Below are 144,179 nucleotides of genomic sequence, written 5' to 3'. Positions count from 1 at the left end.
TTCTCTCTATATATATAACCTCTACGGAAAGTCTCCATATCAGGTTTTGTTTTCATTATGGGACCATATATATATATATATATATATCCACTTATAGATCATTCCACACAAAAAACAGCCTAAAAACGTACAAAAGTTCATAAACGTTAAATAAGTAAATAATAAGCACCATGAAAGCTAAACTTGTACTTCTTATTTTTAATGCAATGTTGCATTGTTTATCAAAAGCTTTATTCAGGTGTGTCATTAAGAATAAAGAAAAACCTGTTCTGAAATGTTCAAATGTCAATTTTATGTCAGTTCTTTTTACATCCAATTCATTCGCAATGGGTAAAAACAAAGCACATCCTCTGTTTTATGATTGTTCGAAATTCTGTTCCACTCCAAAATATCTCACAATACTGAAGTAGAGTTGATCACGACTTCTGGTTCACAGACACTTAAAAGAAAATGCTAAATGTTAAAACGCAAAAAGTATTATGAAAGTGTTAAATTTGGTTAGGTTAGAATAAAAAATAAATATGAAGTTAACGGAAGTATCCACTATGATTTATAAAAATGTGTGTCTCTCTCTGTGTGTGTGTGTGAAAGAGAGAGAGAGAGAGAGAGAGAGAGAGAGAGAGAGAGAGAGAGAACAACGCCATGATAGAGGTTCTGTAGTAGATCAAATACACAAGAGTCAAACAATTAGGTCTCTATACAGCAGTCTGTCTGAGACCAGCATGCTGACAACACCACCACCACAGGGGTTACTATCGTGACCTGGACTTTTTTTTATAGCTCTGTCTCAACTGCCGTCCAGGGTCAAGAGACTCTTTTGAGTTCAAGCACACTGAGGCAAGAGATCTCCTGCCTGCTGCTTCCTGCTTTGAGCCCTCACCGGCCGATAAAGCACAATAATCCACATTAGATGCTCCAGTGGTGCTGCAGTCTATTGGGGCCCACACTCGATTGACTGTGCTGAACCCTCTTCGTCCTCAACCCCACGCTGCGTGATTGGCAGGCACATTGTTGTAGTCCTGGCATTGCCGGGTCTGCTGTTGTGGCGCGCAGCGGGCGAAACTCTGTCCGTGCACATCTGCGCAGTTTGGGGGTGGCTGACGGGGGGGGGGGGGTAGTTCTGTTGACATTTGTAGGTGCGTGTAGGACCTTAGTAAACAGGAAGTTAGGTAGAAAGGAAGATGAAATGCCATGGATGTAGGGCTCTTTGCAAACAAGTAAAGTAACATACTTCCATTTGTGAAACTATGAATAAGGCCAGAGTTTGGGTGTGCATCACACCAGCTTTGATTCGGGTCTGAGTGGGGGTTTCCATTAAAGTAGACTATTGGTTATTTAAAATTTGAGTCAAACTTTGATCAGCTAGACATTCATAAATTGTACAGAGCAAATGAATAAGAGGAAAAAAATCAAATGTACTTACTGAATTGAATTCCGCAAATATTCTTCAACGCTAAAGGGTCCTTTACACACTAACTCCATAATTAAATATAGGCACCGTCAATAGAAACCAGATTAGCCGGAACCAATTACCGCGTGTTCAAAATAGTTTTTTCATTTTGTAGAAAGCTAAAGAATAGATGTATGATTGTGGCTTTAACTGTTGGATGGCTGTGAGGCATCTGCGTTTGTTTCCTCAAAGGTCTTCGGCTGGCATTCAATAGCATTGTTACTCACATTCTGCTCTGTCGCCATGGAAACCGATGTAATAATCACACATGAACAGTTACAAGGTTCCTCGGCACAGAGCGAGCTGTGCACTAAGATAACTGAAGTGTGCGTGCATTTCCGTGTGTGCGTTTGCACATAGGAATGGGTTTCTGTTGTGCAGCCGGTCTTCTGTGTGTGTTGGTGAACTGCGCACACAGATAACTAAAATGAATACGGCGCTAGTCTGCAAACACATTATGATAGCCAAGTTTGATCCCAAGCTACGCCAAAGATCTTCCCTTGGGTAAAACACAACAACAGCCTCACATCATTACAAACACAACAATAATAGCAAACATATTGCTTTGAGAGAACAATGATTTTTATAACGATCAAGTCTTGGTGTTTATTTTCAGTAAACACTCTGTGACAATATAGAGACAATTAATAATCTACATTACCCGAGCGCGCTGATAGCCACTGGGCAGCATGGGTCCAACAGGCAAGAAGCCTTTTAATACAACACTGTCATAATTAAACACCAATAACAGAGAGTTAATGTGTGTTCCCACCAATTTCCCTTCCAGGTCCAAGGCAACATAAGGTCAACCAAATGTTCATCACGCAGCTTTCCTGGTATTTTAGTATTCTGGTTGTGCTTGATATGAATTTGAACACTTTTTAGAAAACTAAAATCCTGTCATTATTTAATAACCCTCTTGTCATTTTAAACCCGTATGACTTTCTTTCATCTGCAACACACAAAAATAGATATTTTGAAGCACGGTTATAAAAGACGTTGGCCCTCATTGACTTCTATTGTGTGGACACAAAATCAATGTCAAATGAACATTCTTCAAAATATTTTCTTTTGTGTTCTGCAGAAGAAACCAAGTCATACAGGTTTGAAATGACATGGGGGTGAGAAAATTATGACAGTATTATCATTTCGGGGTGAGCTATATGGAACAGGGCTGTTTTAATGTACATAAATACTTGAAATGTTTTATGGTTACGAAATCCTTTGCAACATGAATGTTTTAACTTTACTAAATACTTCTAGTGGTACCATGAAGTTTTTACCAAGTTTGAGGTGGTAAATATCCTAAATCTGAAGTGTCTGCGATGTATTATAATGGTTCCAAAGGGTTTTGATGTCATAGCAGGATGCTTTTAAGTTATGTGCTTCTATAATTTCCATGAAAAGCTTAAATCTGGTCATTTAGCAGAGCCATTTAAAAACTGGACAAAATTATTATTGTAAAGGTTTCTTAGCATAAGGCACACTAAACTATTTGTCCATATTGAATTTCCAAGCACACCAAAAGAATCTATAATGTAGGCCTACCACGAGAACTTTTTAATCTTCAAGAAGCTAAAACCACCTTATGGACATTGTTTTATTGATAAAACTTTTGCTGCACTTTTGTTTAAGACATTTGGAGAAGTGTTTGTGCTCTTACATCTCATAGGACATTATTGTGCTTCCCTTAGTAAATTGTTGCAATGTTAACAGTAAAGCCATGGTTCATTTTAGGTTCTGTTAGTGTCAAAGATTATAACATAACCCCCCCCATAAAAACATATTTTAAACGCAGAATAAGACTGTTCTCTCCGCCCAAAACGATACTGAATCCTAAACATTTGAAAGCAATTTAACAGAGCCATAATAACGTCATCTCACAGAGCTTCGGTTTTCTGGCAATTGGTGTGCGCGAAATGTGAGGCAAACGTGGCCCGATGCCACAGCCCGCGCACGCGATTCAATTTGAGAGCGCGCCGACGATCTGGAGCGCGCCGTTGTGCAGCGACAGTGAGCTGGAGAATTGACTCCGTCTGAGCGTGTAGATTAAACCCGCTGGCAGACAGAGGAGTGTCGCGGAGCGGGCTGGATCTGAGGAGGAGCGATAGGAGAGCTTTCGCCAGCTTCTCTCTTTGCCCGTCCAATCAGATAAACAAAGCCCACGGTGGGGTGATTTATAGCGCGCGTGGAGGGCCTGACAGCTGCGCGTCTCATCAGCGTGGAGCCGGGCGTAATTAGCGCGAGGTTGAAGCGCTTTGCGTGTGCGCGTCTGGTTGATGTGAGAGTAATACAGCTTCTGAATGTTTAATTAGATGACAAAAATAACTTTTTTCTATAAATCTAAGTTTATGTTATACGTATATATCGTACTGTAATTAGTAATTTTCTCATTTGTGACTCTGGACCGAAATTTGTGACCGATTTGTTGAAATTGACATATCATATGTAAGCTGAGTAGATAAGCTTCCCATTGATGGTTTGTTAGGATTGTACAATATTTGGCGGATATACAATCTGAATATTGAGAAAGCCGCCTTTAAAGCTGTCCATCAGAGGCGTTGTAGCAGGCTTTTGCTGAGAAGAAACAGGTTTGTTTTAATGCTCTCGTGTCGTGGAGAGTAGATGAACCCGAAAGCAGAAATTCGAAACTTTACATAAATACTAAACTCGAGTGAGTAATTCTCAAAGAGCAAGCAGCAGCGAGTGAAGAGTGAAGTAAGCGTGTTTCTGGACATTTTTGGTAGAAATTTTGCTGCATCCACTCACAAAAATAAAGTTTTTATATATTTGCAGCAGGAATTTTACAAAAAATCTTAATAGAAAGGGATGTTTACTTAATATCGTAAGGATTTTTGACATAAAAGAAAAATCTATAATTTTAACCCATACAATGTATTATTGGCTATTGCCACAAATATACTCATGTTACTTATGACTGGTTACGTTGTCCAGGGTCACATTTTTAAGTTAAATTGTGTTAAAATAATACATACTGTATTAAGCTTACTGTATATTCTTATAGTAAATATATTCCTGTTAATTTTACATCTGTAATTCTAGCAATGTTGACTTGCCCGTATGTTTTATGATATATGTAGTTAATAATAATTTACTGGTGATAAAATGTAAGCAACATCAACTTTGTTACCAACATCACATACAGTTGAAAAGAGCTGCCTTGCTCACAGTTCTTTTCAATTTATTTATTTATTTTTCAAACAACTTTTCAGCTTTTCGAATCTGTCGGCTACTTATCTCCCATGGGTTTATGGGCTAGGAACATGTCCACTAGCATGATTTAGAATCTAAGCAGATCTGGTACACATCTGGGTATTGTTCACCTACTGTGCCACGCATACTGAGGTTTTGGGCATACTCTGTTTTGCATTTTATGTAGCAGGGTCGTAATAGTAGTGAGGAATTCTGGGCTCCCTGAGTGTACAGCAGATTGCTCCAGGCTCCTTATATCTATATTAAAAATGTTGTTGGTCCCCCTGCACCCGTGGGCTTCTACAGCCCTGCTGGCAAGTGTGTACATTGGGACACAGCCCAAGTTTTGTGGTCCCAAACATCCCCAACCAAGCACAGAGAGGATAGAGAGAGAAAAAACAAGGAGGAAATATCTCAGAGACTAGTTCCAATTCACTGAAGACAATAAGGAATTATATTGTTTTCAGTTTCGACGCCTCCCACACACACACACATACACGTTTATTCTTAGTTTATCTTTCCCTCCAGTGATTTCCTCTGCAAATTCTATTGTGTGCATATTCCGTAGCGAGTAGATTCGTTTGTCAGGTGAGCCCGAGAAAGGTGGTAATCCTGCTAGTGTAAGAACCTCACCGGCTTTCTGGATCACTCTGCTGCCTCTCACTTAGCGGCTGAATTTCGCATGAGGTGAAGGTGGGAATTGTGTGTGCCTCAGCACAGGGGCTCTTGTTTGTACACAATCCTTCGAGGTGGATGGCCTTGTATGGGGGCCGACAGGCTTGATGGCGTGATTAATGGTTGGCTGTGGGCTGGACGGTGAGCCGTATCGATCCGCCGCCGGGTCAGATCCTCTGCGTGTACGAGAGGAGAACGGTCGAGGCAGCACTGTAATTTGACTGTATGTGTGTCTTCCTCACCTCCCGAGGTAACTCTGTCAGGTTAATTTACCCACCGACAACTGCAGAACAAAGACTTCTTAATCAGGTACAAATGCAGTTATTGTATCATCGTAACACACTGATAACTCCAGAATAGCGCACCGGCTCGCTGATCAAATTAAATAAGAGAGGCGCTGGCATTTACTGAGGCACAACAAAACCGACAGGAGGCATTATGAGAAAATCTCTTTATTGATAGCTTATAGAAATCGTAAGCACGTTTGAAATGAGTGACGGGGGAACTGGAATGAGAAAAGAGGGCTCTCCGGATTTTGGCAGCTTGTGTTTCCTGAGATGAGAAAGGAAGCAGTTCCTAATGAACTTGTGGAAATTAATGGCAGAGTGTTATTAGTCTGCCACGAATTAATAAATGAATCCTTGGGTAGTAGGTCTCTCTTACACACAGAGGATGATGATGACACACCCACATCACTATGGTTTAAAATATACTTCATCCACAGACCCTTGAAATATCTACTAACATTTTTTATGGACTTTGCCATCACATCTTTTCGACCTGAGGTGTGTGGATGAAGGAGAAAATGGAAAACACAGTACATCTAGGTAATCGTTTTTGGGAGGCACAATGTAGACATTCATTTTATAATCTGTCTCAGTATGTCAAATACAATAACAAAGCCATTCGCTATAGCGCTGATGCTGTCAGCAAGGTTCACTGCTCGGTCCAATACTAATTTAATGGTTCCTTTGCAGTTCCTCTGGGAGCGGCAATAAAGCCTGGTCTGCAATATTGGCAGTGCAGTAGAACTCTCTCTCTCTTTCTTCAACCCTCTGTATGCAAATCCTTCTGTAAATATGCAAAGTAATATCATCTGATGTAGATTTGAATTATTCTGACTGTTTGAGAGTCAATATGGATAGCAGTCGTCTGATTAGTGCTAAAGACCAGAGCTCCACTTCACTTTGAATTTCACACATTTGCTATAAGAGCTCAGGGCGCGCAGATTTAGCCGCATGTTAAAAAGGGAATGATTTGGATATCGCGAGAATGATTTATTTCCATTCATTAGCATAATAACACATTATGTTAGTGATATACTTTCTCATATCCACATATCATAGCTTCCGTGTTTTACATAACTTAATTCCCTCTTATCGCACCATCCTCTGGGAACATTACCATCTCGGCAATTTGGTCCAGGAGAACCACCAGGCCATTTCAAAAGACTTAATTTTCCTACTTTGTTAATCGATGCACCTGAAGCCTGAGCATTGTGCTAGACAAAGACGTAGACTCGCTCTAAATGGGCACATTTGCAGCGTGAATGAAATTAGAGAACTGTCTTTCTGGGGGAACGATGATGGTACATAAAACAATGAGTATACCATTCGGTCTCCCTCTCGCTCTTACACTTTGCTTGATTGCTTTTCTGATGCTAATTCCGTGATTAAACGTGATTTACAAAGGTAGAAATGCACAGTCATGGGGAGGTTTGGGGGGGGTTGACAAAGCGAAACATATAAATCTTCGAGTTAAAATATATTTGTGGATTTACATCCTTTGTTGTTATTCGAACATTTCTATCAACCAATCATAGCTTTGTGAAGTAAATGAGGCCGTGATTGGTTGATGGCAATGTTTCCAGGAACAAGAAATGATGTCGATCCAGGAAGGAGTTCTGCCTCTGTAAATCATGTTAAACGGCAACGACGTCCAGGGAGACTAAAATGCAACATCAAAACAGATTGCTGTACAGGCAATGAAAAGCGCAGCTACATTGTTAAAAGCTTCATGGTGGTAGAGGTCCTGACTAAGCTTTAATGTTACATTATACCGGCTAATACATTACCATATAATTTCCCTCTCTTCTCCCTGTGGTCTGAAAGGCAAGGCGTGAAATGAGACAGGTGAAATGGAGATATTAGCGGGGTCAGAACCTTCACAGCCAATCAGCCGAATGAAATTCTGGGTGCGTGTGTGACCTTGTAATTTGCATTTTGTTCACCTGCCCTCATTCAGAGAAACAGAGTCTAGACGGAGTCATATATGCTCAGTCAGAACACACACACATACAGTCGCTCGATAAAGCAAAATTGTTGAGTATACTCCAACTGTTTATGGAAAATGATCGCCCTTGAGTCATCTGGGTGAATTTGTCTGTGTATCTCGTGCTATAAATTGAGAAATGTGATTGAAAATTTAATTAAGCTGCTAGAATTGGTTGAGGCAATTGTTTGCTGTAAATCCTTTGGGTGCACGGCACTAATCAGGTTTTGCCGTACTGTGGGGTTGAGCCAAGGCCTCAACTGTAGTAATATATTCACGGAACGCAAAGGATAGCGATAGATGACCCGAGGAAGACAGGCAAGAACAGAGGTACCCCCCACTCAGAAGTGGATGCTGAGTAAGAGTGTGCCAGATGGATCCCGAGAAGAGTTTCCCAGGATTCCCCAGGTCTACGGACGACTGCACTGATTCAGAGAAGCGTGTCAGCGTCGATTCTGCCAGCGTGACCCTCATCATCTGCTTCTTCCTGCAAGACATGGATGCGATTCATATTGCTCCAGCGAGGCGGGCGTGAATCGTCCTGATCTATTGCCGGCTCTCTGGGTGTTTGGAGGACAGTAAATCAGCACGATTGGTTGGATGAGAAATCAGCGGAGTCTGGAACTCCATTCACCGTTTTTTAATGGCCAAGCGAGGTGATTTGTGCTTCAGTGAAGTCGCGGCTGCGAGTCAAGCATGAGATTGTCAGCCAATGCTGTGCTAAGGCTCACATGCGGCATAGAAACAGCAGGGGCATGTGCCCCTGATGGACTGTCAGTCGCAGCCCTTCTCAGGTTGAGAAGCTGACGAAATTGTGAGGATTCCAACTCGAGATGAACGGGCTTATTCTGATCATCCATAGAGGGTGACGGAAGCTGGTGGGATTTGAGTCTGACACGACCGTCTGTTCCATTACCGTTTCAAATCCAGATATGACCTTAATACTCCCTTCACAGCCAGATCACAACCCGGCAGACAAAAACCCCTAGTCTAAATCTTATAGGTCACAAGGGTCTCAAATGGCGTGTTGTGTGTGGAGCTAGTGGAGACTTGGGTTCAGTGCTCCCTGGCCGAGTCGATGGCCACCGGGCATGAAACCTCTTCCACATCCCAGTCTGGATCAATGCAGCTGGATCATTCGGGCTCATGGGGAGGAGACATGGTTTAACTTGCGCTCACACAGGGACATGTGTCTGAGTCCAAACCACTCTGGCTCTCTCTTCTCATTTGGAACACGCCCATGGGGCCCCCCATGTGGACTGATGGCTCCTCTCCAGCTGGTCTGATCTTTACACAGGCTGAATAGTGCAGAGACAGTGCAGGTTTACAATGAGTGAGAGAAGGTCATGTGCTTGTCTTTTTTACCTTAAGACTTGGCTTTTTACACTTCTACTTATAGTTTAATTAGGTTGTAAAGTTCTAGGTCCTACATAACAGAATGAATCAACACACTTTAGTTTCTCACAGGTGGCAAATGGAATTTTGGACAATGACTTTAACAACAATGCATTTTACTATTTTACTTTAACACTGTTTAGTTACATGTTGAATCTATATCATTATTGTGCAAGTACGTAAACTAGCAGTGTCTCCTTACTATGTTTCACAATTTTACACTTAAAATAATGATTGATAGGTTGAGTGAGTTAAATGTTTTAGGGTTTTCGTTCGAACTTTGCAGGAAAATGTAAACATAAGAACGCAAAATAACCGGAAATGTTATGTTTTAAACAGAGATGGTTATAAAGAGACATTAATAGAGTCTAAGCTTGTTTTATTCAGGTAAGAATTTGCTGAAACCTTGTATCTCCATATTTCGTGATTTTTATTGTTCGGCATAAATCATTATTATTAGTCACCTTTTATGTTTGTCACTGGGTTTTGCTAGTATCTAACCAATATAAAGTATTAAAAAAGTGAGTTTGACAACACGGTATTTAATATTTTAAAAGTGTTTTTTTCATTTCCTGAAAAACAGTGAATTTAGACAGCGACGATTTACTGCATTTGTGTTATATTCTATACTGTATAACCTAAAACATTGTTAAACACTTATCAATGTAATTGTATACAACAAATAGTGCAGGATGGACTTGGAGTACTGTCCTTTTCCCAAAGAACATTGTTAAAAAAGCAGCTTTACAAAAAGCAGTTGTAGTATAAGAAAACATTTTAGTGCACAAGAGTTAAAATCTTTTGATGTCATGACCCCAAGATTAAGAAACTTTGCTTTGAGGCCTCCAAATTTGAACGCCTACAATAGTACAGGAGCGCCCAGGGCGCTGTTATGAAAAATAACACATTAAAGTCTGTAGCATGCTAGTCTGAGTCTTATTACATTCATGTGAATTAAATTTGATGATAATTGTAGGCAGCTGTTCATATTTGAGGATTGTAGTGCAGACATTTACACTCTCAAGTGTACAATCACAAATGATTAACCTTGTGATGAAATGAAGAGGTGAGAAAGTGGAACACATCAAATCTCTCCCTGGACAGGTTCAGCGAAGTGATTTTCCTCCAAATTAACATAAAAATCCTTTACACAAACACTGTCATTCGGATTCATGTTCCCATGGCAACGCAATTGCAACCGGAAAGCAAGAAAATATGCACCCAAATAATCCATGATCATTCCTCTGTTGCAGATTAGTTCCGATGCGTGCCATTGTTGTTTGTGAGACTTTACTCATTAGAAGCAGTTCTGCATCCATCACAACGTTGAATGTCAGATTAACAAAGGTAACTCAGATTCCACCGACTGTCTGTCCAGTAAGGCGGCGTGTAATGTTGCGATCTTCAGGCAGAGGAGCCACTCTCATTCCCCCGTCCTCATTTTCTTTAGATCTCACCGGAATTCGCAGAGCTCCCCTCGCTTGTGTGCTCTCGGGCTGTCCTCAACCTGGTTGTCATGGGAACGGGTGTCACATGACCAAAAGTCAGCCGAACTTGGGCAGAGGAGGGGAACTGGCCCCGTGGAGGCAGTCAGTACCGTTCTTGTCTCTTCTGACACGTTACCTTGGAAACAAGCCGGGGAGAGACAGGAAGCAAGGATTAGCGTAAGCCCCTGTTTGTTTGAATAAGAGTGAAGATGCTGCTCGGAGTCCAGGCCCTGCTTTGTTAAGGGGGGACCGCGGGGGGCGTAAGAGGTGAGTTGTGTGTACAAAAGACGTGTTCGCTGCGTGGTGGAGAGTTCTGATGTCAACATGACAGCCTGTGTTTTCACAGCCGAGCTGTGTGAGACCACAAATAACAGGCGTCATAAATAATTCATCCAGTTTAGCGAAAATGATTGTGAAAGTTGTGTGTCTCTGGAGCCTTATTTACACCCCCCTGCCATAATTAGATCTATGATACTGTAATACTTTCTTAAGCTAAACCTTGCTTGGATCTGATGGCGTTCCTCGCTCAAGTCCCTAATCCCAGTGTGACCGAAATAGACGGACGTGATTTTGATGTGTCTTGAGCGTCCGCACTCGGACCTAGATGTGTGGTACTCGGTGGGTAATCTGAGCGTAACGCGAAGCCCCCACGAGCAGCGGCAAGAGGAAAAGGGATGGAAAGATCTGACAGAGTAATTATTTAACATCAAACAGCCAGGGCTGCAAGGTTAATAAAGGCGATGTTACTGAGCTCCCAAAGGCCCTGCAGGACTAATATTTACTGTTGATTCGGACGTACTTGAGAGGTAGTGTGACAGTCTCTCAATATCACTGACAGTTCTGTAGATTGATGGGGGCAAGATGCACCGGCCCTGGGACAATTTACAGGTCCCGGTCCCTGTCGATCATGGAAGGGTGAGGGGAAGCCTGTTGCTCCCTCACGTCTGCATCTGTAAGCAAATTGCAGAGATCGGTTCTTCTGATGGCTGCGTATTCTCAGGGGTGCTGAAACATGTGGATGATAAAATCGCATTATACGTGCAGATTATAGGCCGTATGGTAAAGAAGATGTAGACTCTGGGCTGTCATCGGTATAATAACTTTATAATAATCCTAGTTCTTTTTCAGAGCAGGCGAACCTCGAGGCATCACTGTTAAAATCAGATATTAAACCTCTGGGTTCAAGTGCACGTTCAACGATGGATGACCCACTTACTTTAATTGCTTATCTGCAAACACAAAAGGGGGGAAAGATAAATAGCGCAGACTTGTTCCACCATCAAGCTGGCACTTTTGTATGCGCCATTGTTCGAGCAAGACATTTATACACTTCAAAGCTTAAAGTGAATACATTAAGCATGTTCAGCTCCAGAAACTTAAAAGATGTGCAAAGAAGAGTATTTACTTGTGGATTATCTGCAAACAAGCATGTTACATATGTACAGTAGAATGCAGCTGTTTGCGTTCATGTGGTATAGCAATTATTTGGACAGGATCTCTGAGAAAGTCAGGCAATCTTGACTTTTTATTATCATTCAAGTGCGTTTGAACTAATCTTGACATCTGAAAGTGTCAATGATGTTTTTCTAATATTGTACTTCTGGCTCCATCTTCGCATTTTACTCACCGGAGATGAATTTATGTACATCAATTCAAAACAGCTCACAAATGACCCTCAAGTGTTTGTACTGTTATACCTTAATTTAGCTCTGATGAAATCCCATTTCAATGCTCTTTGAGGTTTTCCGTTGATATTTGAAGCTAAACGCAAACATCCCTTCCGTAATTGCACAGAAATTCGGTTCATATTCGCTAAATTATTTAGCATTAAGCTGACTCCCACCATAATGTCTTGTGGTTTGGTCTCAAACCAATTATGGTAATATTGCTTCAGTTGGCTAGATAAATACTCTGGCTCAAAAGCTTTTGCAATATGAGTGCATTCTTTCGTATCCAATTTCATAATGAATATTTATTCAATCTGTTATGAAGCTCAATGAGAGTTATGAAAAGGCTCGGCCCCAAAGGACACAGGGATGTGCGTTGCTTTAGCCAGCGGCTGGTGACATTTCAACAGCTGTAATGGCATGAAATATTTTACCATCTTGCTGGCATTTCACATACTGTAGTTGCCATGTTTTGTAGATCCAGACAGTCGACAGAATTGCGGATGAATTTATGATGCAGAAATAAGGGCGTTGAAGACGTCAAGGCGGTGAGGTACGCTATTCTTTTCGACTGCAGACGCCAGTAGCGTACATCTGGCTGCCAAAGTACTAAAGGCATTTTTTTCATCTTGCTTTTATGATTTATTTGAGAGAATTCTTCAACAAACATCACACAGCCTGTGCACGACCACAGACTGGGAGATATGAAGATACATCAGTTGACATTTTTAGGCGACTCCGTTATGAGCGGACAGCTGTGACAGACAAGCTGTTAACAGCGGCGTATTGACCCCAAAATCATTGAATCCCTTTAAAAGAATGCACTGACAGATCGCTGCGCCGTTAGAGAAAGAGCACTCAATTAGTTGACATATTTGTGTATAGTTTCTCGCGTCCATCTGACAGAGCTGTCAAAGCATTCGTTCCTTCGAAATATCACAAATGTTGTAATCTCGAATGGCTGTCAGACGTTTTTTACAGAAATAAATGTGAAACTTTAAAGAACGTAATGAGAAGGCGTACAGCAATTTCTGGCAAGTGATTCAGAGAAGCAACTTAAAAAGAAATAGATCTTTCCGCGAGGGGTGTGCGGAATGATATATTGCAAATAATACGACACCAATAGCTGGAGAGCAAAAGGCGGGTGCTGATTTTAATGCTGTTGTCTAGGTCCCGTTCTCAGAACGGCTCGACCCGTTGTCTCTTGTTTTTCAGTCTGAAGCTATTCTCTTCCCATATTGTCCCATTCATCTGCCCTGACACAAAGACAATGGCTGAGGGACCATCACATGCCTCTCAGCACTTTGAAAAATGAACTCTTTCTCGCTATCCTCTCACATTCTCGGCAGTATAAAACATCCCGCATCTCTCGGCTTGTCTGTGCCGACGCTCTGAATTTGAGTTTGCGATTGAAGCCGAACGGGAGCTTGCTGGAGATTTCTTTTGGAGTGAAGGTTAAAATCAGTCTGTAGAAAGATCACAGAGGTCGCGGCTCTCTTACGGTGTGAGACGCGGATGTGTGTCCCTGAGGTGCATACAATGGCAAATTGCTTTTGAAATAGAAACGGTCACTTCTGTTCTCCATGGGAAAGAATGTTGCTCCTTAGCGTGACTAAAGCTTACAGGTAATTCTAAAATTAGAATGTAGCACACATTTTCTTATATAGGTCACTGTATTAGGTGATGCCCGTTTTGTAGTGTATAGGCAAAATCATATGTGGTTCACTCTTTTATACCCATAATGCATTTTGTCTTGTGGTGCAGAATTCCTGTTAATCCAATGCAGAGGAATAACCAGATATTCAAATATTTAGTCGATATTTAGTTTGTATGCAGTTATTTCTATAGATGATATAGATTTATCTTTTTTGATATTAAAGGGATAGTTCATTCAAAAATAGAAAATTCAAACCTCATTTATTTACATTTATTTGTGGTTCAAAAGCTGTATATTACTTTTTCTTCATGCATTGGAAGTCAATTGGGGCCAATGTTGTTTGGTTACCATTGTTCTTCAAATATATTTTGTGTGCTGCATAAAAAGAAAGTCACACAGGTTTAACATTATATGACATACAGTAAAAAGTTAAATTATTATTATACTATACTTTCAAAGTATTACAACATAGCCAGTCAAAAGTATATACAGATTTCAATCCAAATTTTTCTTATCTTATTAACTACTGCCAATCACATAGGACTAAAGTACCTATTTACTTTGGTAAATTGATAATGTAAATGCATAAAAGTTATCTTAGTAGGCAGAACACACATTCAAAACCGTTTTGTACAAAACAGAAAACCCTTAGAATGCTGTAGGAGCTTTTATTTTTAATCATTATAGCAATGACGCGAGTACGGCTCAGCGCTGTCTAAACAAATATGTTACACACGCTCTGCTTTAAAACTAACATGTCTTGAAGGTAAAAAGAAAACATTTGGTTTTTAATGTTTTTCAATTTGCTGCATGTAAAACTTTAGGCTCCATCAAAGCTGTAGCGTGTTGTTCACACAGACAAGATGTGCAAAATTGTTATTAATATAGTGTTTTCGAAAAAGTATTGCACTTCCAAAGCTGTTATGAAGAATTCACGGCTCCGAGGCAGAATAATTTTTTAAAATAATTGTTGACTTTAGACCCTAATTCCACACCCAGTCCTACCACAAGCCATTTAATTTGCTGACACGATACGGACAGCACAAACTGCAGACACATTCTCTGAGTACTTGCTAGGCCAATGAAAAAATCATCAGCTGCCTGGTGATTACTGCTTTGGGCACATCATTGATCTCCCGTAGTGCTGGTCCATCCCATCACCACTTTCACATAATGGCCAAACTTTTTCCCTGGGCTTTAATCGATACGCCGTGAGAGCCTCCACTAATGTGGCCTAGCCACGACGCCGAACCCCCATTAACTTTGATCTGTGCGGAGTGGATCGCCCCCCTGCATTCATAGTGCCTTCCTTTACCTCTTGCATTGCGTTGCTTTAAACCAATATTCCGAACACACCGCAACTCTGTATTATTATCATTATCCCGTTTACTTATGGAAACCCCTTTGGCTAAAATATAAAAGACTGGCCTGGAAACAGATGCATAATTAATTTTGTTTGGATTCAGCATCACAAAACTGGAATCTTTAATAATGCATGCCTTTGCGGTGTCTCCGTTAATAGGGTTTTTTCTCTTGGTGCGATATGCACTCCTTGTTCTCCTAAAGGAAGAACTGGTTATTGGGTGGTATCGATTCTCTTCAAACTCCCACTAGCAAGAAGACATTAGTCAGCTCTGGCCACCCGCCAACTAGTCTACATAACTGAGGGCCTGGCGTGTTGCGTTGGGTTTGAAGGATATTTTTAATCTTGTATATGCAGCCACTGTAAATCCTGTTATTTTCATAATTAAGAGAAATTGCTCCACCGCATCGATCGATAGGGTTAAAGATATACAACCATTGGAAATAATGAGGTATCCAAATTCGGTCTCGCAGTTAGAGTTAGGGTTTAAGGAGAGCACTGTATCTTGGTAAGGCTGAATTACAAAGAAACCTGATAGCGGTGGGTTGGCTAATTCGATATAGGAAAGTGTAGAGCAAAGAATTACCAGAGGAAGGTGCCGGGCAATGTCAGACAAATGAATCTGTTTCTTAGAATCTGTCTTGGAACTGAAATATCTCCCTGTAATTAGTTACGAACTGGACATATTAGATGCTTTTTGTATCTGCTGATGCTTTTATGTTATTTCAAAATCTTCGGTAGAAGCTTCTCTTGTTTAAATAATGATCAGATTTATTAGTTTGCGCGGGAGGCCGCGAGAGCACAGGAATGACAGAGCGGTGGATGAATCCTTCAGCCTCCGGGGAGCCGCGGTCCCTCCCATGCGACGTTTCCAAAGAGCCCGAACGGCAATTATAAACAAGCTGAACCGGAATTGGTTTGTTTTACGTTTTCATTATTTCAGGGCCGAGTTGAATCATTTGGAGAGAAATAATGAGCGAACCTAATCAAGGACTTCCGCTTTTTTGCTCAACAATAATTACATCGTCGGACCCGCTGCAGAGCTGTATGATTTATGACAGGACATGATGGATATTAATGGATTTCTTAATTGGTGCATATGTTTATGAAATTGGCTGGCTGGCAGTGACATTACAGGCTGTCAGGTAATGCGAGCCCTCTTCAGAAAACGCCTGGGTGGCTGCGAGGATAGAAAGCTGTTTGGTGGTGCTCTGTTTTGGCAAATAAAAAGGAAAGAAAGAAGAAAAGGCGGCCGAATTGAGGAAACCCAGCGCGCTTTGTAAAACATAATGTATAAAAGTTGTACGGATGCATTTTTAATGCACTCTTTAAAGAAGGACTGGAAACAAAGACTCCATAAGATTAAACTTTCATAAACAAACCCACTCACTTTTTTTATTGGAACTAACTGCAAAGAAAGTTGTTTAGCACGGTTGTCATACAGTACGGTTGCATCACCGAGGGAAGGAAGTGATTTTATTTCATTCCCCTCTAGCAATATTTGCTGAGTTCGGACAAAACTGTCTAAGCAAGACTCTCGGGCTATAGGTCAAATTAGTTGATCGTTCTTTCAATGTTCTTTCCCAGCCCAAAGGATCATTATAGCAACTCAATATCGAGGTTTAATAAGCCATGTGGTTTGAGGGCAGATGTGTTTATGGGGTACTGGCGTGGTTCACTTGTTTTTTGCTACCGTATGCCTGCGTCTAATTAAATAGTGAAATAAACTGTAAATTACCGCTTCAATTATTTGCGCCTTGAACAAAGTACATTGAATGTAGTCAGTCACGTCTAAAAATGTTCAGGTTCAGCCCACTCATCAGTACTCAGCCATCCGGGAAGGTAAATTGTCATTGAGGTATTGGTGATGGTGTGCTCACAGCATTAGCCGAGGAAGAGAATCTAATATAATTTCATAGTAATTCTCCTAAATTTAATTTGTTTCATGCCCCAGTAAGGTAGAAGACAAGAGAAATGGTACTGTGGCATTTTATCAAATAATGACTTTCTAAAGTAGTGTAAAACAACTGAAACTGAAATATCATCAGATATCTTTAGGATTTTTACCCGTAAAATCCGAGCTTTCAGAACTCAATTTTCAAAGTTCAAGCGTATTATCTAGTTTGAAAGTCTGTAAAAGCATCTACGCCCTCACAGAAGTCCAGGAAAATCATACTGGACCTTTCAATTATTTACAAGCTGTTATTTCACTCGTAATATCTATTACCGCTCACTCTGTGACTGTGAATGATGCTGCCTGTGCGCAGCAGCACACACATTCTTTTCCAGGCTCTGATGATGGAGATGCATTATCTATCAGAAAGAGATAGCAGAAGTTCCTCAGTGTGTGGCTCAGGTCTCCCACAGACCGAAACAGAGAGATGGAGTCAAAAAAAGCATGTTCTGCTCGGATGGTCTCCCCTATGTCTGCCCTCTGGGCTCGCAGTTTCTCATTAAATGCAGACAAAGCGTCCGTGTTTTTCCGGCTCCTGATGGGGCCAGGCGGCAAGCGCGGAGACCGCAGACGGGCTCGCCCCATCTGCGGCCCCTGACTCGCGGGCCGGCCCTGAGAAAAGGAAGAGACGCGGAAGAAATTGAAAGAGCAATAACGTGATCTCATTTTTCAAGAACTGCGAGTGTCAGTGTGGAGGCATGATGGGTAGGATGTACGTTAACACGCATGCACACACAAGAAGTATAGTGCATATATAGCGAATGTGGCAGTAGTTCTGGGTTGAAATCGAATCAGCTACATGGGTGCAGGTTTCATGTTTGTAAGTGGTGTGAGACGGGGGTCAAACTTCTTGTGAGAAGAGTAGCAGGAAAACTGTGTTATTAACCATCCACTATTTCCTCAGCACTGTCTCATTTTATTCTCCACCGGTTTCACTTACCCTTTCGTTTCTTTGCCTCTGCTTTGTTTACAGCTCAACTCTTTTGTAAAGATTTTCAGAATGCTTGCAAAACCCTGCTTATCCATGTACTATCCACAAGCCAAATGCTCAATTCACTGAATGTGCTATATGTTTTTTTGGCTGGTACATTTAGTATTGAGCTATACTACCCGTGAAGCCCATTTTAACCATAATACACAGATGCTTGTGTGCTTTCTCAATAGTTATCCATCAAACAATGAAGCAGAGCGACATTACATATCTCATATATTCAGATGCGTTTCGTGCAGATGTTGTGGGCATGTTTGCAGCGTTACCCGATTCGCATAATTCTATAAGTAAAAAAGGCGTTAGAAAAATGCAGACAGCATGTGTGAAATAAACCAGGGTGCTATCAGCTGTCCCCCTCGGAGTTTCAAGAGCTCAAACCTGTCACAAAGCAGTCGAATGTTGCCATTCAACATGCTTAAATGTAACAGAGATTTAGGAAGCTGAAGATTATTGAGCCACAGTGTCATTTCATATCAAAATATCCCTCATAATGCTTCCGTTATTGCCTCTTACGGACTGGGAGCAGAAACTGTAGTCTTGCTATTTTTATCACACAGGACTACAGAACTATTGTCAGGCTCTGACTTTGTTCTCTGCGTGGATGAGCACCGCCTCGGGCAGTAATCACTCTGACAGGCCTCTAGTCTCGGAGAACCTCTGGATTTGTGATTTCCCGCTCCGTGCTCTTTGGAAACATGGATTTGCAATATTTCTGTTTCAGTTCTTAGACGTCAAAACATCACGACAGACAAGTGTGGGCGTCCTCCCTCGGTTTTTCTGATCTGAAAACTACAAGAATGTGGTGAACTCTATTTAAAATTGGTATTGGTTTGAAAATCTGAAAGACACTGCTGGCTTGATGGATGTGTTTGCTTCAGCAAATTAGGTTTAATTAAAGCAAATTGCACACTTGCTTCCAAGTGAGAAAATATAGGATGTAATGTCTGCTCTAATTGGTTAAATGCTTGAAAACACATCGTATATTTATCAAAGTCAAATTGAATACAAATATTATTCTCTTTACTAATACAGCCACATTCATTTCTACTTAAAATAATGTATCAAGGTGAAATTAAAGTTGACATCAGCGACATGGTGTCAAACTACTTGACTTATCTCACGATTTGTATAAGCAACAAAAATCACAAACAAACTAAATATTGACAGTAACACATTTACAATGCAAGTCTATGGTGCAACCTACCCCATACTCCACCATAAAAATCTCTTGTAAGTAGAATCCTATGCATTTCTTTTCTTTGTTTGCTTGTAATGTGCAACAACTGGGACAAACTATTTTCTGTGGTAATCACAGCAACATATATTTAACCTGGAACAATGACAGATGATTACGTTCAATCACGCCTATACGCACACAAAGGCCTTGTTTGATGTGTTGGCCTGCTTTGGTGATCTAAATTCTCATCTGGGTCTGGGAGGAACTCATCATTTGGTCATTGGGGCCAAATAATTCGGCACTGGCTCAACAAGAAACGGACGATCAGGAGCCAAGTCTAATTAAAAATTGGAGCGCAGATGTTTTGCCTCTTCACTTTCCTCTCGCACTCGCGTCTCTTTGCCGTCTGAGGCTTTCATGCCAATAAGAGGCAGTTTTAGAAGTTCATTAAACTGATATTACTGGATTTAAACTCTAGACGTGCACTGTAGGGTGAGATGCTGGAATATTACTCATGGATTATGAAAGTGTCAGTGTACGAACCGCGAATCCGAGCGAGGGATTTTGAAACGTGCAGATCATGTAATGCTGAAAACTGACAGCACTTTAACATAATGGAACAAGATGACAGTGGTTTGTATAGTCAGCTTGGTGGAAACTTAAATCATTTGTGAAACTGAAACAGGGTTAAGTGCCCCTTGGGGTAAAAAGTCGTTTTACTTTAATTTTCTTTCAAATAAGAAAATGGCAACAAGGACAGGGTCGTATAGCTGATCGATTTTTATTTTGCCTTTATATCTTTATATTATAGGCTGGTGGAGAGGGAGACAGGACATTTTGGGAGGAGGGAGATGGGAACAGGAGTCAGGAGAGAACCAGGAGCCGGGACTCAATCTTGAGTCGCCCAAAGTGCTCAGTCCACGGGATATGAGTTTTTATTTGAATGCTTGTAATGAGGAAAGGTTGATGTGGACACAGACTGATCTAAAATGTAATATGTTATATATAAGATTTTTTCTAAACGTTGCAGATTGATGTACGTTATGAGATGAGACCCTGAATTTGAGATTTGTTTATGATGATCCGTTTGATTCAAGGTGACCAAATCAATCGTTTCTAAGAGTTTTGGGCGCCAAATATTTTGCAGTATATTTGTTAATGTGTATATGCCCATTATAGACATTTAGTTTTGCACATTTAGGTGGTACATTGATCAGCATGCACATTTATCAGATTCGTCTTGTTGCACGAACAACACAAAAAGAAGAGATGACAGACCTTATTCAATAATCTTTTATTTTTAGTGGATGGCAGCTTTGAGACGGCTTTGAAATGTAAAGCGCAGGTTTTCAAATGCGCGTATGTCGCCTACACGAGGAGGCTGTGGTTTTATTAATATAGGAAGTGTCGAATCAAAACCGCTGATTCATGTATGGAGCGAAATCCCATCACCGTGCTGCCGTTCGGATGCGAGCTCAGCAGTGTTGCTTTCACTCTGAGTAACCCGTGCCATCTGCCATACTCACTGCTCCCTGCTGAGGGACCATTAATTACCATGTTCACTCGGTGGGACAGTGGGATCTAAAACATTCACTTTAAGCGCTTTAAACATGCCAGAAAATCGGAAGTTATATCACCTAATTAATTCATTTATTAATTATAGGCTTTGAAATGTTCCATTTGTGTGCTTATGGTGAATACTGTGGGAATGTGAGAATAAAACCGGGTTCATTGTTTTAGACACAATAACAGTATTTGGCTCAATTATAGATCTGTACACAAGTTTTAATGATGTCATGCCGCATGGCACTTATGACCAACATGCAACTGTGATGCAATGCTAATACAGATATATCTGTCTCTCTTATTAGAATCTCTGTGTTTGATTATACCGCACAGACAAATGCAGCTCAGATGGTCTTACTCTTTTTTTAATATCTTAATTAGAGAGAGAAAGAGAGAGCATGTGAATTAAACTACTGCTACCACTTTCATTCTCTCTATTTTTCTTCTAGAGATGGGGCTAGAGTGCTGATGTCAGGACAGTGCTGTTTCCGTGGTAATGAGCTGTCAGCGATATGAAGCCGGGCACTCGATTTCTCACATCACCCAACCCCCTTTCCAAATCAGGGCCGGAGACCAGAGAGCCGGAGAGATGAATCCCTTCCCCGGGTTTCTGGGAAAAGCACCCAGGGGGACGGCGGAGTCAGAAACGAGACCGAAACGGTCAGTCTGAGCCAGTTCTGTAATTAGGCCCTTTAGACAGTAGGAAAAAAATGGCCACTCGGGTAAGCATTGTCTGTCGGTCTGAAGGATTGATTTAATTCACCAAGCGCTAATAAGACAAACAAACAGCCGACCTCAGGGCTGCTCGGGCTGTGGTTGTAAGCCACTGATGTTCCGTCACAAGGAGATCTGTCATAAAGAAGGTTTACGCGGAGACGCTCGTCGTATCCGCCCTGGCAGTTAAACACGTGCTATGCCTCTGAGAGCATGACTCTACTCCAGACTGTTTTACATTTACTGAGAGGCGCTGTCCCTGAGCCGATAGTCTTGTAGACAGCGTATGCAGAGATCACTGCGGGCTGTCATAGCTGCTGATCTCCAAAGTAGATGATCTCAGGGGCAGACGCTCAAAGGAAAATATGCGGACTGCCGGAGCTGCTTTAGCTGAACATTATTTTACATTTTGAAAATGACAACACAATCATTTTGGCCTATTCACGGAGGATTATCTCAATGCACAACGGAGGGAACGTAATTAGCTCATTATTCACATAGTAAGCCAAAACATGTCACAATGGCACATTAGCAGTTGCTATTGTCAGGATAGCTGAGCGCACAGGCAGGCTGCACTCTCTCTTTGGAATAGAAAAGATGAATTCAGTAGAGGAAAATTTGGCAATTTTGCTTATTTGCCAGCTGCGATGCAGACCTGACAATTGTGCTGAAATATCGGTTCTCCGCTGTTCTTCTGTAGCATAGTTCTCATTCTCAGCATAGATCCGGTATTTTTTTGTTGCACTGATCCGGAGCCTGATGTATAAATGTTATAAACGTACCAAATCAGCATTAAAATGTGAATATGCTAATTTGCATAGAAATATGATGATTTATACAAGATAACAGATTAGACTGTGCATATACTAAAAGAATGAAATCTATGCTTTCCTGTAGCGCAGTGGTAAGAGCATGGCACTAGCAATGCCAATGTCGTGGGTTCGATCCCAGGGGATTGCACATACTCAGGGACAAGTGTATATTATAATGCAATGTAAGTCGCTTTGGATAAAATTGTCTGCAAATGCGTAAATGTAAATATGCAGAATATTATACATAAGGCCCCGAAACTTTTGCTAAGGGTGGAGCGGTGCTGTCCATGGTGCTGATCTTTATGTGTTCAACTGTATACGACATTGTCCACCCTAATAGGACAATTCTGCCATCATCACCCTTATGATGTTTCAAACCCGTTTCAATGTTTTTTTCCGTGTGTCATTAAATAAGGTGTTAAGAAGAATGCTTTTCTTAAGAAAGCATATCTTAAAAAAACTTCTAGAGCAAAGGGCTAACACTCATAGACAAAAACATTCATACTGTCGCTCGCTACTTGTCTTGGGTTGAGTTGACTGTGTGGGAAACCAGAGTATTCTGAGGAGACCCATACCAACCGAGGAAGGATGTGCAAGCCCTACATCTACAAGCTGTTGTATGGCTTCAGAACACTTGGAATATAGCATAGAGTTTTAAAGTACATGTGTACAATTGTGCAGTGTAAAGATTTTGTCTAACATATTTTCTGTTTCACATAAGAAAATAATGTAAGTGAATAAGGACAGAATTTTGAATAAGAAGAACTATCCCTTTGATAGTGATAGTCACCCAAAAGTAAAAAATCAGTCATCATTTACTCACCCTTTTGTCATTTCAAACGGATATGATTTTCTTTCCTCCGCAGAACACAAAAGAAGATATTGTGAAGAATGTTGTCAACTGCCCCCCATTCACTCATTGGTTCTGGTTTTTGGTTTTGATACACTAGAATGAATGGGGGCCAGTGCTGTACGGTTACCAACTTTCTTCAAAGTAATACAGGTTTGAAATGACAAGAGGGTGAGTAAATGATTTAAGTTTTTTGCTATCCCTTTAAGAGACATACATGTTGGTCGCTGTCTGTGGTTCCAAAAAGTATAGAATACCAAGAGGCGAAGTTGCACCACCAGCTCCCTGCGATTTACGTCAATTTGGGGTGAAAACTAATTGATTGTTTGCTGTCACAATGGCAATGTCAGCTGAAAGAAATACCTTAAAGCTGAAATTCAACCTGAATGATGATAATACATGATGACAAAAGCCTTGGCTCGCTAGAAACCATGTCAGTTATAAGCATTTTCACCCCAAAATGGCGGCAACGCTGTTTTCACAAAAAGCACCAGAGTTTCGCCTCTTGGTATCTATACTCTTTGGTGGTTCTGAACCCTACAAAGCTCTTTATGAAAGGGGCCTGTGTTCTTGCACTAAAGCGTATTCTCTCTGTGGTTTTAGTGTTGGAATAGCAACAGACATAAGAAATAATTTCATGGTGGATTAAGCTGTGTTTGTTTAATTTAGACATGCTTGTTTTGAAAAAATGCATTACTACAAATTTGTATTTTCTTCAACCTTTTCTGACAGAGTGTTCATACCACACAGCTCTAATTACAGACAAAATATATTGATTCGTAATTTGTGTGGATCCACACGGTTCCTCTCGTGTACATGTTGTGTCATTTCTGTAATTAGCCTCTGGATAATATAAATGTTGGAGCTTGGGCTTGTGTTTGGACCATCAGCCAAAAGCTGTGGAAGGATCTAATTACCAGCCACGCAACTGCAAGTCAGAACCTCCACCCACATTTAAGCACACATACACACAGACTACTTGATAGTCATGCACACACATATGTACGTGTGCACATAAGGACATAATATATCTTTTCTTGTCCTTCTTTCATTAGCAGCTCTCCATCCCATAACTATTTAAAACATATGCACATGGGCTGATACAAATACACGCATATTCTTGGAAATACAAGCGCAAGACAAACACCCACCCACACATACAGTAAATTAAAAGCCTTAATGTTTTATTTAGTTTTCCCGCTATGACTGTTTACATACTAGACAAAGCTCTGATGGAACCTTTGGCTGATAGGCTTTGAGCAAGATATGCTTTGGCAGAACGGAAAAGAGACTCGTCAGTTTGAAACCATGTGTAAACATAAACATGCAATGCAAAACTGGATCTGCCTCCTCGAAACTGTCATTGGTCAAGTGATGCTTAAGTCGTAATGTGCTGTGTATCAGAGTAGCTTACTGTTCAATATCAGAGTAGCTTTGTGTTCCATTACACTATATACAGTTTAACTGGTGCATGGATAAACACAAACCTAAATGTATTTAATTAGATTATATAAAAAAAGTTAAATCAGATCTAAGAACAACTGAAATACAAACTAAACGTCTACACAGAGTACACTCTAAAAATGCTGGGTTATTTTGAACCCAAGGTTGGGGCAAAACGGGTCACACCAAACCGTTGGGTTAAATGAACACAGAAAATGTGTATATTTCTCCTAACAATGAGTCAAGACAAGTGCCCAGGGTTTTGGGTTGAAACAATCCAGCAAAGGTTAATTTAATTCCGATTGTTGGGTTTGACCCAGCGCTGGGATGAAAATAACACCAGCCTTTTTTGAGTGCACGCAAGACATAAATTGTATGTGAGGCATGACAGGGTTTGTGTAAACACTTGCCTAATGAAAATGGAATATAAACATTTCATTAACTGAAATAAAACCATAAAAACTGTTCTAAAGTCTTGTTACTTTTAAGCACATTATACGATGCAGATTGTTTCAAAGCATATCCACTGTAATAAAGAAAATCAATTAAAACAGGACAATAAACATTTAGTTAAATCACTAAAAGTGTTGATATTGCAAAACTTCAGATATGAAATGAATCTAACTAAACTACACTGTAAAACAACATAAATGACCACAAATGAATTGACGTTTTTAAAAGGCAGTTTATCATTTGGTTGATGCGATGTGAAAAAATAACATCATGTCAGGTCAATAGATGCCTATATTAGATTGCATAGCAGCTGACGTTGAAGAAGTCTTCCCATTTGTTTCCTCTATGTCCCTGTGATGTCACCGCATTAAAATCAGTTCTCTGACGCAGCGTGAAATCCAGTGCATAGACGCACAGAGGCGTATTCACATGCACACGTTTTTTTCATGTGTATTCACGTATTCACATCCAAACACACCTTCTGTCTTTTACACACTGGACTAAATACACACACACACTTTCTCACTCTCACAGCACAAGTGACACAGGAAGCGCCTCAGGCGAGCCCGACACAGAGGAAATGATCTTGGTCTGTTGCAAGCTGTGGCTTCTTAAAGCTACAAGAGAGAGGTCTGGCTCGATAATTACCAAAGCACAAAGGCAAGCTTTCAGGTTTATAGCTCGCATTGCATGTGACGTTTAAGCTATTTAATAAGACAGACAGAATTGTAGCTATGCAAACCCCAACCGTGCGCCTGTTCTGCTGCAGCTGAATGTTCACGCATTTGTCAGAAACCTGTCAGAATGCACAGGATACATACTATCGATATACTTGGATATACACATACAGTATGTTGCTTGAGTTAATACGCAAGGCACAAACATCTTTTAACAAGTGCTCGCATACAGATCCCAGATCCACCCCCGCTGCTGTCAAACACCTGCATTAACGCACACACACAACCCTGTTGCAACCTCATATCTACAAACTTCACTGAAAGTTCAGTGTAGTAGATCTCTATTAGAGATGCTGGATGTTGAGAGTCAGGATACAAATAGAAAGTTAATGTTAGAGCTGCCGTCCAGTGACCTTTAATGGAACTCTTATACGCTCTTAAAAATCGTCTTTTTCATCTCCCGAATGCAAATCTCTTCTTTAAACCAACAAAGTGCAAGCGTCAAGTACCTCTGTAATAGAAAAATGGTTTTTATGCTTGATAAAGTCGTAAACACTCCCACACAATCACATTCGCTCACCCCTGCCGAGACACACGCGTGGAATATACACAAACAGATAATCAGGCAACTCTTTAGATTAATTACACAGGCTTTGCTTGAGAAACATAAATATAACATTGTTTGCAAGTTCATATGTCAACATCTAATGTTCTCTTTCGGCACACATTTGAAAATAGATTCATTTTACTTGCCGAATGAGCGCTGAGATGTTTTAGAGTGCTCTGCAATGCCACAATGATTTTATCAAAAAGGATCATTAAAAATCCTTCCCCTCCTCTAAATAGACCCATTCATTCCTATAGACAGATTCCATCGCTTATATGATGTTCTATTGTCCTGGCACACCTGGATTTTACCACCCAGCATCGGGCAGGCATTGTTACCCGACACGCACACAATCATCTCGGCTCTAATCTCGCCAGCCAGTGGCTCGCATTGCAGAGATCATGAATATTGACAGGAGATACAGGACCGGGGTCCTGCTGCTCATTTCACCACGTCAGGCCACATTGCAAATCTAATTCATTTTCCGCCCTGGACCACCATCTCACAAAACTGCCAAGTGTGATGGATTGAGTCAGAAATTCATTTTTCCTCATGTTCCAGAAATCTTGCAACATTACAAATTGAGGAGTATCCTGAGGTGGTTTTGTAAAGCACTGATTTGTTTCTGTACAATGTTTGGGTCAAATCATTTGCGGAGTCACTGGTTCCGACCAACTTTTCTTGACCTGGCAACCTTGTGAATGGACAATTCATGAAGGTAAAACTGTTTTACACTAAACTTTAGGAAGTTAAAGGTCAGAGTTTGGTTTTTGGGCACCAGTGAATGGATCCCTGGGGCACCATGGTTAAAACCCCAATCAAACTCTTATTGTGAGATTTACATGTTGGTTAAAGTGATAGTTCACCCAAAAATTGTTGCATCATTTACTCACCCTCATGTCATTCCAAACCTGATTGACCGTCTTTCATCAGCAGAACACAAAAGAAGATATTTTGAAGAATGTTGGAAACCAAACAATATTTGCCTCCATTAACTTCCATTGTATTAACACAAACCACATTTCTCAAAATATCTTTGTTTTTGTTTCACAGAAGAATAGTCATATACAGGGTTTAAATGACGTGAGCGTGAATAAATTATGACAATTCATATTGTTTGGGGGAACTATCCTTTTAAGGGTAATGTTAACACCAGTAAATAATAAGAGGCTTGTGCTGGATACTATGGCCCTCCATAGTATGTGTTGAAAGATGGTAATGAAAAGATAAAGCTTTCTTTTGTGTTAATTCTAAAATCATGACTGTAAATTTGTTATGTTTTTTACCAGTTTAGCCCCCTGGGAGTTAAGATCCAGGAGTCTATAATGCTGCCCTGCCACGAGAGGGCAATGGGATTTATTCAGCTGGGCACTGTGGACAGATGGGACAACAGGTAAGCATCCTTGCTGAGTATTGCATGGACTGGCGTGTTCCCCTCCAATCCCTCTTAGCAGGTTTACATTGCTCCACGTTAGTTAATATGGCCATTCCCAGTCGCAGTTGTGTTTTTGCTGACCAAACGCATTTGTGCCCAGAGAGAGCGAGAGGCAATCAGCCCGCGGGTCAACAGCCTTGATCGATTATCGGCTTGTGTGTCGGCCGGGTGATTATATATCATTTGTATGTATTGTGTTTACTTTCTTAAGTGTAGGCTGAGCTAATCAAAGGCGTTCTGCTGAGACAAAATGCAGATGCTGGTAAGGAGCCATCCCCTCGTTTCCCATGAGTCACTGCTTCTGTGACTCAATCGGGCACCGTGCCTGAACATTAGACTGATAAAACCCTGACAGCGTAGGCTTTGGTTTGAGCGTCAGGGCTCTGGCGGATGCAATTTCATTAACTTTCCTTCTATCAGTTATTAGTAATATCTGAAGAGTGTGAAGTGTGTTTGTGTGCTGAGGAGATGGTTATCGATCGCCAGAAGATATCGCCTGAACTCTGCGTGGCTTCTCGTGCTATCTGATACAATATCTCAATACAGATTGTATCAGATAGTTTGAGCCAATATTAGGGTTTGGTTACGTTCCAAATATCAGTATCCTGATACATAGTGAACTGTGTCATTGAAGATAAATGTATATTATCATGATGTCTGCCCTGATACATTATACTTAAAGTGTTTTCCATTAAACAGACAATGCAGTTGCCGTTTTTTAAGAAACACATTATATCGAGACAAAACCATTTGATGGTACCTGACAACTACAGGCTCCCACTCCCATGATTCAATTCGTCGTAGATGAACACGTAAATTAATTTCAGTCAGCTCGGGTAATCTTTCAAATTGTGTTTTTATAAAGTTAGATTTGATGATATCTGTGCAAGGTAATGACCGCTATCAGGAAAGGTCTCAATATTGCTAGCGCTAATGTACTGTGAACTCTCCAGCTAGACACCATCTCTGAATTATTCTGGCCCGAGAGTGTGCGAGCGAGCCCTGTGCTTGAGTACACTTCATTAAAACCAGATAATGTAGTGTTGGGAGGGTCCGGCTCTTCTTCGTTCGCCTGTGCATGTTATAAGTGGCCGAGCGTTTCCGCGCGGCTAAAGTGCGCCACGTTGCTAATATATGCTAATCCAACAGTCGTGGGGTTTAAGTGTAATTTATCAACTTACTCTGCAAAAGTCCTGCTCGTTTTCACACTGTTTTAGATCGCCGAGCAGTGTTAACAAAGATAAAAATGGATACGCTGCTAGCCTCTTTTAATATAATGCTGATTCATTTTTAAGCAAGCTGAAAGTATTCATTACTTGTTCGTTCCCAATGGACCGTGCGAGTCGAGCAGTATGTGATTAATGGTTGGCAGCAGTGCCCACGCAAGAGCAGAAACCTGAAAACCAGATCCCGAGACGAAAAAACACAAAAATGCCTCGCGCGGCTGAGAGAGAAATTAGAGGAGAAGGTAGAGGGGCCAATGGGAGTGAGCACTTGAGTCTTTAGCACTTCAGTCGTGCTCCAGTGGAGTAGCGCACCTGCTCACTGGGGGCATGATAGGAGACAATGTTCTTGTTTGTGGTTATGGGAAGACGTGCTGTAGCATTAAAGTGCTGTCTAATACGACGCTTTTGTTGATTTCCATTCGAGGTGGACTGGAAAGCCCATCTCCCACTCCTGTGATTGAGTGGGCAGACTGTCGGCGCGTGACGCCGGGGCCGGTCCTTTATAAAGAGCGCAGAGATTAGACTGTCTGTTTTTAAATGCGAAGGTTTGCTGAGCCGAAACCGTTTGGAATGATAAATATATCGTTTATGGGGCGTTTTGCATTTGGGGTGAATTGATGCGTTACATTAGAGTTCATGTTTATTGGGCTGGCATGTTGCGTTTACAAGGAATTTGGCTTTGAGAACACCGTAAGCATTGTGTTATCAAGTACTCGTAATATGACATTACACTCAAGTAAATAAACACCCAATATATGATGTTTGATGTTCACACGGAATGTTTTAAATACAAAACAATGTGCAGTATACAAACCACAAAGCAATTCTTAAGAATTTCTTATTTTGGGGTGAACTATCCTTTTATGTTTCATATTATAGTGCACATTTACATGTATTCATTTAGCAGACGCCTTTATCCAAAGAAAGCATTTCACATTTTGTCTATTAAATATGTATTTATGGGATTAATGTGTATTAATATAGCTATTCAAATCACGGTTGCTGTTCTTTCAAAACCTTGGATGTCGAAATATGTGCTTTTTAATACTTTTTTGGGTTACCAAGTGACAAACATAAAGGGTCACTCATAATAATCTCATGGTGAAAAATAAAGATCACAAAACAGGAAGATACAGGTTTCAGAAGGACAGCAGCGATATGTAATTGAGCTGCTTGTAATGACTATTGTTGAATTGTGATTGTAATCAATTTGCACGGTAATGGAAAACTGAAACCCAAATCCGTCTCTAAAAAGCAACATGCTGTTCCCCTTCAGTCGGTCTCTCGACGTTGTGAGAGACTGACTGGGGTTTGATCTTGAGAACCTACCTTCTCCGAGATAATTAATTAATAAAACGCCAATGGGCTTGGCGAATGGCACGCGCACGCCAGTCTCCGCCCCGTGCATACGGGTATAAAGGAAGATGGCGGCGGTCATTCACTCATCCTTTGTTCTTCGGAACCTGTGTGTTTGCTGATGCTACACGCGATACTCGACTTCGAGAAAAACCTGCTGGATTTATGACGCGGAGCAGCGGACTTCTCCTTTCGGTGGACTTCCCCTGGGCGTTTCGGCAGAAGGCTACAGACCTTAAGAGGTAAGTCCCTCCGGCTACGAGCATGTTTCGTAGCTGTATCCTTGGATGCGACAGACTCATCCCGGAGTCTGACGGCCATGATTCCTGTGTCACTTGCTTGGGGCTCAAGCATGCTGAGGCAGGTTTTCACTGATGCAATGTCCCGTGTGTGCGGACATAGCAATCAGGGTGTTGCGGTCACGGTTGGCTACGTTCTTTCGAGCGCTGCCACCACCCCGTCTGTTTCCCAGGCGTGTTCAGCTGCCGTTTCGGCGAGGTTGACCGCTTTGGCGAGCGGCGGGGGTGATTTAGGGACGCGATAGATGTCGCTCCGTCAGCTTCACGCTCGCGGACCATCTATACCCCTTCACGCTCACCTGGTTCGTCCCCTACGAGCGGCAGACGGCCGTCTCATAGTGGTAAGACTTCGCAAACGGATGATGACGCTATCTCTGTCGCTGCGTCGGACAGCTGCCTGCTGGCATCGGATGCGGAAGAGAGCTCCGGAGGAGACTCGGGCTAAGATGTCGGCCATGCTTTCCCGGGCAGCCGCGTGCATCGGGTTGCAGGGTGTAACAACATCCTCGCCGGAACGCTCGCGGCTAGATGCGCGGTTTCGGGGGCGTGGTCAAAAGCCACGCCCCGCTCCGTTACCATTTTTTCCCGGAGGTGCATGACGAGCTTGCCAAGTCCTGGAATGCGCTCCTTTTGGCGCGTTTCAGGCCGGAGGGCTCTGTGGCTGTGACTTCCCTGGTTGGTGGGGCGGCTAGAGTCTATGTTGACGTTCCCCGCGTGGAGCGTGCAGTCGCGGGCCACTTGTGCCCGCAGACAGCTGCCACTGGGGGGGGCTCGACCTAGACTCCCGTCCAGAGCACGTAAGCTCTTCGACACTCGTCGAAGACTTGCAGTGCTGCAGGACGAACCGCCTCCGCTCTCCACGCCATGGCGGTCCTCCGGGTTTTTCAGGTAAGTCCTGAAGGATTTGGACGACGGGAAGTTCGACCCAACTCGTATGAGAGCTACGTACTGCCACAGACCTCGCGCTACGAGCGACGAAGGCCACGGCACGTGCACTGGGTCGGTCGATGTCCACAATGGTGGTCCAAGAGAGGCATCTGTGGCTTAGTCTTGCGCAGGTGAGCGGCGCCCAGAACGTCGGTTCTGGATGCGCCCATCTCGCAAGCAGGGCTGCTTGGTGATACCGTGGAGGACGGCAGTTCTCCGCGGTCTGGCAGACTGAGGCGATCGAACAGATCCTGCCACGCGGCAACGTGCCCGCCAACAGGTCGGCATGGTCTCGGGCACAGTCTGGTTCCCAGCAGCCCTGCCCTCCCGCGGCGGCCCTCCGGTTAAGGAACCTCCCAGAGGACGACCCACCAGAGGTGGACCCCCGCGGAAGAGGGCATCTGTTCCCCGTCAGCAGCCCGCCAAGAGGCTCTTTAAAGCGGCCCTGACGGGACGAACCAGGGGGAGATTTTACTGGGCCCGAATCCCGGCCTTTCCAATGCCGGATCGGAAAAGGACGCTGCCTGCCGCGTTCCATCGAGTCTGGGCCCTTTTCAGGGTCCGGCGCCCACATACTCTCAAAGAGACAAATCTCCCCTGGGTTTTCCTCCACAACACTCTCGTCCAGACGGTGTATGGGATGGATCGGGCCGCCGACCGCAATCTCCTCCGGACATTGCGTTGGGCCGCCTGAAGCAGGTAAACACACAGAGCCGTCAACCTCCCTGGGGGTCCCCCCTGTGCGAGGTGACCGTACTGTCAGCCACCGAACCAGCCTCCCCCGGCACGGTGAGGCAGATTGTCCCTCTGGTCCCGTTGTCACGGTTCTTGGGCGCTTGGTAGCGCACCAGCCCGTCACACTGGATAGAGAGGACGGTCCGTCTCGGTTACTCGATCCAATTCGCCAGGCGCCCCCCCAAGTTTCGTGGCATTCTGTACACCTCGGGGCGAGGAGAGAATGCTTCCGTACTTCGGCAGGAGGTCGCCGCCCTTCTGGCGAAGGGTGCGGTCGAACCCGTCCCTATAACCGAGATGTCGTCCGAGTTTTACAGCCAGTACTTCATCGTGCCCAAAAAAGGGCGGGGGGCTGCGGCCCATTTTTGGATCTGCGGCACCTGAACAAGCACCTGCACAAGCTGCCGTTCAGAGTGCTGACGCAGAGGCGCATCCTGGGCTCGGTACGTCACCAGGATTGGTTCGTGGCAATCGACCTGAAGGACGCGTACTTTCACGTCTCTATTCTCCCCCGACACCAGGCGTTCCTACGGTTCGCGTTCGAGGGAAGGGCGAATCAGTACAGGGTCCTGCCATTCGGTCTGGCCCTGTCTCCACGGGTTTTTTCCAAGCTAGTGGAGGCTGCCTTAGCTCCTGGCAGGGAGCAAGGCGTGCGAGTGCTAAACTATCTTGACGACTGGCTTGTCTTGGCACACTCGCGAGATGTGTTGTGCACGCACAGGGACCTTGTGCTTCGGCACCTAGACCGTCTAGGCCTCCGGGTCAACCAGGAGAAGAGCAAGCTCTCCCCCGCGCAGAGCACCTCTTACCTCGGTATGGAACTAGACTCTGTCCGTATGTCAGCACGTCTCACCAACGAGCGTGCACAGTCAGTGCTGCGTTGTCTGAGGTTGATCAGTCAGAATCCCTCGACGCCGCTGAAGAATTTTCAGAGGCTCCTGGGGCACATGCCGTCCTCGACGGGGGTAATCCCTCTCGGGTTGATGCACATGCGGCCGCTTCAGCACTGGCTACAGAGTCGGGTTCCCTGGACGGCGTGGCACGCCGGCACCAGGCGGATTACGGTAACGCCTCAGTGCCTTCGCACTCTCTTACCCTGGTCAGACTTGACCTTTTCTCCGAGCGGGGGTCCCGCTCGGACAGGTTTCGAGGCGTGTCGTGGGAACGACAGACGCCTCCCTGCAAGGGTGGGGTGCGGTGTGCAAGTGGGCACGCAGTATCGGGTCGGTGGACAGGTCCCCGACTGCGTGGGCATATCAACTGCCTAGAGTTGTTGGCAGTCCTTCTGGCACTGAGGAGGCTCCAGCCCCTCGTGCAGGACAAACACGTGCTAGTCCGGTTGGACAGCACGACTGCCGTAGCGTACATCAATCGCAAGGCGGCATACGCTCACCGCAGTTATCACAACTCGCCCGATGCCTCCTCCTTGGGAGTCAGCAGGTGAATCCCTGCGGGCCACGTTTCTTCTGGGCAACCTGAACCAGACAGCCGATGCGCTCTCTCGACAGTGTACTCCCCACGGAGAGTGGCGACTCCATCCCCGTGCAGCCCGGCTCATGTGGGAAGCGGTTCGGCAGGCACAGGTGGACCTGTTGCCTCCCCGGACTCCACCCATTACCTGCTATGGTATTCCCAGACCGAGGGTCCCCTCGGCACGGATGCCCTAGCACACAGCTGGCCGCGGGACAAGCGGAAGTACGCCTTCCCCCCCAGTGAGCCTCCTTGCACAGGTCCTGTGCAAGGTCAGAGAAAGGGGCATCAGGTTCTGGTGAGTGGTGCCATACTGGCCCAACCAGACCTGGCTCTCGGATCTGGTAGATCTGACGACAGCCCCCCTGGCCCATTCCCCTGACGAAGGACCTTCCGTTGCAGGGGAAGGGCACGTTGTGGCACCCCAACGCAGGCCTCTGGAACCTCCATGCCTGGCCCCTGGACGGGACGAGGGCTTGCCCGTTAGCGGTCCGGGAGACTGTCTTACAGGCTAGAGCCCCGCCTCTAGGCGGTCATACGCTTATAAGTGGCGCCAATTGTCCTGGTGTTCTCCCCGGGAGGAGAACCCGCGGAGTTGCCTGATCGGATCAGTGCTGACCCGCAGGTAAGTATCCCCGTCAGCACAACCTGGTCACCAGGTTCCTCAGGAGCGCGAGAAGGGTGTGTCCACCCTGGCCGCGCTCCGTACCCTCTTGGGACCCTAATGGGGTCCTACAGGGCCTTGGTACGGCCCTGGTGAGCCCCTAAGTATTGCCAATCTTCCTCAGTCGGATGAAAGATGCACTCTTTGTGGCGCTCACCTCCATCAAGAGGGTGGGGGACCTACAGGCATTCTCTGTGTCCCAAAGGTGCCTGGAACTCGGGATCGGTAATTCTCACGTGGTCCTGAGATCCTATCCCGACAACGAGCCCAAGCTTCCCACTACTCCCTTCCGGGACCAGGTGGTGAACCTGCAGGCGCTCCCCTCCGGAGAGGAAGACCCAACCTTTCTATGTGTTGTGTCCAGTACGCGCGCTGCGCCTCGGTCTGGACCGCACACAGAGCCTCAGAAGCTCTGAGCAGCTCTTTGTCTGTTCTGGGAGACGGCACCCGGGGGGGGCTGTCTCCAAACAGAAGTGGCGCACTGGGTACCAATCCCAGGATCGCCGTGCCCGCTGGGTGAGAGCCCACTCCACTCGTGGGCACTGGCACAGGGCGCCTCTCTGGCAGACATTGTAGAACTGCGGGTTGGGCTACGCCCAGTACCTTCACGAGATTTTACAATCTCCACGTGGAACCAGTTGCAGCACATCCCTTAAACGCCGCCAACGTTTAGGGTGGGCTCCTGGTTTGGGCGTACGCCTGCGAAAGCGCCTTCTCCCCTCACCAGGTGAGACTAGTGCGCTATTGTAGCCTACCTACTTTCCCCTCTCGGGCGAAGTATAGGCATTCCATCCATCACTAAGCATTGCACTTGGTAACAGACTGGGCGGAGCCGTCTGTTAGAACCAGGTCCGTTACAGGTAGAGTCATCCCTGCTCAGGCAGACCCCTGTATTAGGACTAGTGCCCCATACGTAGTGACTCCCCTTTGGGTCGTCCCGTGTGTTGAATTCCTCACTCAGGATTTCCCGATTGGTGAATCTGTGACCTCCCCGCCGGTGGTAATCCCACCTGGATTGTCCCCCTATTCGGGCTAACACCGTTCCGCATGTTGTTCTCCCCGCCGGGGAGACCATGTCATGTCTCCACATGTACCTCCCCTCCGGGTAGGATGTGGCCTCCGTAGCACACTCTTCTAAGAGGAGAGCAGTGTTTCCCCAGTGTTCGGCTCCGGACAGCTCCTCGCTACTAGAGGCGTACGCCACTGTCCGTGAGGCCGTCAGTAGAGGCTTCTCGGTATGACCAATACTATATGACTGGAAGATTACGTCTCGCGGTAGCACTCTGGGACTCGCTAGCCCAGTCAGGGTCGCTCCGCTAGAGGTCGTGATATCGGTGCAAGCGCTGTGGCGTTTAAGATTGATCCCCAGTCAGTCTCTCACAACGTCGAGAGACCGACTGAAGGGGAACGTCTCGGTTACGTCTGTAACCTCGGTTCCCTGATGGAGGGAACGAGACGTTGTGACTTCATGCCACAACGCTGCACCGAATCACTGCAGTGAACGGGAGTGCCCTCTCAGGTTCCTCAGTACAAAGGGTGAGTGAATGACCGCCGCCATCTTCCTTTATACCCGTATGCACGGGGCGGAGACTGGCGTGCGCGTGCCATTCGCCAAGCCCATTGGCGTTTTATTAATTAATTATCTCGGAGAAGGTAGGTTCTCAAGATCAAACCCCAGTCAGTCTCTCACAACGTCTCGTTCCCTCCATCAGGGAACCGAGGTTACAGACGTAACCGAGACGATTTCCACATTTACCTCATATCATACAAGAAAAGCAATGCTCCTCTGTGCTATTTAGCCAATGTTAGAAGACGCCATGAAAAGACTTGCTAATGTGAGCTGTAGGGTGACCGATCTAAACGCAGCGGTGAGAAGTTGATAGCAGCTCTGAGCCCTTCGACTCGTTCGTCTTTTATTATCAAAGGTATTGTTTCAAAGGTTATTTCCACTTTGTTACAATAATGAGACACTCTGTATGTGTCCTGAACCAATAAGCTCTTGGCCCGCAACTCTGAAGTCGGCCCTCACTTTTATAAATAAATCTTTGTGTAATGTGGAAAACAACGTTGCTTTGCAGCCAATTCTCGGCTTAATTAGCTCAAGCCTTTCTTCTGTTTCTTTGCTTGAGAGTCCTGTTGATATCAAAAGCGTGGATTTATATCTTCACACATAACTAACACCTTTCTTTATTTTGTTTGTACTTTATTTTAGCTTTCGCGGAGAGAGAGATGAGGCTAATTATCAAAGGATAAACTCCTTTACCCAAAAAGCCTCAAAATGAGGATAAACAGAGGACCAATTATTTCATGATCTATAGACTTAATTATTTTCTATGGAGTTTTATAAACAGAATTGATGAGATGGGATGTCAGCAATATGGTTTGAACGTTGTGTTTAAAGGATCAGTTAGAGACCACAGAGCGGTAGTTTAGTTTTAACGTCCTATTTATACTACACGTAGAGTCTGATAAGTCTGTCGTCCGTCTAGCTGTCTATGCATTCGTCTTTACTGTACAAAGGTAATTTGTAGGCATGAGTCAGAAAAGTCCACTCCGGTGGGCGGCGAATTGCGCGCGGTGTGAGTTCAAAGTCAGTTCACTTCACAGGATGTCAAGGCCGCGCACGGTGCCTAAGAAAATACAGTAACACTGAAAACATCCAGCATGAAGTGAATCCATGTGAAAGAGATTGTTTTTGTGCTTGAGGAAAGAAAAAAACCCAAGTTTCTAACATGTGTGATGTTCAGAATGAGTGGGTGGATATACAGTATAATAACCAAGTGGAACTGTAACGTATGTGCCCTCGGTCGACCCTGCGGGACACCGCAAATTCCATTTAGTCCGGCGGCATTGATCATTTGTCACAGTGCCACACGTGACACTTCAGTAGCGCCGCTGTCAGCGGTGAAAGCCGTGTCAGGGCTGGAGCTTTTTAATGCAATTCACTCGTCTGATTAAGACGGGGACTCACAATTCAGCATCTAAACAGCTCAATCTCGAATTCTCACGCTTAGCCCTCAGGTTCTCCCCGAGGTCTCTCCAGTCTCTCTCAAAACCCAATCAAAAGTAAGCCATCAGTGAAGCTCATCAACGCAGACAAGCAGCCGTACAGAATGAAAGCGCCTCATCAGTGATGTTGCTGTAATAGTCCTTCAGTTAGGAACAGCTAACCCTCTCGTCCTGTGTGCCCTGCAATCCCCGAGGATCTGACACACAGCCGTATCAACGTGCCCCATAGATACAGTTACAATTTCAAATCCCTTTATTAATTCATGCCACTGTTTATTCATGCGGGACGAAATGTAGAACATTGATTTACCACACATGATTTATTCTAAGAGGACTGAAAGATCTATCTATCTATCTATCTATCTATCTATCTATCTATCTATCTATCTATCTATCTATCTATCTATCTATCTATCTATCTATCTATCTATCTATCTATCTATCTATCTATCTATCTATCTATCTATCTATCTATCTATCTATCTATCTATCTATCTATCTATCTATCTATCTATCTATCTATCTATCTAGAGACGAAGAAAAATTATTGTACTTTGCGGCTTAAATTAGATCACCTTTTTATTGCAAGATTGGATTTAAAAGAAGATTCATGGCACGGTTGGCTTGTCGCACGCCTGGCCAGGCTCCAAAAATACCCTGCATGAAAATGATAAAACGCTCGCCGCATTCAACAGCAACTTATTTTAGAGCCTTAACACACGCTTCGCTATCAGCAGCAGAACAAAACCAATAACTCCATCAGTTTGGCCGAGTATAAAAGCAGGTTTGGTTGCTTTATTGAGCGTCCAAAGCTGTGTGCCACGACGCGAGAACAAAAAGGAGTCTATAGATGCCAAAGGGAAGCTTGTGGGAAAACAGACAGAGAAGGCAAAACATCTGGCCCCTGGTTTTAATTAGAGCCTGTTCGCCTCTGGGATTATTTTTAGTTCAGGTGGTGAGGGATTTCATCTCCCCGTGGACCACCTGACAATAACGCAGCAGCACCTGTGCATGTGTTTTTGAGCGAGAGTAAGAGAGCAAATGGTCATTTTTTTGGTTAAAGCTCCAGCTTTGTAGATGCGGCAGTGTTGAGAATATAAAAATACCTGCAGGGTTGTGACCCAGAAATGGGTCTCTGATGTGTTTTGTCATGGAGAGCAGGGAAAACAACACTGGTAGTACAAAAAAATAGGCTCATCTATTTATAAACAACTTTTAAAACTTTGTATTTCTTTAGTTTTGGTACAAGTTTGACACAAATTCGACACGAATTCATGGCGCATAGGAAAAGGTAGCCAAATTAGGCATATGCCAACATGGACAGGTTCCATGATATGAAAAATACAATCCAGATATATTTAACACGAGGACGAACATGGCTTGGGATAACCCCACTGTGTTTGGTTTTGTGTTTTTGTGTTTTGGAATTGACAACGTTAACGTTGTTTGCTTTATTTTATTCTCCTTATTTGGTCAACAAATCTTTCTTAAAATTCAAGTGTAAGGGTCAGAGAGAGAGAGAGAGAGTTTGTAACTATTGTGGCTCTTAAAGCAAAACTTAAAAAGGGTGCAGAATTATTTAAGATTTTATGTGTACATTTAAAGGGGCCTTTTTTGCCTTTTTTCCGTCTTTATAATGTTTATGATGTGCTAAACATCAAGAGTTCATGTTTCAATTTTCAAGAAATGTTTTATATATTACTGGGGATGTCGTCGGACGGTGGAAGGAGTACTTTGAGGATCTCCTCAATCCCACCGTCACGTCCTCCATTGAGGAAGCAGAGGCTGAGGGCTCAGAGGTGGACTCGTCCATCACCCAAGCCGAAGTCTCTGAGGTAGTCAAGAAACTCCTCAGTGGCAAGGCACCGGGGGTGGATGAGATTCGCCCTGAGTACCTCAAGTCTCTGGATGTTGTGGGGCTGTCTTGTCTGACATGCCTCTGCAGCATCACATGGCGGCCGTGGACAGTGCCTCTGGGATGGCAGACCGGGGTGGTGGTCCCTCTTTTTAAGAAGGGGGACCGGAGGGTGTGTTCCATCTACAGGGGATCACACTTCTCAGCCTTCCCGGGAAAGTCTATGCCAGGGTACTGGAGAGGAGAATATGGCCGATAGTAGAACCTCGGATTCAGGAGGAACAGTGTGGTTTTCGTCCAGGCCGTGGAACGCTGGACCAGCTCTACACCCTCTACAGGGTGCTGGAGGGTTCATGGGAGTTTGCTCAACCAATCCACATGTGTTTTGTGGATTTGGAGAAGGCATTCGACTGTGTCCCTCGTGGCATCCTGTGGAGGGTGCTTCGGGAGTATGGGGTCTGTGGTCCTTTACTAAGGGCTGTCAGGTCCCTGTACGGCCGAAGCAGGAGCTTGGTTCGCATTGCCGGCAGTAAGTAGGACTTGTTCCCAGTGCATGTCGGACTCCGGCAGGGCTGCCCTTTGTCACCGGTTCTGTTCGTAATTTTTATGGACAGAATTTTTAGGCGCAGCCAGGGGCCGGAGGGTGTCAGGTTTGGGGACCACACGATCTCGTCTCTGCTATTTGCGGATGATGTTGTCGTGTTGGCCCCTTCAAACCAGGACCTTCAGCATGCACTGGGACGGTTTACAGCAGAGTGTGAAGCGGCTGGAATGAAAATCAGTACCTCCAAATCCGAGGCCATGGTCCTCAGTCGGAAAAGGGTGGCTTGCCCACTTCAGGTTAGTGTAGAGTTCCTTCCTCAAGTGGAGGAGTTTAAGTATCTCGGGGTCTTGTTCACGAGTGATGGAAGGATGGAACGGGAGATTGACAGACGGATCGGTGCAGCTTCTGCAGTAATGCGGTCGATGTACCGGTCCGTCGTGGTGAAGAAAGAGCTGAGCCGCAAGGCGAAGCTCTCAATTTACCGGTCAATCTACGTTCCTACTCTCACCTATGGTCATGAGCTTTGGGTCATGACCGAAAGGACAAGATACCGGATACAGGCGGCTGAAATGAGCTTCCTCCGCAGGGTGGCTGGGCGATCCCTTAGAGATAGGGTGAGAAGCTCGGTCACCCGGGAGGAGCTCGGAGTAGAGCCGCTGCTCCTCCACATCGAGAGGGGTCAGCTGAGGTGGCTTGGGCATCTGTTACGGATGCCTACTGGACGCCTTCCCCGGAAGTTTTTATTGTGCATTCCAATTAATATCAATGAAACCGTTTGTTTTTTATTAAGTAACAATAACTTTACAGCTAAAACAAAATACAGCTAACAAATACAATAAAACAAAATAAACACATGATAACACAATAAACCACCTGACTTTTGAGTTATTTTAAAAAAGCAGTTATCTTTTGCACTGTTGCTCCTACAAATACAGTAAAAGAATACTTTTTTCTAGTATTTTTGACAGGTAAGGGAGATTTGAAATCGTCTATAGTTTCCTAGTTCATTGAGGCCTCACATGGCCTAGATTTATTGACGAGTTGATAATGTTATAAATGGGCTCAATTGCAACAGGTAGTAACTCTTTTAATAATTTAGTTGGTATGGGGTCTAATAAGCAAGTTGTAGGTTTAGATGTTGCAATAAGTTTAATGAAATCTTCCTGTTTTATAGGTGAAAACGCCTTTAAAACCTTTCTTTTGGGGAGATGGTTGATATTAATTTATAGGAAAGACTTGGTGGTTGAGATTTTACTATTTTGTCTCATATGTTTTCGATTTTCTCTGTGAAAAATGTCATTAATTAATTTCTACTAGTGTACGGTGGAATAACCAGGTCAGGGGATGCCTGCTTATCTGATACTAAATAAAAACCTTGGATTGTTTTTGTTAGCTTCAAGGTTACGGAGGTGCTCAGCCTTTGCTTTAGTGCCTTTTTATAACAGTTTGCACTCTCTTTCCACGCAATTTTAAAGACCTCTTATTAGGTTTGTTTCCATTTGTGCACAAGTTTACGTGTTTCTCTTTTAAGGGCGCGGTTGTACCATGGTGCTATGTTTTTTTACTTCACAGGTGAAACAGCTTCTAATGTATTAGAGAAAATAGTGCTAAATTTACTGGTCATGTTATCGAGCAATTCTGTATTTTTTTTTAGACTTTTGCCTAAATTAATAATTTATTGTATTATTCGGGGGACAGATACGGTCTCTATACATTTGTAAGCAGTAACATTTATAATAGTTGAGTGGAAGAAACATAGAGTGCGCACCTTACCTTTAGTGGAGTAAGCGCGTACGTTCCGGACGATTGAGTCTCCGATGACCACAGCCTTGCATTGCCACAGAGGGTGGCAAAGCGGTTCCTGGTTGGGATCTCGAAGACCGGTGGCGGCAGTTGGGTCATCGCTCCGGTCCTGGCTTGTGCCTTTTGCCGTGGGTGTGCAGGAGTGAAGATCATTTGGGCTGATCGTGTTCTGGAAGTCTGGGCTCTGTGCAGAGAAACACGCGTGGTAGAAGTGATAGGAGTATTACAATCACGATGAAAACTTACCGCGGATTTGCGAGCGTCAGCCCGGGATGTTTCCAGCGCCGTTTTGCATTCTCGCAGCCGTGTCTGCATCTCAAATAAATCCTGGATCTGCTTCTCCACAGCCCCCAATTCTGACTGAAGTGCGAAATGTTCTGTGAACTTTGAGCCTCCAATTCCGACTGAAGTGCAAACTTTTCTGTGAACTTTGAGTGTTGAGTGTGACTTGGCAGATGTTGTTTATGCTCAAACAACTATACTACTCATTAGATAAATTTAAAGAAGTACATTTCCATTAGACCTCCCCTTAAACAATATCGATAATCATGATTTTATAAAATATCATGATAATCATCAATTGCGATATATTATGACACCCCTACTTGCAACCAATGTCAATCTGGATCCCGAAGAAGCATGTGAACCACTGCTGTATAAAAATAAATAAGAAACAAATCTTAATTTTGTTATCCATGTACCAGTGAACACAAAAGCTTCTGTTGCTCACAACCCAAAGAGCCCACCAAAGACTATCCCAGCATTCATGACTTGGTAACCCTGCCCTGCTCCAAGGGCAGCCGGAAAACAAACCGCAAAGTCTGGAATACTGGGATGGGGGCGTATGACCACCGGGAGGACACTTATCCCAGGGAGATGCAAAATCGATTTGGTTTCACGTATCAGTCCTTGCGAGAGCTGGGTTTTTGGGGGTATCCATAACAGATTAAGAGCAACCCTCCCGCTGAGAAAGTCACCTCAATTTCCACAGAGCCACCCTCCTGCTCCTCTTAGCCAGAACCGAGCGCCGGATTTTGATTTTTAAAGAGGAGGAAAAGCAGAGAAGTCTCTTCTGGGGTTGGCGGGAGGTTTTATTGCTAGCGGCTACGGGTGATGACACCGGCCCGTGTGATTGAGAGTGAGTAATCATGGGTGTCAGGCCCGTTCTCAATAAAAGACGCGAGCACAAAGCGAGCTCCGCTTTGATTGACACTTTCTTATAATCCGCCATATGAATTCCAGGAAGCCTGTTATGGCTTTTTTTGGTGGCTGGATGCTGTAAGTATTTTGCGTGTCTTTTTCAACAGGTACTTCAACCGGCGTAAGTTTTCAATTTTTATACGAGAGAGAAAGAAATCAATCTTCAAACGGTCCAAATGCATTCGGAAGACAGGAACGTCGGGGTCTCCGACACGATGATTTGTTTCGCCCGGGGTGAAGACATTGCAAAGGGTAATAAATGTTAAAGGCAAACAACTTTTGACCAGGTCGAATGTGGCGTACTCGGACTAATGATTTATTCTTCCACGCACGCCGTAGAGTTCGGTCACTCTGGCACTCAGACGTAATCATAGCGAGTGGGATGAGTAACTTTTCATGTTTAATTAATAATGCTAATGAAACTTAATTAGCACAGCTAATGAAAAATGCATTCAAATGAGAGATGAGCTATATCCTTAAATAACAAGCCTCCTGCACTGGATTTGGTGTCCTATTACATACTAATTAGACTGCACTAGGGACTGTTCATTTAACAAGCGCACATCATCTTAATCTTCTCAGGAGTGGAGGGATGCAAGACCTGAGTGTGGGTGCGAAACAGCTCGTACGCGCGTGAACGAGTGAGAAAAGCAAAGAGCAGTAAGAAGGATTGTACCGTAGCCAGCCACACGCCCAACCATCTGCAGTAAACATGTTCCTGATTTCTACCCCTTCAGCTTCAAGCGTATCTTTCTGTGCAAACACAACATTTCTACCGTCTTGCTTTCCGAGTTTGACTAATATGCCTTTCCCCCCCTCTGTTTATAGTATGCAGTGAATATACTAAACAATTGCTGCATTTCGTGCTTTGTATTTCTGTGTGAAAAGCTGTATAACTATATAACTATAAAACGAAAAATCATTTCTTTCTCTGGAGGAGAAAAACAAACCTTTTACCTGTGTTCATTGTTATTACTATAAAATCGTATCTTCTTCACAAGAGTCAGCTCTATTTGCATTCATATCCACTGCCATCTGTAACTCTTTGGTTAAAAATGAACAAAAATCTGTTGTTGAGCAAGTACATAAAAAGTGTTTAAAGCATCGTCCTACCCTCACCACTATTCACATCTGCAAACTTGCAATACAAATTAAGCTGCCGAGTGTGTTTCCACAAGAAATGTCTGTCACCTGTCTGTCTGTTGACGTCACCTGACTTTACAGTTTTTTTTATTCGCTTTGGTACTATTTTCACAATTATGTGGTAAAACATCACAACTGTTAGTACAAAACTCAAAGCAGATCATCGAAAAGTCTGTTTTTTCAAACATGTAATCGCATGTTCAATTGACAAAGTACAATGCACAAAATGACACAATCACTTTTTCACCACACCTAATCAGTGTGTCATCAAAGAACTACCTTTCATATGAAGTAATTGTCTTTCACAATGCAATACCCACGATACTTTTGATATGCTTCTCATCTAATTTGGGTAAATACATTTGACCAACATTTAATCCAACTGATCTTAATGGTTAATCACTGAACCGTTTGGTAAACCTATATATTTTCATTTCAGCAATAATAAGAACTACAGAAATAAAATGTGTTTTTGTACGAACATATAAATTAACCACATATGATGAATACTCGTTATTGCTCATTGATTTCAGATAGGGGTAACCACAATTGGTCATTAGCTATAAATGTGGGGGTGTAAACACTGGCAATTTCTTTCAACATGGAGCAGGATAGACAACAAGGAATAGGAAGAGCTTGTGGACAAGGGATCCGTCAGAGAGGTGGGCATGGGCACCAACAGAGAGGTCAGAGAGGTGGGCATGGGCACCAACAGAGAGGTCAGAGAGGCGGGCATGGGCACCAACAGAGAGGTCAGAGAGGCGGGCATGGGCACCAACAGAGAGGTCAGAGAGGCGGGCATGGGCACCAACAGAGAGGTCAGAGAGGTGGGCATGGGCACCAACAGAGAGGTCAGAGAGGCGGGCATGGGCACCAACAGAGAGGTCAAAGAGGCGGGCATGGGCACCAACAGAGAGGTCAGAGAGGTGGGCATGGGCACCAACAGAGAGGTCAGAGAGGCGGGCATGGGCACCAACAGAGAGGCAGGCAAGGGCACCAACAGAGAGGGGGGGATGGGCACCAACAAAGAGGTCATAGAGGCGGCCATGGGCACCAACAGAGAGGTCAGAGAGGCGGGCATGGGCACCAACAGAGAGGGGGGGATGGGCACCAACAAAGAGGTCATAGAGGCGGGCATGGGCACCAACAGAGAGGTCAAAGAGGTGGGCATGGGCACCAACAGAGAGGCGGGCATGGGCACCAAGAGAGAGGTCAGAGAGGCGGGCATGGGCACCAACAGAGAGGTCAAAGAGGTGGGCATGGGGCCCATCAAAGGGTTGGTCATGAGAGGGGGGAGGCAGAACTGTTGTCTCTAATGAAGTCTGGGCCATCATCGTTGATCATGTGGTGAAACGAGGCCTTACTATGGCAGAAGCTGGCAGATAAGTTGATCCAAATCTAAAAAGATCAACCGTCAATTCTATCATCCGAACCTTTCGCCAAGAAAACCGGTAAGTGTGGAGGATGTATCATATTACATTCACAATAAATTGTATAGCATGTAAATTCATCAGACATGTTACAGTATTTATACAGTATGATCTATTGACAGTATACTCTGTTCTATGCTTAGAATTGACAGAAAACCCCATAGTGGTGGCCGTGGCCGTGTGCTGACCGACCAGCAAGAGTTGGCAGTGGTGAAAATGGTTGTGGCCCAGTGGTTAGAGTGTTGGGCTTGTGATCAGAAGGTTGCTGGTTCGAATCTCAGTTCCAGCAGGTCATGACTGAAGTGCCCTTGAGCAAGGCACCTTACCCCTGATTGCTCTGCAGTAATGAAAGTGAAAGTGTGAAAGTGTGAAAGTGACCTATTTGTCAGTTATGGAGAACCATACCTGAAATTGGCCCTCTGCATTTAACCCATCCAGAGAGTAGTGAACACACGCACAGCAAGTGGTGAACACACATACACCCGGAGCAGTGGGCAGCTATCACTGCAGCGCCCGGGAAGCAAGTAGGGGTTAGGTGCCTTGCTCAAGGGCACCTCAGTCGTTACCTGCCGGCCCACAGTAATGTGCCACTGTAGTTAAAAAAAACTACTTGTAAATCGTTTTGGATAAAAGCATCTGCCAAATGAATAAATGTAAATGTAGCCCGCCTCTTAAAGAGGCACCAGGTATCAATGAAACACATTTGTGCCTTTTGAGAGAAACAATGACCGGTGAAAAGACTAAGGGCTGAGTATGTTCAGGTACAGCACTATATATTGTATTACTGCTACTATTTGATGCATCACTTACGTCATGTATATTGGAACAGCACTGTAAAAAGAACTAACCAAAATATATTTTTTAGAGGGTTATGGTGCTTGACGCTGATGTGAACCATTACAAGTAGGCTACTTTTTTGTTGATGATGCGGGCTTTAACCTTGCCAAAACCTGTCGCCGTGGACGGAACATCATCGGCCAATGGGCCACTGTCCAAGTGCCTGGACAACGTGGAGGAAACATCTCCATGTGCGCAGCTATCTCTGAAGATGGTGTCGTATGACGTAGGCCATTACTTGGCTCCTATAATGCTGCACATCTTATTGAGTTTCTCAATGAAATTGAGCCGGCCTGTCAAGGTGAAGGGGTCACCTATGTAATTGTGTGGGACAATGTCAACTTTCACCACGCAGAGGTAGTTCAAGCATGGTTTCAGGCCCATCCTCGATTCATGACTCTCTACCTGCCTCCATACTCTGCTTTCCTCAACCCTATTGAGGAATTTTTTCAGCATGGAGGTTGAAGGTCTATGATCGCCAACCCCTTGAGCGTGCCACCCTCCTTCAGGCCATGGATGATGCATGTGATGACATCAATGTAGACCAATGTCAAGCATGGATTCGTCATGCAAAAAGGTTTTTTCCAAGGTGCTTGAACAATGATAACATTCATTGTGATGTGGATGAGAATCTATGGCCAAATGCTCAAGACAGGCTTGATCCAAACTTATGTAATGTGTGCACTAAATGTTATGTTTTGTTCTCATTTAGTTACATAATAGAAAGTTTACCTATGTTACAATTCCATCTGAAAAATAAAAACAAATTTGTCCAAATGATTGTAGAGGATGTGTTCATTGAGCCTTCACTTGATTACACATAGGATGGATATTTTGGAAATTATAGATTATATAAATGCAAGGTAATGTCAGTGTATTGCCTAATGTGAACTGTGTAAACTGTCTTTTATAGTACTGTAGCATATTCATTTCAGCACTTCTAAGGCCGATTTGAAACCTGTATTTTGCATTGTTTGCTGTTGGAGGAACTGATTGTTAAAAGTACTAAACTGAAAGAAGATCATACTGTTGTGTTTTGGTGATTAAATCAAATGTTCCCGTTACATATTACAATGATCTTGTGTTTGAAACCATGATTATGTGGACTGAAAACATGTGCAATTGACTGAAAGCATTCCATCAGGTTTTGAAAGAATGACTAGCTGCGTTACAAGTGTGAGAAGTTTGGATTTTTGTACTAAGAGTTTTGAAAATGTACACCTTACTTGTGAAAATAGTACCAAAGCGAATAAAAAAAACTGTAATCCGCAAAAAGATAAGTATGAAAAAGTAACCTGCAGTTTTATCTTGTAAACAGAGATGGCGATGGAGAGGCAAAAGTTACTGACGCTGACTGCAGGTTGAAGAAATTGTGTGGAGAGCAGTCACTTTGTTCAAGAGGAAAACACTTGCCGTTGCAATAATTCATTAAACAAACAACAACTGATAAAAAGTAAAGCTTGAAATTGTGAACATTTAGATATTCATTGCAGTCAACAGTATTTTCGGAGTTGATTAAGTAATGCAGCATAGCTTCGACTAAATATGGCAAATAAACTAAATCTAAAAAATGTCAACCAAGCACTACGATTTGGCCTTCAAGATATTATGCAATGCGGTATGTGATCAGCACAAAACTTTTAGCCTTGCTTGCACTGTTGCCTGATTTGTATAATTCACTCAAAAATGAACTATTTGTTCTTGTACGTGTAAAGAAAATACTAATTTCACTATAATTACAAATAATTTTGAGTACATTTTTTAATAAAAGAGCTTAATCATAGCCTGTGTCATTCAACAAAAAAAATATATAATTATGAAAATAAATGATGTTCAGTCAACAAACCTGATCCATTAGTTATAGAAAAATTATGATGTCTATATTTTTTGTTAAAGTAACATTGCTGGAATTCTAGTTCCCATCATGCTTTGCATGGGATTGAATAACGTGAGTATATGTTGAATTTAATTGTTATGCATTTTGAATCAAAACGAGAACTGGAGGAGACTTATGCCAAATCTTTAGTATTCTGTTATGGTATCTAAAGAGGTTCTCTTATGTTATTGGTTTTAATGGATTGTCATTCTGTAAAAGAACAGAGCATTTGCTTACGGAGATAACATGCTACTCTGAAACATTGCTTTGATTAGAGAGCGGTGTGTTGGTGATGCTAGTGTTGTAGCTGTTGTTTCTACATGTCAACATTGGGCGTTGTTTAGAAAATATATGTGACCAACATAAGAAAACTGAGTTTGACAAATGGATATAAAGTTGAACATACTAGATAATTAAAAGTGATAGTTCACCCAATATTTTTAATTCTATCATCATTTATTCATCTTCTTGTCATTTCACACCTGTATATCTTTCTTTCTTCCACAGAACACAAAAGAAGATATTTGGAAGAATATAACCAAACGGCGACAGCACCCATTTACTTCTATTCTATGGACACAAAACAGGATTGCAGCAACTGTTCGGTTACCGACATTGTTCAAAATATCTTCTTTTGTGTTCTGCATAGGAAAGAAAGTCAAACAGCATCAGAATTAGAATAATTCATTTTTGGGCGAACTATCACTTTAACTCTAAACCAACTAAATTGTGTGTAACATCTTTCTGAAAAAAATAGGCCTACTCTTAATTTAGTAATGGATTGTTTTTTCATCGTTCCTGTATTGAATCCATTGCTTAAACAAAACAAAATATAAACAAATTGCAAATAAACAATGTTAGCAGCAGGTGCAAATTAATCTTAGCACCCCCCCTAACTATTTTTGCATGTTGTGTATAAATCCGATGGCGTCATAGCAGTTAACAGTGTGTTCCTCCACCGCGGAAGGTGGTAGACTGTCACACTGTGTCAGTCCTTCTCTCGGCTTTCCGAAAAGTGCAGCGACAACCCAGCTCATCCGTGGAAAATGCCGTTACGCCCGCAGGGAAAAGTTTGTGATCTGCTGCCCTTCTGCGTGATCCCCCTTGAGCTGTGATTCTATCTCCGCACAGAGCTATTAGCCAGATCTGCATGGCTAGATACATATGACTCCAAGGTTGTATGTTTGCTTTCCCTGGAATTAATGCAGCTTATCATTTTGCCATAAGTGTGTCGTTGGTAATATATAAAGCTTATTTCAACCTAAATAATAATGACTTTTTGCACTGTATGTGGCAGGATGTGTGATGTTTGTGCATGTAGTGTGAAGCGTGTTTGTTGTGTGTTGTCATCTATTATAATGTGTGTGTGTGCGCTCATGCATATTTGGGTGTGTGTGAAAGAGAGAGAGAAAGCGAGAGCACGTCTTGCTTGCGCTCCTTTACACGGACAGTAAGTCTGGCAGAGGCCAGCGGGGGTTTATGTGTTGCCATGGCAATGAGAGGCAGGGTTGAAAGAGCAGTGCGGTTTGCCCAACAGGACTTGTCTTAAATGGACCGAAGTAACACATGTGAACCTCTCTCGCTCTCTCTCTTCTTGCTCATTTGTTCCTTAAGGATTTATAATGTTTATTTGTGCTGCATGCAGAATCTCCAGTAGGTTATAATGTAATATAATAAAACCTCAAAGGCTAATGTGGTTGAAATAATCATTTTTTGTTTTAATGTAATTTTTTGTAGACCGTTGTCATATTTTATGAGATGATCATGGTGATTGATTAAAAAAACAAGCATGTTCGGTGCACGTTCGTAATTATGGCTCATTAGTTTTGATATAATAATAATAATATTTTTAATAAAGTGTTTCTGCTGTCTTGATTGTCACACGTTTATAAAAGATAACCTGAGGTAACCTAACAAATGTATGCGGTAACATTTAAATTAACTGGTTTCATTCCAGCCTAAAATACAATTTATAAGATTGAATAAACTCTGCTAAATGTTATTACCAACGAAAGTCAGTTTTATGGGTGAGATGAGGTAAAATAGTTTCTGAAGCTAACAACTGCATATTTTACAGCAGTTTCTTGTCTTTTGGCACTTTTTACCTACCTGGTCAAGGGGTAAATCATCTAAGTATATATCCATCTCGTGGTTTTTACATTGACGGTTGAATTAAACCAGGAAAAAATACTCTCAAACATTTGAGAGAATATGCAGAGGAGAGATCCACCCTTTTTGAAAAAACTCAAATAAAAAGCAAAGCAATTCTCACTCATGCTTTTGTTTATCACAGGTCAATGTTTGGCATTCTAAATTTGCTGAGACAAGGAGCCGCCGCCGACGTGGGCCGATACATTTACAAATCCTCGCTCGCTCAGAGATCTTTATTTAGAGAAATAAACTAGGAGCAACAATGCTGAAATGCAGGCGAATGAATGTGACCTTTTCCAAACGGAATCAAGGCAGACATGCATTAAATTAATATCACAAATCAGTTTGAGTGATTCGCTTATTTTGCACGGCATCATTTTTTGGCGTAACCAGGCAACAGAATGGGTGCTTTTGTGACCCCTCCTGGAATAACCACGAAAGGGAAGATGTACATTAAATTAGGTTAAAATGACAGTTTGTTTCTCCTCTACATTTCTTTTTATCGCCAGCCCATTAACTCCTGTCAGGTCTGTCATCCCCTCAATCTGCTTTCCTTTATATTAAACCTCTTTGCCTGTCACACTGATATTAGCACAAACAAAGAGATGGAAAGTGGAATTCTGCGTGGATTCTTCGCTGTTATTAGGTCTGTTTGGTTTGTGGCTCTGGGCACGACTGTCTTCTTTATACCACACAATGTCCTTGAGGCATTTTCACACTCGGACCTTAAGTGCAGCTACGTTGATGTGAACAGGTGAATGCACTCATGCTGTCAAGTTTCCAGGTAAGTAACCTGCCTCCGTCGCTAAGAAAGGCCATGTCGTGACCCGGTATAGGGGAACACCTTGGGAGTGTGAATGAGATATGTCAGTCAGGCTCGCAGTGTGATATGGGCACATTTTGACGCTAAGCCAACATCGGGGTGTCAAAATGTTGCTTTTTGAAATATAACAAAGCCCTGAAAACATGTTTAATTCCCACTTGTCTCCAGTATTCTAGGTTACATTGCTGTGATCTAGCAGATTTGAATGGAAGGGTCTAATAAAACAAGACTTTTGATTTGAAATTCACATAATTAGATTGATGAAAGATACAATAGCTAATGCAATATTTATATAATGGTCATGTACTCAAAAAAGTTAATCTGATATTTAAAAGTGCACATGAATGCATGAATGCAGTTTGCAGGCGCTGTAGGGGTTTCTGGTGTAAGATTTCTAAATGCAATCGGTGCATAAGAGGACGAGCGACCGGACCGTCATGAAGAGAGGACCAGGCCTGGACTTTATGTTGTGTTTTATTGTTTGTTTATTTAATTAAAAGTATTTTACGTTCGCCGGTTCCCGCCTCCTTCCTTTTATTGAACGTGTTACATTGTGGTAAAGATGCTTGTATTTTCTGGGCCAGGAGCTTCTGTCTCCCCCAAAGAGTGGCATCAGAAAAGCTGACTCTACATTGTATGCACAACTCCTTGTCCAGGCCCTGGTAATCTCAAGGTTGGACTCCTGCAATGCTCTCCTTGCTGGTCTTCCTGCAAAGGCTATCAAACCACTTCAGCTGGTTCAGAACGCAGCAGCACGCCTCATCTTCCAACAGCCCAAAGGGGCCCATGTGACACCCCTTTTCATCTTTCTCCTCTGCTCCCTGAACTGTGTGTAAGTCGCTTTGGATAAAAGCGTCTGCTAAATAACTAAATGTAAATGTATACATGCAATTGTCTCATTTTTAAAATGCTTATACTTTTATTTACGTTTGTGTATTGTATTTGTGTAATTTGTTGAGTTTATCCAAGCTACCAAAACCCCCTCAAAGGAATAGTTCACCCAAAATGAAAATTCTGTCATCGTTTACAAAAAATGAAAAAGTAATTTTTCCTAGTATACATTTCCTACTTTGGTTATAAGCATATCTTTCTCTGTGTTCATCAGAACAAAAAAATTATACATATTTGGAACAACTCGAAGGTGAGTAAATGATGACCGAATTTTCATTTTTGGGTAAACTATCCCTTTATATTTACATTTAGTCATTTAGCATATTCTGTTATCCAGAGCGACTTACAGAGAGTTCAGGGATCAATAAAGCGTTATGTTATACAAGAGCAATAATACAATAGGTGCTAATACCAAGTTACTAGTTTCCTTTAAGCCACGCTCTAAATACTGGGTTGTTTTTGACCCATGCTGAAAAAATATTGGACAGAACACACTGCTGGTTTAAAATGATCTAATGCTGGGCGATATTCACCCAATTGCTGCCTTGCCTTTGCCCAACCATGAGTTGAAACAACCCAGGTTTTTGGGTTGAAATAGTCCAGCATGGCTCAAAAACAACCCAGCACTTTAGTTGACAACTCAGTGTAAATTAGTTGAGCTGGGCAGTGGTATACTGTTTTCAAACAGTGCAACTCCCTTTGTTTCTGAAGGCGGGTTAAGGGAAAAAAATAGAAACAAAAACATTACAAATTCGGTTGTCCTCAATGCCTCAATCGCCACTTTTTTCCTTTATCCTAAAAAATTTACCTTTGTTTTTTTTTGTCCAGGATAAATGCATTTTCTCCACTCTGCGACTCCACAATCCAATTTATTCATGTTGCTTGTATACATTTTTTTATGTTTAGTTTTTTATGTGTTTCTGTGTCTAACCTCCAGAAAAGATCCCCTTGTTAATGAAGGTAGAGACCCAGAACATACACCTCCTTACCCAATGGTTATGGATCTGGCTGGCAGAACTTTTGTGGAAAGTTCACTTCAGTTTGCTGTAGTTCATTTTGGCCACATTTTATTATGATCACACCAGTTCATTCTTCAATTTCGCCCAAACTATACAGAGGCATTTTATAAACTTACCTTGACTTGTAAAAATACATTTACAGACCTATTACCTATTCAATGAATTTTTCATCGTGAGTGTCTGTTGACATGCCTGGTTTAGATGATGCATTGTATTACTGCAGGTAAGCCTTATTTATTGTTATGCTGGCTGCCATACCAAAGCACTTATTTGCCAACTAAGTAAATTAATTGTCTTAAAATGATACAGATGTTTTTGTGCTGTGTGTAGGCTTTGTAAGTAACGAATAAGTTGTTTCTTGTCATTTGGCAGATATTAGCTTTGTAGATATTTGGGATGGAACGCATGAAGCGAGGGGTAAGAAAATGTATACAAAATGTGATTTTACACACAATGCCTCCAATACTTCACCCTGCAGCTGGTTCACTGAAATGAATCACGCAAACTACAATAATGGTGTATGTCATATATGGCATCACAATTTCCTTTCACATTGTATGGATATATTGGATCTTTGACTATGATAATTTGTAATGCAATTGCATTTTACACAAATAATTTCCTTTTAGAACAATAGTAAGGTTCTGTCTCTGTGTTCGATTTCAGTTCATTATTTCAATTAATTCATAACTTGTCATATCGGATCAGATCTTTCATCAAACATCCCCATTTTCTATAATCTAGCTTTTGTGCAGACTTTTTTGAAGTGTTTTAGTGGTATGGTGAATTATCCAGAGGGAACACATTAGTGGTGGTTAAAGCGAGTTCTCATTCCATGTACAACGTTTTAAGGGTCTAGAAAAAGCTGTGAGCGATATGGCCAATCTCTTGCATTATAAAAAATTATTTTGATGCATTCTGATTTTGTTGTTGTGTACCAAGCTTTATTACTTTCTTCATTACATTTGTTATGCTAAACATTTTAGTGTATATGACTCAAGAGAACCTGATACCAATAAACACTTGCAGAAGTTATAGTGGGCACGGACAACTTGAAGAATCCTTCTCAGCCCTCTGTCATCATTAAAATTCCCAGGGCACTTCTTGCAGAAATGTGAGGGTGATAACCTGGCACCTCGGACAAATTTCCCACTGTGGCCTATTGCTTATAGCCTCCTCCATCAAAGAGGAAATTCTCTCCTGCTCTTTGATGATAAGTGGTGAGTGCCCATGGCAAGGCTTAAGACCATCTTAAGACCTTACAGTATAATTATATATAGACGTACACAATAACAATAAAGAACAACATGCAATGTTATGTAATTATGTTTCCAAACAATCTGTAATTACACATTGTTTTTGTTGTTGTTATTGTTAATCATATTAATTAAGGAATGTATTAGTATAAGCAACGTGGGGTCTGTAATGTAAAGTGAATATCTAGTGATCCTCCTGTTGCGCTTAATGGAATTTTAAGTGTCTGAGAATTGCCAGACTGACACCACATTTCTTTGTCCTGGAGGGTCTGGTTACACTAAACTGTATGAGTGCCAAATGCTGGTAAAAAGCTTTCAGAGAAGAGTTTAGTAATACCACTTTACACTTGGAGCACCTGCTAAAGCCATTTTCCAAACTACATTTCAGAATCTATTCAAACAAGAAATCAAATGATCTCCCGAATGAGGGCATTATTAAATCTTTTTATTGTTTTTCAGGTTTCAGCAATTTAAAACTTGCTGAAATCTGATATTAAAACCATGAGGCATAATGCCCCACTACAGATGTAAAACTTAACTCATTTGCAAGATTCTTAAACTTTTTGATAGTCAGAAACGTGTTTATTGCCAGAATTTCATTTACCTTTAAAACACATAGCATCGAGTCGGCTTCTGTCATTTTTACGGCACCTTAATTGGTTCTCAGGAGGTTCGAAGTCCTTGTTGTAGGTGAATTGGCCATATCTAAGGTATTTTGTTAAAAAGTTTTATTCTTTATAGTATAGTAAGATGTTTTCGCAAACTACCATTTTAATTATGTTCAAGATATTTTGGTGCATTAGTACTTTTAGCGGTAAGCAATTACGAGACTTGACGCTGGCTTTGTTTTTCACTGCGCTCTGAATATTCCTTCTAAACAACTCTTTCTTTTTAAATGTCAAAATGCTTCCATGTTTGGTCTTTGCAGCTCCGAGCTTCTCTTGACCCCCAACCCCTGCCAAGTCTTAATGGCCTTCTTTCCAACTGTAAACAGATGGAATATTTATACGTCCGTTTCTTCGGAAAACAAGTGTCTCCTGAAGGGCACTTCCACAGTTCACCGTAAGGTCTGTCCACTACTTTCCCTCTCCGTGAACACCCACTCCGTACCGCATAGCCGTGGGGCTGCCAGGTGTTTGTGAAGAGGGGGTCGGCGCATCTGCCCGTATTCTTCGTGGCTTGAATCTGCTGCAGGAAGGTGAGAATGAGGACATGGGTGTCTGTCCTCTGGGAATATAATAGTATTGCATAAGATAAATAGTATAAAAAGGTAACAAAGGGAAATATTGGATAGAAGCTGAACAGTGACCCACTCAGACCTACACATCTTGAACAGATGGGGTCCAGAAATTGTAAACAAAACATCTATTTTGTATTTTTGTTGTAGATTAAGATTGTAGAAGATGTTACATTTCATACTAAGCTTTTCGTGAGCCATTGGTTTCAATTTGCAACCTCACCACTAGATGCCACTCATTTTCACACACTGGACCCTTAAGTGATCTTAAAATGTAAGAACACATAGATATGAAGGGTAATAACAGGATCATAACGTGTTTAGGTCCAGGTTGAAACTCACGTTACCATGACCCATTGTGTTTTAACGTGCACACTCGCGCTATAAGCCACAGCTCAGACCAGACTTCCGAATCAATTTCCAACCGGATTCAAGGCTTGCTTTAAATTTTGTGTCCGCCTTAAAAATGATTCCCTTTCTCTGCTTGTGGCGAGGTGAAGGTAATGCCTTTGGAGACAGATAATACCCTGACACTGTGCTCCAGACACTTTCTGATGGAACATCAAAGAGAAACAGATCATGTAAACACAGGGAACATCACATCAAAGCAGCAGACTTCATGTTTATACTCTCCGTCTCTTTCTCAAGCACTGTGGATTTCTGCATTTACTCTACAAACAGGGTGAGTCTATACACCTTGGCTGGGGTAGACACCATATTTAGGGTTTTTTTGCGAGAGAAAAGATCGTGGAAGATAGACGTGCAGTCTGTTATATCAGCGCCTTGTATTTGGGACTGGGGGTAGGAATCTTTCTGGGGCCACAACAATTGGAGTACTGTTGATATAAGGGACCCGGAAAAAAAGGAACAGCAGCATTTTCTCTACGAACAAATAACTGCAGTCAATCTTCTTTTCTGTTCCGTTGACAGCCACAGATAACGCCTCTAACCATAGTGACAGCGACTGGAGTAAATATCAAAGATGGCGACGTCAATAACACCACAAAGTCAATTACCGTTGACACAACCGTTATTTAATAAGTCCAACTAAGCGCAGGTTCATCCATCAAATGTTAATTAACACCAGCCTCAATGTTTTGTTGCGTATGGAGCGCAAATAAACATTTTAAGGTAGACATTTGGGACCCTTTTCTGTCTCATTCTTTCAGTTACCAATAATAAAATAATCTGTCAGTGTCAATTTATTCACTCTCATTTGTGTGGAACTCAAAAGAAGATATTTCGAGAAATGTCTCTGTGGTTTTGGGTCCATAGAATGGAAACCAATGTGGGTCAGTTTTGTTTGGTTGCCAACGTTCTTCAAAATATCTTCTTTTGTGTTTTGCGGAATAAAGAAAGTCATACAGGTTTGTTATGACATGGGGGTGAATAAATAACGACTGCATTTTCTTTTTTGGATGAACTATCCCTTTAAACTCATAAGCACATACGCTTCTATTCAAATGTTTCTTTACATTTCACAGTAATGCAACCAGAAACTTTCGAAGTACCATATATGTACCTGCATGCAGATTCACAAACGTCCCATATATTAAAGTCTCAGATAAACATAATGCTGCGTATACCGTGGGAAGCCGAGGCCGGTGGAGGCATATATTATCAGAATGTTCCAGCAGTGAAATGTAAAGATATCTTCAAAGCTCGTCCAGACTGACATTCAGCTATTTCTGAGAGTGTGTGTCTGATAAGCTGGCAAATGAGACTGTTGAAGGCATATGAGCGGATGTTAGTCACAGACTTACACACACTCTCTTCTCGCACGTACGCAAACTTGATATTCTGCAAACAAGGTGTGACATGTTTGCGAAAAACAATGGGATAACAATGGGCAACATCTCACTGGCTTTGTGCAAACAGTCAATTGTTTATCAACTGATTAGAGACATTGAGCCACTATACAGCCGTCTCATTTTAATAGCATTCAAAGGGGCAGAAATAATCCTAACTGAACAAAAGCAGCTTAAAGGCGCTAATGATACCAAACCTAGACACTGTTTGCGCTAATCCACTAAAATCTGTGATATTGATTCAAAAGCGTTTCTCCGTTTTTCTTTTTATGACAAACCGTTTCATTAGACCGCCATATCATTAAAGAGGCTTAATATGCTGTTTTCTTGTTGGCTGTCTGCTTAGCGTTTGGTGCGTGCACTATAAAAAAATAAAATCCTGCTACATCTGAGGAAGTGATGGCAGCTGTTGTTAGAAGAAATTTCATGTTTCATGTATTAAAATATGGCATTTTGGCACTTGTTATGATTAGTTTTATTAATGCCTTTACACTTTTTTCACCAAATTTGATTCATATTTTTGAATGGCAAAATACTATATCGACTGTAAATATAGCATTGTTTGCATATATTTTGTAATGTAACTTTTAACCACTTTAGCTCAGTGGTTAGACCATGCCGCTAGCAACCCCAAGGTCATGGTTTGAGCCCAGGGATTTCACATGAAAAAAAAATGTATAGTGTCATGTAATGTAAGTCGCTATTGGATAATGTTAATGTAATAAATGTAATCGTGATTAATCACATACAGAATAAATGTTTTGTCTACATAATAGTATTCTGTGTACTGTTCTTGTTAACATTGTATTTATAAACACATAGAGGTACACATACATACATATACTGTATATATGTTTAGGAAATATTTACATATATGTTATATAAATTACCTCTTATACTTTTCTTAAATTCATCCATGCATATATGTGTATGTGTTTATAAATACAAAATGAATACAAACATATATTATGTAAACCTAAACTTTTATTCTGGATATTCTGGATATTCTTAATCGTGATGAATCATTTAACAGCCCTATTATGATTTTTTCCGCAAATTGATGACAATAATGCTATTTACTCCCAATCGATTACTTCCAATATTCAAATATTCACCTTTAATTTACCTTAAAATTACATATAATGTTTGGTTTCATTATACTTTTCACCATTTAAGGTAATATACAGTTAGCTGCATTATATATTATTTGACCACTTTTGTTTTATTTCTCATATTTTTATAGTTCGAGTAAAAAAACCTAGCATGCGTTTTGGATATTAGCAGATCTATTCTGCCAGTGTGATGAGAACGGCAGATCCATGCAGTTGTAATCCCACTAAACAAGCCGATGGCAGATAGCCTAGAAGGTAGAAAACAAGCATCTGCTAGAGGAGTAAACAGCATAGCGGGGATAGAGGTGAAACGTGGCTGGAAGCACACACACACACACACACATTAAACACATCTCTGAGTGAGAGACACAGAGAGAGCGGGAGAGAGAGAGAGATTTTAAAATAAGTGAGCTGACTAATTTAAACACCAACCACTTTAATACACAAGTTGAGGCGTGTTATGACACGCCGAATTTTTCCTGTTTACTTTGTGGTAATTGCTGTATACTTGACATGAGCCATGTGTGATGTGTTGGATTGCAGTGTTGGTGTAAATTATCAAGTATATTATGAAAACAGAATGCTTTTAGAAGGCGTTAAAATGGTAACATACAGTATTCTTGTTTAAAATCTACACACAAACGGCTTATTTAAGGGACAGTTCACCCAAAAATTTATATTCTGTCATCATTTAATCACCCTCAAGTTGTTCCAAAACTGTATAGATCTGTTGTGGTGAACACAGAAAGATATTTGGTCTTGGCCACCATTTACTTCCATAGTAGGGAAAATGACAATGGCAGTCAAAAGTGCCCCAGAACTGTTTGATTTCCTACATTCTTCAAAATATCTTCTTCTGTGTTCAACAGAACAAATAAATGTATAAAGCAATGGTGGCCAAGAACTGTTTGGTTAAAAGCATTTTTCCCAAATATATTTTTCTGTGTTCATCAGAACACAGACATTTATACAGATTTGAAACAACTCGAGGATGAGTAATTGAAGACAAAATTTCATTTTCGGGTGAACTGTTCCTTTAATTTCATCCATTTCACGAGAAATGTTGATATAGAAAATGGAATGTGGTGTTACGGTTGGATTGAGTTAGATGTTGCCTTCACAATCCTTAAATGCAGCTGTGAATGATATAGCTTTTCTACGTTGCTATGTATGTTTTACAATAATGAAAGCATTTTATTGTCCTTTATCAATTAGATTAACAGTTACTGCGGACTCTAGCTGTGTGTTAATGGTTTATGCTTGACTGCATTTCTCTGGAATTTAGTTTACATGCAAAATAACAGTAAGGTTTACAAAAAAGCTAAGAAGAATGTGAACAAAAACACCTGCGAGCCCAATAGAAGCACTGCTGTAATGCAAAAGAAACTGCAGGAATTTGCAACAAAATAATGTAAAAGAAAAAGTGCCAGAAAAGAAGCATGTAGGTTTGTTAACCTACTAAGTTGACATAACTAGTTTTGATATTAACAATAATCTAAAGAAGAAACTTTCCCCAGTTCTGTGAGATGCAGTCATCTTGGATGTTCCAGGAGTAGTCAAGCTCTTCACAAAGTTGCCCAATGCCTAAAGCACAAAGACAGGAAATACAGAATTCATAAGTCACCTCTTTCTAGTCTGGTGCTAACCTGTCTGTCCTACAACCTACAAACAATTTCTGCTTTGTTAGCCCCCCGGCGGAGTTCTGGGTTGGGTCATGCGTCCTGAACCTGGCCTGAGGAGGGTCCGATTTGTTTCTTAACACTCCAAACATCAAAGCTTTAAAGTCAAAGTCCAGAGAACAAAGGTGTTAATGCATATTTTACACTATGAATCATAAATAATTAAAGCGGGCTGGAATTTGTATTGAATTTGTGAGCTTTAAGTTTAGGCTGAAATGTCAGAATGGATGTTGTGGAAAAGAGCGAACCTCCCTATACGTCTTTGTTTTTGCTTCGCGTTCAGTCTCTGTTGACGTGTTTTACCAACCATTACAGGATGTATGTGCAATGCCTACCCGGCTGGCATCCAGACTCTCCTTTAATTAAGTCGCAGGATGTTCTCTTTGACCTACTGTGCTCCAGAGGGGCTGACAGCTCATGTTGCACCGGAGCTGGTAATTGTCACCCAAAAAAGATTCATTCTTTGTTCTCTCTAAATTAAGTCATTTCTCTTTCTCAACAAATTAATCCACTCCATCTAAAACCTGTTACCTGGCCCCACCCCCACATCTGAAACCCCTCCCTTCCTCCTCCACTCTTTGTGCTCATTAAACTATAATGCGGTTTTAATCAGCTCATGGCCTCTGGAATAGATGTGTAGAGATGACTAGAGAGGAAAACCAAATGGCACAAAAGGTTGTTCTTCATGTCTCAGGATTAGGGAGTTCTCAGATATGTTTTAGCTAGGTGAAAACAGTGATATTTCTTCAACGTTTTTGAAGAAATACAGAAAATTGTTGGCATACATTATTGTGTTATCAAATTTTAGAGGGCGTAGTTTAGATAATTTGGTTTTGAAGGAACCTGATGAGAAACGTTGGAGTACATATAAAAATACAATACATGAGTAGCCAAAGGTGATGTCCAGGAGCATATTTGTACAACATTTGGTTTGCCCCTCAGGTTAGATTTATTGTCAAAAATTGATAGAATACTACACCTTCAAGGTATTTATTGGACAAAATTATTTGGCAGAATAGCAAACTTGCTTATCACAGAAAATGGGTCTTATTCTAGTTTATATTAAAAACGAAAAGCTCAGAGGAAACAAAGCATGCATTGACTATAATTGTATCTGTTATCAATTTTGTTGCTCATCTTGTGTAGTAATGTTTTGTAGTTTTTTTTACCTGGGCCGTGACTCAAGGTTTATACATGTGTTGTTTGATTTTTTTGCCTAAACTCTTCAAACTCTTCCCAAATCGGAGCTTTAGTTTACACTCCAAGTACAACTATGCAGCAGAAAAGCTAAAATTTTAATGTTAAAATCATTAATAATGTGTTTAAAGAAAAGCGAAGATGTTCGTTTTCCAAAGTTGGACATCACTTTTTGGAAATCACTGTATCAAGGCAACTCCAGATTTATGGATGTGACATTTAAAAAAATAATATGTTTAAGATAATTTATTTATTACTAATTTATTGAATCATCTGTTAAAATTTTACCATAGACCACAAAAAAGTTATTTTATTTCAATTGTTCACGTGCCTATATATGAGTAATTGTCACATCCATAATCCATAATTGTCACACCCATATATGAGGAATATGCACCGTTATGGATGTGACAATTCCGTCATGGGGTTCACAATTCATTAACAACTACGACTATCGAAAACTATGGTATAAAAACAAACAAAAAAGTGCACATGACCTAAAACTTTTTTATATAGCTTAAAGCTTAAAACTTTGCATATGTATTTGAACCACCGGATATAGACATTTGACCTTTAGTAAAAAAAAAATTCAGATGTTGACAAATCTGAACTGTGTGACATTGTTGAAATCTCTTAAAAAAAAGTAGTGTAGTGACAATATTTAGGTAAAAGCTAAGTACTTAAAGCCTAAAATGGGCGTCATGTTTATTAAGCACAAAATATGCAAGTCACTTTAAAGCAAGTCTCCCTTTCGTCTCCATTGCTGTGCACAATTAAGAGAAACAACATAGATGTTTACACACGTTCCCTATCGTGATTTGTCTTTTCCATTGGCTGTTTTATCTTATCCGTAGCTTTAAACAACTCTTATTCTCTGGCTGAGAAAACACAAGGCCAGACCGCTCTGCACTGTTTTTGACCAAACTAATATCCGCAAGTGAAAGCACCCGCATGCAGGCAGGAGGCGTAAATAAAGTAAATTGCTATAGGATGCCATAACATGAGGTTGTTTGAAATAGAGGGTGAAGTGACAGTCATTTAAAAGCTCATCTGGCCGGGCTGGCATGGCGTTACTCAACAAGACAAATGGCTGGAGAAGTCAGCCTGCTGTAGAGACTTCTCCAGTGGCCAGGAAAACCTACTTAATAGATATTACAAAGCAGAAAGAAAAAGTTTTGCACAGGTCTGCTCACACAAGCTGTTTCTTAAAGGGCGCCCATGTTTCTTCCTCTACTGTATCTTTCCTCTTTTAGCCATCTCGGCACACTGCATTTTTCTCTAAACCTTTCATCACCCTCTCCTCCCCAGCTGCCTTCAACATCGCCTACACACACACAGCTGCCTTGAACAGGACTTCACGGGTAGATCTTCCTCTGGACACTAAAATAGAGAGAGCATGTAAGTTCGCTGTATGTGACACTGACAAGGACAGTAGGGTAAAGAGAAGGAAAATATAGAGATTTCTATATTCGGCCTGTAACTGTGCAACTGATTTTCTGTTTGTTATTAGATTTGCGAAGCCAATCTATGTGTGTGTGTGTGTGTGTGTGTAAAAGAGGAAAGAAAGGGCAGTAAAGATATGGATGCTATTTGTGATAAGAAGGGTTGACATCAGCTGATAACACTGTGTGAGCCAAAACACCAGAATCTTTGAGCTGACAGTCGTGTTTACACGCACACACACACATAGGCACAATCTCTCGCTCTCTTTCACGAACCTTTCTGAGATGTCAGATTGGATAGCTAATGGCCCCATCGATGTGGAAATAGCATCTCAAAGCAAATAAGATGCTGATGTCTCTCAAACAGGAAGAAAATCAATTACACACCGTTTTTAGTTTTGCTGCTTTGAGACGTAAAGGCCAAACACAATTATCAACAACACAAAAACAAATACGTCAACGGAGACTGACCAAGAAAATGCAATTATATTACATAAATCGAACACCACAGCCGAAATGCGCTTTACTTCAGATAGAAAGACAAGTTATTCTTTGATTGTTTATTTTCTGAAGTTATAATTTACCTTTCAAACTTAATATAAAAAGACACATCAAATAAAAAATGCGTAGGATGGAATTTGTGAATAGAAGTTAAAGAACCTTTTCAACAGAATGTTGATGAATGTCATGAATTGTTAACGTGCTTGTCTCTTTTGTAAACTCTTAAACTGTCTTTAATTTCATTGTATTGTATTTCATTGTAGTAAGCATAGTTGTGTTACCTACACGATCTGTAGCCAATGAGGTGTCATTGCTCCGCCCCCTAACACAGATGACCAAAGACAATGGAACACATTAGGACCACTGATATATATAAAAATCACTGGATTGCGCCTAGAACGCCACGCCAAAACCACGGCACGGCAAAACCATGCCACTGCAAAACCATGCCACGGCAAAACCACGCCACGGCAAAACCACGCCACGGCAAAACCACGCCACGGCAAAACCACGCCAAACAGACACATATACTAAACAATCCTAATAAACCAACACAGGACAGAAAACACAAGGGCATTAAATAGGGAGACATCAATGGGGAACAGGTGTGGGGCATAAACTAGTTAACAAGCAATAATGAGGAAACGAGAGGACAAGAACAGAGACATGGAGCTCTCTCCGTTATGGATGTATTGAATCTTCGGTGACTTTATGCTCCATAAATAGCTCTTGAGTGTGTCTTATATGTATATAGGTATATGATGTATGGTCATGTTACTGTGGTTTATGTTCTCAGTTGTTCTTTTTATGAGCTCATTTGTTTTCCCTTCATGCATTGTTTGAACTGTAAGAGTCTTCTTATAATTGTCCTTTGTGTGAGCTCACTTGTCTTAACCTCGTGCATAAAAAAAATAGAAACCTTCATGACTAAGAACACAACCTGTATTTATCTGCATTTAGATTTCAGAATAAGTATATTTGTCATATGTTGAGGTGTCTTGTTACTCTGCTGATCTGATATGTATGCTTCTGTAATATAAATGAACGTATATATATATCACTCTATATCTAGGCCTATTAGGCCGGGAAAATTCCCGATTTATTTTATTTAAATTATTTATTTAAATTTTATTAAGACATTTGCGTTGCAAGAATGCACTGTGCGACTTTAAATATAAAAAGGGGGGACTGGTAAGCTACCATTTTATCATTAATATGTGATAACTCCCTATTCATTTAAAAGAATGTTTGGGCATACCAACATGGTGCCGCGGTAGCTTCACTGTAATGGTGTCATGAGAAATCCAGTCATTTATGTAGATCAGTGGTTAGACAATCCCATCAGAACAAGCCGTGTGTCGTGATGTGTCGTGCCACGCCAGTCAAATCCGATGTAGACCCGGTGTAAGAGTATTAATTGTCTTTATCCCATTAGAGCTTTGTAATAACTCAAATCTCTTGCCTGTTGTGTTTGGTGCAGTGTATTAAATGTCTTTTTGTAGCATTTTTTAAAAAAAATTCTTTCCTGTGACTCTAAGCTCAAGTGTTTACATCCTCTGACCTGTGTTCTTGTTTCTTTGATTGCTGTTTGTTTTCGGTCACAGCATTTGATTGTTGTTGTTGGGTTGTTGGGCTTGTTTGAACACCTTCTGTTTTGCACTACAGGTGACTGACTTGAGCTTGGTGATTTGAGTTGAACAGTAAACCCTGTTCTGTTTCAGAGAGTTACATTTTTAAATATAGTATGTGCTGTAAATGTATAGGCCAGCAGTCTAGCATCCCCCATCACTATTACCGCTGCTCATATTGGATTTCAGCACCTTAAATATACATTTCAAAAAATATACATCTGCCAAATGAATAAATGTAAATGTAAAATAACAAAATGTGTAGACATGATAGATTTTGAGTCTTGTTTCGCATTTAGCAATCTATGAAAAACAACCCTGAAACCCTAGCCACAACAATATAATATCAACCCCAACACACCCCAGTATTGCGGTAATGAGTCCTGTTATTGAAGAAATTTAGTTAATTTGATCGTTTTGCATATATGTAAGTGATTATGAAGCCATCAAAAATCCATTTGCAAGCATGACAACACAATAAAAAGACATTATCTGATTTGGCCTAACATGTTTTTGGTATTCATCCAACATTCAATTCCATTGTTTGGACGTATAAACTATAAGACACTTTAGTTCCAATCAGCAGCACTTCCAATGCAAATGAGCTGTTCTGTTTCCAAGGTCCTGTTGTGACTGAAACAAAGGCAATGATGACAATAAAGCATGTTGTTTCATCAATTTCTCCTTTGGTATTTTGCTACAAGAATAGACACATAATCACTCATCTCCAGAACTCCATTGTCACTGTTAAATTTCTAATCGTTCTGAAACAGATCTGAGCCCACTGATTTACAATGGACGTAGAAGCCGGTTATAATTACTGTGTGATATATGGGGGTTATTATACCGTATTGAACTCTATGATACGATAAAAGACCTCCATGCAATTCACCTCTGTAACAGTCTGTGGGGGCGTGACGCCTCCGAGCATTGAGGTGTGACAGACCCTTGATGAAGGACTTCATTTAGAGCTGTTTGTGCAGCGCTGGTCAGTCTGGTAAAAATGACCTGCGGGGTTTCTCTGTAAAAGACCTCTCATTAGAGAGAGCGAGGCATTATGGAGTTTTCAAGGCCGTTCGATGGCCACATACAGTTTTAGTGTTTGCTTTTGGAAGTTCTGTGTCTCGCAGGTGTAGATAAGGTAAACTGTGGGCTAGCCATGGATAATATAAAGTCAAGGGGATTATTTAATGTGATATCATTCATCTCTTCGCCATTGAAATGTACAATATTTAAGTATTGCCAAAATATTTAAGATTTATATGGATGTGAAATTTTCAATCCTAACTTGATATATACATTCTTAGAGCATGTATATATTATCCGTATACTGGATAATCTGTTTGTACAGTGTTTGCACGCCTTTTTGGAGAATCAGAAAAATGTGCATGTCTATGCATAATTTTTCTATTTTTAAAAATGGATATTCATGGGTTATGGATGTGACGAAAATGTTTTACGTTTTTAAGAGATGATGTACTTTGTAGGATTTTTGTGAATTAAAATGCACGAACCAGAAACATTAATTCCCAGCAAATGGAAAGGCTCTTCATAGAACGCAAAATCGTGATTACATTTAAATGATCCTGTGTCCATTTATAGGAAAAATGATCGGTATGTGTATGACAATTCTGAAAGCGTTGGGAAATCTTTGAATGTTTTTATTAAAAAACCTTTTAGAGACCTCACATAAACCTCCAAAAACTGAGACTAATTTAACATGATAACAGTTTCATTCTGTTCTGTATCATTACTAAAAACTAGTGTGAAGACAAACACACACTTGCACACAAGCAAGTAATTAAGTGAAACATGTTACATCATAACATTGCTGCAGTGTGTTTCAAAATTCATAAGTCAATCTTGAGATTTAAAGATAATTGCATTTAGCAATACAAAAAGTGCAAATCACTTCCATTTTAATAGACTGTAAGTTTCTTCCCAAACTCTTTGGTACATGCCTCTGCATAGCAGCTTCAGCCTTTGTGCAGGGAATTGTCAAGCAAGCTATCTATGTGAAAGGGCCAGGGAGTGCTGCTAAAATGACTCCGGCTGCCATGGGAAATTGGGGAACAAGACAACGCTAATTTTTCTTGCTAACTAACCGTAAAAGCATAAAGCCGGCAGCACAGTTTAGTTTTTTTAAGAACTGTCTGTGGCGCTCTAATGAAAAATAATTCATTTCAGTTTATTCTCTCTAGGCGGGGGTACATACATTCTTACATTTCGTCAGCTGATGTTCTTTTGGATGAACGCCATTCACATTAATCATTGTATAAGCATTTAATAAAAGCCAAAGGTTTATAATCACCATTATTATTTATTCATGTACTGTTTACAAGCATTCCTTTGGCATGTTCCTAGAGCTACCGCGAAAAGTTGCCAAAACCATAATTTTCCATTACTTCCTCATTTACCTATACATGTCCGGTAATTTTCTTACATTTTCTTTGTTATCTACTGCTTTCTACTGTATGTGGCATTAAAGCAGCACTAAGACATAGCCAAGCCAGCCAACCCTCCCATAGTAAAGAGTGATTTTTCTAACGCTATATGATTTCTATGCTTTCAAGGCTTCATATGATGGGGTGTTTAACTGTATTGTTTTAAATGGTTGCAGTATAGCTTATATTCACAAAGTCAGCGGGCTTGAAAAGCAGACAGAAAGAGTTACGTATCTGAGGTTTCATTCATCATGCTTGCTGTGTTTTATTCAAAGCTTCAGGTGAAGATCAGAGATTTTGCAGTCATGACAACTCGGTCTGTGTTCTGTGGAAAAATAAAAAAACATTAAATGTATCCTGGAATTTGTGTTGTTTATTGTTTTAGCGCAGAAGTAAAGGGCAGTTAGGTTACAGCAATGGGATATATACCGACAAACTACGCTAAAAATGTTGGAAACCAACTGTGTAAATTTTGAAATTGTTCAAGCATGCAGATCCAAGGTTTAGAACTAGTTTAGTATTTCTTGCACTATCCTAGATCTCTCTTTTTAAGAAAATGACTATTTACACTATATTTTATACCATGTTTGGGGTTGAAGGTCCAGTGTGTAAAATTTTGCGGCATCTAGTGGTGCGGTTGCTAATTGCAACCAACGGCTCCACCCCTCTCTTTCGAAGAACTATGGCCTCTGACACAGCGCTAAGATGCTGTCACATTTTTGCTTCTTTGCCGAAGGAGATAAAGTATTTACAAAACTCGTTCTGTAAGGCAGTTTGTCCATTTAGGGCTCTATGCAAGGGGACCCGTGGTGTATGTAGATAGAAATAGCTCATTCTAAGGTAATATAAACAGAACACTTCATTATGTGAGGTCTTTACACACCTCTGAATACAGTTATGTACAGTATATTATATTGTATTCCTGTCAATACATCCTCCAAAAAATGACACATTGGACCTTTAACACTAGGCAGTTAGATGGAAGAGAAAAACAGGAGGCATGAGACGAAGTGATGATGGAATAAAACAGATTTACTGAATAATCTTTGTTGCATTTCAATTCATAGTCTGAATTTGTCTGACTACCAACAGAGTCAACATGTGTTATACATACTGTAGCAAAGATGGTAGAAATTGACTGCTTTATAAAATTGTTGTGTATAAAATTGTTATGAGTGAGACATTCCCTTATCTGTACTTGAAGACAATCCAGAACCTCAAAGATGACATATTTTTGTAAGCTCAGAAGTAAGCGTTGCGCTGATTCCCTGCACCAAAAGCCTATGCAAGATTGCAAAAAATAGCATCTGTAATCAACAAAGGTTTATGATGTTTACACGTTTTGTCTATCAAGATTATCTTTACAAATTAACACCAAATTTGTTACTTTTTAAGAGGAAATACAATCGGCAGAAGTAAACAGCCACAGACAGTTGTTTACCACAGACCTTATTTCGGGCGATTTACCAAAAAAAAACATAGACTTTGGAGCGATGGAACCAGAAGTCTTAAAATGCTAACTCGCTTCCGGGTTTTGTATAAATAAATACGTCATCTCTGAGCCTCCCTATACAGACCCAACATAAGATAAACAGTTATATACAATAAAAGGAACAACAGTTTTTCAAACTAAAATAACAAATGGGAGAAACAACTGAGAAAAACTAATACAGATTCCTTTATATGAATTACTTTATATTAATTTATAGACAATTTCAGCGGAAAGAACATTAACAATTGTTATGTAGCCCGAACGTAACTTCCGGTAGACCTCAGCAACGAATCAAGTACTGTTGAGTAGTTTTAAATTAATATCATACAATTAATATACAATAAATTAGTAATATGAAGAAATATTATTTATAAATTATAAAAAATAAATGGTTGTGTTAACCAAACACAGAACAGATGTTAAGTTCGGGCCAGGTGTGTACATCCAATAAAACCGTGTATACACTACGTATGTACTGTATGTACTTCTGAATATCAGTCACTCTAACAGTAGTTTTCTGGTTACCAACCTGTTTTAATGACGCACAATTTCAGTCAGATATATTTAGTTTTATTTAGTAAGTGAACGTGACTGAAAATAGAGAATTAACTGAATACAGTCACGTCCAGCCGATCATGTGATTTCAACTTGGCACCCATGAGGTGACCTGTTCCATGTAAAATAAACCCAGTTGTAATAGGCTACTAATAATAGGTTATAACTAGATAATTCATTTTTACGTAATACGATTACCTGCACGGCTGTACTCGAATTTAATATATTTCCTCAAGTATTCAATTTCTCAGGAGTAAAACTTTGGTAATTGTGATAAATGACTGAGTGGACTTTGAACATAAGGTCAATAAACTCTCCTAATGTCAGTGCGCTCCTACATTTAGAGATTCAGTCGGCTGTACTAACAGGATGTGTTCGGCCCTCTAATAAATCCTCTGTACCATGTTCAAGGCTGGATCCACCGCTGTGTTTTAGAGGCACAATTTTAACAGGTTTCTTGGGCGGTGATGTCTTGTTCTCCGTGAGGTAGCTCAATCCTCTCATAAAGTCGTTGACCCTGAAATGTGTAGAAAAGGTTCCTGCCTGGTTTTGTTCCTAAGCCCAGCTAATTGTTCCCTGCCGTCTGGTCACGTGAATTAGCCTCAGGCCTGTAGCATTAATCCGCGTGAGTCTCTCTGAAACCGAATTGCTATCGTGTGTAAATGTAACTCCATGAAGTGCCCACACGCGCTTCGCTTTTGTATGTACTACTAGATTCATCAGCATAAGATAGTCGGAAATTGAATTTGAGGGTTAAAGAAGAAAATAGACTGAATTTCAGCGCCAGTAGAACAATGGTTATGTCATCCGTGTGCGTATTCTGTGAAGTTGCTGTGAAGAAATGTCAAAACCATCCATCGCATGCTCTATAAAAGGGAATAATCAAACTGCTTTGCTTGTGAAATAGAGCACTCACTCAAGCAACTCCTCTGCACCCCCCTCTGAGATTTACGGTCCATTATGCGATTTTATCCTCTTTTTTATATTTCTGAATACACTGATTGACAGTGGGGGGCGTCATTATTGCGAACTGCCTGAAGAATGAGTCAGTGCTATTACACAATCAAAGAACAAAACACTGGTGATTTTAAAGTCTCTCACCTTTCATTAGAACAGGTTTCAGGCTTTAGAAAATCTGAATGTAGACTTCTTTCATGGGACAAGCTGCTATTGTCTGGAGTATTTAACTGACTTCTGTAAAGGATGCTTTTACTACTGTTTAGGCTACCTGTTGCTTACGATGGCTGGAAAGGTACGTGAGGAATCAGACGCTAAGTGCTTTTTTGGCTGAATTGCTCATGATATGCAAAGAAATAGTGAAAGATTACAAACACGTGACCTCTGACCCTCTTTCCGTTACATGTGGGAGGGCACAGTGTGGCAAAGCCGCACTTTGATTGGACGTTAGATGGCTCGGGAATGACTGGCAGAGCGTAATGAGAGCCCAGGAGATGTAACTCGACAGCTGTTTGTTCGCCGCTAATGAGAGATTGGTGGAGGAGAGAGAGAGACTCACATACTGGAACTCTTCTGCCTGGCTGAAATAAGGAGTCCGGCCTCTCCCCGAGGGCTGGGTTTGGGACCGTGCTGCGGTGCACAGCTCTGGAAGCTCCTGAGTTATGCCACCACTGTTCCCCATCGGTCGGATTAGATGTTTGCTCAAAGACCAGGGAGATGTGGTTTGAGAAAGCTTTGTGTGTTTAACACATTCCTATATATTTATGTAAGATGATTATATAAAGATGACATTATGAACAGATGAAGAATTTTTAAGCGAAACAAAACCCTAACCCTGATAAAAAGTGATACCATGGAGTTGTTCATGTAAGTTTCTTTTTCTACAGTATCTGTGTCATGATCATGTCCTCCTTGTCAGGAGTTTTCTAGTTTTGTGGACAGGGTTGTAACAGTATTTCTTTTGTGTTTGTCATGTTCTGTGTGTAAGCACATGGCCTTTGTTATTTGCTTTGCGCCATGTACTCACCTGTCGCGTGTTGGCCACGCCCCCTCGTTTCCCCGTCTATCTTCCCGTAAGCGTTTCATTCCCCTCACCTGCCCATTGTAACTATTCCTTGTTAGTTTTCCCTATTTAATGCCCCTGTGTTTACTGTCCCATGCTGGTTCATTATGGGAAGTGTTTCTTAAGAGGTTATTGTTAGGCTTCAGTTGCGTTCATATTTTTGTTTGCCCCATCGTGGGTTTTCTGTTAATAAAGTTTTCTTGCCTGAAATGTCGCTGTCTACATTTGGGTTCTCTATGCGCCATCCCTAACAATCTGAGCCAGACCATTATCTAAATAGACAAATGTATATAATGCACAAATAGAACCTAATGTAGTCAGAAAATGATGTATTTGTCAATAAATAAGACATAACATAAATCAAGAATATTAATTTATACATTTTAATACATTTTTATTAGGAAATGTGATGTTTGATTTGTATCTATAATAAAAACGTTATTGCCAAAGGCTTAGGTACGCAATTCTATTGACATGGTTCTTTTTGAGCTTTTATAAAGACACCTCAGCATGGTGTAAATAATTAACCGTGTGGTTTATGACAAAAAAATTCTAAACGTCTGTCCCACTCTTTCCAAAGGACAAACTGCATGCTGTCTTCCTTTTGTACAGACCTTATCTCTGCTGGTGGGAGCTGCATGCGTTTAACAGACAGCATCAGGTGGCATGCTGTTACAACCATTAAACATCTACTATATAAAATTGAAGGGCTACAAATATCACGTTGAATCATCCGTTTTCCAAAGTAAACTACGAATTAGTTTGAGGATTACTGGTCACATACAACCATTTTACAGTTTTGGCAGACCACAAAGTACTATATTATATATATTCACAAGCCACACATCTTTAAAAACATGCAGGCACATTTTTAAAGTGGGTTCATGAGTATAAATGTTAATATAATTCTTGAATGAGATGAAAGCAAACTGGACCTAATCATAAAACCTCACTCAAGCTTTAAATCACAAAATGCAAGCAAATAGTGTACGACTGTATTTTTCATTTACCTGACAAAACAATCTTCACTGTTTACAATCCACTTTCATGTGATAATATCACATCTTATCAAGGCTTTTGGACGATATACAGCATGATTATAATGACATAGCACTTATCTTGATAATTTGTTCAGAGATGATGACAAAAGGTGTTTGCTGTTTGTATAGCGGATGCCAATTGGTGTGAGACTCCCATACTGTGCTAGATTCCCATACACGTGTCGTTTCAAAATCCGACTCCCCGTGAGATTGTATTTATGTTCCAATTGACATACTATACACTGTGCACTTATATAAAGCACCATGTATGGGTAAGATGTGGTAAGAAGTCCATAACGGTGGCCTCCTTTTATACTTTTTCATATTACATCTATATTGTTGTTTCCATAATATGTTGGAGGGTGCATAATGATCCTCTTCATGCTAAACCGGCGGTCACACTTGATTTTTCTTTCCATTAACTTTCATCGTACGCATGCGAATGCGTCAGACCGGAAACGCAAGTCTGTCCAAAGATATTTCGCATTTCATTGCGTAGCAAAGTTCAAGTTTGGTGAACTCTGACCTGCGATTTCGCGTCATGTGAGTGCGTGAGACCAATAGAAGATCAAAACGTCACAGCGTAACCTCTTGGTACAAAAATGTAAAAGACGGAGGAATCGCTCCTGTCGCTCCTGTTCATTCACCGAATGAATTTCTCATGCTCAAGGTCCCATAAAATGTAATACAATTCGTCAAATTGGACACAGCTCTCCCCCATCCTACCTTACTCAACTTTGTATAGTACAAATATTATGATAGTATTGTCTCAAATGGAACAGTATCATTTTTTTAGGAATGAGGGCGAATTGCATAACATATGCAAATGGTTTGTTTGTAGAATAGTGCATAAGTGTGTGATTTTGGGACACACCTAATGACTACCTTCTGTTCACCTACTTTGATAGAGATGGTGACCAATGAGCAGCTTCCCAAGTCAACAAACCAATCGGAAGTAGTAGTGTCATATTTAAGTACAACACCTGTTTATCTGTTGTTTTGAATCCGTCTTGGAGCGGGTGGACCAGATCTAACAACTCAATTTGCGTATGATCTTGATTTCTTATGTCATCACGGTATTGACCGACACTCACCCACCCTAAACAACAAGTAAATTCACGGGATGCTTATTCAGCGGCTTTCATTTCCGTTGTTGCAAAGTGCCTTCATTCAGGCTACCAATCACATACTTCACCATTCATTCACAATGCTCTAGTTTTCATACAGTGTGTTAAGGTCACCGCGAGTCTTGCTCTCAGCATGAATTGTTATCCAACGCTGCACCAGCATCTTTCAGAATAAGAACAACAACATCAGCGGTGTGAGCGTGAGCGTGAGCGTGGGTGGTGATGGGGGAGTGGATTTATGGGGTAGATTAGATGCAACGTGAACACGCTTTGCCATCCGCGTGTGCATCCAGACGCCCGTGGGTGGCGCCAAAAGAGCAAAGAGCGCCCTATACCCTGCACAGCTCTTAGCTGTTGAATGCGTCAAACTGTATTTGCTCATTCCACCGCGATCAATACTCATCGCATTTTACGACCCGATTGCTCAAGATTATGATTCACGCACGAGAAAGTAACGTTGCAACGAGCAGAGCTCTTCGCGTGACCCTCGGAGGGGTCTGATGCGTTGAAGACTTCGATCTAATTAAAATGAAACAGATAAAGAAGCCCCGCTGCAACTGTACAGTGAAACAAACACCGATAAGTCAGTCGTGTCAGGATATTAACAATTACACAATTTTCTTAACCTAATTGTGTCTTTTTGATCAAACAGCCTGTGGCGCGAGGGTTTGAGAGCCCCACCTTCTCGCGCTCTGAGCGTCCGCTTGCGCGAGCGGCTAGAGAGGAGCAGCGCGCGGTGTTGAGAAATCTCACTCATTCACTCGCTCGCTCTCTGACATGCACAGATATGCATGCGGGATTAACCCTGTGCGGAGAAGAACCCTGTGCCAAAACTGCGTTCACAGTCTACTTCTGAGGGAAACGAAAGGGAAACCCGCATCCACTCGCCCTGCCGTGCACATTTAATATTATTTTGGGTATATTTTGCTCACCGTTCCGCGAATAATTGACTGACGAGGAGCACCATCAGATTGCCTAAAAACCTTATATGAGTGTTGGAGGATTTATGGACTGAGGACGGAAGGAGTCGTTCGTTTCAGAACTGTTTCTGTATTGAGAAGAATCACCACAGACATTTAAACAGCCGTTGTTTCTCGTGTATTAATACTTCGTTATCAACCTGACGCGGAGTCGTGGGAATGGCGGGGAGAAATAACGCCGCCACTTATGGATTGTTTTTCAACGGGAGGATTTTACGTTTTCTTGATGTCTGGATTCTTTAAAGAAGGGGTGTCTGTGGTACCTCGAAGGAAGCATTAACCGTAGTCGATTCTCAGAAGCCCTGGTGGAGACGCAGGGAGCTGGCAAGCAGGAAAAAAGTGATCGACGAAGGTAGGCAACGAACTTTATTGACGCGAGTAGAAAAATTAATAAAGCTGACGAGTTTTCTCGATATGTGCTTTTAGATATTCGACGCGTGGCTCTGCGTTTTGAGAGATTAGGGATGATTTATTACGCAGACCGTTATGATTTAGACATTGTAACGTAATTTGGACGCTCTAATATGCATTTCCAGAATCATTTGGGATGTTATGCGGGGTTTACGAATAACCAAATGACACTTGTTAATCGCCGCAATATAATTTATAACGACTCGAATTTTGTATTGGTTTCTCACTTGCATTATAGCGTAAACTGAGTGCGTTAAACCTTCTGCGTCATCTCAGACGTATTTTCACCGGGTACCGAACATTTACGCGTAAAGATTAGGCTGCAATAAAGATAGTTGACGGACGACCAGTTGAATGTATGCTGTGCGCAACGGCAAGCCATGTATAACAATGTTATTAGCGGTAATAGCCAGCTGCACTGGCTTGGATGTTGTTCAACAGGGATGCAGATTTAAAAGAAAGCGCAGTGAAGCGACCAACTGGGCTGGCTGGGTCAACAGCAGGATCAATGTTTGGTCAAGTCCCTATAATGCTGATTACAGGATTCCCCCATACACCATCTCCACCCTCAACCCTCTCCGAGCTGCAGGGGAGAAAAGTGTGTACACATATAAAATGGGGTGTACAACACTGGGAAATTACAATAGGTTATCTTTACAAATATATGAATATATATACAGTGCTAGTTATTTACATTCTTTCAATCTGATATCCCCTTTTTTTACTGTTATCCTCCGGGAGATGAAAATGCATCAAAATACTATGAACATTATAGACTTGGGAACAGTAGACTACTAGATTAATGTAATCCAATATCATATTATATTATAATATATTTATCAGATTATATTTATAAACTATATTTATTTATAAGAAACTCATTAAAATGTTTAATTACTTTATCATAGAAATAAATTCTCAATAAAAGCAAATAGTCTTTTAAAGGGATTCCAATCACTGCATTTATTTGGCTGCAAGATTGCAAAGCGTTGTCCATAGGGTGAGGTATGGGCAATAATATGGGTAACCGATTTAATTGGGCTGAGCTGAAATGCTAAACCTGTTGAACCTGAATGAATGTGATAACAGATGATTTACGGCACTGCAGAAAAATAAAAGGTCACAATACTTCAGGGAAAATAAAATGTCTGCATGAACTATCAGTCTCAAGAGCTGGGCGAAAAATGACTTTAGAACTTGTTCGGGGTGGATTTCATGCATGTTCAAATTTGAAGTTGTTGCCGGCATCTTTTGCCTTGCGAGCAAAGCTTGAAATGTACGACTTGAGGGATCGGAAAGTGTCGTTGCTGTAATTTCAACAGAGCTGTGTGAGATTTATATACTGCCTTTTTCTGGCCTTTCAAATTAAATATTGCTGTTAAGACATACTCAATAAGCTAGAGTACATATAATAAGCTCGTATACAGGCATACAATGTATGTAGTACGTTTTCATCCATTTCAAACATTCTTGTTCACAGCTACTAGAATAACCTTTAGTTTGCCAGGTACTCAAAATAGTTGGAAACACCAACAGCTCTTAAATAGTTTGAGTGTTTCTAGACTCTTATCAAGATGAGTGTTTATGCTCTTGGGTTGTTTGTAGTGTCTATTATATAACGAAGGTTGCCATGCTTTATTATTATTCATATTATTATTAGTATTTAGTATTAGAAACCACTTGTGGATTCAATAGCTAATCAGTGCCAATTTGTTATTACTGTTAAAGTTGAGCTAGAACGGAATTTATAACCTAATGTGGCTTTTTGATTGTCACTCTTACTTCCTCACAAAGTTTTATACTTTTTACGTTTTGATTCACGATACAGTGAAACTGGGTTGAAGGGCAATTTTATTTCTTGGTTTCACAAATCACTATATGCATCAGCCAATGACTTGCAAAAGTCACTAAAATTCTCGAAATTTTGAAAACAAAATTCTGACAAGAAAAGTCATCCAATCAAATTAACTCCATTGGAAAAAAACGCATGTCATTTCTTGAGCCAGAATATTTTAAGCTTCTTCTAGAATGGATCCACTGTTGAAACCTAACTGCATTAGTGTCGGATTCACCCTCTCACTGCCACAAGTGTGAATTGTTTCTTAGTCCTTCAAAGGTTGTGCTTTATGTCACACTCCTTGATCATGTTTTTACCCTACACACTATCAGCACAGTTTAATCGACAGTAGGCTGTCTTGCAAATGCAAAAAGAGAACACATCAATACCTGGGCAATTAGTGCATCAATACACGGCACTCCCAATCTTAACAGATCCGAAGAAATTGGATTTCAGATTGGATTTCTATGCATTCTTGTGTTTAGCTATTTTGTATAACACTTATTTACTCTCCTTTGGACCATGGTCGCTTGCTGAGCCTGTATTGATTCTTGTTTGTTTCATGCTCCATTCTAGATATTACATGGATGTTTTGCATATTTTAACGTAGGGCTATTCAAAAACCAAAACATTTAGTGGTACAGCTCAATAAACTATCCGCAGTCTCACAAAGGGACAATAAGAGATCTTCCAACATTGGAAATAATGAAAATCCAGCATCCATTTGCTGCTTAAACAGAGAAAAACCTGAAGCCAGGGGAATACGGATCAAAGCAGATGCTAAAATAAAGCCTAGTGATTAATGAGGAAGCCTAGCAGGTGGAAAATCAAACATGAACATTACCGTGTGTAAATTAGCCTGAAACTTCTGAGCCCCGATAGGTCAGATGTCTGAGTAAATCTGTGTTTTGAGATAAGGGCTGGCCTTCAGGTGCTCCGTGACCTGGGCGTGCAGAGTCTTATTATACCAGCGTATTACAAATGGGAATATTTTACATTCTGTGATGCTGAATGGACTCTTTGCTGTGTTGGCAGTCTTCTTTAAACCTTTTGTCTCATCAGCACTTTCCATTGAGAAACTGCCCATTTGATGTTATGGGCCAATCAAATGAGTGTAACCTTCATTAAAGGGAAGTCATCCAAAATAATAGCCCTATCACTGGCTGTGTATATGCACTGGATAAGCATACATTGAGGGAAGTATATTATAAACTGCTTATAAAATGGATTAATTTATGTTGTAAATAGTAAAGCTTGCTGAGCTGTTGTTTTTCTTGCTAATGGTAACCCATACCTTCATATTAAAAATCCCATGAAGAAATGTCCTATTACTTGTTCTTAATTATTAATTTCCAAAAGCAGCTTAGTTTGGACAGGCTCTCAAAAGAGTGATAGTTAACATTTACCGGTGTGGTATTAATTGCCATGATTTAATGCCCAGATTTGGAAAAAGAGGCATTTTGTAGCCAGTGGCTGAGGCTAAAAATATAAAGATATTGCATTATGTCAGAGAAAGATGAAACAGGGTTTCACAGTATTAAGCACCTTTTTACGGGTACACTTGTACGGTAGATTCGCTTTTCCTTCCTTTACATCCAAGTAATCATCTGCTCAAAAATGAGGATGATAAATAATGTAAGATAATGAGAGAGGAGGCTTTTAGTGGTGTCGGGGGAAGAAGCATTTTCCGGAGAGCTTTTACAACTCTTAGCTTGGATTTAGTGTGCACAATGTGTACACAAAACATTGCTTGCTGTGTGAATTCTGTTACACCCTCAAATAGTTCCTTACTAGTAAAATAAATGGAAAGGCAAACACAAAGGAAGTTTGTTTTCCCATCTTTGTTGAAAAGAGTACTGCATGACACACTTGTTTATAATTTGACATGTTTTTTCACGCTGTTTTGCAGACTGAGGTGTTGCCTCTCCGAGGGCTCATGGATCTCCCTGTGGTGTTGTTTCTGCTGTGGGGAGTATTACTGGACTTGTTGACTGGTGTGGTGGGTGGCATTCTGTACCGTGTGCATGAAGAACAGCCTCCCAGCACATTGATTGGCAGTCTGGCAGCTGACCAGGGTCTACCAGACTCTGGACACCTGTACAAACTGGAAGTTGGCACTCCCTACTTGCGGGTGGATGGCAAAACTGGGGATATCTTTACTACAGAGATCCCCATAGACAGAGAGACACTGAAAGATTGTCGTAACAAAGGCAAACCCTGTTTTCTTGAGTTTGAGGTGTCTGTCACAGACCTTATTCAGAATCAAAGTCCACGGCTGATAGAGGGAAGGATTGAGGTGCAGGACATCAATGACAACACACCGCAGTTCCCCTCACCTGTTCTCACCCTCTCAGTTCCAGAGAACACCCACGTGGGGGCACTATTCTCAATTCCTCTGGCCACTGACAAAGACACCGAAAGGAATGGAGTAGCTGACTACACCTTAACTGCGGGACCAGAGGCTGTAGCACTCTTTGGTCTCCAGGTTGCAGAAGACCGAGGTGAAAAATTGCCTCAACTTATTGTGTTGGGAAACCTTGATCGAGAGCTGAAAGATTCCTATGACCTCACCATCAAAGCTGTGGATGGAGGAAATCCACATCGCTACAGCAGTGCCTTGCTGAGGGTCGTCATCGCTGATGCCAATGACAATGCACCCAAATTCGAAAAATCATCCTACGAAGCCGAAGTTGCAGAAAACAGCCCAGTTGGACACTCCGTGTTGCAGGTAAAATTGCAAACATACAAAGTCAACCTTTAGTTTCAAACAAAGCAAGATTGTCTGTTGCATCATCTTGAAGTGTGAAATTTTAATGAGCACTGCTGTCTCAACCTCCCTACTGTCATTTAGTAACTGTCTGTTCTCTACTTTGATGCTTCACATTAGTGAAGCATGGCTTGGCTCACTATATGCATTTCCTAATTACTAGAATAATCCAGTTTGGCACATTCATTGTAAACATAAACAAATAAAATAAAGTCAACCAAAATTATTTTAAGGAAGGCTAGTTATTTTAAGGAAAGAAGGGAAATAGTTTTATATGAGTTAAATAATTGAGGTGATTAGAAGAATTTAACATTTAAAAAGAATATGCTTGTTGCTAAGGAAAATCATTCTGTACAGACCCCAGACATCTTGTTTTGTATCTTTCTGTTTTGTTACTAGTCTTGAACTTTAAATATCTTCTTTTCGTTTTCGAAGACAAAATTTTTAATGGCCCATAAAATGTTATTTTCCAATTCCATCCGTATCTGTTTTTACCATAGTTTTTTAAAATAAATATTTTATGTTGTCATTTATTTCAATCGAAGTATGTTGAAGTAACATTTAATCTTTTATTTTGCAGGTTAAGGCTAATGATTCAGACTTGGGTCCTAATGGTGAGATTGAATACACATTACATCAGGCTGTTGATCCTGTGCCAAAACTACTCCGGATAGACCGTTCCACAGGCATAATATTTGTTAAAGGTTCATTGGATCGTGAGGAGATCAACAATCTAAAGTTTTACGTAGTTGCCCGAGACAAAGGCCCCTCCCCGAAAAGTTCAAAAACATATGTTTCCATTGATGTGACAGACCAGAATGATAATGCCCCTGCAGTGGAGATTCGTGGCATTGGTCTTGTGATCCATAATGAGGGGGTTGCAAACATTTCAGAGGACATGCCTGTTGGCACTGCGGTAGCCCTGGTGCAGGTTTCAGATAAAGATGAAGGAGAGAATGCTGTGGTGACCTGTGTGGTTGCAGGTGATGTTCCTTTCCAGCTTCGACCAGCTAGCGATTCCTCAGTTGACAACAAGAGGAAGTACTTCCTGCAGACCACAACCCCTCTAGACTACGAAAGGATTAAGGCCTACCGTGTGGAGATAGTGGCAGTAGATTCAGGCAACCCAGCACTATCCAGCACTAACTCACTGAAAGTCCAAGTGACGGACACAAATGACAATCCGCCAATTTTCTCACCAACCCTGTTTGAAGTGGAGTTTGCTGAGGAGAACCAGCCAGGTGAAAAGGTGGTAGATGTTGTTGCCTCAGATGCAGACAGTGGCACTAATGCAGAACTGGTCTACAACATTATTGCAGACTCTTCAACAAGGGGGCTTTTTGAGATTGACCCCAACTCAGGAGAGGTACGTGCTCGGAGCCCTCTTGACCGCGAGCACAAGGATCGCTATGAGTTCCGTGTTACTGCATCTGATAAAGGGGTTCCTAGTCATAGGGGTACCGCTACAGTTGTAATTAAGGTTCTTGATAGAAACGACAATGATCCCAAGTTTATGCTGAGTCTCTACAGCTTCTCAGTCTTGGAGAACATGCCACCCCTTAGCCCTGTTGGCATGGTAACAGTACAAGACATGGATGAGGGTAGCAATGCTCAAGTACAACTTTCTGTGGAACCAGATGTGGGAAAATTTGTCATCCAAAATGGTACAGGCACTATTCTGTCTAGTATCTCATTTGACAGAGAAAAGGAGAGCAGTTATACATTCCGTTTAAAAGCTGTGGATGGAGGGGACCCACCCAGATCTTCATACGTTGGTGTGACAATCAATGTCCTGGACGAGAATGATAATGCACCCGTCGTTACCAAACCATCAAATTCATCTTTCAGACGCCTGTCTCCAATGGCTGCTCCAAACAGTGTTGTGGAAGTGGTTGAAGCAGAAGACATTGACTCCGGGTCCAATTCTGAGCTAGTTTATAGCATTGCTGGGGGAAACCCGCATGATCTTTTTTATATCTCTCAAACGGATGGAGAGATCACACTAACCAAGGAGTTAACTCGAAAACATAGTGGTCTGCATCGACTGGTTGTAAAAGTGAGTGATAGAGGCAAACCTACCCGCCATGCCATTGCCTTGGTACACATTTACGTAAATGAGACCATTGCTAATGTAAGTCATGTGGAGGCACTTGTGGGACACAGTCTGTACACCCCACTAGACATGGACATTGCAGGAGATCCAGAGTACGGTTTAGCTGCCCAAAGAAGCAACATTGTATATGGCAGTTTGGCTGGAGTGGCAGGGGTGGTCACTGTGATCATTGTGGTGGTCTTCATCAGGCATCGTCTTCAAAGAGAAGCTAAGAGTGGTTATCAGGCTGGCAAAAAGGAGACCAAAGATCTGTATGCCCCCAAGCAAGGACCAAAAAGTGGCAAGGGGAGAAAAGGGAAAAAAGGTAGGCCACCAAAGTCACCTAAACCTCTTGGAGAGGACGAGGAAGTCAGCCTTCAAAAAAGCTTGAAATTTAACCTTGATGGGGTAAATGACAGCCCCAGGATCCATTTGCCTCTGACATATCCACCTGGAAGCCCTGATCTAGGCAGACACTACCGTTCCAATTCCCCATTGCCCTCCATCCAACTCCAGGCCCAGTCCCCATCTGCCTCTCAAAAGCATCAGGTCGTCCAGGAGCTCCCTGCTGCCAATACCTTTGTGGGAACAGGCGGTGATGACAACTCGACCGGCTCAGACCAGTACTCGGATTACAGCTATAAGACCAATCAACCAAAATACAGCGCAAAAACGGTACAGATCTTTTATTGTGTGTGTATTGTGTTGACAAAAAGTGTTTTGCTGCCATATATTGATATGGGCCGTGCTAATATTGTTCACGATAGTTAGTGTACTAAAGTTGTAGGATTTTTATAAATGACTATTTTAATTTGTTAGTTTATTTGTGATTTTACTCACATTTTTAATCACATTATGTGGATATATCTGCCTAAAAAAACTAATACGCCACCCATTGAATTGACCTGTGTCTGTTGAATTTCAACCAAATTAAACCTCTGAAAAAGTGATAAAAATCGAGATTATCATATAAAAAAAAATTCTTAAACTTTTCCTAAGTACATGTACAAATATAACAGTTGTATTGCTTAAAAGTGAATATGAATTTGTTTTCATTGCAGTATTTGAGGTCTTAAAAAATACAGAGAATCTTTTCTGTTATTTTGACCTGTTTCTCCAGTTTTCGCTTTCTGCAAATAATAGCGATTAAAAACTTAAAAAATCTTTTAGTTTACAGAATGAAGCAAAAATGCAAACACCTATAAATAGTTAATTCAGAAAAACTGAAAATAATTTTGAAATGGTCTTTCAATTTTTCCTGCAGCTGTATATTTCCGGCACCAGTTTGCAGTTTAAAAATAGACTTTCATACAATTTACTTAGGGCATAATGGCAAAGCTCCAGTCATGAAATGTTTTCTGAAACAGTTTACTCATGAATGACAATCAACTCATCTTAGATTTCTCTGTAATTTTTCTGAGTGTAAGTAGAGTGTAAAATGTGCATATTTGCCCGAGCTCACGCTGTCTCTGTGGTCATGGAATCTGATCCGCTCAGTGAGAGGCGCCCATCTGACCTGCTGCCACTGAAGTCCAAAGTCATTTTCTTAGCCTCAGATTTAGCTCAGATACCAATTCAGCCTGACCCACTTAGATGCCAATTCAATGTGCTCAGTTCAGATGAGCCAATATGAAAACACTTGAGCACTAGATGCAGTCATACTTTACGTGTGTGTGCGTATGTGAAGTGAAATTGGTAAGAAATTTCAAATCGAGTGTAATCTGTAGTGTGAGTGGTAGTAAGGTTTAGTGGGCAGAGGCTCGAGACAGAAAGCAAGGTCACACGGGTCCCGACTCCATCAGTACCAGTCTGTTGTTTGATGAAGCCAGCAGATGCTAGATGACAGGCAGGTTGAGTGCAGGCCTTGTAGACTTACTGACTGGGGAGAACACTTACCCACGGCAGCTCCCACACTGTGATGGACAGCATATGGCATGGAAGTGACAATAGACTCCAGCAACAGAGAGTGTGTTGCATTATTGCGTGCTGTTTGTGCTTCCAACCCTCCGCGTACAGTCATGTGATCTATTTGTGTAAATGTGGGCTGGTGGCAAGCAGACCTATCCGATCAGATTTCCACTCGAGAACATACGTTACATAAATGGATATTTGTATCTGCGAGAGTAGACTGACATACGTATAAACAAGGGACAGATGTTGACTCATGTGACATATATGAGCAGATGTGAACTTGTGAGGAATCACCCCCCCATCCACATCAGGCTTAACAGATTGACCAAAATAAAACATTTAAATCCCAGCCAAGCTGAGTGACAGATGTACAGTGCGGAGCGTGACAGAGTGAACGGTAATATGCTCACCCATGACTTAGCGCGAGCGGCAATGTGCTCAGGTGCGTGTGACAGGCTTGGCTCCAACTCTACCAGTTTAGGCTCTGATGAGTGTAAACACAGTGGCCTTGTTTGTCGTTTATTGCCAGTGAAGATTGAGCGTGATGACTGGCTTCAATGCTCTCCTTCCTGGTCCGTAAAAACTCATTAAGTGGAGTTTGTTTGTTCGGGAAGACTTATCCTGAGGTGTTAAAAAACCCAATACTCAATTCACAGTGGCATTTCCTGACTTCATGAAGAGAACTCTGTCTGAGTGTGTGGCTCTTTAGTTTGTGTGTCGCCAATTGTGTCTTTCACAGATCATGGATCTTCCCGAAACTCTTTTCATAACCTCCAAATGTGTTAGACTGTGTGATAGCTACTGAGAAAGCTGCATGGGTTTATCAAGTATTGTGCTGATAATTCGTTTGGTCATTGCAACGATCTAACACTTCTTTTCTTGGATTTTCCTCTCCGGAAAATCCTAGAGTGGGAGACATTAGCACACATTAAAGGATCAGGGGAGAGACTATCCCAGTTATTTTGGAGTTGGTGTGATGAAGCTGTAAATCTGAGCTTAAATTAAACCCATACAATTAAAATGACTTATTAAACGGAGATACCACTCTGTTGCCCACCCCTCACCATGGGCTGCCCTTCATCTCCCATTGCTTACAACTTAATAGTAGAAGGATTGGGAGGGTTGGATATTCTGGCTTTAATAAGTGAAACACATCTCTTAACCCTTTTAGAGCCAATAGTTCTCACTGTTTATACTGTTCTAGACATGTTTTAGGAGCAATGAAGTGCAGGGCTGACAACTTGTTGCCTTTTAAAATTGAATTCACTTGGTGTGCCACCATCTCTGTGTATAAATTACTGATATAAATGTATACTATTATATATAATAATTGTTTTAATTTTATTTTTACGAATATGTTTTTTTATGTTTTTAAAGTATTATGCAATGGAAATCCATTTTTGGCTGTGATTGTAGACTTATTTATTTGTTATAAATTATTTAATTGTACGATGTCATGGAAAAATAAAAGAAATGTAAATATGTCATATAAATTTAACAAAAAGTACAAATAATGACATGACATTAAACACTTCTAGCTTGTGAAACCAATAGTTCAGTTAAAAATGATATTTCTGTTTTTATTTATTAACCCTCAAGCTGTTTAAAACGCAAAAAAAGATGATATTTTAAAGAATGTTGGAAGCCATAGTAGTTTATTTCTTTACTATTGTAGTAAATAGTTTGTTTACAAGCATTATTTTAAATCTGGTTTGAAACAACTTGAGGGTGAGTAAATGATGACAGAATTTTCAATATTTGTCTGATCTATCACTTTACGATTTGTAATATTTTAAATAATATTCGCCAAATTTTCAACCAAAATAACTATATAGTGACTACAGTAATATAGTGGTCATCCATATCATGATATAGAATTGGTCATACCATCTATACTTATGTAGATTAGCCTGCTTTAAGCATTCAGTTGAGCCTTCCAGGAGAGCAAAAACGTGAAGTGAACACTCAAGGCAAAAAAAGCTCCAAGCCAGGTCATCCCTATATCTCCCCTCTATCTCTCTATCTCCATATCTACCACATGCCTCGTATTCTGTGGCAAGTGAAGCTTAAAGATAAGGAGGACTATCATCAAAAATGTTGCCTTACCACAGACAATTCTTCCTATCCCTTTCTCTGTGGACTCTTTCTCTTTTCCCCTTTCACTTCAGTAAATTATGCACCCTATATAACGAATTGAACATGGCCATAAATCAGCACAGGCTCTGAGAGAGGCCAAAAAATGTAAATATTCAGTACCTTTAGAGCCACTTCTCTTTGTACACTTTCTCATACACTTATATATTCTCTATGTAAGACAGCCATGCCTTTATGCAGGCTGCCTCAAGGCCCTTCCCAGAATCCCACATTTTAAGCATCTGCTCAGCACAGTTCTGGCTAATATCCATAGCAGAATGCACCCGTACACCTCAAACCCGGCGCCCACCCTCTCAGATCTCCCCTCTGTGAATACAGCCCATAATACTCTCAGACTGCTTCTCATTAGAGCACAATACTGCCAGTGCTCCGCTCGCTCTCGGTGGACCAATCTACTGTCAGGTGCGAAAGCCTCGAAGGCTCATACGCAGCGTGAAGGCGACTGCTGCACTTACAGGAATTTGAGAGATCGAGGCACCCCCCCAGCCTGCGGGAAAGAACAATTGAGCAATTATCAACAAATACTTTGCAATAAAATACTATGAGAATCGCTCACACCAGGGGGAAATTAGTACAATACGACTAAATTCCACCGTATCAGCTGCAGCTACAAAACAACATCTCACTATGAAGACAACAGGGAGAATCAGATATGCATTCTTGTTTGTATAGAATCTCTCTCTGGAACTAACAGGTCTCTGCAGGCACTTACGGAATGACTGGTCTTGGCTGACACTTCACAATCGATTGACCTGGACAAGTGCTGAGGGATTTAGTGCACTGGACAGACATATTCCAAATGAGTAATCTTGTCCATGGCGGTCGAAGCGATAAGGCAGTAGAATCACTAAGGGCTGTTTTCAGGTCTTGCTGCAGCCATTTTGTAGTCAAACCACATTTTGGCCTATAATCAACTTAGTATGTTCAAACCGGTTCACCTGACAAAATGATTCACTAGATGTCACCACTCTGTTGTATCTCTATTTCAAATAAATGAGGCAGACGTGACATTTTGAGTCTAGGCTAATCGATTCTCATGATCTTGACAAGCTCGCTGGGATGGGCCTTTCAGAACTGACACAGTAGAATTGGATCATCTCTCTCCCACTCTCTGTTCATCTCAAAAGAACTCAAACTCTTACAGAAACTTGAAGATGGCCTGCGTAAATGTCCATGCCCTGTTTTTGTGTGTAGGGTTGGTGATTTCAATCTAACATCCCAATGATTACCGTGTAAGAAGAATTACAGCCCTTATCAAAAAGGTGCTTCGCGGGAAGGATTCTCCGTCACCGCTGGCTGATGTTGTAAAGCTATTCGACAGCGATGCGCAGCGCACCACAGCGGCACCCAGATGTGCGACTAATGATAGTGTCGTTGAAGACAAGGAAGACAATAATGATAATGATTATGGTAATATCCATGTGTTCACAGTCAGATTCATTTCCTCCCAAATATACTTCTCCGCACAACCACAAGGAGCTTGATTTATGCGAACGTCGGCCCGAAAACATTTTTCTGCACGCATGTTTACGAAACGCTGTCATTTCTTCGCCAGAGGCGTTGCATCTCTGATTTCATCAAATTATCCTCCTGCTTACGTTGTGAGCAGGGAATCTATGATAAGTATGCATATAGACAGTGACATTTTCTCTCGCTATCTCTGGTGGTTTGCGTGTGCAGATGAAAGGGAGCGGCTCTTGCATTCTCTGGCGTTTCATTTCTTCGCTTCCGGGAATGTGTTTGGAAGCCGGTGGTCAGATCCACACTCAACAATATATTGAGAAAGTCCTTTAGGTAAAACTGTGTGGAGGCTCAGCTCTCTGATGGTATTGCCTTTAGCTCCAATATTTTATCACGACTCATTTCAGCCTCTTTTACCTTCCGCCAGGCAGATTAGTGCTTTTATCAATAAGCAGCTTAGCACGAATGCTTCCCTCAATAATGTGCTATTACATTTCTCCCCTGCCACCGTAACTCCTAGACGCTTCTCTTGCTTTTGGTCTTTCTGTCCTCCTCTCTGAGCTCTTCCATGTTTCTCTTTTATTTTGGTGGATGTACTCTCGTGTCAGTTTTTTCTCCGCGATTTGTATTGCATTCTTTTTCACCATTGCGAATCCGAATAGCAATTTTTCCTCATTCAAAGGCCAACAAGGCAATCAGATTTCCGAGGTGTCAGTAATGAAGTGGCTCATTCTCTCAGTGTGTTGAAAAATCAACTTTGCACGATGTAATTGTCTCGTCATGGGCTTTGCATGATAACTGAGATGCACGTTCCTCTGTTCAGCTTGTTGTCATGGTGAAACAGGCAACAGCTCCGCATTAGCTGTTGCTGAGGTTTATTTGAAAATATTGATGATATTAAAATTGAAGAAACCACAAATAAAAAAGGCAAACAATCCCCTGATGTCTGGAGCTGCCTGAGCCTAATATATTCATATTTTTTAATATGATTTTCATATTTGGAAGATTTTGTTTTGCCATCTCACTAATATTACTTCAGTTTCGCGACTTCTAGGACAGCACAGCTGCTCATGTGCTTACACAATGCACTCTGCCGAGCCACGTTACTAGTTTCCACCACAAAATATTCAGTGCTTAACAAATTGGTTTGTGCCATAACTGCCCTACATAATTTTTATTTTCTTAAATATAATTATTGTCATCCATGAATTTTTAATTTACTGTTTCACAAAAGAGAAAGAAGTAGCACTTACCCAATTACAGTCAATAACAAAAACGACTGTGGGAACGTACGATGTTTTTCGCTATTATGTGTGAAGAAAGACTATTTAGTTGTTTCAGTTATTTGATATTTTGTATATTGTTATTTACCAAATGAATGACGATTTATTGTTTAATTGTACCAAGTTTTTGACAGATTTCTAAAATATTTGATTTCTTTCTTATACAGTGGTTCTCAATTGTTGCTGTCACCGTGCGTTCACACCAAACGCAAATGAAGTGTTAAGCGCGAGAGATTTACATGTTAAGTCAATGCAAAGTCGCGATAGACATTATGAGGCGGCGCGAATGACAAGATTTGCATGAATTACACGGCGCGAATTGAGCATTTCGGGTGCTTGATGCTTTGTAAAATTTTTACTTTGGCGGGTGTTCACGCGCGTTTACCAATAAGGAGCGAGCGGAGGCAGAAATTTGAAACAACAATGGAGGAATGCGCCTCCAAAGGATCTGATGGACCCAGACACGGTGCCGAACGAGTCCTTGCCATTTTTCAGCCTTCCTTTTTCAGCGCCGCTATCCTCTCAACAAAATCCATGTCAGCCATTTTACAATGAGAGTGGAGAAGCCCGGCAGAAGTCCTCTCCCATGACACAAATTAGCATCTGTTGTGAAGTGAATGCCATGTGCGAATGAAGCGAATTTCACACGCAAATAAAGCTAGTAAATGAAAAATGTTCAAGCGTCAACTACGCGCGAATCGCGTGATTTACCACGTTTTGTGGGAATGCTCTATAAGGCCCTCTTTATGTAGAGTGCATCACCTTGCGGTCCCCCCAAATAAAGACTTATAATCTTAAACTTAGGATTTTCATTAAACCAAAAACATATTCAGTTAAACAATGCTGAAACATAATTTCTTTTGGTTGGTGGTCTTATTTTTCTGATGTTTGATTGCATAAAATGTATGATAAATTTGTATATTTCTTAAAATGCCACAAAATCTGCGCCCCCTCTGACTCTGAATCTTGGGGCCCCTAGTTTGAGAACCAGTTGTCTTATAACAGCACTGTTTCTTGGTCAATGAGAATGATCTTCATTATGCTGGTCAACCAGCCATGTTAACACTAAACCAGCATTTACCAGCCTAAAATTCATGCTAGTTAACTGTACGGTTGCAAGCCAGAGAGCAACGTGCCTTTAACTCCAGCACAAATTGTTTAGCGAATGCTGGCCTCAGTTTCAACTGTGTGTCAGTGGCAAAGTTTCATCTGCAGAGAGTGAATCAAGGACAAATGCATCTCAGACAGCTCACCCCATTAGAGCGATATAGAGCTGCACGCAACCCATTTAGCTCCATTAGCAAGGTATACATTCATACACATATACTCACACCTTCAAAGCCTTCCAGTAGTGTGTTGGTACACTTACAATCAAGCTCCATTATTCAGACGATTGTTCATACATTATGCAAGTTACAAACTACTAAGAGAAAACATGGTTTCATGTTCGACCATAATCTGTGTCGCTGCAGCAAAGAAGCCTGGGGCCAGACTTGGTTGCGTTTAATTTGACAAACCTTCTGTTAATATCAGTTGGAGCGATCAGCGAGCATGCCCCGACCATGAACACGCTTTGCATTGGAAATGATTCAGGATGCTTTCTTTTTACACCGCTAAGAAATAAAGCAACAGTCTCGCAGAGATTTCAGACAGCCCTAATTCTCAGGCTTCGAGGTGTCTGTGACTCAATCATGCATCACTCTCCGGCACAAACAAACAAGAAAATACAACCAAATCAATCCTTCAAATCCAGCAGTCATCATGAGAGGCTTGTCAGTCAAGCCCCTTGACAGCCCCAAGACGGCCTCAACACTTACAAAGATGTCAACACGCAGGCTAAACTCCTGACCCTGTCAAAATGCGAGCCGTAATAAGATCTTCCCTCTTTATCTCCAACGTTGAGCAAAACTGCTTCATAGTGTATTTTTCGGGGGAAACCAGAACAGCAATTACGCTTAAATTGTTCAACCCACATCTTCAGCGGCAAACACGTTTAAGACCTAGTTTAATATCTGAGGCTTCAAAACTACTCGTAGTCATGATGGAAAACATCCATTTTCTTGTGTCCTGGATTGGAGAATAATCCACTTAACGAAAAATCCTGCAAAAAAACTGTGAAACCTCACGTAGTGCCAGGGAGATATGATGTTGCATAATTCTTTCTGCTGCTTTTGCTGGCTGACAAGAGCAGTGATCATTATTTCCCTCTCTGTCTTCATCCTACTGGGGAAGTAGGATATAAGAATATTTCATGAATATTGAGCTCTCCTCTGCTTTCAGGCAGTGGCAGAATGATGTTCTCTGCTGTTTCATGTTGGCACTAAAAAGGAACAAGGCCTAATTGCGTAAGTCTATAAAATGGGGTGAGTGCGGAGAGGGGTATAACAATGTGAATTGTTCTGATGTGCCTTGTTGTATTAGTCTCAAAAGGAAGAGCATCAAGCCGAATGTATTCCAAGATGGGGGAAAGAAAGCAGTTCTGTATCCGTCGCGACACGAGCCGAGCTTTCACATGCCGAGCTTTCACATGCCCCCTGTGCCAGGCTTTCCTTTTAGTCGTCTGCAAGATAAAGTTTTTAAGATTAACTCATTGCCGTGGCCTAGCATGCTCGATGCCACCTGAGACAGAGGAATGGTACATTTGCAATTTTATATCGGTCTGTGTATGTGGTGTTGAATTCTATTTAAATGGATGATATTTCTTACAACATTGATTCCGGAAGCTTTTTCTCCCCCCTGCAGAACTGGTCACTGGTGTTGAATAACATGGATGAACTTAATCCAGATCCAATATTTTCCACCATGTTGGAATCCCTTGTCTGACAAATAAAAATACCCTAGTGTGAAAGAGATCAAGAGCGAAAACTAGAGACAAACAGGGAGAAAGTCGACCACGGTCTAATCCTTTATTTCCCGTGGTAAGAGATTCTTCGGGTGAGTGCTCTAAAGCCCGTTCAGAGGTGATTATTTGCATGGCAGTCTCGCACTCTTATCTGGATAGAAGGCATGTTTAAACACAAAGGCCACTGAGCAGAGAGGAAGAGATAGCACTGGACAATGCACCAGTGATAATTATCTGTCCAAAAGCACTTGTCTGGATGATGAAATCCAATTAAGGTGCTTTAAAAAAGCCGGAAAATAGGATGAAAACCTAGGGAGTCGATGAGCGGATGGTGGTCTGTTAGCGAAAGGCGGAGCGCGGCCATTAACCTGCTTGTACCGTGAGCCTCTGCAATACCTCATCGTACAAAACTATATCTGACATTCTACTCCCATCTAAAAACAGTCTGCGATGCAAAACAGGAAAGCGTCCTTCATCAGCACTCTTGCAACACCTTTCGTCCAACCAGATTCAAGGAACGTAACTAACTGTTGCATAATTGATGATAATACCGCATCATTATCAGTGTTATTTTTATGACTGTAATCAAGATGCACAGCAGATGCCCTTATCCGCAGCCGCTGACATGACTCTCAGTTGTCCACTACGCGCTTGGATACGCAAAAGAATTCAGGTTAATTATCTAGCCGCTGGAAAACACTCGGTTGGTTTCTGATTGTGGTTCGAACCGGTAGCCTGTGCGTCACCTGCTCGACCACGCACCGTAAAGTAAAGGGAGAAAGATTGTGTTATATACAAAGATTGTTCTGCATTGCTTTGCCGATATTGCATTTTGGACAGTCACGTCATTAGAGCTCCATTGGATTTAAATTTAAAAGACAGAGCGACAGCGAGAGCAAGAGAGAGAAGGAGAGAGTTTACTGCAGGAGCTGCGCTCAGCCATTCATAACACACAGATGCTCTCTGGGTGGACGCACAATACCAATAAATGAGTTTATCCAATTCTGCCGGCAATGCATTCTGGACTGCTACCTCAGCTGTGGCCTTCCTCACATCCCACAACCATATCAGTCCCTGCAGGGTGGAGAGATATAATGAGAGAACATAAGAGAGAGAGAGAAAGCTTGTTTTTCCAAGCTGTTATAGAGTGCAACAGTCGCGTTGGGGAAGTGTAAATCCCATTCATTTTCTCCATAGAGAAATTGATTTTTAACTATAATGTATATACCTTTCAAGTCAGGCCTACAGTGAGTTCTGAGATCGTTACGCCACAGTGCGAGTCTGTAGAAGCCAGAAGTCATTGTGATTTCAGCTTCAATATGAAGGAAACATTTTTCATAAAAGGTGTAAAGGTCTTGTGCCTACAGTATGTCTTCGAATACTTTTTGCTTTCAACCAAAGTTTGTAATGTTATGATTTATCCCAAGTTGGTCACCTTGTCTCATGACGCATTACCTTTTATTGGAACAATACTTTAAGATCTGAGTCCGATAAAAAAAACCAAGTGGTAGTGAGACTTAGTGAGCCCTGTCGTTAACCCTTGTCTAAAGCTAAGATCCTAACAGCTTTGTCCTATATAAATAAACTATTTGGCCCAGATCAAGACAATCAAAAGGATCCCTGAGAAGATTTATAAAACAGGATTGAAGATATCCTACAAAGCTCCACCTCAGGCTAAGAGAGCACGTGTGGGGGTGGAAGGGGATTTAGAGCAGGATTCATCCTTCCTGTTATGGGGGAGCAACAAACCAATCAGACAGTGATAAATGAACCAGACCCTTTTCTGCTGTTTCCCCCTTACACCCTCTTTTTCCTCACTCACTTCTTTCACACTGTGCTCTGCTTATATTATCTTTGTCTACTTCTTTTGAAACGTCTTTGTGCACAGTGTTTCTCTGAAGAAGCGGCCCGAGGCAAGGTCTCTATGTGTGGCATGTGCACCAGACACTAAATGCAGAACATGGTCTGAATTGGTCCTGTGTCAGAATTGAATGAAGCGCGTCTCAAAATCCGATTCAGTTCCTGAAGGTGATTCGAGGCGGGACACAGGATTCAGATTAGTTATTTAAATAGGCATTTAGGGAAGTGCAATAAAAGAGGAGTGAGATTGAAAGAAGTTCATCAATTTAGTTGTTTTTAATAATACGTTTATAAATGTTTTACTTTAAATTACAAAGTAAAGTTGTCCCATAAACACAACAATAGCTTCTGCTATTGATGTGAGAAAACATTAATAATTACGCTTTAAAAAATCTTGTTTTAAGGTTGGGTCAAATATGGACATTTTAGAAGTTTATCAAGCAGTTAGGTTTGTCTATACATTTCCCAAAAAACAGATTAGTAGATAATAGATAATATCCCAGATAATAAAATCAGGACAATATATTATAAATCATTTCTTCTGGTCGACCCACTCAGGTGCACGCAGCTGTTAAATTCATTGTTTTCAACAATGTCACAAAAACAGCCTTTTTCCACCTAAGAAATGTTGCCAAGTTACGAAATATTCTGTGTGTTGCTGACGCGGAGAAGCTTATTCATGCATTTATGACCTCAAGACTTGACTACTGTAATGCGCTACTTAGTGGCTGTCCTGCATCATCAATAAACAAACTACAGTTAGTTCAGAACGCAGCTGCCAGAGTTCTAACCAGGTCCAGAAAATACGATCACATAACCCCAATTTTATCAACCCTTCACTGGCTACCCATTAAGTATCGTATTGACTTTAAAGTTCTTTTAATCACTTATAAAGCCTTAAAGGGTTTAGCCCCTACCTACCTAACAGAGCTTCTATCACACTACAACCCATCACGCTCTCTAAGATCTCAAAACGCAGGACTTTTGATAACACCTAGAATAACTAAATCCACCAAAGGGGGTACGTAGCACCTAAACTCTGGAATAGCCTTCCTGATATTATTCGAAGATCAGACACACTCGCCCAATTTAAATCTAGATTAAAAACGCATCTTTTCAGCCAAGCATTCACCTAATGCAAAATATGCTAAATAAACCACCAGGAGATGCTGACATTAGATATTATTTACTAGAATAAATTTATTTATTATATAAAACACCATGTAGTGTGTTTTACCCTTTCTTGGGTTTTTCGTTTTTCCCCTGTAAAGCTGCTTTGAAACAATGCAAATTGTGAAAAGCGCTATATAAATAAAATTGACTTGAATTGAATTGAATTACACTGCCGTCTTTCTGTTTTGATAATTCACTTACCGCTTTACAAAAAATTGTTGATGTAGGTACAGTGTGTATATATTTATGAATGTGTAAGTTATTCCAGTAAAAAAGGTAAAGAATCTTTAACTAGTGTAAAGTAGGCTTGGTGCATGAACATTTTTACTTTGTTTTCTACAGTCAACGTTAAATTAAATTAAAAACAAAGCTTTCCTGTAGCTCAGTTGTAAGAGCATTGCTTTAACAATGCAAGGTTGTGGGTTTGATCCCAGGGGATTGCAGATAACTATGTAAAATGTATAGAATAATGCTATGTTAGTCGCTTTGGATAAGAGGGTCTGTTAAATAAAAATAGGTTTTAGTCTCTTTAAAGTGTACACTGTAAAGTATTATTATTTAGATAGTGTTTATCAGCCAATATACTGGTTTTCAGCTTCCAACGTTAAAGAATTATCAGTTATAGCAATCGGACAAAATATCCATATCGGTAAATCCCGAAATTTTTTTACAGAAAAAACTGCATTTTTAGAACGTAAAATGGCACAAAATTTGAATCTCTGTATTAAGGTATCTTTAATATTGTGGACCTTGTTGGAGAATCACATTATTGCTACAACTTCTCTAGTTCACCACCAACATCTCTGAAAAGGAAACAAACAACATTACACAGGATTGCAAAATAAACATCTCACATACATCACACAAAAAGCCCATTTGTTGCATGACTGTGTTGAATTTCTTTAAATCGCAATTCAGTAAATTCATCTCCCTGTCATCGCCATTTGCATTCCAATTCCAACATCCTGGGCGATTATACAAATGTGCACATTTGTCTTTGCATATTCTATTAGCAGCAGTGACATTTTCATGTGCATTTCAAATACTTCAGTGGTCCATATGGCATCTTTAGGTTCATGGTAACCTCTTTCCGATCTCTGATCGCTGTAATATTTATCGACACTATTTGGTTGACTTTTGAAACTGGATGCCAGGCAAGAAGACTATATTAATTGCTTCGCTACCTCTGCATATGCATTACCCCCCTCTTGCATCTTCACTCTGTTTTACCATCATGTATCTTTTTTTTGCGAATGCCCGGTGCTGCGGCTGATATGAGCAGAAGAACAGGCCCACCCTGATGCTCTCTAAGCCTGTCTATCTCTTCCCCTCCATGCTCGCTGTGGCTATGCTAATGCAATTGGCCAGTCCGCTAAAGCCTCTTCACTTTATAACCAGGGACACGCGACACTGCGCCACACAGCTCAATCGCTTCACTTAGCAGCTCCAAATAGCACAGGCTACTACACGAAACTGCTACAGTTGAGCCCTGAAGTGCTACAGCTAAAGACAGTCTCTTATATTGACAAGAATGGGGAAAAATATCGGCTGTTTTCAACAAGATGATAGAAGGTAATTAACAATACCATGATGCAGTATAGCATGAAATGAGAGACTTTTGGAGATTGGATTCGGTCCCTTTGAGGGGGGTTCCAGCAAGCTTTTAAAATTATCTAGTGTTCACCGTGGCGTGCAATTATGTGTTAGATTGTTTGTAAGACTATCATGGTCCTTCAGCATTTATTACAGCATTTAAAGACCTTGGAGAGGCAGATGTTTTCATTACTTTGCTAATACATGAACACTTGGAACAAAATTGGTCTGAATTGCTATACTTATGCAATCACGTTCTACAAGCAGACGACTATCTTTTGGTTACTTCTGATGCCAATCACAAGAGCTTAGCGCAAGTCTAAAATCAAACAACACTTACCCACCTTTAATTCTTAGCTGCTACCCCGTTTATCTTCACGGAAGCTAATGTACTTACATTTTTGTAGAGAACACATGAAACATCCCAGGCAGAATCTTGCATTCGCTGATGTTCAGCACATTCTACCTGTTTTCCCAAGTCTTGACTTTTTAAAGCCTTGCCTTGAGCCGGGGAACTTCACACAGCCGAACTGGGTGGCAAACTTCCCAAGGCGTCATTGTCAGGCATAGGAAACGATGTTATACTTACTCTCCAATTTCCATCTTAAAATATCAGAATAGAGAGAGCGCAGAGATATGAGTCTCCCGAGCATCAGCCCTGAAAATAGACAGTCTATCATTTTGTTTTATTTCGAGTTTTTTATACTTCCGTTATACTTGTTTGCAATCACGGTCTCTTTCAGCCCTCGCTTTGCATTTTTGGCATTGAATAGAAATTAGAAATTCATAGCTTTTTTCATTTTTGCCCTTCTTGAATAGTGTCAGCGTAAACAAAGGATCGGCGATGTGAGGTCTGAACTGCAGCCCTGTGGATTGTTTTTGTGCTGCTTATAATAAAAACGATTTGTGGAAACTGTAGGGTCTCACCCAGGGATGGATTGTCTCTGATTAGCAGTCAATATGAAGTGTCAAGAGGGATTTGACAAGTTTTATGAGAAACAGCCAATCCCTGCTGGAGATTTCTCCTGAGCTGAAAGATATTGTTTGCTTTTGTTCACCGGAGAGGGACGTGCCCTCCTGGGCGACCCATGTCATTGTGTGATAAAGCTAATTATTATCAGGGCTCATCGGTTGCTTTGGACATAAGCTTTAGATTGCAGAGATCCTACTTAGACCTATTCTTAAGATCCTGCTTGGGTGATCCAATTACACATTCTGGGTTGATAGATATCAGCATTTACACTCATTTGTAACAGGTGTGTCTATTTTTGTACCTGTTGCAAAGATTTTTTATGAACAGTGCCACCATGTTGCATAGAGCACAATTGTATATATGTACACAAACATGAAGATTAATATTAGCACAAACTGTTTTGAAATCTTGATACACGTGTATTTGGCATTCTCCATTTGTGTATGGATCACCTGTAATGGATCTTAATATAATGCAAAAGACTGTTATGCTGATAGTTGGGGCTCGTGGGAAGTGCAGAAAGGATGATGTCTGTGATACATTGACAGCATACAGCTCTGCCCTACATTTCCTTTTGTGAGTGCTGTTGTTCTGGCATCATTACAGAGGCGTGGATGAGCTCTATTGTAGGAACCCTGTGCCCCGCATTCCCACTTTGGTGGCCAGGGCTGAATTGGATTTTGAGGGGGGTTACATCTGTATCACCCTTTGGCTTTATTCCTCCGTTACTATTACAGCACAGCTGGGTTCCACCGGGGTGTGTGCTGGGCCCATCCTGTTTTCCGGCATCGCCCCGTCCATCCAGCTGGGGTCCAAATTAAGTATGAACCGCATTTCTCCTGAGTTGTGTTGTTGCATCACAGCTGGCATTCAAACCAGCCTGCTCTGGCTGTGTTCTACATTCACCACCTCCATGAAAGCTTAGACAGGGAGGCATGCGGTCCCCAATACCACCTCAGCCAGAGCATCACAGCTTGAGCTCCAGCGAGTCTTGAGGCAATCCGCCTGAATTCACTGTGACTAAGAAACTCAAACACAGCATATGAAATGAGCTTCCTATATTTGCTAATCTTTGCTGTCTTCAAAGCTCCACTTGCAGAGGTAAAATCTTTATTTGCAACTGTTGTTTTTCCTTTAACGCCATAGAAAAAAAGAAGCACTTTTCCGGTGTCATATCGTTGTGTTTTGGGAATTTGATTTATTTATTTTTGTGTGTGTGGTTGATGTGACCTTCAGCAACCATTTGTTCTCCGTCCCTCAAAAGCAGTTGGTGGAGCAACCACCCTCACCCCACCTTCCCTTACCCCCCAAATTCAATCTCCCAGCAAAGTTTCAGTGGATGGTTAGTTGATGAACCCAGAAATGTTCAGTAATGGACCGCGTGTCTACGAAGATCATACCACAGTCTGTGTTTTTCGAAATTATCTCTGGGATTGAAGTGTTTTCATTTTCTTTTCTCATAGAAGAATTAAATAGCTCTCTCTTGGTTCTTTAATTTCATATTGTATGCACAAACAAAAACAGATAAAATTGGTGACAACATAACATTGCTATTAAAAGTTATTCTGCATTTGATGATCGCTTATAGTGTTGTAATGAATTCACACAGAATCTGATTATATTTCACACAGTTTTCAAGCTTTTGTAATTTACACTCACCTAGTTGTGCTTTAGTGGTTTCCTTTCAGGAGGACTTTAAGATCACAGATCCTGGCACCTCTCTTTAAAGCGCTTTCTTTAGTCTGGGCGCTAGCCACATCTGTATAAGATTTGAGGTGGCTGCGTGTCGATAGAACAGATTTATTTCAGCAGAGTGCTGATTCGAAAGTGATTCAGAGTTCACTTGATATGGTCTGTGTTAGTGGCATATAGGCATGCTGTGTGATAAATTCTGTCTGAATTTAATGTAATTTATTGTGAGCTCTTTGTGCATTGTCCATAATATGGCATTATGCACTTACAGACTGCCGCAGGCCTATTTGGTTGCAGGCAGACTATCCTTTGCCCTCCTACTGCTCGTGGTCACTGACTCAGAAACAATTACTTATGGGCAACTTTGATTTGAAAGTAATTTGGTTTATTCTCCATGATTTCACTGGTAATAATGCTTGCCTCACAATTGTGCCATTTGCGCAAGCATAGAAATGCATTCAGTATGAGTGGAAGAGGAGGGGCTAATAGGGATGTACAGAGGTTCTTTAAAAACAACTATTAATAAATATATAAAATATACAAGAAATCTATCATTTTTTTTACACAACGGGGGTGCAAGAATATGCAGATATGGGCAATTTATTGATTAAATAAATAATATGATGTATTGATGTACCGGGTAGAGAATTGCGTATTGACATGTGTCACCCAGTCTGTGAAAACCGAGCTAAAGTGATATTTTGTGATTGACTGTTTTCAACATAACATCGTACATCAGGGGCTAGTCAAATGGCGACTCGCGGGCCAAATACGTCTCGCCAATCATCTTTACCTATCATCTTTACTTCGCCTTTACATTTTAAATAAGTGGAGAGACTTGAAGAATGGTGTGCTCTAAGAAATGCACGTCCTGAGACGTCTTTGAAAGTCCAAAATGCTGCTACATTCAATACGAAAGTAATTCCCGATTGCCGCTCATAATAATAAATTGACGTCTAATAAATTATCTGATCAGTCTGTCCAAGAATCGTAATGTTATTTACAATGTTATACTCGGCAATTCACAGCCACAGGCAATCGGTTTGCGCACACGATAAGTTGCGCTCCAAACGCGTCTTGTGCCCTTGAAAGTTACTGCAGGAACTTTTTTTTATTGCATTCATTATGTATGAAAATACACCTATATTTACTAAATCTGTTCATCTCCCTCCAGAACTTGCACTTCTAAGGATCTGCTAAGGAAGTGCGTGGGGCACATGAATGCGATTGAAATGCACCCGAATATGTAATAATAGCATATTAGCGTTTAGTTTCTTCCACAGACCAATTGGTTCTCTTTTTGAGACGCCAGTTTAAAGCCACAAGGGGCAGGGATTACTTTTGTGCTCAATGTATTTGTCAATGTTTTAAATTGACTGATTAAGGCCATGTCGAAGACTGAAATCATAGTGAAACAAATGTTTAAAATCAAACATTATTGCTCAATATCTTTGTATTAAATATTCAGAATAAATATGAGCTTGCAGGGAGGAGGGGGTTGGGGTTGCCAACTAAAGCATGTGCACACCCATTTTCAACAAAACACAGATATATGACTCAGTTTAACTTACCCTGTGCGGTTCATGTCCAGCATCTTTTAGCACTCCATCTATCAGTTAAAAACAATCTGCAAATACAGCGTTAAATATAAAGTTTATATAACATTCCTCACCGAAATGCAATGAACAAATAAACACAGCCGAACTTCAAGAACACAGTGCTCTCTCACTCTTGCTCCAGCTTCTTCTGGCTCCCGCGGGTTGACACGTACCTCATTGGAATTGTCCAATAAGGGACTAAGAAAAGTTGTTACGAAACCGGTTTTCATGTTCGAAATAACTTTCCGAAATCTATATGAATGCAGATTCTGAGCACAGAAATACAACATCATACATCCAACTCGATTTTTGAGAAGTTGACCATGTCAAACATGAGAAGACAGTAAAGAAGTCAGAATGCATGAAACAACGTTGCACATCCCGTTTAAAGGTATCGATACATATTACATTGCCGGTTAAGAAAATCAATATAATATCGTACTGTGATGAAACGTTCAATTTACACCTCTTGTAAACAAACACTTGCTTTTATCAATATGTAATAACTTTCTCTGCTGGGAATAAACATTGACCAATAATATCCTGTTTTGACCAATAGTGATCCAATTAAATCCTAATGGTTATAGTTAGGTTCCGTTCTACCTTATGTTTCTGTATTAAACATTTTTGTCTTTCACATATAAACCCATCATGATACAGACATTTTGTGCTGTGAATAGCATTTATAGAGTCTGTATGTGTGTGGTTCTAGTGCCTTAGAATAAGTAATAGATGGTGAGAAAGCGTGAGAGCAAGCTAGGCTTATAGAAAGAGAGGTTAGAGCAGCCTTTGATTGAGATTGCAGAGAGAAAGTACTCATGCAAGAGATGGGGTCACATCCCAAACGCGGAATAGGGGTCAACTAGTAGAGGAGACGGAGGGTAGAATAAAGGGGGATAAGTCATGCCGACTGAAGATGGGGGGAGTCTCATGGGCCAGAGACAGTCAAGGTTGCTAGGAGACAGAGGGATGAGAAGAGATGTGCTCACAGCATACAGAGAGATAGTGTGCCAGTTTAAGGATGGCAAGCTCCGTGCCAGTGATTTCAAAAAGCTGCCGTTGTGAAAGCACAGCACCGAATGAGCGCAAGATTAGAAAAGCGAGATCGGTCGCCACTCCCACTGGCTCAAGCATCTGCGTGAAGCCTCCCTCTGACTCCAAACGCGCTGGTCTCGGCACAAACTCACACAGCACGGTGTCAAGAGGGGAAATCATTACACGCGACGGCCCAGCCCTGTGTATGCATAATTTAGATGGAAGATGTATCAGTAATTGGCAGGGTTTAAACATCGTGAGCTGAGGTAATTGAACAGTCTCCCTACTAATGGAAGCATGTCAGACATGAGCTTCCACCCAGCAGACAGTGAGTGACAGGCACGCTGCAGAGCTCAGAGAGAAGAGAGAGAGAGAGAGAGAGAGAGAGAGAGAGAGAGAGAGAGAGAGAGAGAGAGAGAGAGAGAGAGAGAGTGAGAAGTAGAGAGATATAGACTCAGAGGGAAGAACTGAGTGAGAGACAAGTCACTCTTCTCTTTGAGAGGCTGTTGAGATGAAGATATCATGATGAGGGAAGCGAGTGTTTGGCTAGCTCACAGCCACAAGGCTGCCCAGGCAGATTTTCCCTCCTTAGCACGAGCTCTTGTCTGGGTTGTCATTTTGTAAAGCAGGCCAAGATAGAAATGAGAAAACCTCAGAGTCCCTTTGGCCTTCCCACTGGCACCCACGTTGGAAATGACCCCGTTTCCTGTGAAGTCCATCTGTGTCATCAGCATTAGAGACACTTGGATTACAAAAACAATTTGACTCCTGTTCACACAAGGGTTGTCACGAACAGGATCCAGCAGAAACCGAGAGAGAAAAGGAGAAGGTGAAGATGTGGATCATTGTTTACACATGTGACTTCATAAACTACATATCAAACGTTTAGGACCACTAACTGTTTTTCACAGATTTTAGCAAGTATTTCAGGATATAGTTAGTTAACATTTCCATTTCATCATTTAGCAGATTCTTCATCCAAAGCGATTTACAATAGCAAACAATAAAGCAATTACATCAACAATAGGTCAATGACGTGCAAGTACACAAAAGACTGGTCTCAGTTTGCTTATCAAAGTTTTTTTATGATTCTGTTGAATACACTTTTAAATTTGTAATGAAAATGTACTGTATACACAAGTATACTGTGTTTACAAAGCTAATTTCAAACATTTACAGTAGGCATACAGCTTATTTCTTTTATACCATGTGATACATTTAAGTTACGAGAAGTTATGTAAATTTGCTACATAATTGTTTAAATTGTTGCGTCATCCAAATACGCTTGAAATATAATGTAAGCATACTGTTTATGTGATGTTTAATAGAAGAATTCACGTAATTATATTCTCGATAACTCTGGAATAGTCTATATTAATATTCACATAATCTGTGTCACTTTATGTTTCATGCCCTATTTTCCTGATCTAAGCGCATGGCCCAGGTGCACTCAGGGCATGTCCGAATACAATTGTGCAAAACGGCGGGTTGTCCCGATTCTCTTAACGAATAGTGGTTGTTTTTTGGGTGTAACGTGCAATGAACCAATCACAGTGTCATCTTCCATTCCCTTTAAGAGCCAGTTGCGCTCGTGCCATGGCGGATTCACTATTTACACGGCAGAATTCAGAAGAGCAGACACTTCCCCAGAAAGGAAACGCGTCTGATCATGCGCGAGGTTAAAGTGTGCAAGCAGACCATCTACAGGACTCCACACAAAAATTTAAATTCTGACATGAATTACAACCACCCCCCCCCCCCACAAGTTGTTGCAAACCTTCATACAAATCTTTGTTCTGTTGAACACAGAGAAAGATATTTGGAAAAAAATTTAGCATTGCAGACATTTCTGGGACATCATTGACTACCATAGTAGGAAAAATTTTAATGGTAGTCAAAGGGTCCCGAGAACTGTTTGCTTTCCTAAATTGTTCAAAATATCAAATTTTTTGTTCAACAGGAAACAATGATAGTTTCCTACTATGGTAGTCAATGATGTCCCTGAAATGTCAGTTGCAAAACATTTTTTCAAATATCTTTCTTTGTGTTCAACAGAACAAAGACATTTATACAAGTTTGGAACAACTTGAGGGTGAGTAAATCATGACACCAGTTTTGGGTGGAGTATCCCTTTAAAGCAGCCAGAATGACTATGCAAACATTTGATATTTCATATATCTAAAGATTTTTTTTCTAGCTTCATAATTTTTTTATTTATACTTGATAAAATTAACATTTGAACAAAAAGCTGAAAATGGCATTTTTTCGAAGATTTGATCAAAAGAGAAACATGACCAAAACTATATTTTTAGAGTATTTGCTTGTTTTTGGATCTGTAGAAGCTGTACTCAGTTAGAAGATGCGTAATTGCCCCCCTTCCTGTATAACAATAAAGACATGGCAATCTTGACAAAACTTGTCGATAGCAGGAAGGAGTTCGCTAATGCTGTGTGGCCACATGTGAATTGTGAATCTTTGAGTGATCCGGTTACAAAATGATTTGGATCCTTGTTTACGAGTGATATCCACTCTTTTTCCTGCCCCCCACAGTTTTCTTTTCACACTATCTGTGCAAGCATTTTATTCGGAGACAAAGAGCAATAAGAAATGCATTATAGGCTTACTGTAGTAAATGAGATCTGGAGCATGCAGAGATGGAAATGATGTCATCAATAGCTGTTCACTTCTGCCAGTTAGGCTGGATTGCTTTCCTCTCATCTCGTTCTCACCCCTCATCTCATCCTTTTTCCATCTCTCTTCTTCTCTACTCTCCCTCTTTCATTCATGAATCAGCAGCCCTCATAAATAAAGCAAAAAGAGATGAAGGAATCCTCTTTCTTACTCTCTTCCTCTCTTTTTCGTTCCTCTGACTAAGTCACACGGCACCGCTTGATCCCCATTACATAACTATAGAAAACAAGCTAAATCTTTCCCAGAGGCCCGAGGAGAGGCCAGAGAGAACCTACCGAATTATGAACCCCCGCTTTATTTTCACACGATCAAAAAAGTACTTACAAAAAGTGCAAATGGTATCTTATGCATCCCAATCGATCAGATCTTTTTTTCCCTCCCTCATCTGCCACCTGAAGACCAAGCATTGATATCGATCTTTGATGTTTGGCATAACTATAAACGCACACAGAAAAGAGGGAGTTTTATCTCTATTGGATTTCTCCTCCCCTCTCTCCCGGGACCCTTCACACACTCACATCAAAATGCCACTAAAATGCCAGCAGGGAAATGGAAGCATTATTCACCGGACCGCCATTCATGGCAGCTCAGCGGAAAGACGCTGGCGTTGAAGCTCTTCTGCACATCCTCTTCATTATCTGCCTCACCTGAAAATGCCACCAGCTTTTATGTGACTTATCTGCGCATCAGACGTCCATGCAAATTAAAAACAGAGGAGTGGGGGTTTGTTTCATTCTTTATCCGTTTGGAAACCTTTCCATTTCCAGGATTGTCATCTGAACAATGCAGAAAGCTCAGCCTTGATAGACGGGCAAAAAGCGAGGCTGAGTAGAAAAAGGGGAACGGCGTGCTCTATTTTTGATGAAGTGGATCAAAGCGCTGTCACCAATGGCGTCTCCCTTTTCATTTCAATTCGATACATTATTTATTTTTTACTTGACAAGTTAATGTGGGTTTCTTTGATAGGAACTCTAGTAAAGCGCACAAGGCTGTGTCTTTTCCTATGTTTTGCTTATGTGTTTATGGAGAGCGTTGAGAAGAAAAAAACTGTCAGATGCTGGAAAGCGGCTCTGGAAATGTCAAAGAGCCGGCGGAGATGAGACGGGCCTGAGGACATGTGACATCTTTAACTGAAATGACAGAGATCAACAAAAACAGAGTGGAAATTAAATCAAGCCTCTTATTTGCTCGTGGAATGCAATGGGGAGAGATGAACATGTGAAAATGCTACCTAATTCAGACGTATAGAAACAAACACCCACCAGCTTTTACACTTGCTATGAAAATACCCAAATCTGAGCACATTGTGACAAATAATTAAGATCTTCTCTGAATTTAGAAGACACATGAAATTTACTAAGATTCTCAGTAGTGTTCATTTTATATCCCTTATATCTTAGTTGTTTCTCCTATACAACAAAAATAATATAATGAGTCTACCTACTCCTTAAATTTGACTAGTAAAATCTGGTTAATGTGATAGTTCGCCCGAAAATGAAATGCTGTCATCATTCACCCTCTTGTCCTTTCAAACCTGTATCATTGGTAACCAAACAATAGTTTTGTTCTGATGAACACAGATAAAGATATTTGGAACAATACTTGTAACCAAACAGTTCTTGGCCACCGTTGCCTACCATAGAAGAATAAATGACAATGGTAGTCAAAAGTGCCCCAGAGCTGTTTGCTTTCCTACATTGTTCAAAATATCTTCTTTTATGTTTAATAGAACAAAGAAATGTGTAAACCAATTGTCCATTCTATGGTAGAAAATAGTGGTCAAGAACTGTTTGGTTACATGCATATAGTACTTCTAAATACTCAAAGGTGAGTAAACGATGACAGATTTTTCATTTAGGCTGAACTGTTCCTTTGTGATTTTTATTTTCTTTGCGTTGTGTGTGGCAGCTGTTTATCACTGTTACTTAGTAATGATACAGAATGAGGAGATGCCAGCTTCACTGTTTTATTCATGTTTTTGTCACGTTGGATTTACTACCAAAACTTTACGCGGCAGTTTCCTTACCCTGCCAAGCTGCCACATATTGCAAGACATATTGCATTGGAGGAACGCAAACTACTTTCCAAAGGCAATTTATTTTGAGACAAGCAGGTATAAGAAATGCATTACACTAAAATGAGTGTGAACGCAAGCGTGCAAAGATGTAAATTATACGCCATCAATAGCTGTTCGCTGATGTGATTTTGTTCAGGCTGTTCATATGAACTGATGTGCACTTGATTTCTAAATGCAGATTTTTACTGCAATCACATGAGCCGATTTCCGACGACAAATGTACGAAACACTCTAATGCGTCCATACCAAACTGTCTCAGCTCAGTAAATTTCAAATAGCTTGAGAGAGATTCACCGGGCTCTCCTGCCATCCCCATAAAGATACCACAGCAGCAATGGCAGGCCAAATGACGGAAGAGATTTATGAAGAATTTGGGCAGCTGCAGTTCTTCTAAATTGGCCTGCATTGTTCTGCACAGCTCAAAAAAAGAAGCGCTGTTATTAAGAGGAAGTTTGGTGCACATGCCAGGCAGGCCTCATTAATCTGATGTTAGCAGAGCTGTGTTATTGAACGCGGTCTTGGGGGAAGGACTAGTACGGTTTATATCTGAGAAGATGTTTGTGTCTGCACCACTGGACGGTTAAAGATAATGGTCCATACTCATTTCTTTTTTAGATGCACCAGAGACTGCAGAGTGCTGTCACGTGATGCGATCACGTTCCGAACGCCTTCCAGTGAAGCGCGCATCGGCATCTCTAAAATGACCGCTCCCGAACCTCCCTCCTCGCTCTCCTACTTATAAATTTATACACCCCACTTATAAAGCCACAACCAGTGCTGGAGGAAGTCTCTCAGGATGGCTTTCGAACATAAGAAATCCATCTACTAAGTGTCATCGCAATGAGTTTCCTACCGCAGCTGGTTTAAGCTAATGAAACGTATCCAACGAGAAAGGGGGAGAAAACAGAACGGGGAAAAAATAGAGACGTCATGAAGACATTCTCTATCCTTAAAGCCAAATAGTCTTTTTCATGGATTACCTGCTCACTCAGAGAATGATCAGGTAATTGAAGATAACACCACTTCAGCTTCCAAATAGTACCGTGTCAGTACTAATATCAAGTTGGCATAACAAGTGGGTCTCAGACTGTCAGGGCGCATTTAGGACTTCATAGAACGGCGGTATTCCTTTTTAATACCTACAGAGAGCGGAGGCTTAGGCAGAGTGCAGCAAACGTCTCCTTTATTCCTGCATTTAAAGTGAAATATTGCCATCAAACGCATGAAAATAAGAAAACAATGCCAGATTTGGACGGAGCGTGGAAGCGGCTCCACAATGGGGCTTATTTATTTTCGGCTCCCAAGATTTAACAACCACATGGCGTTCACAAAGGCTTGTATGAAAACTAATAATGAATATCAATAGCATAATTACAGCACCGATGAAATAAAAGGGGATGGACACCATGCGCTGTTTTCCATGAAAAGGGGAAATGGACGAGAGCTCCGTCCATCAGTGTTAATTACATGGAGTTTTATTCAGCTCGTGAGCTAATTAATGTCTTTTTTGAGGGGAAATCTAATGGACCACCTGGTCATTTCATTAGACGCCAAAGGCCTTCATGGGTTTAAGAGCCAATAAAGCTTATTTGCTAGCATTCTAATCCAAACCTTCATTACAAATGGATAAAAGAAACACTCATGAATATGGATGTGTTAGTCATATATGTAAAGCATGATAAGAAACCGTGTTGCCAATGCTGAGGCAACGCTCAGTAGCCTTGTTGGGCATGGATAATAAATGGACATAATAAAGCTTTATACAGTAGGTGCATATGAGCTTCAAAAGCTGGAACCTTGTGTTCAAGCCGAAGGATCCGTTTTTCAATTCTTTCATAGACTTTTCTACAGCATCCTTCGCTGGCAGGTTAGACAGCACATCACTTTCAACATGATATTACACAAGCCTGTAACACAGATACAATCTGAACACTGGCAGCACGTTGTGTGTTTGTGTGGGAGAGAAAGAGTCCGTCAGAAGCATGTCTTTCCGAGGCTTTCTGATACTGGGAGCTAATGCTGTTTGATGTATTAACTATGAGGATGGGGTGTGCCTATGTTAGTATATGAGAGTGAGGGAAACATTGAAATGTGCTTTGCCTTTGTGTTCAGTTGAATAGGAGGGGAGGAGTGCTGCAGCTTTTTGATGTTTTAATAATGTTTCGCGCTGATTGAAAGTATCTCCGTTAGGTCGTTTCAAGTTTCAATCAATCTCTCATTTCGGTCAATGTGGAACACAGCTTGTTTACAGTTTTTTGAAGTGATGTCGCTCGAATGCGGTGGCTTTTAGTATGAGGACACTATGCGTATGACCATTATACTATTTGTGTAAACTCAAAATACCTATTGATGAATATGATCATAATGAATTATAGCGCTGGGCCACATAATCTATAATCGTATTAGTTAGTTAAATAGGTCTTTTATAAAAATGATTTAGCAGGTTATTAGAGGACTCGTCGGATGAGCACTAGTTGGTATGATTTATTAGGGTCTTCATGAAATGTCTGGAACATATTTAGCTAAAAAACACTCAATGGCTTCATAAACAAAGCACTTTTTGCCTCGTCAAAAACAGCTATGCTCACAGCAACCCGTTTTGGTGCATATTTTTTAAATGATAATGAGTTAATGCGCACCCCGCCCCCTCTTCTGTATGGCATTTCAACACAACACAACACATGCGTAGATAGTACTTCCATGGCAATGGTTTAGCTAAATTAGATTTCCTGAAGTCCTCTGCGGTTAGTTTCATTTTAAATGTCTCAAATCATTCGTCCGGAGACTACAAAATCTGTCACCGCAAACACGTTGTGCATGTATGCTCAACCTAAAATCCACAGAATGCCCACCTGCAGATCTCAGCGTCATTACGTTGATTTTAGCGCTTGTCATTGACAAGTTATAACGTTACACGCACAACGTAAGTATGCTGTGACAGATTTTTCAGCCTAAGGACAAAGATTGGAGACGTTTAAAACTAAAATAAATGCATAATGTTCATGTAATAAAGTTCGTAAGAAGGGAAGGAAGGAGGCTGGAACCGGCGAACATTCAAATAAAACTTTAATTAAATAAACAATAAACACGGAAGTAACTGACCGACAGCCACCTCACGGTAGACTGCCGGCCATAAAACATACACACACTAAACATATGTCCGGGCCCGGTCCTCTCTCGTCAACAGTCCTGCCGAACATCCTTTTAAGCTCCCAATCTCCTCCGTGATAAGATGCGGGACCGGTGCGCGCACAGCTGCTTCCACTTATCACTCACGCCACCGGCCCCGCGTCACGGCTCTCGTCCTCACCACAGTTCATTATCAAAACAAACCGCTTGACGCAGCTAAACATTAATGCACATACTGTATTAACATACATACAGCTAAACAGTGCCCGTTTGCCAAATAACATATAAATATAGCGTAAGTTTAAAACTTGCTTTGAATGTCTTATTAAGCCTGTGGCTGACTAAGCTCCCTTCGCAATCATATGCTAACGTTCTGAACGATCGTATGCCTCCTATATATACGGTACATTTACGTAAATTCAGACTGTTTTTGTTTTGGCAGCTTTGTCTTGTTCAGTTGGTCCCGATAAGAACAACTTTGAAGCTAATCCTTCTTGTACTGTCCCAGGTTGATAAAGCACTCCGGATTGAAAGTAATTTGCGCAAACAAGCATATTGTTACTTAAGGTTTCTGCTGGATTTCCACTTGATAGAATAAAAAAATCCACTCCTGTCTCTTCCGTGGTTGGGACTCTTTGCAGCGACCATGTTGCATGTTGTCCGCGAACGTTGGCCATAACGTCACGTTCACCGCTGTCGCTTGTCAAAAATGGCGGCAGCAGGTGGGAGGAATTGTCTAGTTTAAAGGGCGGTACAATTATAAGATCCAGATTTGATGTCACAACCGGAGGGAAATCTAAACGGCTCAATTTCTCACATGCTTGCACACCAAAGGCACACCAAAACAAACTAACTGGGTTCGTAATTTTCACGTTTTCTGGGTTGCTAGATGCACCGGGGACACGATTATAGCACTTAATCACAGAAAATATTTGGTTTTCATCCTATGACATCCTTCAGCAATTGTCAATATTGTAATGGTTTTTATACGCCTTTTGTTATGTTTCCTAAATAATGTGATATTTTAGTAATAGTAATGTTTTAGTAATGTTTTAGTCAAGTAGGCCTATCAGAACCCTTTATAATTGGAAAAATCATCTAATTAGATGTTCTTCTTGGCAGCAATGACTGTTTGCCTAAAATGGTGGTCCTTCGTGTTAAAATACAAATAGCCCTTTTAACCCATTTCAAAACGAATACATACTATTTAGACACATTAAATTGTCAAATGGCTAAATGTTTCAATATTACTCATTGTGAGATCAAATATTAAGCTTATTTTTAGTTAAATGTTACTGCCACACGGAAATGTTGCCATCATGAGGATTTCTATCTCCAAGTTGGCGTAAAACATTTATTTGTCCTCTGCAGTGGGAACTGTATGTCCCCTACACTTCTCACCATGGCCAATTTTATCCCCACCACATGAAATGTGTTATTTTTAATGTTCTGCTGAGTGGTCGTGTGGGTTTTATCAACAGTACTGTTCTCGTTCAGGCAGCATTCTGTTAAACAAAATACAGACGGCACAAAATAGTCCTAAAATATACATCCACAAAGGTACAGTTGCAATTTGGGTCATCAAAATAGCTATATATTATGTTAAGAGTATGTACATTAGAGAATAGAAAAACCCAGAGTGAAACATTTTTTAGTAGGCCAGTGGGTTTTAATTGAATCTTAATTGCTGATCCGTGCATTTATTTACTGACCTACAAAATCCTACATAACCTACAATACATTTCACAATGTTACTGTTTACACAAACAAAATCTCTTCTACAGACCTCTTTACATTATTATATTCACATAGACTCATCAAAACAAGTTCCTATTACATTTTTATTCATAAACACGAATAAAGAATGTGTTATATTATTAATTATACCGGTATTAATCATGATGTTGCAACCAATATGTCGCCAACTGTCTCCACTGCTTTCAACAAGAAAGTTATGTCAGGCGTAGACGTGTCTTTAATCAAAGCCTGGTTTTAGTTAAGCACTTTAAAATTATATTTGCGCCTTTATCACAAGTCAGACAGTAATTCAATAATTTAAAAAGCTTTGAGTAATAACAGCCTTTCATAATATTCCCAGTGTTCTAAATTAGTTGATGTTCTGGGTTCAAAGGAGCAGTAGCCACTACCGACAGTTAATGCATTAACAGACACTGGCAATGTATGACCTGCAAGAACTTCTTTTGAAAGCCAGCATACATTTACAGTACAGGGAATGTGCTTTTACGGGAGAAATTGTGTGATAAATAAGGACGAAATAACTTATTTTCACCAGAATTCGAAATCTGATTTTCAGGGATGATTTTAGCATCTGTCATTTTTGTGTACTACATAATCTCAAAGCCGGGAAGCATATATGATTTATAATCTAATGTATAAATAATGTCTTATATAATGCTTTGTTTGGGCTTATTTTGTAAAGTTTGTCCCCTTCCAGATCCATGTGACTTTCTTTGTGGAATAACAAAAAAGTTTAATAGAATGATCTAACTGCTTTTCCATTCTCAAATCTCTCTCCCTTCGGTGTAATTGCAATATGCCGCATCAAGACGCACCCTGACAACTTTAATATCAATGACAAGACACACAAAATAAACGTTGTTTCATGTAGTTGAGGGCCAACGAGACATGCGTTTTTGAAGTGTCATATTAGAATTACGCAAATGAGATGGGAGAGCTATGGCAGAAGGTTTAATTTGCAGAGACAAACATTTTCTGCCTGTTCCTCACTAAAAGCTATGGCAGTCTGAAATAGTGCACTGTGTAAACCAGTGGTTCTCAACCTTTGTGTAGGGTGCATTGCTTTGTGGCCCCCAAATAAAGACTTTATTCTTTATTTCTTACAATTTTAAAAACATATGCATTTAAACAAGGCAGGAACGTCAAATATGGTTGGTGGTCTTATTTTTCTGATGTTTAATTGAATTAAATTCGTGATCTATTTCTATATATTATAAAATGCCACAAAAACTGTGACCTCCCCCCACCCCGCATTCCTTCTCTGGGCCCCCAGTTTAGAACCATTGATATAGACTAATTTAATGGGCCATCAGTCACTTTTGCAGCTTAACTGTCCCATTTTCCCTTTCATTTTATTGCATGAGAGCAAAACAGCGGCTTGGGCACTATTCATAACATTCAGGGTTGAACATAGGAGCCGAAAAACTGTTATTTTTGGGTGGACTGTTCCTTTAAATTTCTGATCTGTACTGGCTGAAAGTGGTTATAACACACATAGTGTTGCTCAGATTTTTAGACTGGAAAATATGGCATGGCCTACATGTACCCGCAGGGATCGAGACCATGTGTCAGGTCCTTTTTTCTGTTTTTGTTCTTTTTTTCCTAAGCCAATTGTAAACATCTATCATGGCTACAGCTGGGCTGTGAGCATCAGTGCACGTTTGAGAAGAGTTGAAAGCTGTCTGTGTATTTGACGCGATCGTTGCACCAAAAATAAGATCCCTGAAGTGTTTGCCATGGATGTGCTATGATACATTTTGGCTAAGGGCGACCCACTGCTCGCAGCCTGGAGTCTGTGGTCAGGATGAACTGGAGTTGTTTTAACATGGTACTAACAGGCATGTCTGTGTCTTTCTCACTATCTGTGTCTCTTTAAATGTCCTGCAGTAGTGTAATGGAGGTCAGGGCTGGCTGCAGACACCGATCACCTCTGGCTCACGATTAGCCCACTAGACCTAAAAATACCCCTTTAAAGGCCAGGAAAGATAGGCCCTCAAATCCAAGCTCCCTGATTGGCTCCAATAACAGTAAAGTAAAACTAAAGGCAGATTTAAATCTACAGTTCCAGCTCAGAGAGATCTCGTCTCCCTCGCCGTCTGCCACCCTAATCCACAGCTAGCTGGCTCACTCTTTGATTTCTATAACAAACGATGGGCCATCCTTGAACAAAAATCGAAAAAGAAAGAAAAATCATTTTTGGGGTTGAGTTGCTCTGCAAAACAAAAAACACACTGGTCTCCAGAAGGTCAAACTGTGAAGTGCGGTACAATTCAAACTCTGATTTACACAAGGTTTGGGCAGTAAGTAACAGATAATAAAATCATGTTTGGGTCTATACAAAATCACACACTTTCTCACATTCTCAGCAATGTAGGGAATTACACTAAATAGACAAAAATATTGGACGCCCCCGTCTAATGAACAGGTTTGACTACTTTAGTCATTTTCTGTGCATTATATGCATTACGCACAAATCTTAATGATGCAACATAAAACACTATTCTAGAGCATTGTGCTTGTAATTTTAATGCAACAGTTTGGTCATGGCTCTTTTCTATTCCAACATGACAATATCCATGTGCACAAAGCTATATTACAAAAGTAATGATTGATTCAGTCTAGTGTGCAAGAACTTGAATGGTCTGCATAAAGCCCTGACCTGAACCCAGCTGAACACCTTTCAGCCAAAACAATCCTTACAAAACGGCTGCAACAAAGATAAAAACCAAATTCTTTGTATGGGATATCATTAATATAAACATGTTTATTAGAATGGAGATACCACAATTGTCAACTATGGCAAATTTGGTAGATAGATCAAATAACCCTTTAATTCCTAACCATGTTCCCTAAGGACAGTGCACATCTTCCCTTATCTGACTCGTCCGTTTCAGTCTTGTAGCGCTCTGCTCATAAGTTGAAGAGTTAAATTAGGTGTGTTTGATTAGGGAGATATTGTTGGGGGTTCTTCGGCAACCACTGAATTAGATATGATATTAAAGCAGTAATCCATGTGATTTCCATAAGTGATTTTTCCAGGTAAGGAGTGTTTAGACAGCACAGAGTATAAAATGATGATAACAGCAGTCTGATAAAAGATGCCAATTTAGTGAAAAAAAACAAGCTAAACAATTCTTCTGCCAAGCAATGTAGTTCATTATCCTAAATGTAGGCTCGCATGGTTGCCAAGCAGCTTGGCGCAATACTATAGAATTTAACTAATGTGTAGCAAATGTGACCTATCCAGTCCGCTATTGTAGCCAAACTGCCCCGTTTTCTAAGTAGGTTTTTCTGAATGATCAGCATTTGACTTTTCTGCTCAATATTGTGGGCGCAGATTCAGTCAAGTGTATATTAACCCCTGCCACGTACTATCAGAGCACAATGCAGAACTTTGGTTTAGTTTTAATTCAAATAATGCACGAAAACAAAGAGCATGAGAGAGGAGGTTAAGAGCGAGAGAGAGCCTTGACTTTAAAGCCATTATCACACCACACTAAGCACAGACAAACACTTTGCCTCGCACGCACGCACGCACATGCATGAATGCGTAATCACAGAGTCTTCAACTCTACATGCATCCTCACTTAATTGGAAATGTCGGATCAATGCTTTCTGATTACCAGGCTTCAAGATAGTTTGTTTCTGGCTTACGGCAGTGGGTTTTATTCAGCTATGTTTTCTACTTTCGAGACTAAACCCTCTCCCTCCCTCAGTTCACTTGTAGGCCCAGCTGTAGCCATGGTTGGAGTCACCCATCTGTAATCAGCTTTTAATTCATTAAGAGGACAGAGCTGCGAATTCATCAGACCTCCTCCGTTCCTCTCAACCACCGGCTAAAAGGGGCGGAGAATGAGATGTGAACAGAATCCACGACTCTGCTTGGGTTTTAAAAAAGGGCTTTGAATCCCTTTGATATTTGCAAACAGTACTCAGACAAGACGTCCCTCCGATTTCAAAAGCTAGAGGAGAAAGTGAGAGCGGGTGAGCCGGCCTCGCCGCAGATACAAATATTTCTAAGCGTCATTTTTACGCCTGGTTGAACACAGTTAGGCTGCTGCCAAACCACGGGTCCACTCGGATGGATCAATAGAGGAGATTCGTCCTAGTTTCGCGGCCATGGCAGAACGCTCTGTGCCGGAGATGAAAGAGCTCTCTAGTTTCTAATTAAACATTATTTTTTAATACACTCTCTCCCTCGATTGAGGAAATTCAAAGTGTGAGTAGTCATCTCAGTCTTTTAAATAAGATAGCAGGGATAAAACAGATTGTCCGTCTTGTGGAGTAACTATTGCTAGTTATATAATTGTTTAAAGGGGGAACTGTCAATGGAGATCTATGTAGCATTACACCATAGCCTATTAATAGTGATGCAAAAAAACTATTGTGGAGGGAGTTCCTAAAGTCTCGTGCAAGCTTGAGAGCTTTGTCATCTCGCCCCACAATCCCATTATACTGTATATATCTGGTCCTTAAAGCAATTTGAGTCTGAGCTCCATGCATGCTTTCCAGCCAGATGCTTTAGGGACCGAGATATTAACTCTGAAAATGGAGGTTTTAGGAGGAAATAGGTGTCCACTTGGGAGTGCATATTACTGAGGATTATTTCTCAAGTGCTTTTCCCTCTCTCCTTTCCACTCGACCTCCTCATCACAGAGAGAATATTCCGCCTGCCCTCCCGTCGCTCAATATTTTCAAAACAAGGCCTTTCGGAGCACCACACAAATGAAATGAAATTTAGGACACCGCGCCTTAGAGTGCGCCTACCGCCATGTGCAAACACTTGCAGTTGGATTGAAAAGTACATCCCTCAGGGAAGAGGCTGATCCATTCAGATTGAACTGTAATATTCAAAAATCTCTACACTTACACAGCACTGATAAGGCTTCAGCATCTAATGTTATAAAATAGAACCTGTGTTATTATTTTATGGTATGCCGTGAAGGATCCAGACACTCATTGCAGGAAGTCAGATTTTCACATTGAGAATCACAGTTATATAGCCTACCTCTCGTATGATATGAAAAAGGTTTTTCTCCCCAGTCTTAAAAGAATCGGCAGATGTCTCGGGTGCCCTCTGATATGAAAAATTCAATTTAAAAGGATGAGAGAGAGAGAGAATGGCGCCCGGCCTATTTTCATTCTCTCTCACGAAGAGATATGAGAATGATGTTCTATTGTGAGGGGGGAAATGATGCCAATCGAACTGCAGAGAAATTCCTTCATAATTCAATTCAATTTCCTCCAAATCCCAATGGCGGACTAGTTTCAGAGAGCCACCGGAAAGATGCGGAGATGCTGAGGGAGCCAGAGAGGGAGTGATAGATGCCAGGTGAGAATAGGGAGGAGAGAAAGGTAAAATTTAGAGGGTGTGAAGGGACTGGGAGGAGAGATGGGTTTGAATTTAGTTGGTGAGAAGAGAGAAGAGGTGAGATGGAGAGGTGTTATAGGGAGTGTCGATTAGGTTGTTTGTTTTCCTTCTTGTCCCACTGATGGACAAAAAGCTGAAGAGTTTGAAATGTTGTAGGTTCACAGCAAGGTCAACCACAAAAGCCATCGCAGTCTAACAAGTAGGCTATACGCCAACGCAGAATTGCAGGTTCAGCTAGTATGTGTTTTCCTAGTCTAAACCCAAATTCTGAGGAAACAGAATAGACAGCTGCTATCTGATAGCCGTACACAATGTTATCTGTCTTGTATTTATCATAAACATTAATTTCATTATCAGTTTATATTAGACCAGGGGTTGTTAACCTTTACAGACCAAGAGATCGCTGCACTGTATAAGAGCTACATTTGTATTTCTTTAGAATCAGTTTTATTTAGAGTCATCACATAATGCTTAACAGATCATTAGGTTGGGTTCCATTTAAATAATGTCGCGAACATTATTTGATTTATAGATGACCTTGTCTGTGAAATCTAGGCTAAAGTCCAATCTATCTAAGTCTAACATAAGAAGCTTCAAAATTGTCATTGCTATGAAAATGACCAAATTGGTAATGTGTGTTGTGAAATTGGTGAGCTGTAAATATGAAATGATAGATTTGGAAATGCAGGACTCAAATTTATATTTACAATATGATGAATAATAAAAAATAATGACTTTATTGATAACACGTTATATTATTTTCCACAAAAACAACTCGAAGTTGGCTTTCTCAACATTGATTACAATTTCTGACATAGCATTAGTCAATATTACTGGTTATATATCAAGGTTATATTTTCACAGAATGTTCTTAACATCAGAAAACAGCAAATCGCAGGAATAACTTCACATATGTATTCTCAACGGACACCCTGGAGTACACTCAGAGAACCCCAGGGACCTGGTGAAAGTAAAGTATTTTGTTTTTTATTTGCCTTCTGGCTTTTTAAATAAGGTTTTCCGGCTTTTAAACCAAATATTTGTACAGTTTCTGCAAGGGTCTGTTGTATTATGTGGTAGATGTTGAAGGTTGCTTTCTCAGCCTCTGTCCTACGGTTAATTTAGAGACCCTTCCTGCCCTCGTGCACAAACACTGAGTAGGAGATGTAGTGTGAACCTTGGCGCTCTCGCTTGGTTAAAGTCAGTGGGTGAACTCTTGCACACCATGCTTTAGTTAAAGGGGATCTGAGCGAGCGTTCAGGCTGCAGGGCTGCGGGCGTGTGCGAGGATCAATGAGCCGCTGCTTTAGAAGGCATGTAGAGCAGAGGAAAAATGAGCTGCACAAACAAACATGACAATGAAGAAGTGCACCTCCGAAGAGAGGCAGCCAGCATAAAATGTGAGAGCTGAGGAGAGTGGGGGGGCAGAGGCACATACGGATTTGTTATTATCTTCCCATCCAACTCTCAACTCCTTGTCTTGTTCCTCTTCCGTCTTCCAGAGTTTCTCGGTTTTTGTAGGTGCAATAGTTTTGAGGCAAACAGTGTGACACTAGGGCCTTCAAAGAGTCTAGACTTATCAAGGAGACACAGAAAGGGATAAAGGAAGAAGATGGGTCAGAGTGGAGGGGGTGGTCATTAAAGCTAGGAAAACGTGAAGACATGAAACGAGAAGAAGCTCATGATTGAAATGAGAGACGGCAGCAGAAAGCTATTGTCAGTCCTGTTTAGCATTCGCTACTGGCTAATTGCACCCGCAGAGCTGGGTAGATACAAACTCTCAGAGTGTCTAAGAGACGTGAGAGTTTCTCAGTCAATACATATCTTGCTCCTTGCCTAGAATACTGCACTCCTAAAGCAGTCTGTTTCAAACTGGTACAAGGTTTGGGGCTGCAGCAGCATTGACACAGTAAAAGCCAGCATTGGCCGTACATGGAGTGCAGGGGATCGAGCTGCCACTTCTAATGACAAATCTCATAGTTCACGGCATTTGGTATGACAGCATGCAGGAGTAATGGGCTGAATGAATCACTGGTAGGAAAAGCTCGGGCCTCGCCGCTCTGCCTGCAGCTTAAACCAGCCCGTGTATCACCTATCCATTTGTGGAGCATTTCACCTCAAACCGCACCTCGTGCATGATGAATAGACAGATATCAGGCAGCACTCCATTACTCGCTCGGAGGCACTACAGCCCGGTGTCGCGCACGCCATTTTCTCGTGCTGTCTCAGTTCATGAGACTTAATTCTTAAACTATGTCTGCTGCAATATCTGTGGACCTTATTTCTGTCAAGTGTGAAATACACTTGCATTTAATATAGCAAGTTTTTATCATTCCTCCTTTTCACCTCAGCCCAGCAATTTTTCTAATCTTTTCTAATCTAAGCACAGCACCCGGTTTCCATTTATTTTCTCGTCGCTTTCTTCTAGTTTCACCATTTATTGTTCCTGCTCAGATTCCTTCGGGGCCGATTGTCTATTTTCTGATATCTCGATCCACTCTACTTTGTCTAGTCCTTTTTTGTGGCACATAATTGAACCTTTCTTTGGCTCCAAGTCCAATTTTATAGCCAGCCCCAGTAACCCTTCTACAGTCCTCAATTTCTTTCCTGGAGACAGCAGATTAGCACCTACTCTTCTAGTCAAGTTCTCTCAACAGTGTCTTTCTCCTCAATCTAAGTCTCAGTATCCAGTCCAAGACTCTCTTCAATCCAAGATTCTCTGTACATGTCCAAGACTATCGGTCTGGTCCAAGTCTGTCTCTTCAATCCAAGACTCATTTTCTAGTCCAAAACTGTTCCCGGTTGAAAGTTGCTTAATTACAAGACCGTCTTTCTCCAATCCAATCCTCATCTTGACAAGCGTCTCCACTTACGCAATCCGCAGTCATCAAAATCCATGCAGGTCGATTCTAATCAGGGATAGCTTTAACCCAAGCATCAGTGCAGAACCCACAGTGGCTAGAGGCTGCCCCTCTTAAATCCTGAGCCAGGGTCTTTTATCTTGGTGCTACCTCCTTGCCACCCCACCACTACCCCATCCCCCCACATTACACAGACATGTCAGCTCTCCAGTACTCCCCCTGGAGGAAGACAGAGGCTAGATTCAGTGCTGAGACTCTATCTGCAAAGCTGCAGCTTCCAGCGCTCCGGGCAGAAAAAAGTGCTGACTCTTAAGCAATGCCTATAGGAGCAGTTTAAGCAAGAATCCATATTTAAATAACTAAATGCCTCTCTTAGGTTTAAATAGTAACTTGTCTGCTTTGAACCACAATTCCCATCGCTGACAAACCCATTACCCCAGGATGGTACCTGGGATAGCAATAATATTAGCGATTAAAATCTCATAACCATAGTAATGCGCTTTCACTAATAAAACTGTATTTGAGGATTTTTCTTCTCCAAGTCCCTTTCCTTAGATCAAACACTACAATTTGCATACTACACGTAGTCTTGTAATCACCACATCACTTTACAGCGATCAAGCAGCACCATTTGCATTTTCTACAAAGTACGATAAGCACGTTTCACGAAAGATCAAACAATGACTAAAACGTCTGCCACCCGAAGATGTTGTGCACGTGGGTCATTGCACATCAAAGGCTACCAATTAATAAGAAAATGTAAAAAAATAAATACATCAAAAGTTTTTTGCCCCAAGAAAAAAACATGATCTCCCATCTGTATCTCCGTCCCGCTTTTGCACTCACATTTTGTGTGAAAGCCTTGATAGACAACAGAGGGACTCATGCTGTGAGTCCATGTTTGAGTTTGCTAAGGAAGTCGATGTAATTACTGTGCAGTGAGATTGTTCCTCTACTCACTTCAGTTCCTCACTAACCGTAAATACCAAGGCGCAGGGGAGCACATGGCAAGCAGGCCTACAACTCATATGAGCATGAGAGAATAAAGAGCAGTGTTGGGGAATAACTACTAAAAGTTGTGCTGCTACTATCTTCCCTGGTGAGAAAACAGCATAGCTGATCAAAACACAAATGTTGTGTTTTGGATGTAGGTCCCTGTATGAGATGTTGGCATAATGATTTTTGACTACTGTAGCTCAACCAAAAAGTCTTCTTTGGTCAATCAGCATCACCATGGGTAACAGGTAGTGGTCTAGCTTTTGTTGAAACTAGGAACTTTGTATTAGCACCTATCGTACTATTGCTCTATCATGACATATCGCTTATTGCGCCCTAAATTCTTTGTAAGTCGCTTTGGATAAAAGCGTCTGCTAAATGACTAAATGTATCTAAGGCCTGAATCTAAATGTATCTAAGGCCACCAGCTAAACCAATCAATGACGATAATTGAACATGCTTTTTTCAATGTCTCTCAAGTCTGATATATTCAAGCAAGTCCATTTGTGCGCATTTTTATTAAATTAGTACAAACATGACTGATTACTTAAGTTTTCTGCTACATAAATATTGTGATATTAAATAAAATCTCCTCCTTTGTAAATCTCAAATGTTAATGTTGAATGATTCCCTGCATGTTTTTGTTTATCTGGCGTTTGTCTTGCTGGACAGTAGCTGCATTAAAATAATGTTATTCAGTTAAACCTGTAATGTGTTTGACAGATCTGGAACTACTTTATAAGTGTGCGCTTCCTGAAAGACATGCACCCCCTTTGAATGATTGCCAGCCAATAACAGTGAAGCATTCAACAACCCCCCTTGCTACAATCAATAATGACCAATAAGCTTAGTTTAAACTTCAATTGTTTGTGCTCCTAATTGTTTTAATTAAGGAGCACTAGTGCTTCTAAAAAATGAGTTACGTAGAGCCCTGTATCGCAAATGTGCATTTCGCAATAGTTTTCAATAACATTGTCTGTTTTATTGTTGGAACTTGTAACAATGCTATCTTTTCCAAGAAATTACCCAAAATGCGTAATATGTTTGCTAGTTATATCATTCTAAATAAAGTTTTGGATTATATTTTTATGTCATTTAAATTGATTTTACAATCGTAAAGCAGTGTTGTGTTTAATATTGTTTCTTGTGAACTGGGCAGCTGGTTTTAAAAGTTACACATTTAAATATCTATTGAAATATTTCGTGTGACAACATATGGATTTAACATTGTTATGCTTTTTTAAAAGGTCTGGACGTACATTTCAGCAAAAGTCAAGGACATTATGTGCAAACAAATTGATAAATGAGCTCATAAATAAACATGCTGAGTATTAGAAAAAGCAAGCCTTACGAGTTTGAGATGGCGAAGTACGTAGCTTTAATGGCCTCTCTATATGTTTTAAATAGCCGTGTTAATGGGCTTTTTATATGAACTGAAATTGCTCTCTTAATGGCTTTAATTCCTGCTCTAAAATGGTCCTGTTTGCCTGTCTGTGTGTGTGCAGCGTAGCTCTATCGATCCTTCAATGCAGTCTGTGTGCTCACACAGAATTGGGAATGAAGGCTTTTCTGCAGGATCTGTGATTTCCACTGTTTTATGAGCTCTGCGTCTCTGTATTTCAGCAAGAGTGTTTGCCCTCATTGGCCTTGTGAAAAACATCGTGGTGACCTGAGCAGTAATATCAGAGCATATCTCTTCCCTTCTGCAAAAAGATGCCCATAATATGTGATTCCCACTTTACAGTTTCCCCTAAATTTGAACAAAACGTTTCCTCATTAGTCTCCTCTCTAGAAATTACATATTGAAAACGCCCGTCTGCTGAAGTGTGATATTACAAATTTAGTGTTCAATTAGCCTAGATTTGGGGCCTAAGTTATAATTAGATTGTTGTGTGACTGAAGGCCCTTCTTTTTCTTCTCTCGATTCCAGCTCCCGCATCGCAGAGTGACATTTTCCACGGCCAATCCGGTGCAGGATCAACAGGACTCCTCCCAGCAGAGTTACTACGACAGCGGCCTGGAGGAGTCCGAGACCCCCAGCAGCAAGAGCTCCTCGGGGCCCCGCATCGGCCCGCTCGCCCTGCCTGAGGACCACTACGAACGGACCACCCCAGACGGCAGTATTGGAGAGATGGAACACCCAGAAAACGGTAGGAGCTTTAAACTTTGTTGCAGTGAAGACCTGCTTAGACCGCCACGCTGGTCTACGCTGGTTTTTGCTGGTTTGTCATTTTGAATCTGTTGGATCTGGGGGTTTTTGTTCTTTTTTCGCCAACATGGCTTTGTTTTGGCCAAAATGTAGATCTTTGCATTTGGGGTCAGAAGCAAGCTCAGCAGGGTCTGTGTCTCGCCCATCAGCAGGCCCTCAATCACAACAGCAAATCAGTCTTAATGACCCTCTCACACAAGTGTGCTAATTAAAAACTCCAACTAATGGAGCTTTTGGTCTCCACATAATTCTGTGCTTTGACATCTGCCCAGACAACAGCGTGCTGATCGTAAACAGCTTCTTTGCTGAAGCCAAACTGCTCTCACAGCAGCTGCCAGGGTCATAAAACAATAAGACAGAAAACAAAGTAAAAAAAAGAGAATTCACAGACTAAGCAGGATAGTCAAGCATCAATTTCATTCGGCCATTACTAAATTCCGCCGGAGCCGTTCGAGACGTTCTTCCTGTAATTCATTTATATCGTCACTCTCATAAGAGCATACCCCCTCGCAGCAGCTGCGGTTTTAAACGTTCACCTCCCAAATTCGCCACTGCCCAATTTAATCTCCATTACCACGGCAACGCTTCCGTAATACCACTTTTCGCACCTATCCTCTTCAGATTTTTTCTCCATTAGTGCTGTTGTGCTTAATTACTATGCAGTTATCCCTCTGGACATCTCGCTTAGAGCTCATCTCAACGTTTTAGCTGTGAATCAAACCATAGTCTTCTCATGTCAGCGTTTTAACATGCTTCGTAAAACACGACCTCCTGTTGATTCCATGCGGGGTACATGGGGTGTGTCGGCCAAACGTGTTGGATATTAGGGGAACCGTTTATGAAGCAAAATGAAAAATGTCAGCACTGCGGCTCTGTGTTTTGCAGAGGAAATCCTACGGCAAATGAATGCATGACCTTCTGTTTGTATATAAGCGTTTGGGTCTCACGTATGTGATGTGTCATTATCCACTTCTGAGAAATAGATCAATATGTTTTTTTGAACACTAGCAAGAAACAAACTAGCGTATCTCTTTGGTGTGATCGCATTTGGGGAGTGAGAAAACCAAAGATTGGTGGCATCTTTGATTTGATACAGTTTGAATTGAAATCGAGTCAGGCTGACAGCCTTCCTAGCACCAGTGGGTGGGCACGTTCTCTGATCAGTCAGGGTGGGGAACTGTTAAGCAGAGGTAGACCTAATTAAAATATGAGTCTCACCTCAGGGAGATTACACTGAAATCCCTTATTGAGAAACAGAGGAGAAAATGAATTTAAAAAGGAACTTGTCCCCACACCCTCCACCTCCAGCTGTCTACCGTACAGCACCGGTTCCTGCCCCCTATTTATTTTTGCGGTGGGATTTGAGTGACGGGGTGACAAGCAGGGCCGGTGGAGGGTTTTGCTCGCTGCCGGTGGAATGATTGACAGGGAGGGAAGGGGGGTCGGGCGTAGTGCTCGGCGCGTCATTCCGTTTAAGCCAGATGAAAAGCAATATGTGAAGTTCACACGCGTCGTTCTGTGCGTCATGGCTCCTCGCAGAAATGACACCATGGGTCCCTTAAAGCAGTTTGGCCTTTGGTTATGAAAAGTCTCCTTTTCTACTACTGACGTGGGATCCTTTGTGCAGGAAGTGATGGTGTTTTACGATTTGCTTTGGCCTTTGTTACCAAACCTCCAGATTCGACAGAAAAAGACAGTGAATGCCGCATTGTACCCTATCCTCTTTTAGATATACAGATATACAGTACCTGCAGCCCGTGACTGATTCCGTAGCCGATTGCAACCGTAAACCAATCAGTTCCTCATCCCCAGACAACATGTCGAACGGCGACCATCTCTCAGGCTGAGCAAATGACAGATGCAATATTTCACATGCCCTTCACGGGATATTTGACACAGCAGCCATTGTTAGCCTCCATCAATACAGCGTGCAATATACATGATACCTCTAATCCATCCATAAAACCACAAACTGACGTACCAAGAGCTGCGCTAATGTTTCAGCCTGTCACTACACCTCTCGTCTGTCAATCGTCTGATGATTGAGTAGTGTCATCTTGACAGGGCATTACGCAGCACATCGGAGAGACTTACGGCTATATGAATTCAAATGATTCATACTGAGCACATACAATGCGTTGCATTCACTACAAAAGCCACAATGTGTAATTAACTTAGCTCGACTGATGCATTGTTTTCATGAGGGTGGGTATTATTATGTTAATGTGATATAATTGATCATTTATTGTTAGAAAACAAGAAAAAACTTTATATTTTGTAGTATAAATTTATATTTTTGTATACATTTCTTTCCTTAAATATTAATTTAAATCTTCCAAAAAATGTAAAAAGCATGGGTATGATTTAGGGTCGTCATGATTGATTTTCACTATAATTGTGTCCAAATAAATTCACGATAACAATATTATCGTAATGTCTATTGAATTTCTTTTCGTATCGTAATATCTATTAAATGTTTAATTTTGTATGTTTCTTTTTTGGCCATATATGAGTGTAGGGAGGCATAGAGAAGACTTTTTAACCATCGTGGCTCTATACGTTATAGTTCACCCAAAAATGAAAATGATATCATCATTTTCTCACCCCATTATCATTTCAAACCTGTACGACTTTCTGTGACACAAGAGGGCGTTAACAGTCGTTGAGTCGTGATCATCAGACTGATATATCTGTCTAGCACTTGACAACATCATTGCAAAATATTTTTATTCTTTAGTCTATTACATGTTTAGTACAACGGATTGAGGCAATATTAGTTGAATGGCCCCTAGACTTCAGTTGTTTGCATGCAACTGTCAATTTGATTTTGTGGGACTAGATAAAATCATTTCCTGGCGTTTATAACCGTACAGTCTTTGTTGATTACTTCTATTTAACATGAAACGTTCATTTAATGCGCTACGCTAACGCAAATTCTGTGCATAGAAAACCTAGTACATAACAAATGTCCAGGTTGACACTTCTCATTTTGCAGTTTGCAGGCGTATTTCGTCTTTCCATCAGTAAATATCAGATTTGAGCTCAGGCAGTTGTCAGACGTTTTCTCATTGTCATCAAGTCAACAGAACCCAGAAGCGTCTTTTAGGTGCAAGAGCAGCAGTCGGTAACAGAGGTTTACACCGGCTGCTGGAGCAGGAAGCCTTTGAAGTGCGTTTCCATGGCACCTGTGCGATTTCCGTTTGATCCTGGATCAGATTGTAGTGTATGATGTAATGCGGTGGTATATGGTGGGGACAAGAAGGATGGTGGTCTTAAAATCTGTGATTCCATGATTTAGTGAAAGGAAAGTCTCGCCCCACCCCCATTACTTTGGTTCTCTGTATTTCTACCTATCCTTGTATCTCTTAGAGCCTAGCTCTCTCTATTGCTGTCCATGCCTTGTTGTCTACTGATTTTGTCTGTCTCTCTATCTCCCTTTCTCTCTAACGCAAGGCTTTTTCCTTAGAGAACAGGCTCAGACGGGCTTTCTGAGATCTGCGAAACACGATTTGATTTCCATGTAACATGATCTGTTACTATTGATTCCAGACCTCGTTTTGACGTAAGCATTAGCTCAGATTTTTGGTTTGCTCTTGCTTTTTCTTCTGTGTTGTGTTTTCCAGATCTGGCTGTGCATAACAATTGCATCCTATATATCCAGTGTATAGTGAGTTGGGCTGCATTTGCATGCTGTAATTCAGTGCAAAACCCTGCATCTTATACGCAAACCACCTGCATTCCAGTCTGCATTCCAGGTGGTAAATGCGATAAAACAGTTCTGCACCACGAGTATTTCAATTAATCCATTGTCATTCTTTTTAGCACCAGCACACCACTTTTTATGTAAATTAGCCTGAGATAGATTGTGACTTAACGTTATTTACCTAATCGAAACTAAAAGAGACATTTGTGTACATTTACTATCGATCATTGCATAATTCATTCATTAAATAATAATGAAGAACATTACAACCGAGCATAAATTCGTGTATTTAGTGCAATGCGTCACATTTTCTGCATTTTAAAGAGCCAGTTTACAGAACTGACAAACAATGTAAGAAACACTGCCGTAAAAATTGCATTTGTTCTTCGTGATTAGCCCTGTGTGTTTTGTGCCCCGGTTCAGAGAACCAACTTTCTAGAAAAGCATCGAGTTAAAATAACATTTGCCCAAGCATCCATACATATTTATGAAACGAGGAGTAATCTGCATTGCTGGATCACCATATGTATGTGGATTATAAATGATACAGTGATGTATAATAATTAGATTAATGTTAATTAGCAATTGTTTTGGTTTCCATAGTTAACAAACAAGAAAAAGTCATCGCTCCTCTCGGACTGAATGATCGCGTGTCACCCTTTATATTTGTATCGAACGCCATCTTTCAATAAGCCTGTCGTCATCATGGGAAATGATTAGAATTGATGAGCGTCATTAGTTTAAGGGCTGGCTAATGGGTATTAGTATCGTATTAGCATTATGATGAAAAATGAACTTTATATTGAACGTTTACGGTATATGATAAGCACTTTATCTTGCAGTGCTCGTCTGTGCTTGTTTATCAGTGGTTAGCGTTTACGCGTAACCTCAATCTGCTTGAGTTACAGTAAATGATCTTGCTTGCATATTCAAGCCGCAATTTACAGAAGAAGCCCAGAAAGAAATCCGTATTATACGTACGGGTGGGCCCAGATCTGAGAAGTCTGATTGTGATTTTTTGAGACAGGCAGCGCTAGCGTTGAGAACACGTCTGCTATAACAGGTTTGCAGTTGTAATATTTTCTCCTAATTGGTCTCGTTTGATTGGATGAGCCAGGTGTACAGAACTCATTTACGTAGGTTTGTATGAATGACAGTTACTGAACAATGACATGCTCGCAAATGCTGATTTTGTCTTTATTGCGGCTTCCATTTCACTTCCTTTACGCGAGAGAGTATGAAAAAGAGGAGGGATTGACACTGATGAATCATTCCCTTCTGATAAGTGGTTGTTTGACTCTGATTAGAGCTGCTAATTTTGATTTATGAAGGAACTATCAAGCGTGTTTTTTGTATCGAACGTTGCGGTTTTCTAACGACAATCCAGTCTTGCGTACGTCTGAAATGATTTGACTCTCAGAAACACTTTTAAAGGCTCATTAGACGTGATTGTGGGAACGGTTGGCCTCTGAGGCAAATGATATTGGGTCCTACTCGACGTTAGATTGCTTTTGTACTCATTAAGAGAAGCACTCACTGGCTTAGCGTAAGGTCCCACAGGGAGAGGTAAGCTTGCAGGTTTCCACCCCCGGGAGTCGGATTATTCGTGAACCGCGTTCACTAGCAAGGCCATCTGAGCCTCGCTGGGTCTTTTACACAGGTCAGGGCTGAGATTTGACCACATCTCAACTCCATGCGAGCCCCCCGCTTGCATGAGGTGATCAGCAGAGGCGGGGGTCCGGGGGAAGCTGCCTGATCCCCAGATGGGGGTATTTGCATGTGGTCTGGCTGTTATGAGCAGAGGCTCCTTTTGAAGACCCACCATGAGCCATAGCATATATGTCCAGAGAGGAAAAAGAGACAGAGATAAAATGGCATTTGCATAATGACGAGGAACTTTAGCTATGCGTGTGATTTTTTTTAAATAGATTTTTTTATTTCTTTTTTCTCGCTCCTGTGATGTTTCTAGGCCTTATGAAGTCCTCATAATGTAGCATTTCTTTTGAACTCAGCTGACAGCGTCTCTCGCTCGCTTTCAAGCTCTGTTTTAATGGAATAATTTTTCATTGTGTCCTTTTTTACTGTAATCGCACTCAGATCTCTGCGTTGTTTTTGTTTTGTCCCGCGAAAGTGATATGCGTTCGCGTGTGATCGTTTGCGAGTTTGTTGAGTTGACGAAAGCAGACACCGTCTTTGTTTGTTCTCTATGTGACAATGCAGACGCGTTTGCCCGTGTTCAAAGGGAGGAAGCGAGAGGGACAGACTGACGAACAGAGTGTTAGTCTGAGGGGGCTTGTTTGTCTTGTGGGTGCCAGCTTGGGCAGTTGCCCGGGTGCCAGCGTGGCGTGACGACGCAGGGCACGGCTCCGCTCAGACAGATGGCGTTGGGCCTTGTCAGAGTCCCGGCCTGTTAGTAGAATTGATTGCAGAGACCCGAGCCAGGCTTCCTGCTCTTTGCTCAACCTTCCCTACAAAAGAAAGCCGCATGTGATGCTCTGGATTTCTCGGACAGTATTTTTTCTTTTCCCTGGTGGTTGTTTTAGATAGAGGCAGGTTGGAGTGAAACAATGTGTCCTGGTTCTGTTTACCCTCCAGAGGTGAGCTGTCAGTGATGCTGTGGCCTTAATGCCAGCAGGTTCCAACACGGCTATTGTGCTTATTGTACTGTCGTTTATTTTCTGCTGCCTTTATTGTTCTACAGAGTGCCACTTGCCGTTTCAGTGCCGTGGCAGGAAAAAACATCCGCTCGGGATCAGATGTAGCGCTGTTGCAAGGTTTTGGGTGAATTCAAACAGACTGCAGAGAGATCGAGGGATTGGGTCAGTGCGCAGTGTAAAGAAATGTTCAGGTTTAGCTCTATCGACACCCTATGTGGCATAATGTCGATTACCACGGAAAAGAATGTTAACTCTTTCTTTTAGGTTATTTTTAAGAAAAGGCAGTAAGGCATTTGTAATGGGTGAAGCAGGGTCATGCATTTAATGTGTCTCAAAGCAGATGTGTGCAGGATGTATTTTTGTGTGTTTGAAGCAAATTTCTTTGTTATTTGAGCTGTAAGACTGTCTAAATTCTTGTCTTTATGCTAGGACTACTGGGGCGTGCTAGGACAAATTTAGCTTTTATTGTGTTGCTCCATTTATGTCCAGGTACCTAACTGTAACTGAAATGTTTGCTTGGGGGATCGAAATAAGAGGAACGATACAACAACTTTTGTAATCAACTATATTCTACAAATGCTGTTGATAAACCAAACACAATATAATATGAATATTGTTCCACAATCTTGGCTTACTTTGATAATTCATGTTAAACAAGCAGCTCTAGTTCCTGGTCAGGTGCTTTGATCTCTAGTTTTCAAGCTTCTCCAACCCCCCGTGTTTAACTTCACATATCACTCCAAACATTTACCCAGGATTGTCTGTAATGACTGTGATGCGATCTGGCCCAAGTGGTGCAGATAACATCTGTTATTAGGACAAAGTGGATCACTCAAAATACAGCAGCGGTTTCAGTCCTCGATGGGGTGTCGGCACTGCGATCTTACCGTAGATTAAAAATGAGATGATTATCGCCTTCGCAAACTGTCAACAACTCAACATCAACCTTCGGTTTTCGCCTCAATGAGGCTGATTATACCCTCATCATGTCACATTAGAAAATGCACAAAAAACCCTTTCAAACCTCTTAACTGCTCCTCGCTAATTTTCCACCAAATAATGCCTGATATTTCCTTAAGTTACATCAGGCAGACTGACAGGCCTGACTGGGTGTTTTACAGGCAATTTATTATTACAGGGCCAGTTATTGGTCCTTGATGCTGATTGGTCAGTAGTGGCTACATCAAGCTGCTATTACTACACCGGTAGCACCCATAGCGGATCGCTATGATTGTTGAATTGGAACAAATATGTGAGGCATTATATCTTCGAATGTAGGATGGGATTTTAAAATGTACTTGAAAAACAACATTTTAGAGAATGGTTGTAAATAATATATATTTTTGTGGTTATATGGTAATCATTTTTTGAAAACATTAAGTCTTGCTAAAATCATGAAACAATAAGAAAAAAAGATGACCTTGGTTGGTGCTTGACTCGTTGACTATCCTGACACATTCCTTAGAAGTCCTCTCTCTATCTCGCTCTCTCTTTTTCTCCGCGATATTTCTCATCTCTGTGCTAAACCTGATAAATCTCTAATACAGATTTACCCGCTGATGTGACGCAGCCTTAAGTCGTTCATTTAATCCATCATGAAAGTTTAAAATACATTGTTCCATTATTATCTATTTAATGGCACAAGATATTAGTTAATGTATAAACAACAGTGCAGCTGGAGTGTTTGTGCTTCAATAGAATTTTCAGCGGGTTTCAATAGATTATTCTTTTTGTGAGCTGTTGATTTGAGCGAGCTTTCTGGGAACATTAACATGTATTTGTGTGTGCGCGTGGGTGGGTGTGTGCGTGTGTGTGTGTGTGTGCCTGCATGCAAATTAGAAGCAAAATCCTTTATACTGCCATGTGGATTGCTTACACAATAAACACATTTGATGCTCTTGACAGATGGAGACTATTACAATACACCTAACACAATAAATAACGCGTAAAGTTTGGGAAGTCGACATTATAGACTGAGTTAGAAGAGAGACAAAACCGTTCCACTTTATAGAGACGCGGGGGATAATTTGAAAACGCATAAAAATACTCTGCGGTGTCTGGATGTCTGGATGTGGCTGACTGACGTTGCACAACAGAGACTGATGCGACGTGATGAGGCGAGGCCGGACTGAAGATTAGCTCAAAACAAGGAGAGAAAAACATCTCTGTTATCTCATCTCCCAGATAGGGCTGTGTAATTAATATAAAAATAATTGAGATTACGATTATAGCTCCCGCGATTAACTAATCATCACTTGGCCAATTACAGCGTTCTGCTTTAAACTATCCTCATCATTTCAAAATGTTATTTCAGTGTTTTTTTGCATACAGTCACGGATACGTCTGTAGAATTCATGAATACAATGACAAATCAGAGCCATTTGAGTTAGTCTATAGGCCCATTGAAAACAATAACCAGCGCGAGTGCAGAATTTACACAGTGACAGTTAACAAGTTCATACAGCAGCATGGAACTGTAAACTTGTATTGACAGCTTCTTCGGAGTAATTGGATGTAAGGGTTGTAGTGGTGTTACTTCATGGGCACTTTTTATTTCATAGTTGTTGTTGTTGTTTCTGTGTGATGAATATTTGACACAAAACAAGTATTTTATACATATTATTAGTTGAGATTAATAATAATAAATACAATATTGAAGAATTTATTTTGGCATATTCGGATGCCTCACTGAGGGAATCCTACATGTGGCAAGCCAATAAAATGATGAATGAATGGCCCACACTGGCCACCTTCATTCCAAGTCACCTCTGCACCCCAGAAAAGATTTCTCGGACCAGGTAGCACAAAGGGCAGTTTTTAGAGACTGCTGGCTCGCGGTCAAATCCACTTCCAGCCCAGTTGGGCTGCTCATACAGGCAAAGAAAGACCCTGGGGTTCAAACCTCCATTTCAGATACACATACACACACGTGTACATGCATACACACACATTCACAACGGTTGACGGCGTGAGTTAGTGAAGCGCTCTCTAACTACTGAACTGGTCTGCCATGATGGATAGCACTAGAGGGAGCAGAGCTGTGTGGCTCTGACATGTACTTCCTTATTTTCAGCAGTGCTGAGAGGAGCAAGTCCACTGCAGCCACTTTCCATCTTCACCAACCAGCCAGAGGCAACAGCGTCCACACAGCCACATGACCCACAGTTCCCTTGCATGCCATAGATGTAGATATGCACCATTCGTTCCATGCTCTAATGCTTTGTGATTATACAGTCACACATCAGCAGTTCAGACTTTAATTGTTACCCCATAATCCAACAGCAGACTGATAGAGCCAAAGTTGCACTAACGGCAGTTACGACCGTACAACCGCCAGCAATCACCATAATAAAACCCAGGACGTGCCACGGCCAAGCAATGCCGCTCCGGCACCAAGAGGAAAAATGATCCCTAGTCCAAAAATGTCAGCCCATCAGGAGGACCTGGCACAAGCTAGCGGCTAATCAGTTCATCAGAGTAGCCACGCCACCTCCCAAGCCCACATTCTGCTCTTGGGCTAGTTGAGGCTTTTCTTTCTTCTCCCCTCCTGAAGCATCTTCAGACCTTTAAAAAAAGTTCCATCGATTCTACGTCCTCAAATAGAAAGGCCTGTCAGAACAAGCAGGACACTGGAGGAGGATGAGAGTGTGTCTTTAGTCCGAAGCAACCCTAAACTCTCCGAGCAGCGATACACACACTCAGAAGTCCAAAACACTGGTGGTACGGTGTTACATTTTTTATAAAATCTTCCTTGAAATGTTTTTAGCATTTTAGTGAGGAATTTAGAGGCTGAGATTAGCTCTCCAAAAACATGATCAAGAGGTGGTGAAGACTGACGGATTATCAGTTGATAGAAATGTTGCGTATCATTTACCCCAAGAAGCCCCCTTTGCTTTCAATTTGAAGGGTTTTGTTATTTCCCCCAACCTTACTTTTTAAACAACGCTAGAAATGTACATATAACGTGTAACAATCTTGGATAATACAGGTCCACAATGCTTCAGCACCTTAAACATTCGGCATCATTACCTCTTAAATATGTATCGTTCTCGGGATGTCTTTGCCATTACGTGAATGATTCAGAGATGACTTGTGTCTTATTTCGTACTATTTTCTCGGCTGATTTCTCTCATTTTCTTTATCTTCGCTAGTTTCTCTAGAGAGGAACATGATGTACTCAGCAGAGCCAGCTTGTTAGAGGAGTTTCTGTGTCTGATAATAACCCCCAGCATGCCAGGCAAAAACAAGCTCTGTCATTTTCCATCCGTAAGACGGCTGCCACGAATTATTACAGAAATACAGACATCATTGTTTTTTCACGGTTAACCACAGGCCACCTGATTTTTGATAATAGATTCTTGTAATTATATGAACGTTTTGCACATTTGATTAAAACCGTGGACGATTGTGAAGTCAGACAGATTCTTTTGGTTTTGTGTGAACTGGACTGTAATTTCCAGCTGATTAGAGCACAACGTCGCACTCAAAAGCAGCAGGTAGAGAGAAAGAGGGGGAGCGACTGAAAGGGAGAAAGTAAAGAGGTAATTTGAAGAGAAAGTGAAGTAGGAGGTAGCGAAAAGGAATACGCAGCAAGCCTCGTACGCAAAAAGCACTTGGAAAAAATGGATCGGGGAGACGGACGGAGGGCAAAAGGCTTAGGATGCGTTCGAAAGTGTGCACGCCGGATCAAACGTAAGGTGTTCTGTGAAATCTCAGGAAAAGCAACATGCCCATTTTCCCTTCCCACTCCCCCTGGGCTGGGGATCAGACAAAGCTTCCACAGATCCACGAGACCAGTCATCCCACTGGTTCTCTGATGCAAGAACACTGCAAACCCGAACCTCACATGTGTCTTAAAAAATGAAAGACGGCCAGGTTATGTATGCTAAAGTGGTCACAGGAAAGCGCCGTTAGCGAGCGGTTTACCTTTTTCACGCTCTTTCATCTTTCCCTTTTTCTTGTTTTCCTTTGGTCTCCTTTTTAGGTTGTGTGCTGTGATTAAGGCTGGAAACTTGGATGGTTTCGAGCTTTTGTTGTGTGGAGGGAAAGCCAATCAATGTACAAACCAGTGCTGACACAAACAGACAAGTACACACGTACACAACCAACCACAGTACAGGTGTATGCGTGTTGTGACTTTGAGGGGGAACAACACCTGCAAAATATTTGACTACAGTAATGTGACCTTTCTATGAGCGAATATAGTGTCTAATACGTACGAGCAGAATATAATAATGTAAAAATAATGTAGAGCGTGACTCTGTTCATTGGGATTGGATTGCTTTGTGAAAAGTGGGGGTTGGTTGGATTGGTGAGGTCAGTTTAGCTTCAACACAAAGCCTTCAATGTTATGATTCATTCATCACAGCTTAATACTCAACTGGTACCACGGATAGCAGCCCACCTACCCACAACCAACTGTTGCTATAGTTACAAATGCAACTTTCACACGTGTCTTAAGGCTAGTACCACACACCAGTTTGTTCAGTGGTGGGGGGTCAGTATGAACATGTCCATTGTTTCCCAACAAACCCAACATCCAACTTTACCACGAAATGTTGCCATTTGTTGTTGATTTAACACACTCTGATCCTAAATTCAGGCTCTCTCTATCAGGTTTTCACTCTGTCTACGGGTAACATGAACGGCAAATTTAATTTCTAATCTGATGATTACCAATTATTCTGTAATTGTAAGAAAATTTGAAGAAATGAGACTTCAGTAATCGGTAATAAATGTAAAAACTGTTTTCACACCTGCCTACTCGCACTTACTCTGTAGAGCAACAGTACCAAACACACACCACTCAAACGGTGTCATTTCTTACACGCACACACTTGCTGCCGGTTCTACACATACCTCATTTCTCAGGCACACACATACTGTACACCCATTATAGCTTTAACACACATACTCAATTACACCCTCAGTTCCCCACACACTTTTTCTCCCACACACTCCATCCCTCACACACAAACACACACACACAGGATTGTAGGACTCTAATGTGTTTGTTCCAGAGGGAGAGTTGATCTATTCCTCTCTGTAAGATATAAAGCCTTCTTCCCAGTCCAGTAAACGCCCTCTTTTAAACTACTGTACACCTCTTTGATGTATGGGCCACATCGGATCATGTTTATTGGGAGTTTTTTGAGGCATGTGTTAGCGCGTTTTGCTCTCTGCTGCGGGGTCGCCATGGTGTTTTCGTGTGCAGAGAACCGTTGGTTATGTTGTGCCTGTGGAGCCTTACAGAGCTTGTTTAATGAGTGCATTAAAACTGCATGGATGTTCAAGGCCAGTGAAGGTGCGTCCCCTGGGCCTCGGCATCTGCCTCAGGGCTGCCATCTGTAGATCTCTCGCACATTTAAGGGTCTCCACTACTTTTCTCTTCATTTTCTCTGTCTCTGGAAGATTCATCGTTTTGAAGCTACGGGGAGAATTGAAAGTGGAGAGAGAGGGAGTATGGCGGTGGTGTGTAGATGCACGAGGGCAAAAAAAATTGTGGGATTAGCTAAAATTTAGATTATGAATATCAATTTTGTTACGCACGACTAATGGCTTTTTACTGTTTATAGTCTTTATGATATTTTAATCTGCAGTACAGTAGTATGTACAGTGGTGGCGGGAAGTGATACTAGAATTTGAGAAGGCTTGGCAAAACATTACGCACAACACGTGCGCAAAGTTTAGAAAGACATAACCCTGCAGAATGACTTTTATTACCACGTTTTATTACCATATAACCACAAGAGAGGATCATCAAATATTTATTATACATATATTTTAGTCAAAGTATGCAAAGAGTTTTGTTTGTCTGTGCATTTTTTTATATTTGAATAAAAGCTATGTACCCTGATACTAGAGATATTATAGTTGATCATTTTTGTATTGTAGTTTTATTAATATTTGTAATAATAATACTTAATATTCATAATTAATTACTATAAATGCTTCATAATTACTTTACCAATTTAGTTTTGTTCCTGTTATTCCTTTATTTTTGATTGCTATATAATATTAATATATTTTAGTTTCTTATTTATTTTCTGATAATAATTTTTGTGCCTCAACTTAAACCTATTTCAGTTTATTCTTGAGGCAACATTTCTAATCTTTATTTCAAGTCCAATAATTTATTTTATTTCAATAAACAGAAATGTTTTAACAGTTTTAGTTTGACTAAACCTGATACGTGTTGCTTTTTTTGTATAAATATGCCCCCCCCACACATATTTCTAAGAGCGATGCAACAACCACAAAACAAATGCTCGGCAAAACATTAAAAATATCAAAGTCATGCAACATTTCGCCATCCATTTACACAGGAAACAAAATGCAAATCCCTACTCAGACATTGGATATTCTTCCCATGTAATGGATACATCATTGCCGCAAGCTACTTTATTAAGTGGTTGGGACAAATTCGTCCATGGGACATTTGCCTACCCCACAATAGATAATGCCAGAGCGCAAGGGTTGTGTTTACTAATGGGAGAATGCACGTGGTAGGTGGATTACAGAAGAGTGTTAATGTAGCCTCTCTATGTTGCTTTGTCGGAATGAGGTCACTGGGTCTCGGCCCTATTTAATTAATTAGGGAACAGTGGAATGGAAAATGGATAGCAATCAGACGCTCACTAATTTCAGACCTGCCAATCAATATGCCTTAGTGCTGGATTTTCCTTCGGGGACCATTGGTAGGTCTCATTTAGTGTTGAATGTAGGATACTGGAAACAGACGTGCCTATATGTGTAGCATATCTGTATAAATATTCAATACATGTATATCGAGAGCCCAAGGGGCATAAATGCAATAAAAAGTGAAAAAAACCTTCAGCCTTTTTGGCACCGGTCCTCCGGTACGCATGTGGGAATGCAAACGATTGTTGCACCGCACCTTTCAACTTCGCTTCTACTGAGCACATAGCAACCACATATCAACATCTGTAGATCGAAACGTGTACAAACCATTTCAATTCACATCGACTGATAGATCAAACCAGAAGGTTCTGACCTACGGTGGCCACCAAAGAAATCCCAGTGTGCACCGCATAACAACAGCGCTTTGCGTAGCAACAGCTGTCTCTCACATAGCAACCACACCACGGTGCATGGCAACCACCGGCAGCTCCTTGTGTATTCCCTGTTAGTTGCTTTTGTTTGATGCTAGATGAACTTCGATGTCTCTCTGACTCTCTTTGTAGAGATGCACTCAAGTGTAACAAAACAAGTTTTGATTTGCTGTTCTTTAATTTCAATTACTGCCATCATTAAAGACCTGTTTTGTGTGTGTTTGCCCCCTGACAGATATCCGCTCACTGCCTGACGTTGCCATGACAGGAAACTGCAGTCAGGAGTGCAGCGAGCTGGGTCACTCAGATGCCTGTTGGATGCCCGGTCAGCCTTCACCTGTCCGCAAGACCCGCAACCCACCCAAACTGTCTACGTTTGTGCCTTATCAGGAGAGGGGGAGCCTGGGACGCCTGGCCAATGGGAGTGTGAGGCTTGGGGGAGACGAGAACAGGCCACGCCTCCCACCTTCCCGCAGTGCCTACTCCAGCAGTGACCACACGCCCAGTGACCACGCCCCACTGGAAGAGGTGCCTCTGAGCGTGACTACAGAGTTCCCGCCCACCAGTCCAACCTCGAATCACACCTCGAAAAGGGAGATATACCTGTGAGATAACCACACCCACCATCTTTGATGCACATTAGAAGTTACAGAGACACAGTTAAGAAAGAGATTTGTGAAGCCTGAACCTGCAACAGGATGAAATATCAATTCTATAGTGGAAAATACACTATTGGTCATTGAAAACGTGTTGAAGAGTGATTTATCTATCTTATTTATTTATTCATCCATTCACTCATACCTCTATTTATTATACTTATCTTTTTGTTTTGCTGTTGTTTTTTCTAAAACATTATTTTTACACACCATCACAAACGATCGACGAATCATTTTATGTGACTAACTGATTTTAAGCTTCCCAAGCCTGCAAAATGTCGATGGGTTCAATAGATCACAATTGGGAAGTGCCGTGGGCAGAATAAATATCTGTACTCAAGGTCTTGAGTCACATACAAAGTGTCTAACACTCTTAACCTGATCCTGTCCTCAGAGGGGAGCAGTCTTAATGCCTGTAAAACGCTGTAAATACATTTGTATGGTGTATATATGAATATTACAATCAGGCTTGAAAAGTCACAAATAAGGTACATCTAAACCAGCCTGAAGACAGAGTGTACGTTAGAACTGCTGCGTTTGAGGGTCAGAAGGTGTGTGATGGTTGGATGAAAAGGTGAATTTAACTGAACCGGACTGGAAGACTTTCGGATGAACCAGTGCTCTGTGACCCTCATCTTGACCCCGGACCCTCACCTGCTATGTCCATATGTGTACTGCACCATAGTGTATAGTTTGTGTGTGTGGGCGTGTATTAGATGGGGGTGGGCGGGTGGTGGATTTAACAGCGATTAACACACTATGACAGAGCTTAACATATGGCAGCGTGTGCGCGCTTGTGCGCCAGGGGACCTTCTGTCACAAAAGTAACGTGCGCGGCTTCTGGAGCATTAACGCGCTTTCAACAGATGTGAAGGTGCGCGCGTGCTTTCGTGCCGTGCAGCAGAACTTGTGTTTTTTGGCACTGTGAATCTTCCCTTTCTCCTGAACTCCCACAGTGTAGTGCACACGCTGTCTGGCACTCGCAGAGATGCCTACAGCTAACACGGTAAGAAGAAGATCGTCTGGCTCCCCTCAGATTATCAGCACCGTTTCGTTAAGCGTATACGCTGCGACAGCACTTCACTACACAATTGCGATTGAGAGTACACAGACATGCCTTGCCTCCATCAAATGGATTCATTTTCTCGCCATCACGCTCATAGTTTGGTTCGTTTACGTTGTTTTTTACTATTCGTTTTCAAGGGAAATATTCGTGTGCTATTTCGACTTTGTTTGAAGAACAAATGTATTAATGCCTTAAAAACAGTTGTATATAACAATCACAATGGACAAATTAGACTGATAATCCTGTCTTGTCTCTCGCATGTCAATTGTGCATGTTTTTTTGCCACAATCAAAAAAGTACAAATGTTACAAAAGATTACATCTGCACACCACGTTTGGCCTATTTTCTGAATTTTCTACATAAATGTTCCTGTCCTCCATCAATTAAGTATAACTTTGATCGAGTTTAACGAAACGTTTTTCTTTGACACTGTGCTGACTATCTAGTAGACACTATTTAGCTGTGTCTCCCTCCATATTTGAGAGTCCCTTTAACGGGACAGTTTTGACAATGACTGTCTGAAGGACATTTCCATTACCTTTGCATCGCAACGCATCGGCTCGATATCTCTACTTTTCCTGCACCTGAAACCACTCGTATTCTAGTGCTTGGATAAGTGAGTGTTTGTGTCTGCGGGGGGTGGAACGGGGGTGCGATGGGCATTTCCTTAATTAGGGTGAGTAATGAGTGTCGTGCAGTTGGCATATGTGAACACTCCGGCCCCTAAAGGAAGCACAGATCATGGAAAAGATCCCGGAAGACGGTGGAAAAAAGCTGAGATTGTTTAACGAGTGGCATTTTTGTCTGCGCTTACCTCATTGCGACTGCCTTGGGCACCGCTCTCAAAACAATTAAGGCCGAAACATATGGAAATTACCGGACATAGCCATGATTAAATAAGGCGAATGATTATCCCGCCCCAAGGAAAAAAGGCACATTATGCTGTTTTCAAAGCCATTTAGCGACTCCGATACGAAAAAATCCAGCGAGAGTCATGATCCAGCGTAATTAGCCCGGCTCAACCCCCCGCAACCGCGCTCAGCATAACTCTGCCCAGGCAAAAGCATGAGATCGCTGACCTGGACTTAACACAGCTAAAAGACAGAGATGACCACAAACCTCTGGCACTTAAATGCTTTCATCTATTCAAACAGGCTTTGACCATGTCTCGCTCTGATGCCAGGCTGAGTCAGATCGTCTAAAATGCTGGTTTCGACTCCTGATTTTGTTTTGAATTTCTGAGTCTGGCTGTTTTATTCATAGGAATTTCTAATGCTAGACTGCTCTGAGTTCTCTGCCCAAAATACTAGTTTTGTTTGCTGGGCCCGTCAGAGAACAGAATGAGAAATGTCCACTTCTCGTGGTTGTGTTTTTACACTGGTGTTTAGATGTGTGCTCTTTTTGCTGTTCGATGTCTCTAGCTGAGGACCTCTGGTTGTGACGAGACCGTAATGAATGAGGGAGTCTTTTCTTTGTCCTTAGAACAAGGCGTTTCTGCATAGAATATCAAAAACTGGTGTTTGTGGTAAACATCTTTTTAAAAGAGTTTTGTACATAGCTCTCCACATCCCCTCCGTGCGTGGTGTCAAGCAGGCGACGAGTTGAGCATGATTTCCAAAGATAATTGGTAGAAACCGTTTACTGTTCTTTGCTGAGATGTTAGTGCGGGTTCAGAAACCTTTCCTTAGAACAAAACAGACGTTCACTGCACAAACCCACCTTCACCATTCAACCCAAACTAAAGACAGCTGCCTTGAAAGTATGTCTTTTGCAGGAGAGTTCAAAACTTGTTATCCTTAATTGTTGGTTATATTTATATAGGACTAAAAATGCTTGTGATGATCTGTTTTTGTACAGTTTTATGTACATGCAAGTGAAGCTTTTTAAATCTTACAACAAAAGCCGAAGGCATATAAAAATCGTAAAGTGTTTATTGAGATGTGCACATCTTGCCTTGGATGGATCGATCTTTTGCTGAGTCAGTGTGAATGTGGCCGTTGTATGCCTGCACCGTAGTCATTCACTGGCTCCTGTCACAGAGGGCTTTATCAGATTTTATGTTTATCGTGAACAGTGGATTGTCCGATCCGACTTGTTTGTTTGATTCCCATGTGTTTTGTTTCGTTCTGTTTCCGCATGTTGAAAACAAACTCCTTGTAATAAGTCCTTGCAAAGTTTGTAATAAAACGAGTGAAGGAAAAAACAAAAGAAATACATTTGCTTGATGAGTTATTGTTTAAGAATGAATTTAGGGACTGTGATATCTCCATGGAGCTTTTTCATTAATAAAGCAAAATGTTCTGACAAAGATATAAGGCACTTGGTCTTTTTCTCGCACAGACACTCAGAATCTATATGCATGGGTACACAGAAAAAGAGAAAAAGGTTATGGTTTCTCCAGAGTGACGTGAACTTAATAGAACAGAATACCAAATGTGAACCGCGGATATGTAATGCGCAGCCCTCATTTTACAAAGTAAACTGTTTAGAAAAGCTGTCCATCAAAATTAATGGGGGAAAGGACCACGAATCTTCAGTCTCGGAAACCTAATCCTTTACAAGCGTTCAAGAAGCAAAAAGGCCACGCCAAAGACCTCCAAATACTCGACAGCGCAATAAGACAAAGCCGTAAAGATGATTGCCCCGAGATGAAAGACAATAAATCAATCCGGCTTTCATTCGGTCTGCTCTCTTTATAGATATGCTATGGCGTAATTCTTGCACTTCGGAACTGATAGCTTTCAAAGATAAAAATAAATGGATGCGAGGCAGCGAACAAACGCTGAAAAGCGAGCAATATAAACAGGTTATAAGGAATATCAAACATGCGGGATGAAAAGGGAGGTAAATTCATAGAGCAAGTGTGTGGGTAACAGAATAATATGAGATATACATATTACTCTCTCAGATCAGAAAAGTGAGCCAGACGCAGTTGAGGAGGGGAAATATTGGCTGGTAAACCAGGCTGACTTTAGAGGGCAAACTGCCCCCTAATGGTCATCAGGAGAGCTACATAATACACCCAATGTCTGGGAGAGGGATTAGCTTTTAATACCCCATATTCAACAGTCAGGTTTAATGAATCAGATAGCCTTCATATTTGCTGCTGTTCTTCAGTTTCTTGTTGACATCACCTAAAGAGCCAGCTTTCCCGACGACGGCAGATGAAACGAGTAAAGCTGTGTGAATAATAATTGAGATCAGGAAGATAGTGGTTCTAGACCACGTAGATGCACATTTTGCAGACAGGGAGGCTCGTGGCAGCTTATTTAAGCAAGGCCGCGATGGGAGGACCCACTGAGTTTTTTCCATTAATCTCTTACTAATGGATAGGTTTTCGCTTCGCCTCGCACTCTGCGGGCTGAGGTTTAAAGCAACTGTTTTGGTGGTGTTTTGTTTGCGTGTGGCTGGTGCATTTGTTTCTTGTTGCGGAGGGAGCCTCAGCAGAGAGGTTCTTTCTTCAAGATGCAACTACCCTCTCGGCTACTGCCTACTGTTGATCTGCCGTTGCCATGGAAACCTGGCCGCGCTCTCTTTCTGTTCCTCTCGCTCTCCCTCACCCACGCTCTTTCCTGCTCGCTTCGTTAAGCGCGGTGCTGCCGGCAATTAGAAGTAAAGCCAGCGGCGGGGACGAATGCCTCTCAAACATACTCTCTAATTAAACACGTTTCTCGGACCGCCCGCCGTCCCCTCCTATCGCATAATGATGACGCGTTCCTGAAAACATTTACTCTTCTGAAAGGAGGACAGTGCACTTTTGTCTGTATAAATAAACAGACGTGAAGATCGATGGGTACACGGATTCTTGTCGCAGGGCCTTTTCCGACAGCGACGGTAATGATCCTAAAGGCATCGCGTTTTTCCTGTAGTTGCGAGGCGCTGGAAACTGGATTATTTTTTCATTCTGCCTAAAATGCATGGAGCTGCGAGCCTTAAAAAGGTTTTCTGCACAGTATTGATTGCACATTTTTCAGGAAAGTGAGGTGCTTTACAGATTGTAGGCACTTAAGACTCGTAGAAAATTGCTGGACTAAAGCCCTCTCATATTCAGCCATTTGTACTGCTGTCCTACATATCGACTCTCATACACTATAGACGTAATTGGTGCATTCAACAGCATCATCATTAAAAAGGTTTATGTGCAAAGTCAATAAGCACAGTGCGGCCACATGCAACGTCACACTGAAAAACTTTGTCTTATGAACACACGCACCCACTCTTGCACAATTACACGCATATTTTTGTTTGTGCTGGGGAGGGTTACAGTCCTTGCCGCCCAATAGTATCTGTGAAACGTCTCTTTGTCTCATTTAACACCCGATTACCTCCCACCTGAACTCAATCTTCCAATCATCTATGATCCCAAAACAGCCCAGAGCTATCCATCAACCCTGACAAACACGCTCACATGCCGAATACGACTACCGTACGCAATGCCTCGTGGCGGTCTTTTCTCGAACGCTGCCTCTTCACCTGTTCAGTGGGCCTAAACGCTCTTCCCCGCAGTCACTTGGCCCTTAGGAGCCTTCTCCTGTATGTTCAAGTGGAAAATCACTTTTTGAATAACTATTTGTCCCTCACGCTCATTCACTGCCTCATCTGAGGCATTCAGCTTGATAGAAACACCCAATAGCTCATGACTGGTAGAGAGTGCGAGTTATAGGGCTACGGTAGTGTATGATAACCATAAGATTCTAATTTGTCAAGTAGTCCAACAGGAACTATTAACTTAATCAGATTTTTTACCTGTATTTGTGTGTTTGGTGGGTCATAAAGGATTATTGAAATCACGAAAACGTGCCGGAGAGTGTCGACTCAGCCCACCATGACAAAGCTTAACACTTCCCAGCCCACCGCCAAGCGCCGCACTCATCCAGGGACTCGATTGTCTAATCCAAAAACATGACACTTTAACGTTAATCTGATTTGCAGCAAGTTTCCGTCTAAATGGAATTAAAGCAGCGTTTCAAGCCTCTGTGCGCATTGTCTTGTCTGAGTCGCCTGCTATTTTGTTAAATGTCAATATTTATATTCTTCATTTCCAGGTTTCCTGTGCGGTAATAGACCAGTGCAGTCTGGATCAACTGAAATTACAATTCAAACGTTATATTGTAATACAGTATATAAATAATTCTGATGTCACATGGGAAATGAGCATTATGCAAAATAAAAAGTGATGGCCTACATTTGGTGGGTAGGGAAAACATACATACATACTAACCAAATCAGTTAAAGAATATGACTTGATTTGAATTTGTCAAATGTGCAACAGGTTGTTGAATAGTACTTTCATACGTACAAAACCAAACCACTAAATGCTTACAGAACAAATAATATATATGCATTTGTACTGCTTTCAATACTTAAGTAATATATAATAAAATTTTATCACGAAGCGATAAAAAGTCTTTCATCAGTATTTCATGATTTTTTTATCTCATATCCTTTCACAAAGTGCAATTACAAACCGTGGTTATGGTGAGATTGAGACATGAGATTCATGGTTCACGGTTTGTGCGAGGCCTCAGATTTTTCTTTATTTACCGACACCAGCTATGGGGCAATTGGGTGTCATTAGGACTGGCGAAAACTACGACCTGTACTCTGTCATCATTCAGA

General features: G+C 41.3%; 1 protein-coding gene across 1 annotated transcript; it reads left to right on the top strand.

The window, feature by feature from the left end:
- Positions 1 to 78,817: 78,817 nt before the first annotated feature.
- pcdh1a (protocadherin 1a) lies at positions 78,818 to 140,865 on the top strand (the record flags this gene model as incomplete). The annotated part of the gene is made up of 4 exons (XM_079447826.1): positions 78,818 to 79,609; positions 80,229 to 82,415; positions 122,128 to 122,347; positions 137,074 to 140,865. The coding sequence occupies 4 exons, from the start codon at positions 78,818 to 78,820 to the stop codon at positions 137,445 to 137,447; spliced, it is 3,573 nt and encodes a 1,190-aa protein (XP_079303952.1). The 3' UTR covers positions 137,448 to 140,865.
- Between the last annotated feature and the right edge of the window lie 3,314 nt (positions 140,866 to 144,179).

The sequence above is a fragment of the Barbatula barbatula genome, assembly GCF_947034865.1.
Source record: "Barbatula barbatula genome assembly, chromosome: 24".
Taxonomy (NCBI): Eukaryota; Metazoa; Chordata; class Actinopteri; order Cypriniformes; family Nemacheilidae; genus Barbatula; species Barbatula barbatula.
This window is presented reverse-complemented; position numbering and strand designations above follow the sequence as displayed.